The sequence below is a fragment of the Thamnophis elegans genome, chromosome 2 (assembly GCF_009769535.1).
Source record: "Thamnophis elegans isolate rThaEle1 chromosome 2, rThaEle1.pri, whole genome shotgun sequence".
Lineage (NCBI taxonomy): Eukaryota > Metazoa > Chordata > Lepidosauria > Squamata > Colubridae > Thamnophis > Thamnophis elegans.
In genome coordinates, this window is record NC_045542.1 from 1,736,321 (window position 1) to 1,856,105 (window position 119,785).

A 119,785-nucleotide genomic window follows, 5' to 3' on the forward strand; every position below is an offset into this window, starting at 1 on the left:
AATCCGGGTCCTCATTTTACCCACCTCGGAAGGACGGAAGTCTGAGTCACCCTGAGCCGGTGAGATTTGAACAGCTGAACTGCAGAACTGCAGTCAGCTGTAGTCAGCTGAAGTAGCCTGCAGTGCTGCATTTAACCACTGCGCCACCTCGGCTCGACTACAATGCCCAGTTATGACTACAAATGGTGGGATTTCCCAGGACTCAGTGGCTGGATTTCAGGACCTTCGCTAGAAGGACAGCAATACTGTAAAAAGCATCCTTGTTTTACTAAATCAACTGAAACTTGGCATTCCGGTGAAGAACTTGCTTACACAATAGCAGCTAAATTTCTAAAAACCAGAAAACAATAAATTTTAACAAGGCTAGCATCAAGGCACACTTGCCTTTGCTCTGTGGTTCGGATATATCAAAACTAAATTGATATCAGGTGCCTCTAAATGTGCCAGGAATACAACTCTCAAAATCCCCATCCACCATATGGCTATCTTCCACTCTGGTGTCGTTCCTTCTTGTGGTTGCCATTCTTGTATATGACAATCGCATCTTCCCACCAATAGTTTACAGTGGAAGTTTCTTCACTCCCAAGCGTATGCCTCAGTCAATGCATCCCTATGGAAGGGTACAGGTACTACCACACTAGGCTGAACTTGTTGAACGTTTCATTGTTCTCGAGAGTCTAAATAAATAGCTGGTGCAAGATTCCCTTTCCCCCAAAAGCCATTAACAGAAGCTTTTTGCTTTCCCCTCTGTGTTTCTATGCCTTGCTTCTTCTGCTACAATTGTTTTTCATCCTGATATGTGCAAACACAGCCACCATTAAGAGACAGGTTAGCGTGATATTGGTTCTGCATCAGTCGACAAAAGTATAAGGGTAAGATAGGGCAAGTCTTAATAGTAGAATTCATGTAAGAATTTTGAAACCTGCGAATTCCAACAGATGGACAGAGGAATAGTTGAAACTTAGGTAGTATCAACACGAACCTAGAAGAACGATAGCGTTGTAGAAAATTCCACAAACTTACTAATGTCTGATTTGCTAACATGGAATATCACAGCACACTGGTGTACAAGGAATATGCCCATGTGTTGCATGGCTAGTTATTGCTAATTTCAGAGAAAGAGTAAATCTATCTATCCAAAGCAGAGTTTCTCAACCTTGGCGACTTTAAGTCCTGTGGACTTCAAGTCGCCAAGGTTGAGAAACACTGATCTAAAGCCAGCCTTAATAACAATAGCATTTAATGAAAAAGTACATTGGTCCGTTGACTGACGGTGACCAAAGGATTCAATTCGAGCCTTCCTACTACATTTTCCTTTATTTAAATTACAGTAATAAAATAGGAGGTGGCCACCTGTGAAAATCAGCTGTCCTGTGATTGGTGGATAGTTTCTCACCAGCTGTTGTCATTCAGAAAAGGGGTTTAATCTTTGCTTAACATGCTCTGCACCCCTAGAATCAGGACACCATCACAAGGTATCAATGCTCTAGAGCTGTAATGGCAAACCTATGGCATGTGTGCCACAGGTGGTATGCGGAGCCATATCGGTGGGGATGCGAGCTCAGCTCCGGTGCGCATATGCGCACTGGCCAGCTGATTTTTCAGGCCTTCTGGGCCCACCAGAAGTCGGGAAACAGGCTGTTTTTTGGCTTCTGGTGGTCCTCCGAGGGGTGAGGAAGTCCATGTTCACCCTCTCCAGGCTCCTAGAAAGGGTCTGGAGCCTGGGGAGGGTGAAAAACAGGTCCAATGTAGCCATTGAGTGCCAAAAGAGGGGGGAGTGCAGTGGAGTTGTGCGCACATGCGCGGGGGGGGGTGCATAGAATTATGGGTGTGGGCACATGCGCACATGAACACACACACCCTGCGCTCCCCCCCCCCACTTTTGGCACGTGATGGCAAAAAGGATAGCCATCACTGCTGTAGAGGCATCAACAGAAAACTTTGTGCATCATTTTTGCCAGCTCAAACATGAGTGGCTGGTACTTTAACCAAATCATGAGGAAAGGTCCTAGATTCAGACACCATGAGTTGCTTGCTTAAAACAGTGGTTTTAAAGTAGTACTTGAGAGATACTTTGGCTTCATATATAATATGAACGTAGTCAATGTCGACTGGCGACTACACGGAGGAGAGCCTTTTCTGTTGCAGCTCCGACCCTGTGGAACGATCTCCCCGTTGAGATTCGTACCCTCACCACCATCCAGACCTTCCACACAGCCCTCAAGACCTGGCTCTCCCAGCAGGCCTGGGGATAGGTTTCCAATTTACCCGCCCGAGTGTTGACTGTTGAATGCATGTTGTGGTTTACCATTTTATTTTGTTCACTATTGTTTGTCTCTTGGTACTGCACCCCCTCCCCTTGTGATTGTAAGCCACCCTGAGTCCCCTCAGGGAGAAGGGCAGCCTATAAATCTCAACAAAATGATAAAAAATGATAAATGACTTCATACTCAAGCCATTCCAGAGAGAGGCTTGATTAGAGAGCTCTAGAAGTGTTTTAATTCTGATTGCATAACATGCCTAGAACATACTTGGCTTCATTGAATATAGTTTTTCCTCTGATTTTAGATTACTCAGTACTTCATGCTTCTTTAGTACTGTATGTTGATTCTTTGTGATGAAAGCCTTTAACTATTCATTCTTAAAGCTTCCTTATTTAGGTACCAGACCCTTATAACTTCTTAGCCCTTGGGTTAAATCCAAGTATACGGTACCGTGCCTATTCTGCTCTCAGAACTAAAGTCTCCAGGAAACCTGCTTCCACAAGACCCATGGACCTCCTAGGGAGAATTTCACATGGATTGGACTCCACAGTTTTGGAAAACCAAAACTGACTCCAGGTGCTAAAAGCCTTAACTTGTTTTTTTGGGGGGGGAGGGGGAATGCAGCAAGCACCAAGATTGTTTCTTAAATTTATAGTATTTAATAGTATTTGGTGCTAGGGGAATGAGCTGTGATCTTTTAAAAAGAAGCCGAAGAGCTTTGTTCCTAAATATGTGCCTTAAAACAACATTGCCAAACAGTCAGTTATCAACCTCAAATAGGCTGCCTTATTTTGTTGTGTTCCAGTTGTATATAGATGGCAATTCTCAGAGTTCCCAGCAGCCTGACAAACAAGCCCCCTCCCTTCCCCCCCCCACTGCTTGTAATTGTGGAAGCTGTAGTAGTCTCAACATGTTGGGAAAGCTATCAAGTAAGGAAGACCATCCTAAAAACTTGAAAAAAGCTCTTTCCGTTTTTAGATCTCCACAAATGGCAACATGTACGGTTTATTCAGATGGGCTGTGCCTCATTTATAGCAGTGAAAAACGGCTGCCCCCCCCCCCCCCCCGGCCGCAATTTTGAATAATTAAATTCTTGCAATGCAGTGTTTGTAATTTTCTAGCCTCTGTGTGTTAACTGGAATAATGACTGTTAATTTAAATAATAATATAAATAAATAATATTAATTTATTAAACTCCCCACCTCTGTTTTGATCTTCTGTGAGCATCTGTGAATTGTACTTTGTGGATGTTAAATTTCAGCCTGAGCTGCGGGATATATTGATGGAAGTGGGTTTGTACCATATATGGATAAATGAAACTTTAAAGGCCGCATCCCACCGTCCTTTAAATTCCTTCTTAACATATACCTAATGGAGTCTCTGCCAGACATCTGGGTTGTGGAAATGGGAGGAGAGCTCATTCCAGGGCAGAAATGCTGTTGCTGCTTCTACTGTATTTCATTTTATTTTCCTCCTTCCTTTATGCTTACTTTACTGTAGCTCTGGATCGGTGTTCTATTCAGAATTAAGTGTCTGTTCTGTAGTAAGACTACACAAAGAACCCAGCCTGGCCTTCTGCACAATTTGATGCCTACAAGATATTGGGGATGTCTATGAAACAATGAAATAGCTGGTTGGTGTTGTAAAGCAAAAAAAGAACAGGTTTCAACCAGTGGTGGGTTTCAAAAAAAATTTTTGGAACCTCTTCTGTAGGTATGGCCTGCTTTCCGGGTCCACTGGTGGAACCTCTTCTAACCGGTTCGGTAGATTGATGAACCGGTTTCTACCGAATAGGTGCGAACTGGTAGGAACCCACCTCTGGTTTCAACCCAAGCAGACTCCAGACAAGATGTCCTTTGTGGTCAACAAGCAGAGAATAATATTCAAAACTTAGTTTTTCCCCTTTTTATATTGTATAAAATCAGGTGAACTTGGAATATATTTGTAATTATGGGAGGGTTTTGTCTATGTTTCTATTTGTTGTGTCACATTATTCCCCTCCCCTTTTCTTTCCTTTCTGTGTGGTAATTGTTCATTTTTATTTAGCAATAGCAATAGCAGTAGACTTATATACCGCTTCATAGGGCTTTCAGCCCTCTCCAAGCAGTTTACAGAGCCAGCATATTGCCCCCAACAACATCCGGGTCCTCATTTCACCCACCTCGGAAGGATGGAAGGCTGACCTTGAGCCGGTGAGATTTGAACCGGTGAACTGCAGATAGCAGTCAGCTGAAGTGGCTGCAGTACTGCACCCTAACCACTGCGCCACCTCGCTCTATTTTACATAAGTCTGCTTGGAAATGACCCCCTTTTTTTTAAAGTGAGCAAATGATTGCTTTTGGAATCAACTCCTGGCAACTTAAAGACAAAAAAACAACAGCAACAACCTTTGGTTCAATATGTGTCCCATCCATAATCTTGTTGTAAAGTTGTTATGAGACTTAATTTTTACTGCAACACTCTAGCACAGTGTTTCTCAACCTTGGCAACTTAGCAATAGCCATAGCAGTTAGACTTATATACCGCTTCATAGGGCTTTCAGCCCTCTCTAAGTGGTTTACAGAGCCAGCATATTGCCCCAGCAACAATCCGGGTCCTCATTTCACCCACCTCGGAAGGATGGAAGGCTGAGTCAACCTTGAGCCGGTGAGATTAGAACCGCTGAACTGCAGATAACAGTCAGCTGAAGTGGCCTGCAGTACTGCACCCTAACCAATGTGCCACCTCGGCTCTAGATAGATAGATAGATAGATAGATAGATAGATAGATAGATAGATAGATAGATAGATAGATAGATAGATAGATGATAGATAGATAGATAGTAGATTGATAGCAATAGCAGTTAGACTTATATACCGCTTTATAGGGCTTTCAGCCCTCTCTAAGTGGTTTACAGAGTCAGCATATCGCCCCAGCAACATCCGGGTCCTCATTTCACCCACCTCGGAAGGATGGAAGGCTGAGTCAACCTTGAGCCGGTGAGATTAGAACCGCTGAACTGCAGATAACAGTCAGCTGAAGTGGCCTGCAGTACTGCACCCTAACCACTGCGCCACCTCGGCTCTTGCATGCTGGCTGGGGGAATTCTGGGAGTTGAAGTCCGGACATCTTCAAGTTGCCAAGGTTGAGAAACACTGGTCTAGCATGATGACTCCTGCTGTGGAAATCAGGAGTCTCTGAGAAATCACACAGCAGCCATATGGATCATTATAGATAAAAGACTAACCATGCTTTAACTGAGTTTATACATTTTCACGCATCATGTTAATTTAGTGAATAAGCCAGTTAACTAAATTGCATAGAACAGGGGCGTCAAACTCGTGTCATCACAGCGGTGTCACGTGACGTATTGGGACTAATGTCCCCCTTCACTAAACGGGTCTGTAGGCATGGCCAGCGGGTGACACATAGCAATAGCAATAGCAGTTAGACTTATATACCGCTTCACAGGGCTTTCAGCCCTCTCTAAGCGGTTTACAGAGTCAGCATATCACCCCAACAACAATCCGGGTCCTCATTTTACCCACCTCGAAGGATGGGAGGCTGAGTCAACCTTGAGCCGGTGAGATTTGAACAGCCGAACTGCAGAACTAGCAGTCAGCTGAAGTAGCCTGCAGTGCTGCACTCTAACCACTGCGCCACCTCGGCTCATCCATCCTCTCTAACTGCAGCTGTCAAAAATCAGTGTGCTCGGCATTTAGAAGTAGAAAACCGCCCGTCAGGTGTCATGAAAAAAGCCACTATTTCAATCTGTTTTTATTTACATATACCTAAATGTTCCAGGTAGAAAATACAAGGGAACAATGATGCAGATCCTTACCAAAGGTTGATTGTTGTCCTTTTTAAATGGACTTTAACAGGTAAGTTAAGAAAAAATTGTTCAGTCTGCAGAAATTACTTGCGGTTGCTGAATTACAGTAGTATTGTCCTGACCAACCCACCGCTGCTTATTTCTGTATTAAGCCATAAATCATAGTCAAAGCAGACATAATCCTTACATATTCATATAATTAAATGCATTATGTATAAACCTACACTGAAGACTTGATTTTGGACTCTTGCTATTATTTCTCCAGAATTCCAAACTTAGGGAGAGAGAAAAATGCTTCTTGAGATCACCTGAATATCTTTAATTTCAGTCTAAAACTGCATGAGAGAAAGGAAAATACACGCGTATGAAATCAGAATATGATTGCCTCTGGTGGCCACTAGGAAAATAATCCAAATGTATGTGTACATATTTTCTGATTAGAACTTTGGACCAGAAGACAATTCATGAAACCCACTCTCTGTAGAACTGATAGGAGAACAATATTTTGGAGAAACTTCATACTATCTGGGTTCCATAATGGACAATGGTTAAAAGGGAATTTAAAAAAAAAAAAGATTTTGGTTCTGGTTGCAAGCAGTGGCAATTAAAATCACCCTTTACTCAGTTCTTTGTTGAATAATGGATAATTCTGGAAAGTTCTTATAAGCTTTATCGAACTACTTTTGCTTGTATATAGCCTGTTACTCGCTTTGGTAACCATACATTTTCCGGTAAAATTCAAAATACTGATTTTTAACTTAGAAAGTCCAATACGGCAATGCTTTTAGATACTTGCTTTATAGATACTTTAGATACTTCACTTCACACAGAGGTGGCTTCAGGGCACAGATCAACATCGTTTGATTGTCTCCCCTTTAGGTGAAAGGGCAGGGTTAGTTTTTCACTGTGACCCTAGTATAATCTCCCTTTTAATTAGTCTGTTTGGTTTCTGAAGAGCCTGGGGAGAGTAAAGCTGCTGTGCTTCCTTGTATTCTGTCTCTGTATCGGTTATTCTCAGATGTTGGTAATGTTTTGTATTTTTATTATGCGAATTGCCAGGAGTTGCTTTTGAATTTAGCAATAGAAATTTAATAGAATAAACACACACACAATTAAACATATTGTCCACTGGGTGGCACGACAAAACCGCGCTGGTCAAAATCGCGGTGATAAAATCGCGGCGCTAAAGCCGCGACGTCATCACCGCGCGTCATCACCGCCACGACAACAGCGCGGCAACAGAAGGGCGCTTTAAAACGGCGCCGCGGCAGAAAGCCGACTTCAATTAAGGTAAGCGTTAGGATTAGGTTTAGGGGTTTGTTTTAGGGTTAGGTTTAGGGTTAGGTTTAGGGTTAGGGTTAGGGTTAGGTTTCGGGTTAGGTTTAGGGGTTTGTTTTAGGGTTTGTTTTAGGGTTAGGTTAGGGTACTGAGTGCTTGGGAATGCGCGAATTTGCCCTCCGCGATTATGTCATTGCGGTAGGGTCGCATTTTTCCCTTAGCGCTTAGAACGACGCGAATTAGTCTTCGTGCTTATGTCTCCACGCAGAAGGGCTTCGTGGATTTGTGGTGGAACCATCCACTAAATAGCAGGGCAATGGCATTACAACTGATTTATTTTGGCCACATTGACTAGCCCCATTTACCCAATGGCTGATGCATTTGGCATGCTGTCTTATCCAAATGTTCCTTCTTGGAATGGTGCATCACCACATGTGAACTTAGTACATTCATTCAATGTGATGGAACAGAATAGTCATACCGTGGATTCCCTTTCTGCAAGGGAGATCCCCAAAGGCTGAGACCTCAGTCCTCTTCTCCCCTCTCTCCAAGCTGTTATGCTCCAGGCATTAATAGACACTAGATGGGATGCAGCAGCAGTAGTGACCCAGTAGCAATTTGCTTTCTTTCTGGGAAGCGTGCACACACACACACAGTGGCTATGTTTACCAAGTTAATAGGCGGTGACGTCAGCCCATCTACCAAGGTTCTATAAATGGAAATGCTTATTGTTAGAGAGACAGTAGGGGAGAGAGGAAAGTTGTGATTCAGCTTCCATGCATCCCAGCCTCACATCATCAGCAAAATTTAATTCCTAGTAGTTCCCTCAGGAATTGATGAGGCTGTATGTGTGCCAAGTGACACAATAAGCTTTGAAAGCTACTACCATTAATTGCGTGGATGCCATTTCTTTCTAATGTCTCTCTGTCTAACAAAAATCTTCTAGCAGGAGATGAAACATGAGCTCTCCCCAAAGTAAAGTGTGCACCGTATTAGTTATTGAAGAAGAAGAAGAAGGCTTGTTTCCTTTCTGTACCATTTTTCAAGCTGGTATTAAATCAATTGGAGAGCTCAAAGAGGTTGTTATTCTTTCATAATTCAGCCAAAGTTGAAAGGAAGAAAGAAAGTTATGCAAAGCTATTTGGTGTCTAAAAGGATATCTTTTGGTGCAGTTGTTTTTTCTATTTTTCCAACACTTTCCAAGTATGTTGGCATTTAATTGTTTAATTACAGGATATATTTTTTGTTTAATTCCTGATTGTGCTATTTAATTTTCACTTGCACAATTTTATTAATTGTGTCTATACTGTCATTATATTTTGTAGCGTACAGTACTTTGAGACCTTATTAGATGAGCCCTTAAGATTGATGTCAAGAGAATGAGTTGTTGAAAGCACCATTTTACAATTTTCTCGTTCATTTTCTATTTTCCTGTGGCGCCATAGTCTTATGAAAATTTTCCTATGTAGTAAGTTACCACAGCTTCAAAATTATTACCTCAGTGAATTTTATACTTTCAAAATGACTATGTGAGGTGGCATTGTATCTTGGGGGGGTTCTCTTCCTTCCTCCTAAAACTTTTATTAGGATTTATCTCAGAAATGTCCAGTACATAGTACATGGACCTTGTGCATTAATTTCTTCTGCTAAAGAGTTTATTGACTCCAACCTTTTCCCAGCTGTACTCGGCAAGTGGCAACCAAAGAATGTGAATATTTCGGCCCATGCAATGACTGGGAGATTAAATATGGGCAGCCAAGAGGGGCTGTAATTATTAGTATAAATTTACTAGAATAATTCGTTCTCACACTGTACTGGGGACTGATTAAGCTCAGTGTGTAGTATCTGTTTTTGTGCGTTAGTGGATGGAAATACATCTTTGATAAACTGTCACAAATATTAGTTTTTAATTATTTGCTATCTTTGATAAAACGATTTGCTTGTCCCTGAGTTACATGAAACTCTTGCATAAATGTAGTTCAGTAACTATTAACAGTGGAGGAGCCCAATCGTAATCTTTCTAGCTTTGACCCTATTAGTTCAAGTGGGCTTGCTTGTCTTATGTTTTTCATGTCATATGAATGACATTTCAAGAGCCAAAGGTGGCGCAGTGTTTAGGGTGGCAGTACTGCAGCCACTTCAGCTGACTGCTATCTGCAGTTCGGCTGTTCAATCTCACTGGCTCAGGTTGACTCAGCCTTCCATCCTTCCGAGGTGGGTAAAAATGAGGACCCGGAATTGTTGTTGGGGGCAATATGCTGACTCTGTAAACCGCTTAGAGAGGGCTGAAAGCCCTATGAAGCGGTATATAAGTCAAACTGCTATTGCTTGAAGAGCCGAGGTGGCGCCGTGGTTAGGGTTGCAGTACTGCAGGCCACTTCACTGACTGTTATCTGCAGTTCAGAGCGGTTCTAATCTCACCGGCTCAAGGTTGACTCAGCCTTCCATCCTTCCGAGTGGGTGAAATGAGGACCCAGACTGTGGGGGCGATATGCTGACTCTGTAAACCGCTTAGAGAGGGCTGAAAGCCCTATGAAGCGGTATATAAGTCGAACTGCTATTGCTTGAAGAGCCGAGGTGGCGCAGTGGTTAGGGTGCAGTACTGCAGGCCACTTCAGCTGACTGTTATCTGCAGTTCGGCTGTTCAAATCTCACCGGCTCAAGGTTGACTCAGCCTTCCATCCTTCCGAGGTGGGTGAAATGAGGACCCGGATTGTTGTTGGGGGCAATTATGCTGACTCTGTAAACCGCTTAGAGAGGGATGAAAGCCCTATGAAGCGGTATATAAGTCTAACTGCTATTGCTATTGCTATTGAGGTCAGGTGATCAACTTTTGCAACCTTCAGACAAGCAACGTCAATGGGGAAGCCAGATTCACTTAACAAGCATGCAGGTGGGTTTCAACAGGTTTGCGGCGGTCCCCGCGAACTGGTTGGTCGGCGAACCCGGAAGTAAGTAACTTCCGGGAACGGCGAAGGGCCCACCCACCCGCCCATGCTTCTTACCCGGTTTTGACGAGTTCTGCGCTTCCACGCATGCACAGGACGCATACAGCGCCTGCGCGATCCTCCAGGAGCAGCCGGAGCATCGCACAGACGCTAGTACACATGCGTACACTGCGCGCGTGCACGAGGACGCCGCTGGCCCCCGTTCCAGCCGAACTGGTTGGAACTGGGAAACACTGATATAGCAGGTTTGGGTGAACAAACCCACAGGTGTGAAGATTATACTTCATTCTTTTACCCAACCCTCAAAAGCTTGTGCTGCTGCCTTGGATTGACAAGCTGAGAACTCCAACATTTGAAGACAACCAGTTAGACTTTTTCTATCTGGCTCTCACAAAAATGGCCACAAATCAAGGATAGTAAAAAATGGCCACAAATCAAGGATATGTAGAAGACCGTGGGGCGATAAATGGCTGGGAAAGTTAAAGACAGAAATGCTTCTTCTGCTTGTACAAAGCACTAGACCACAACCGAATCTTCCTTGCAAGGGAAGAAGGTGCACAATGTTAGAGCTATAGGACTAGTTTGGAAAATTGGGGAAGTACGGTAAGTTTTGGGACCCAAAGATGATTAGGGCGATGAGACTTCAAAGGAGATATTTCCCTCAGAAGAAAGAAAGCCTGGAGATATTTTCTGAGGTAAAATTAACGACTGTGAGGATATTTATCCTATTTGATTTGGCGGATGGGAAGAGAGGGATGAGCTTCTATGGGATAAAATTGTATTGTTCCATAGTTGAATAAATAGCAATAGCAATAGCAGTTAGACTTATATACAGCTTCATAGGGCTTTCAGCCCTCTCTAAGCAGTTTACAGAGTCAGCATATCGCCCCCCCCCCCCCCCAGTCTGGGTCCTCATTTTACCTACCTCGGAAGGATGGAAGGCTGAGTCAACCTTGAGCCGGGGAGATTAGCAATAGCAATAGCAGTTAACTTATATACCGCTTCATAGGGCTTTCAGCCCTCTCTAAGCGTTTACAGAGTCAGCATATCGCCCCCACAGTCTGGGCCCTCTTTTACCCACCTCGGAAGGATGGAAGGCTGAGTCAACCTTGAGCCGGTGAGATTGAAACAGCCGAACTGCAGAACTGCAGTCAGCTGAAGTAGCCTGCAGCGCTGGCACTCTAACCACTGCGCCACCTCGGCCTATATCATTGTGAATAAAATGCAATCTAGGATTAGATTTAATTAGTTTAAGTTAATTTAGTTTAATTAGTTATCATGTAGCTTTACTTGTTTGAGGTTTGAGGTTAAGGTTTATTGGGATTTATATGCCGCCCTTTTCCCTGAGGGGACTCAGGGCGGCTTACAACCACAATAGTTATTGTTCATAACTTAACTTTAATTTTGCCTTGAATTTATGATAACTGAATTCCATCAGTTGAATATTAACTGACCACTGGAGAGATATTTCTTCCAGACAGCCTTGAGTTTGGAAAGAAGATTATTCCCCTAATTCTTAGAAAATGACTTTGCTTTTTCCCAAGGGCTGGCCAGCACATTTGCTGACTGATCAAAGCTATATCCTCAATTCTTGGTATGGGAATAGAGTAAATTGTTGGTTGAGTTTTATTAGTGGCAACTGGGGAATCCCCTCCATTCCAAAAGGCTAATTTAGGAAACTCACGACGAGCTGTGCCATACATCTAGCGTCAACATTTTGCTGGTAATTCCTATTTTCTGCTTTGCTCCTGTGAAGTCATGGTCCAGATTGGTGATGCTCATTCTCAAAGCAAAAAAAAAAAATTCACCTGTGCCTAAAGCTCATGGCTGATGGAGAGAGAAAGGAAGAGAAAGAGAAAAAGCTGTCGTTCCCATTCAAATTAAATTAAACACTCAGCCTGAACCTGATTAGCAGGAGCTTCAGATGAGATGGGATTGGATCCAGCATTGGATAGTATCAACCTGAGATGCTAAATGATGACTATCTGAAGGGGCCTTTGCCCCACCATGGCATAAGAGCTCCGAGGCTTCTCGGAGGCCCCATTTCTTTGCAGTTTTCCCATATAAAGGCTGAAAATGTGCAGCCCTTGGCTTAAGGCAAACATGTTTATAAAAGTACTGTGGAAACCATCCCGCCTTCCCCCCTCCTTCATTCCAGCCCTCTCACAGCCTCCCTGGCCCACTGCGCTTTGGCTTCTGATGTGTTACAGATTATGGATAGCCAAGGGAAAGAGGGAGGGGGGGAATATAGACTGCAATGCAAGTGAGGAAAGTATGCTGGACTTATAAGGCAAGTATAAAGCAGGACTGGGCTGCTACTGCCAGCCATTTGGCTTCTGAGCTGTAGTGCCGCTAATATAAATTAAAGGCACACTGCCCCCCCGCACCCCCCCACTTCAGCTTCATGCTAGATTTGCAGAAGTTAAAAAAGACAAATCCAGTAGGAGTGGTTTTGGGGGTGGGTGGGTGAATAGCTTGCAGCTAGATCAGAGGGCAGGCAGCCAAGGCAATCTTTTGTTTATCCCTTCTTATCATAAAATTAGGGCAGCAAACTTCACTTTTTTGCGTGATAGAAAAGGGGGAGAGAACTGCAAACGAGATATCTTGAGTTCGTTCCTTTTTTTTTTAAGTTCTGGGTTCAGTAATGGAAAGTCACGGTTATAGCAAAGCACCAGATCTGGACTGCAAAAGTAAGGAGAAATTCCGTTCTGTGCCACTGGTTCAATTAAAAAAAAAAAACATTTCTCCCTCATCAACTAGTTCAGTGTTTCTCAACCTTGCAACTTGAAGATGTCCGTACTTCAACTCCCAGAATTCCCCAGCCAGCATTCGCTGGCTGGGAATTCGGGGGTTGAAGTCCGGACATCTTCAAGTTGCCAAGGTTGAGAAACACTGAACTAGGCATTTACCCTGCTGGGGAGAAATTGATATTGTATATGCTTTTATTTTAATCTGCCCCTTCCTTACACTGGTTCTAAGAACAGGTAGTCCTTGACTTACAACAGTCCATTCAGTGACCAAAGTTACAATGTCACTGGAAAAAGTTACTTATGGCCATTTTTCACACTTAACATCCTTGAAGCGTCCCCATGGTCATGTGATCAGAATTTGGATGCTTGGCAACTGGTTCATATTTATGACAGTTCCAGGGTCCCAGAAGAGCCGAGGTGGCGCAGTGGTTAGGGTGCAGTACTGCAGGCCACTTCAGCTGACTGTTATCTGCAGTTCAGCGGTTCAAATCTCACCGGATCAAGGTTGACTCAGCTTTCTATCCTTCCGAGGTGGGTAAAATGAGAACCCGGATTGTTGTTGGGGGGCGATATGCTGACTCTGTAAACCGCTTAGAGAGGGCTGAAAGCCCTATGAAGTGGTATATAAGTCTAACTGCTATTGCTATCTATCTATCTATCTATCTATCTATCTATCTATCTATCTATCTATCTGTCTGTCTTTCTCTCTCTCTGTCTGTCTGTCTGTCTGTCCGTCCGTCCATCCATCCATCCATCCATCCATCCATCCATCCATCCATTTCTTTGTCTGTGTCTGTGTGTCTCTCTCTCTCTCTCTCTATCTCTCTATCTCTCTATCTCTCTCTCTATCTCTCTATCTCTCTATCTCTCTATATCTCTACCTACCTACCTACCTACCTACCTACCTACCTACCTACCTACCTATCTATCTATCTATCTATCTAGAGCCGAGGTGGCGCAGTGGTTAGGGTGCAGTACTGCAGGCCACTTCAGCTGACTGCTATCTGCAGTTCAGCGGTTCAAATCTCACCGGCTCAAGGTTGACTCAGCCTTCCATCCTTCCAAGGTGGGTGAAAATGAGGACCCGGATTGTTGTTGGGGGAGATATGCTGACTCTGTAAACCGCTTAGAGAGGGCTGAAAGCCCTATGAAGCGGTATATAAGTCTAACTGCTATTGCTATTGCTATCATGTGATCATATTTTGGGACCTTCTGTCAATGGAGAAGTCAGATTCGCGTAACAACCATGTAACTAACAACCACTGCAGTGATTTACTTAACAAATGTGGTGTAGGAAAGGGCCCTCACATGGGGCGGAATTCGCTTAACAACTCTTTCACATAGCAACAGAAATTTGGGGCTCAATTGTGGCTGTACGTTGAGGACTACCTATTCTATTCCTGCTGCCATCTAGTGTTTGCTTGGGATTCTGCAGCCCAGCTTCCTTAAACTTTGAGGTAAGTGGGTTGTTACTACATGAGGCAATTTGCAGACTGTTAAAAGTAGTCAGGGAGCATTTGGGGAAAAACATTTTCCACCCACGAGAAGGCCAATCTTGCAATTTTTGGAATGGCTATTCAGCAGATCTTGGCTCAACTGCAAAACACCCCCAGAATCCAGATGCATTGTGGAGATTTGTTTGGAGGGCAACCCTGATTTGAAACATTGCTGAAGTTCCTGAGCTCAGTATCTTGGTGACGTGGCTTCCGGATGACCTCATCATGCTCTGCAACCTCTTGCATTATTTGAGACAGATGCGGCTTCAAAACTCTGATTGCCAGGAATCCTTTTGATGCCAGCATGTTTTGATTTACTGGGGGCGGGGGGGGGGGGGGCATGTGCGGATCTCTGTCCATAAATCATCTCAGAGCTTTTAGGAGGAAAATGGAGTTTAGAGCCATGTCCCTGTTATTAATTGGTAGGAGATCCAGTTTGGTATGGTAGTTAAAGATCAGGCTAGAAACCGAGAGTTGTAGTCTCACCTTAGGCACAAAGCCATCGAGGTGACCTTGACCCAGCGCCCCCCCCCCACTCCCCAAGCCCTGGGAAGCAAGAAAAGGCAAACAGCTTGTGAGAAACTTTGCCAAGAAATCTGCAGGGACTTGTCCAGGCAGTCGGCAGACATCAAAAACTGAGTCAAAATGTACACAAAAATATTAACTGATAGACAGACAGGCAGGCAGGCAGGCAGGCAGGCAGGCAGTCAGGCATACATCACATAAAGCTTTTTATATCAAGAATGATTGATCCAGCAGCTAATCAGCTTCTCCGGAAATTCTCCTGATACAATTAGAAAACTCGCAGTGTTTCCACCGTCTGTCCAACCACATAATTGGTTGTTTCTTTTTAAATTGACTCCCTGCTATAGTGAGAACAAGAAACGCATCTACGGTAGATGCTTAACCAATTTCTGTTTTGTGACTAATTGCTAATTGGCAGAAACTCCTGTCCACCTCTGTAGGAAGACTAATAGTACAATTGTGGTAAGAAACTCCTGTACTAACCCCGGGTACTAGAAAAACGTTCTGAACTGCTTTGTTAAAATTTATATCCCTTATCTTTCCCTAAATTTAGATATTGCTTGCTTAATACCAGTTATTTTAGACTTTAATTGGTTCACCAGGAAGTCATTATTCAAGTTACTAGTCCCACACCTGTGTATCTAATAGTGGGAAGCGGAGAAGGGGAAGTGACAATGGAAAAAGACAAACTCACCAACTGGCTTGTACCAGGATCTTCAAGGCCGTTGGCACTGAGAATAGAATATTACCAGTTTCACACCTCAGAGTTTCTCAAAACATCATACCGGCATCACATTGTACTGGTCATGGGGGGAAGGATTGGGAGTTGGAAAGAATACCTTTGTATTTTGCATGGGGACACCAGATTTTGAATGACTTTGCTGCAACTAGTTTTTCCCCCCAGTAAAAATCCCCTTTGCTTCAAGCAAAAGGAGTCACAAGTCCTGTTTCCTGAGAGAGCTGAGAGACTGGGGCAGGGCTGACATTAGGGGGAATCATCAATCTTGGTCAACCCAGAGATTTCACCTTACAGTGGGGACCATGCATACAACGTCAACTCAAGGGAGTGACCAAGAAGAAATTGAAACCTAGGGAGAGGCATCTAGGAGACCCCCTCTGGGAGACTGGATCTGTCCAGCGGCTGGCCAAAGATGACCCACCAAAGACCCTGATGGTTCCTAGGGGTTGGGGAAAAAAGGGGAGTGGCAAGAGAAAACCCATGCAGTGATATTCACCTGTGGAAGCTGAGGCAGCCACCAACAGGGAAAGGGAGCAGAGCTGGAAGGACTGGAGGAAGAAAGCAATGAGGAGTGCAAAAAAAAGCAACTGGCAGACTGGATGATGGAACAAGCCACAAGGATCATGTGGGGGCCCTTCAAGAATCTCAAAGGGCTCAAAATCCTGGCTCAGATGGGGCAACCTGACACACATCCACCCCCTACCACATTTGGTGATGGAATATCCATCCTTGTTGCAACCTCCTACACCTCAGCCAGCTCGACAGTGGTGGCTGCCACATCCCTAGCAGTGTCAGGTGTCAGGCCTGGAAGCTATCTTTTGCGTTTTGGATTTCAGGCCTGCTACACTTTCTGCTGTGAGAGAATGGGAGGGGGGGATTATACAGAGTTGGGTGATGTGTAGCCATAATAAATTCTTTCTCAGAAAGTCAAGGTCACTTTTGTTCCTGAACCTGGATGGATGTGGAAGGGAGGAATCTTTCTTCATGGCAATGGACGATTGGACCATGTGATAGTCTTGTGGGTATTGGGGGAAGGGTCTTGAATTTTCAACTGGGTGGGAAAACCTGGAAGCTTTCAGATTCGGGTTTTCCCAGATGTGCCAACATGGCTCTTTTAATAAATTGGATCTTTGAAGAACTTCTAGCCTCGGAGTGTTATTTATTTGAGGATGCTATTTGGACCCCTGACAGATGGACATGCTCCCATCCATGAGCTGACTGTTTCATAGAAATCCTACCGAGGGCCAAATTACCCAAACCCAAGCTATACTCAATGACCCTAAGGGAACTGGGTGAATTACGGACCTTCATTGACAAAAAATCTAGAACGAAGGTACATCCCGACCCCGGGTAGCTGCCATGGTTCTGTTCCAAGAAAGAAAGATGGGTCCCTCATCTGTGTGTGGACTATAGAGGGCTAAATGTCATCTGAATGGAAATGTTTACCTCTCTGCTCCTAATGAAAGATATGCTGGCCCATCTGGCAAAGGGAAAAATCTTCACAAAGTTAGACCTGCAAGAGGATATTATCCAGTTAGGATCAAAGAAAGAGATGAGTGGAAGACAGCATTCAACTGCCCCTGAGGATGTTTCCAGTTTAGAGTCCTCCCATTTGGACTGCAAGGAGCCCCATGCGGTCTTCATGCAACTGATAAATGAGGTGCTGCGCAAACATTTATACAAAAAGGTGCTAGTATATTAGATGACATTTTAATCTATACCGAGACTATGGCGGAGCATGTCAGGCTGGTACGGATGGTACTAAAGAAACTTTGTGCTGCCAAGCTTGAATTCTAAACTTTCTAAATGTGAGTTCCATCAAAGCAAAATGTACTACTTAGGTTAGCGCATATCCCATGAAGGGATAGAAATGGGCCCAGAGAAAGTCTGTGTGGTACCGGACTGAGTTCCACCCTGCACTAGGAAACAACTGCAGAGCTTTTGGGAATTTACAAACGTCTATCAGCAATTCATTTCCTCATTTGCACAAATTGCTCTCCCCCATTATGAACTTGCTAAAAGCAAAAAAAAAAAAAAAAAAAAGCGGGGGGAATGGCCAACCACTCCAATGGACAATGGAATGTCAAGCATCGTTTGAGAAACTTAAATGCCTGCTTGCAGCTGAGCCAGTCCTAAAGCACGCAGGCCCAAACACTCCTTTTGTCATCCAAGCCGATGCCAGTGATATGGCTGTGGGGGCAGTCCTCTTACAAAAAAGCTCGGAAGGGGGCCTACAACCATACACCTACACATCCAAAAAAAACTCACTGACACCAAGCATTGATAGGCCATTTGAGAAAAAGAGGCATATGCAGTACAATGGGCAGAGGTGGGTTCCTACCAGTTCGCACCTATTCGGTAGAACCGGTTCGTCAAATCTACCGAACCGGTTAGAAGAGGTTCCACCAGTGGACCCGGAAAGCAGGCCACACCTACAGAAGAGCTTCCAAAGAACTTTGAAACCCGCCACTGGAAAGGATCTTGTAACTTGACAGCTTTAAGACTTGCATGCTTCAATGCCAGAGTTTCTGAATAGCTACTTGGACCAACCTAAGTACTAATTCATAATTTCATATCTGGTCACATGGGCGGCAAGCCACTCCCATCCGGTTACATGGGTGGCAAGCCACTCCTACAAAGGAGGCCACACCCACAGAGTAGGTTACAACAATTTTTGAAACCCACCACTGACAATGGGCATTACTTATATAGAGACACTTCCTGGAGTGAGCTAAGACTCCTTTCGAGGTTTGGACAGACCACAAAATCTAGAGGGTCATACCCCCCCCTCCAAAAAAAGGTGTTGCTGAAACAAGTCTGATGGACACAATGCTTTAATTGCTCTCGGAGGGGGGGGACGTCCTACTGTAGCTAACACACAATCTAGAATGCCTCAGTATAATAGATCTAAGCCAGAAATAATCATACCAGTTATTCCTTCACACCAACTGGTGGCACCAATAACCACCAGGGCGCAAATGAAAGTGAAAGCCCCCCAAACAGAAGGCACTGAAGCCATCTTAAAAGGGGCCCTGGAGGGAGACGAATGGTTCCAGAAACATGCTAAGTGCACCATGAAAGATTGTTTGGCATGGATGGGAACTAACCGTATGTCCCAAAAAGCCAGAGACCGTTAATTCTAGAGAAAAGCCATGACTATAAAACTGTGGGACGTTTTGAGTTTGTAAAAATAATCCATTTGGTCAAACAACAGTTTTGGTCTGTCACTGAAAAAGGACCCTGAAGGGTATGTGGCAAACTGCCCAGTATGTGCCTCAGACAAAGGACAGCCGAGGTGGCGCAGTGGGTAGAGTGCAGTACTGCAGGCTACTTCAGCTGACTGCTATCTGCAGTTCGGCGGTTCAAATCTCACCGGCTCAAGGTTGACTCAGTCTTCCATCCTTCCGAGGTAGGTAAAATGAGCACCCAGATTGTTGGGGGCGATATGCTGATTCTGTAAACCACTTAGAGAGGGCTGAAAGCTCTATGAAGCGGTATATAAGTCTAACTGCTATTGCTATTGCTAAATACTAAGGCTCCTTCAAACAGTAGCAGAGCCTAGCGCTCCATGGAAAGAGATCTCTATGGAATTTATTGTAGAACGTCCTGAGAGCTCAGGAAATACGGTGATCTGGGTCATAATGGACCTATTCTCCAAACAAGGGCATTTTGTACCCTGCCAAAAGACCCCATTCACTTGTGCCTTGGCTAAACTTTTCGTTCAACATGTCTATAGACTGCATGGCCTACAACAGTGTTTCTCAACTTGGCAGTGTTAAAATGTGTGGACACCAACTCCCATGTTAGCTGGGAAATTCTGGGTGAATATCCACAGTGAATATAATCACTGATCGTGGAGTCAAATTCACCTTGAAATTTTGGCAGGAGTTTCTGGGTCTTTTGGGGACCTCCCAGGGACTAAGCTCCATTCATCACCCTCAAACTAATGGGGTGTGTGAACAAACCAGTGAAGTTCTAGAGCAGTACTTCAGGTGTTATGTAAACTAGCAGCAAGACAACTGGATGGAACTCTTCCCATTTGCCAGAATAGCATACAACAATTCCATCCTTAGCCACACAGGCCTCACACCATTTAAAGTCTGCCTCAATACCAGAATTTGACTTACTTTCTTTGGCATCTATTCTCCAAATCTCTTCCTCATTAAGTTTAAATCAGCAGTTTAAAGGTCTGTAGAAATAGTACATGGAATTTAAATTGAAAAGTTTGAAAACTTTTCTCCATCATCAATGATCCTTAGCAGAGCCCATCTCTTTTTTTTTAGTGACAGGTACAACACAAAATAAAGGCATATTACCTGACTGTGAAAATAGCATAGCAAGAGTGCTAGCATCTTGGCCTACAACAGTTTTCTCAACTCAGCAGTTTTAAAACATGTGGACATCAACTCCCACGCTGGCTGGGAATTCTGGGAATTGAAGCCCACACTTCGTAAAGTTGTCAAGGTTGAGAAGCATTGTCCTAGAGGTACAGTAGATCAGGCTTAAATAAGCATCTCATTAGGTTTAAACACTAGTAAAGAATGTTTTTTTATGATAATTAAAAACTGTCCTCTGATATTAGATGCAACCAATATAAATCCATAATTATGTCAGAAATATAATTGAAAATTCTTAGCCAATTTTTCCAATTTGTAAGAGATCACGTATTATTTGGACTGACTGACAAATTATTCGATTTGTAGTATACCCAAGTTTGAATATTGGAATGTAATTAATGATCTCTCAACAGTAAGGTAGGACACCAAGATCTCTCTCACAGCTACTACTGTTGAGCCAGTTACTGCTTATTCTATATCTGTACTTTTTGTTTTTCCTTCCTAAATATAAGGACCTTACTTTTCTCAACTGCATCTTGTTGGGTATGACCCAATGTTCAAGTCTGTCAAGATCTTCGGAATCTTGAGTCTATCTTCCAAATTGTTGGTGTCTGAAAGTTGGATGAGTTTTCTTCTATCCCCTCATCTAAATCATTTATGAAGATATTGAAAGGCCCCAAGACGGAACCTTGAGGTTTATTTATTCTAACCTTTCTCTTATCTACTGCAGGATGAAGGTCTTTTGATGTTTCCAACCAGTCTTCCAATACAGACTTGAGCGGGGTTTTTTTGCCAGTTGGGTCCACAATACTTGCTGATGTTGTCAATCCGTCTTATTTTAGGTCTCTTTTGTGGATGCTTTTTATCAACTGGGATCCATTCTATGGCTGCCTTGGTCCACCTGCCATCAGTTCTACTTGCTATGTGACCAGCCCATTTCCATTTCAATTCTTTTTCTATCCCATATTATTCCTGCTGAAGCAACAGTTAGTGTTCATTTGTGTTTTTTGGGGGGTGGAAGAGTAAAATAAAGGCACAATACAGAATTCCATCCTTTTTTCCTGAAAGGACTGAGAGAGAGAAAATTGTAGCCATGGAGAAATGTTTTAGGGCTACTATTAGTGAGCTGGAAAAATCTAGACGATTACTAGTTGACAGGAATGCACAATCCTTTTCTGAATCTGTTTGCTGTCGTTGCTTCATTGTCTGGATATTGTGGCCCAGATATGTAGCCCTGAAGCTTTACAGGTAGGAATAGTCCTTGATTGCAACCACAGCTGAGCCCAAAAATTTCATTGCTAAGCAAGACAGTTATTAAGTGAGTTTTGCTCCATTTTATTATCTTTCTTGCCAGAATTATTAAGTGAATAACTTCAGTTATTAAGTTAGTAATATGGTTGTTAAGTGAATCTGGCTTCTCCGTTGACTTTGCTTGGGACACTGCAACCGTCATAAATGCATGCCAGTTGCTAAGCCTCCAAAGTTTAATAATCTTAATCAGAGGTGGGTTCCTACCAGTTCGCACCTATTCGGTAGAACCGGTTCATCAAATCTACCGAACCGGTTAGAAGAGGTTCCACCAGTGGACCCGGAAAGCAGGCCACACCTACAGAAGAGCTTCCAAACTTTTTTGAAACCCACCACTGGTCCTTGGATATGATTATTCTACACTATCATGCTCATATTTATAAAACTCAGTGCCTCTGTGAAAGGTAAGGATGACTACTGCGTTTGTGGTACAATCCGAACATTGCGTGTGTTGAAGTTGTTTTAACGCAAACCAAAGATGCCTTTTAAAAAACAAGTTGACATCCTATTCTTATGCATGCCAGTGCTGTGTGTGAGGTGATTTAAGGTGGTTCTGACAAGTGTCGTCGGCATCTTCATATCCTGTCACATGGGCGGCAAGCCACTCCCACAAAGGAGGCCACACCCACAGAGTCGGTTCGAACATTTTTTGAAACCCACCACTGATCTTAATGGTTTTTTTGTACCATCAATCATGGTATATTCTGGAATGGCCACAGAGGTTGGGAACTGGGACGCCATTTTACAAGATGTGGGGTCCTTAATGCGCTTTGAGTTTCATTGCTTTCTTGCAGGGATTCCATTACCCAAACTAGGTGATATCATCAGTGCGCTGATGTTAAGGTCCTGTCCAAGTGCCTGGAAGCTCTGTGGATCTGGATGAAGAGATACCAATATTGATTTAACCTTACCAAGACTAAGTGGTCCTGAATATTAGCATTCCCCCCCAGCCCAGATTTGGGGATTTTCCATCTTTAATCTTAGATATACGTCCCCATGTCTTTGAACGTATTCTATATCGATCAGGTGGATGTTAACTTGTTTATTTATCTTATGTTGTGGGGTGTGGGTTTTTTTTTTGTTATTTTTTGATAATGTGAGCTACCCAAAGTCATTTTGGAGTTGGGTGATGCCTATATCTAAATAATTAAAAAAATAAAGCTGAATCATAAGCAAATCTGCCTAAACCAATCCCCCTGCCTACTTTGCAGCAACTTTTTTTTTTAAAAAAAGAAAGCTACAATTTCAAATCCACATAAATTGCCATGTTTTGGAGTACATATATGAAGGAAAGAATCCTAGCCAAGTACTTTATCTTTTGTTAGGCTTCAACACCAGTTGTCAATGTCATTCAGCTTTCCAAATTATTTGGATGCTGTTCACTGGGAACCACAGCTGTGCAAGCAACAATGGAGTGAATAAGCCTTCAATTTGGTGATTCCAATGAGAGCAAGAAATATTCCTTGTGAAACCTCACAGTTAATATGTTGGAGTGTCTAAATTGGTGCTAAAAGAAAAAAAATGATGCACTGTGTCCATTTCTTGGTGTCTATTACACTTACATTGCCTTCCTGTTCCAAATGAGAAAGCAGGAGAATATGTAAACACAACAACGGATAGAGTGGATGGAGGGAGGAGTAGAAGGAAAGATAGGAAGGAGAGGAGAAAGGAGAGGAATAGGAGAAGGGAAAGGCAGAGGAAGAATGGGAGGGAATGTAAGAGTAGGAAAGAGGGGAGGAATGGGAAGAAGAGGGGAAGGGTAAAGGGGAGGAAGGGGAAGGAGAGAAGGGAAAGGAGAAGAGGAAGGAAGGAAGGAGAGAAGAAAGAGAAGAAGGGGGGTAGGAAGGAGGGAGGGAAGCAAGGAGGGAAGGAAGGAGGGAAGGAAGGAGAGAAGAAAGGAGGGAAGGAAGGAGGGAATGTAGGAGAGAAGGAAGGGGGGAAGGAAGGAGGAAAGGAAGGGGGAAAGGAAGGAGAGAAGGAGAAAAGAAAGGAGGGAAGGAAGGAAGGAGGGAAGGAAGGAGGGAAGGAGAGAAGGAGGGAAGGGGAAGGAAGGAGGAAAGGAAGGGGGAAAGGAAGGAGAGAAGGAGAAAAGAAAGGAGGGAAGGAAGGAAGGAGGGAAGGAAGGAGGGAAGGAGAGAAGGAGGGAAGGGGAAGGAGGGAGGGAAGGAAGGGGAGTAGGAGAGAAGAAACGAGGGAAGGAAAGAGGGAGGGAGGGAAGAAGAAGTAGGACCGTTGTAAGATAAGATGGATCTATGGGATGTTAAAAAAGCAATCTTCAAGTATATTGTCAACAGTAGGGAAAAATTGTTATAAATACATATTATTAATAACAGTTATGAGATTATATAATTGTGAATGTATATATGAAATTGATAAAATAAAATAATTAAATAAATAATCCTTCCTTCCTTCCTTCCTTCCTTCCTTCCTTCCTTCCTCCCTCCCTCCCTCCCTCCCTCCCTCCCTCCCTCCTCCCTCAGGTGCTTTGGAGAATAGTTTGACCCCTTCCTCTCTGTGGCAGCCCCTCAGATATTGAAACACTACTATTGTGTCTCCTCTGGTCTAGACTAGCCATGTCCAGTTCCTGTAAGTATTCATCGTAGGCACCAGTCCCCTAATAATCTTTATTTTCTTTTTTTTCCATTTTCATAACATACAATCACATGTATACTATTACATAGCCAATATCCTATTGGGTTAAGTAGTAATTACATCAGTTCCTCTTGCCATCAACGCCCAGAAAGATAAAAACCCATTATTAGCTCTTCTGCTCTCCATACACCTCTTTCTTCTACCTCTCTCCTACCTCCTTTCTTCCCTCCATCATCCTTTCCTACTCTACTTCCCCTTCCTTTCTCCTTCTCCTCTCTCTTCATTCCACTCCTCCTTATCCTCCTCATCTTCCCCCCTTACCCTCTCTCCTACCCCTCTCTTCCTATCTTTCTTCTCTCCTCTGTTTCCCACTCTTCCTCTCATTCACTTGGTGTATTTCAGCTTCTGAGCAAACTCCATTCTATGTTGATGGTATTTATGCTTCCATATCAATATACTTAGTTTTAAAGAAGAAATAAGAGAAGACAGTATACATGTGCAATCATATTACTTCAAAATCTAACACCCCTCGTCAAGCCTAATATACATCCCTCCCTCCCACCCTCCCCCCAACCCCCCCACCTTCCCTCCCCCGACTTTCCAGAACCCATATACGGTATAAATCTTTATTTTAGTCCCCTAATAATCTTTGTTGATCTTCTCTGCACTCTTTCCAGAGTCTCAACATCTTTTTTACATTGTGGAGACCAAAACTGGATGCAACATTCCAAGTTTGGCCTTATCAAGGCATTATAAATCCTCTCCCGTATCTGTGTTTTAGTAAATAAATACAGCAAACCTATTACAGTAGTCAAAAAAATCTACCACCGCCACTGATGTGGGTGGCATAAAAAAATACAGTGATAGCGTGTGACTTTAAATAGGCTTTAGTCCATTCTGAAGCAAATAAAGAAAAGAAAATTACATCAATGTCAAGCAATAGAGGATCATGTCAGGCTATGACAATAGGCTGCATGCATTTGTGACTCAAGGTGACATTGTGTGAGGGAAAGCTATGCTGTATCACAAGATTACAAAGCACTGGAAAATATGTAATAAGTAATAAGTGTCTTGTTCCAATCACTGATTTAATGAATCAGAATCAGCTGCTGGAAAGAAAGTTTTCTGAGTCAGGCCAAGTAAGCATATTAAAGTATGCTTAAAAATGTAGAACAAGTTACATTTTTTAAACATAAAAAATTGTAAGATTCTTTAGATTTATTATGTAGTTCATTCCTAATTTTTCCCCATTGTTGTTGTTGGATTGGATTGGATTTATTTCATTTATATGCCGCCCTTTTCCCCAAAGGGGACTCAGGGCGGCTCACAATTCGGTCAGGGAGGGGGGTACAGACAGGGGATAAAAAGAAGAACATAACAATACACAATTTAAAACACACAACAACCATACCATTCGAGGAGGGGGGCAAAAGCTCTTTAGCCCCAGGCCTGTGGGAACAGCCAGGTTTTAAGGGCTATGCGGAAGGCCTGGAGGGTGGTGAGGGTTCGAATCCCCACGGGGAGTTCGTTCCAGAGGGTCGGAGCGGCCACAGAGAATAGCAATAGCAGTAATAGCAGTAGACTTATATACCGCTTCATAGGCCTTTCAGGCCTCTCTAAGCGGTTTACAGAGAGTCAGCATATTGCCCCCAACAATCTGGGTCCTCATTTTACCCACCTCGGAAGGATGGAAGGCTGAGTCAACCCTGAGCCGGTGAGATTTGAACCGCTGACCTGCTGATCTAGCAGTAGCCTGCAGTGCTGCATTTAACCACTGTGCCACCTTGGAGAAGGCTCTCCTCCGGGTAGTCGCCAGTCGGCATTGGCCGGCGGATGGAATTCGGAGGAGGCCTAATCTGTGGGATCTAATCGGTCTAGTGGAGGTGATTGGCAGCAGGCGGTCTCTCAAGTACCCAGGTCCAATACCATGAAGGGCTTTATGTCTTATCCTGCTTTATGAATACCCACTTGAACTTTCCTGTGGCACAAACAATCCTCAACAACCTCTTTTTTTCTCCCACGTCCTCATTATATTGCCTTCATTAATCACCATACTTGAAGCAGCCTTAAGCGATCCTTTATTATACCGGTGGTAGTGTTTTCCCCCATTGCAACCTGAGGATTTTTAGGTATACTATATTCTGTTAACTAGAACGTGGGAGTGTTTGTTTATTTATTCTTTTAAATGATCTATATCTCAAAACAGTGCAGAGTTAAAACAGTTTAAGCAATCCAAGCCATAAAATCTGAGGTGGCAAGCAGCAATTCCGGTTCACTGACAAATGCGTGCACGACAAAACCGCAATGTTGAAATCACACCCACAACAGCGTGCCGACAAAAGCGCACCATCAACAAACAACGCGAAAACAAGGTAATAACCCTAACCCTAACACTAAACCTAACCCTAAACCTAACCCTGAACCTAACCCTGAACCTAACCCTGAACCTAACCCTAACCCTAACCCTAACCCTAACCCTAACCCTAACCCTAACCCTAACCCTTACCTTAACCCTAATCGTGCTTTTGTGGGCATGCTGTTGTGGGCGCGATTTCAACATCGTGGTTTTCTCGCCACAGTTTTGTCGGCGCGCTTTTGTCGGGCGCACATTTGTCGGGTCACGAGCAATTCCAACTGGTCAGAAAACAATATAAACCATTTGAGCTTGCTTAACTTCATAGCCCAAATCCCCGGGGAGGGGGGGGGATAGCCAGTCTTTAATTCATTACAAAAGACTAAGAAATTAGTCTTTAGATTCCATGGGTCTCTTGAGGGGTGTTCTTCCACAAGAATGGATTAACTTGACACCTTATTGATCGGTTTAGGTAGTTCAGGCACAACGTTTCCTCTTGAATCCCTGGGCAGGGCCTACCAGAAGTTTTGGAGAGGAGAAAAAAAATCCAAACTGGACTGAATCTCCATCCATGTCTCTGATCTAGGTGAACTAGATACTCACCCAGGAGATTGGCCTTAATAGCAACAGATCAGCGGAGGGGGATAGGAGTTGCCTCTTTCTGAGCCGCCCAATTCTCCCCCCCCCCATCCACCTGCCAAAGTTGTTCTGCTTTTCAACACAGTTTTAGCATTCATCTGGAATAACATTCTATACATATGCAACTGCTTCTGAACGTGGGTACAGCATGTTCTAAGATAGCACTACACCTGTGTCCAGCCACCTGTTATGCTCACTACCTCCTCTTCCAGCAGCATCTCATGTTAAAGAGAGTGATTGTAGGTATTTTCCACTTACAGATGATTTATTTTATTTTATTTTAATTGGTTTGTATGCCGCCCACTCTCGAGAGACTCAGGGCGGCTTACAGGTAAAAAAAGGGAAAGGGAGACATACAGAAAAAAATAAAAAACAACATTAAAAATTCCACGACATTCATAACTTAAGGTGGGGCTGGAAAAATCAACAGCCCCAGGCCTGCCGGAACAGCCAGGTCTTGGTCGCTTTGCGGAAGGCCAGAAGGGTAGTAAGGGTCCGGATCTCAACGGGGAGATCGTTCCATGACGCATGAGGGGAGAGGAAGGAAATAAATCCAGCAAACAATCCTCAACTGTAGTGAGTAAAGATGATGGTCTTGAAAGGCATTCAAAAGATCTGCCACCATGGCAATGCTCAGATAAATGAGACTCAAGTACAGGACAAATACGCCATTTATGAAAATGCCTCGGGCAGCCCTTCATGGCCCCGATTCTCGTGAAGAGGGAGGAAGGGAAGCACCTATCTATAGAAACTGACAGAGGTTGCTTCGGATTCATACTAGATATTTGACATGGTTCTGCCATGAATCATGGTTCATGTCAACAGAAGTGTGCTCAAGCTACTTTGGAAGGGAACTCACCAAAAACCATTTTTAGTTAAGATCCCCCCTGTCAGTTTCTAATCTGATTATCATCCAAGCCTTGCCTCCACAACTCTTTCCAAGGAAGAGACCTTTTAGAAAATCTGTGGCCAATGCCTATGAACTGATCCTGATGCTTTATCCATCCAGTGTTTCCAAATCTTGGCCATTTGAAGATGGGTGGACCTCAACTCCCCATGGTGAATTCTGGAAGTTAGTCCACACACCTTCAAGGGGCCAAGGTTACGAACCTCTGATCCAATCTCAACTTCACTCCCTTGTCAAGCCTTCTCTGATTTAAAAACCTGATCTTATTATACCACAGGCATCAGCAAGTACTTCCCTAAGTGATCAACTTGAATTCAGGAAATTTTAGCTGCTAGGGGGTTTAGTTATGGGAGAAGAACTGGCTTTCCCATCCATTTTAGGTATCTAGAACCAAAAGCAAAAATGTAGACATTCAATACCTGGTAGCATAAACCAGAGGGAAAATAATAGTATTTATTGACAGGATATTAATGTCAGTGAAGGAATACTAAACTGGTAGAGAATCCTAGAAATATGCGAATAAATTATCTTTCCTGTTCATGCTAATTTCTTTAATCTCTTCACCCTTTAAATTTAGTTCCCACCCTTGTCTCGAGGCTTCATAGCAGCAATTACAGGTTTCACTGAATCATAACAAGGCATTAGCTGAGGGCAAGTTGTCTCTTCCTATTTATTTTCTCTATTCTCATTAGGAGAATTATAGCCTGGTAGTTTTTTCTTTTTCTTTTCTTTTTTTGCAAATTTGTCTTAAGGACTACAAATGGATCAGAAGCTGTTTGTTGCTGCTGGAGAAGAATGAAGAGTTAAACTTTTGAGGTCCACATGATAGTTTGCAAAAGTATTTTGCTAAAAACAAACAAACGCCAACTGTCAGTGCCAAAATAACCCAAGAGACACGAAACTCAGAGAAGACAAAACCAGTGTAAAGTCAAGGAGGCTTGTCCAGACAGTGTGTGATTTGATTTTGAGTGACTGGATTTTGTGTTTCTAGCTCATTCTTCTGAGGCTTGGATGTACGAGAAGGAAAGCTACGAAGGAGAGTGGAGAGAGAATTGCAAAAGGCAGGAAGGCTACATGGGAACATGAAATAGAAATGGAGTAATACAGAAGTTAGCAGAGCAGGCAAGTTGGGAGGGAGAAAGAACGGTGGGCAGGGGATGCTCTGCCAATCATATCCATCAGCATTTCCCCATTTCACACATGCTTGGGCTTCTGTAAATATTTAGAATCTCCATCCATCAGGAAATCGAGTCAGAAACAAAACTGGATGCCCCCCAAGCCCCTCAAGGTGGAAAAAATGACACCATGGCTTCTTAATACCATCAGGCTGACATCAGCATCCTTGGCAGGTGGCGATTGGCCACGCAGCCCAGCCAATGGAAGGACTCCTCGGACCGGAGGAGGGGGAGAGTGCCAGAGCAAAGAGTTTTTAAACTCTTGCAGGGAAAGCTTTGGAGAGTCAGACCTGAGCGTGCAAGCAGGGAAGCAGAGAACCGCACTGAGCAACAACACCACACGCCCCCCTCCCCGTCATGTCTGCAACACATTTCAACAGGGGCCCAGCCTACGGCATGTCAGCTGAAGTCAAGAGTAAGGTAAGGCATGGCCAAGATGCCATGTGTTTGCATGTGTGTGTGAGAGAGGGGTTTTGAGTCCCACGTGGAATGGTACTTTTTCCAAGTCGGGGATGGGATTGAATCAACCATAGGACGGGAGAAGTGCAAAGGGCTGTTTGCCTCTATGAAAAATCCAGGCACGAAGGGGGAGAAATGCACTTCTTTGGTGCAGCTCCTCTCAAGCATTCCAAGCATTTTACAGACACCCCCCCCTCACCTCCTTTCAATCTCCACGTTTCAAACTAATGTTCTCCTGCGTGCTGATATTACAGGCAGGAGGTGAACTGAGGCTGGGAAAAGACTGTAAACTTTGGAGAAGGCATAGAGAATATGGAATAGTGAAAGAAAACGTTAAATACCCAGGAGCAGCTTTTTTACTAATTCTATTCCATGTCTGATTATGCCCATTTTACAGATACAGAACAATAGATATGATGCAACATTTTTTTCCCCCTTAACAGTATAGAAAGAGCATTTTACACATGAGGGTTCTGGTTCTCTCTTTCATGATATTTATAAGGTCTGTCTGTTGAACTCTCAGAGGATAGCTTTTGGTCACGTGAATAAACATTCTGGCCTTTGGAGGTTTATACCTGTGCTTTAAATATTAAGTAATGGCCATTGAATTCAACAAATCTCACTTCCAGACAAATCCCAGGACTTTGCGTCAACGCACATTTCCAATCCCTGGCCCAGCATCATCCCAGCCCACGAGAGTTGTTCACTAACATGAACAATATATTTGGACAGCAACAGGTTTCGGGATGCACCTGTCACATTTACAGAAACAATTTGCTGCTCCAGAACCTTGTGGACAACCGTGATTCCACCCCCCTAAAATTAGTTCTTATAGTGAGTTCTGATGCACACAGTACTTAATTCAAAATAAGTCGACTTTAGACTACGGCTCGGATTTCTTTGCTATTGATCTTTCTATTGTTTCCCAAAATCGATTTCAGTATACCCAAGCTGGTATATATGGAATTGATTTGATTTGATTTCATTTCATTTATATGCCGCCCTTTTCCCCAAAGGGGACTCAGGGCGGCTCACAATTCAAATCAGGGAAGGGGGGTACAGACAGGAAATAAAGACGAAACATAACAATACATAATTTAAAAACACACAACAGTCATACCATTCGAGACGGGGGCAACAGCTCTTTAGCCCCAAGCCTGTCGGAACAGCCAGGTTTTAAGGGCTTTGCGGAAGGCCTGGAGGGTGGTGAGGGTCCGAATCTCCACAGGGAGTTCGTTCCAGAGGGTCGGAGCAGCCACAGAGAAGGCTCTGCTCCGGGTAGTTGCCAGTCGGCATTGGCCGGCGGAATCCCAAGCGGTCTTGCAACAAAGCGATAACCAGACTAAACTTTGGAGGTTCAGAGGTGACTCGTGATGAGTTTTTGCTATTACAATATCTTGCTTCCCATCTTAATGTACACAGATTGCATACAGAGATGTTTTGTGGCTCTGTCTGCATAAAATCTCTTTCTACCGGCCTGCATCACACCAGCTAATTTGGAGGTGAGATTTGAAAGAAGCGAATCAACAGGTTGCAGAGTTGAAGGTTCATCTATTGGGGATGCTGCAGTAATAAATTCCTGCTATAATCAAGGGTTTGGACTAGATCTTTTGGTACTCTTTTATTGTATGCTTTTATGAACATGCTATTCCATAGGTCACGTGTTCCACCCCGTAGAGGCTGGATAATTATGACTTAGCCTGCTCAGGGAGTCCTGTTCCTATGTGCATTAGGCTTTTCTTGCCTCAGAGAGTTGGGAAGATGGAGACAGAATGATGGGCTTTCAATGGGTCAGCTACTGCACATAGAGTGCTTAAGATGGATTAGCAAAATAGCAGGAAGCCCAGGAAGCTATGATGTGATGGAACTCTTATTGGCTATCAATGACTCTTCACTAAAGACATAGTGAGGGCAGCCACTTCAGATGATCTGAGGCGCCATTTGGAAGGTAGAATGGAAAACAGCACTCAAAGAGCTATTATTTGAATCATGGAGTGGGGGGAGGCAAACCCCTAATTTTGGAGGGACCCTCAGCTGCTACTTTAGATGGTTTCCAGAAGGGAAAATATAATTAAAACAAAAGGAACTGAGGGAATGGCCATGGCTGATTTGTTTATGCCTTCCCAATTCCCTTTCCTCCTACCAGTATAAGTAGAACAGATTCCCTGCAGAAGATCAACCCTAGACTTGTGTTTCGTTCCTTTCGTTTTATCATTTGTGAGGGAAAACTTCATCAGGGGCTATGTGGATTGTGCTGAGGTTGTTAGGCAGGAAAGTGTCCTGCACATCTGTCCTTAGCAGAAACAGCTGTTGGAAGCTCTGGCAGACCTTCAAGTGAGGACTCTGTTATCTTTTGCTTCCTCCTTTTCTACATCAGGACCTTTTATTCTAAATCACATTGGAAGCAAGAGCTGATTTTATTTTATTTTTCTTGTAACTTAGCCTGACTGTTTGAATCTGCATGGGGAGCACTCAGCTATGGGCTTTCCTTGAATGTAAGAGCATCTGTCCAGCCCTGATCCCCAGTCACTGAGCTAGATAAACCATGGCTTAGCTGAGGCTAAGACAGCTTCCCTAGCAGTTCCTCATCGATTACAGAGAACAGAGCGCCTGTGGATTAGCCAGGAGGCCCTGATTTTTCTCCTGGTGCCCTGCCTTTCCCATGAGGGCTGGTTCTAGCCAAAGACCAGTCTCTTCCCTCCCCCTCCACAGCTCCTCTCTGGCCTGTCTTACTGGAGTCTCAGCAGCAACAGACTCACCATATATGGTCAGTTTTGGGGTTTCTTTGAAGGCTAGTTCTAAATAAGGGCATGGCTGGGCAGGGTGTACGTTTTAACAGATAGCAGAGGGTTTGCATTGAGATACCAGGTAAGAGAAACCACCAGCATAGCCTTCACACTCATGTGTTTATGTATGTATGTGTGCACGCACACCCTTACATACACACAGATATAGAGACGAAGATCCATCCTCCCCTTCAGGTTATAAACACCATCTGTAGCCATCAAAATAAAATATTTTTTTTGTGAATTCTGGAATAAAAGAATTAGACTTCCTGAAGGACAAGTGGTACCTTTCTCCCTTTCATCAGGTGCAAGTTGGTTACTCTGAAACACTGCTATCTTTACTTGCGATAATCAGTATCCTTTCAGAACAATTATGAATCCTAAGATCCAGAATGAATTTTTTTTTAAAAAAGCCATTCAGTTTTTGAAAATACCAAACTTTCTTCCAATTACACTGGCGCCCTCTGCACATATTTTGTATATGTAGTATTTTGTTTCGATCTTCATCTCAAAGACCTACAAGCAAAGAAGCAGACCATAGCACTTTCAATTGATGTAAGACTTTGAAATAACTGAATTCTATAATCGTATAGAACTTTCAGGGAAAAAATAAAAAGAAATCCACTAAGAAGCCACAGAAAAAGCGAACAATTACAATTCAAATATCCCCAGTTCTTTCAAACATCCCCATAATAAGAAAAAAAAGAACCATGGAAACGTGCATGTTTTTCTATCATTAGATTGTGATTAAATATAGAGAAGGGTAATTATGCCAGTGTTTCTCAACCTTGTCAACTTGAAGATGTCCGGACTTCAACTCCCAGAATTCCCCAGCCAGCGAATGCATCCGGACATCTTCAAGTTGACAAGGTTGAGAAACACTGCATTATGCATCTGAACATGAAATTCATTAGCTATATGAAATACATTAGAACATCCATTTTCAGTAGGTTTGGAATACTACCACGCTATATCTTTGAGCAAATATTAGACGAAAATATTCCCAGCTCCTACAGGGAATTACTACAGTATATTCCCAGAGATTGTTTTCAGTTGTTTTCTGTCTCCGGAATCTGGAAAAAGGCCGCCAAAATGGGAGTTATCTTAAATAACCTTTGAGGAACTGTTGAATCGAAATGGCAGCAAACAGTGACTTTAATTCCTCATGAAAATCAGATTTGTATATGCTTCACAGGTACTGCTAACTGCCTCTATATAATAAATGGAGGACAGAACTTATAGAATCATAAGGCTTGAAGATCTTCTAGTCCAACCATTTGCCCAAGGCAGGAGTCCTTATTTCATCCCAGACAAATGGCTGTCCAATCTTTTCTTGAAAATGTCCAGTGATGGGGCACCCACAATTCTTGGAGGCAAGCTATTCCAATTATTAATTGTTCCGTCAGGAAATTTCTTCTTATTTCCAGGTTGGGCGTCTCTTTAACAAGCTTCTACCCATTGCTCCTTGTCCTGCCCTCAGGTGCTTTGGAGAATAAATAAACACACTCTTCCCTGTGGCAGCCCTTCAAGTATTGGAAGACAGCTATCATGTCACCCCCTAAGCCTTCTCTTCATTAAGTTAAACATACCTAATTCCTTTAGCCATTCATTGTATGAATTAGTCTCCAGCCGCCTTTGTATGGCCTCTTTGTTGCTCTTCTCTGCGGTCTTTCTAGGGCCTCAGCATCTTTTCTGGTATCTTGGTGATCAGTACTGGATGCAATGTTCCAACTGTGGCCTCACCACTGCAGTATAAAGCAGTACTATCCCTTCTCATAATCCTGAGGCTATTCTTCTATTGATAGAGCCGAGGTGGCGCAGTGGTTAGGGTGCAGTATTACATGCCACTTCAGCTGACTGTTATCTGCAGTTCGGCGGTTCTAATCTCACCGGCTCAAGGTTGACTCGGCCTTCCATCCTTCCGAGGTGGGTGAAATGAGGACCCAGACTGTGGGGGCGATATGCTGACTCTGTAAACCGCTTAGAGAGGGCTGAAAGCCCTATGAAGCAGTATATAAGTCTAACTGCTATTGCTATTGCTAATCTCACCGGCTCAAGGTTGACTCAGCCTTCCATCCTTCCAAGGTGGGTGAAATGAGGACCCAGACTGTGGGGGCGATATGCTGACTCTGTAAACCGCTTAGAGAGGGCCGGAAGCCCTATGAAGCGGTATATAAGTCTAACTGCTATTGCTATTGCTAATCTCACCGGCTCAAGGTTGACTCAGCCTTCCATCCTTCCAAGGTGGGTGAAATGAGGACCCAGACTGTGGGGGCGATATGCTGACTCTGTAAACCGCTTAGAGAGGGCTGAAAGCCCTATGAAGCGGTATATAAGTCTAACTGCTATTGCTATTGCTAATCTCACCGGCTCAAGGTTGACTCAGCCTTCCATCCTTCCAAGGTGGGTGAAATGAGGACCCAGACTGTGGGGGCGATATGCTGACTCTGTAAACCGCTTAGAGAGGGCTGAAAGCCCTATGAAGCGGTATATAAGTCTAACTGCTATTGCTATTGCTAATCTCACCGGCTCAAGGTTGACTCAGCCTTCCATCCTTCCAAGGTGGGTGAAATGAGGACCCAGACTGTGGGGGCGATATGCTGACTCTGTAAACCGCTTAGAGAGGGCTGAAAGCCCTATGAAGCGGTATATAAGTCTAACTGCTATTGCTATTGCTAATCTCACCGGCTCAAGGTTGACTCAGCCTTCCATCCTTCCAAGGTGGGTGAAATGAGGACCCAGACTGTGGGGGCGATATGCTGACTCTGTAAACCGCTTAGAGAGGGCTGAAAGCCCTATGAAGCGGTATATAAGTCTAACTGCTATTGCTATTGCTAATCTCACCGGCTCAAGGTTGACTCAGCCTTCCATCCTTCCAAGGTGGGTGAAATGAGGACCCAGACTGTGGGGGCGATATGCTGACTCTGTAAACCGCTTAGAGAGGGCTGAAAGCCCTATGAAGCGGTATATAAGTCTAACTGCTATTGCTATTGCTAATCTCACCGGCTCAAGGTTGACTCAGCCTTCCATCCTTCCAAGGTGGGTGAAATGAGGACCCAGACTGTGGGGGCGATATGCTGACTCTGTAAACCGCTTAGAGAGGGCTGAAAGCCCTATGAAGCGGTATATAAGTCTAACTGCTATTGCTATTGCTAATCTCACCGGCTCAAGGTTGACTCAGCCTTCCATCCTTCCAAGGTGGGTGAAATGAGGACCCAGACTGTGGGGGCGATATGCTGACTCTGTAAACCGCTTAGAGAGGGCTGGAAGCCCTATGAAGCGGTATATAAGTCTAACTGCTATTGCTATGTGGCCCAGGGCTGCATCGGCCTTTTTGGGCAGCTGTAGCACACTGCTGGATCATACTTAAGTGTTGGACCATCAAGACACCTACCGTAGATCCCTTTCATAAGAACTAATGTTGAGTCACACATACTGCCTATTCTGTACCTGTACATTTGGTTTTTCCTGCCTATGTGTAGGATCTTATTTTTCTCACGAGTGAATTGTAATTTGTTGGATTCCCAATGCTCAGGTCTGTCAAGATCCTTCTGAATCTTGAGTGTATCTTCCAAAGCGTTAACAATTCCTCACAGCTTGGTATCATCTGCAAATTTGATGAGTTCCCTTTCTATCCGCTCATCTAGGTTAATTATGTTGAAGAGTACTGAGCCCAAGGCAGAACCCTGAATTACCCCACTACATGCTTCCCTCCATGTAGATGTAGTCCCATTGAAGACCACATGGGTGTACAGTTGATCAGCCAACTGCAAATCCATCTGGTGGTAGTACTGTCTATCCCACATTGTTCTAAGAAGTAGGCTGTGGCTTACTTTATCAAATGCCTTATTGAAATCCAAGTATATTATATCCACAGTGTTTCCTTGATCGACTAATTTAATCACTTTATCAAAGTGTAAGAGCCGAGGTGGCGCAGTGGTTAAATGCAGCACTGCAGGCTACTTCAGCTGACTGCAGTTCTGCAGTTCGGCGGTTCTAATCTCACCGGCTCAGGGTTGACTCAGCCTTCCATCCTTCCGAGGTGGGTAAAATGAGGACCCGGATTGTTGTTGGGGGCAATATGCTGACTCTGTAAACCGCTTAGAGAGGACTGAAAGCCCTATGAAGCGGTATATAAGTCTAACTGCTATTGCTATTGCTATTGCTAAAGAAAACAATAGTGTTTGTCTTGTATGATCTTCCTTGATTGACTAATTTAATCACTTTATCAAAGAAAGCAATAATGTTTGTCTGGCATGATCTCCTGTTTTTTTAACAAAGGCATGCTGGCTTCTATTACCCTGTTCATTTCTAAGTGCTCAGAAATCTGCTGTTTCTTTCCCAGGATTTTCCCAGGAATTCATATCAAGCAGATTGGTCTGCAGTTTCCTGGTTCCACTTTCCCCCCCCTTTTTTTGCAAATTTAAACCACATCAATTTGTTTCTAATCCTCTAGCACTTCCCCCCATGCTCCAGGAGTTCTGAAAGATTTTATTCAGTGGATCAGAGGTCATAGCTGCCAGCTCCTTCAGAACCCTGGGATGTAAACTATTTGACCCATGTGATTTGAACATCTAAAGTGGATAGGTGTTCTCTTAGCAATTTTTTTTGTCTATTTTCACCTGTATTCCTGTTCCGTCCCCCAGGGTGCTGCTTTTGATAGGCTGGTTTATTTTTTCATTATGTGTAAAGACAGATGCAAAGAAGGAATTAAGCAGTTCTGCTTTCTACCTGCCACCACCTTCTTGTCATTTTCTCCCATTAATGGACGGATCATTTCCTTGACGTTCTTCTTATTTCCTACACATTGAAAGAAACTTTTTTTTGGTTATTTTTGGCATTTGTTGCAAGTTTTAGTTTATTCAAAGCCTTAACTTCCCTGACTTTATCCTTGCAGATTGGGGCTATTTGGGGCTATTAGTTATATGTCCCTCTGTCTATTTTTAAATACTTGTCCTTTTTTTATTTTCAGTTTGTCAAAGTGCAGTCTTTATGCAACTGGGCTGATTTCATCTGGGTCTCGTTCTTCTTTCTCTGTGGTGTTGTGTCAGATTGGGCTTTTATAATCTCATTTTTCAGAGTTTCTCAAGCATCTTGAGTTACTTTCCCCTTTAGGATTTCCATCCATGGAATTCTTTCTAATCCCTCTCTTAGTTTGTTGAAGTCAGTTCTCTTAAAATCTACAACATCAGTCTGACTTGATTCAATTTTCCTGTGCTTGCATTATGACGGGTTCTAGAATGACATGGTCACTATCCCCCAAAGTTCCCTCAACCAACTTATCCCTTTAGTAAAAATTAAGTCTAGTATAACTGACCCTCTAGTTCCCTTCTCTATCTTTCCATGACAAAGTTGTCAGCCAGGCACATCTGGATCTTGTTTGATTTCCCACTTGCTGCAGAATTTGTCTCCCAGATGATAGCTGGTAGTTAAGTCTGCCATTATTACATGGTTCCTGTACACCTCAATTTAGTTAAAAATCTATTTCCTCTACTTGGCTAGGTGGCCTATAATACAAAACCTATAACAATATTTCTTTTTCCTCTAATATTCACCCAAATACTTTCAAGAAGGCTTTGGTATTGTGAATATTTCTGTGGAGGTGTGGAAATTCTTTATGTACAATGCAACTCCTCCTCCTCTTTTGTTGAGTCTGCTGCTTTTGAACAATTTATATCCTTCTAACAGTATGTTTCAATCATGAGTTTCATCCCACTAAGTTTCAGTAAAAGCAACAATATAGTATTTGCTCTCACGTACCAGGAGTTCTCACAAGTTCTCTGTGTTTGTCCCCCATACTTTTAGCATTAGCGTACAGGCATCTCAGCCCTTTATGTTGACCCTATATTTGCTTCATGCATCTTCTGTTAATGTCCCTGAGTGCCCCTTCCTTCTCACCCCCGCTCTTCCTCATCGTCTGCAGCTGGCAATGGAGTCCTAGGCTGCATTAACAGTTATAGAATCAAGACCACGCACAGTCTTAATACCACTTTATAGTGCCTTGGTAAGACCCCCACTTGAAATGTTGCTTCCGGTTTTGATTACCTCGGTATAAAAACTCTAGAAAAATGCAGAGAAGAGCAACAAAGACGATTAGGGGACTGGAGGTATAATAGTATAGGGTTGCCTGCTTGAGCAGAGGGTTGGACTAGAAGACCTACAAGGTCCTTTCCAACTCTGTTACTATTTTATGTTATTCTGACGTGTTTTTATTAGACTTTACGCTTTGGTTTTGGTCCTAAAAATTGGTGTCCTTCTCCCTCCAGTTTTACTTTAAAGCCCTTCAGATGAGTTGAGCCTGTTGTTTTCCAAACACATTCTTCTTGGTCCTTATGAGGTACATCTCATCTCTTGCATTGCATTGCACCTTGTAGTACCAATGATTAGTCATTTAAACTGCTCCTTCTGCTATGTCCAATAAGGCTGCTACTTTTTCAACGATAGCCATGGCTCGCAGAAATAATCTGGCTCCTCTCTTACATTGTTGCTTCAGTTTTTTCTCTAGAAGTGTTATTTATTTTACACCATGGTTGTATATTTTGTTGTGTTATAATAGTGTCTTCTTTTAAAAATTGGCCCAGGAAAATAAATAAATATTTTCTGTTAGGAAGGTAAAAAACGGACTTGATTTGCTGTTTATAAAGGGACCAGGAAGAACTGCTACATATCAAACTGCAATAAGAAATCTGTTCTGCAGAAAAAAATGGGCAGGAGGATTTTTTTTAAATTAAATGTTATTAGAAAAATGGGGGGGGGGGAAATCTACATAATCAGAATGGGCAAGTATGAAGGGACAGGAATCAACCTCACCAAACCAAGCACACAAACTGAAATCCTTTTAATATATGGGAAAGTCTCAGATATAATCTGGAGCTGATCAGGACAAAGTAATAAGCACGCACGGAATGGCTTATCTGGAAAATGTCCCTGGACCCAAATCTCCTTCAATGGTGTCTGATTCAGAGGGATCCTCCTTTTCCTTTATTAACATTACAGACTCTAGTTTTCTTATGAGATTTGAAAGTACTGTTGCCTTCATTTTACCAATCGTGACCCTTGCTGTGGAGCAGAAGAAATGAACGTATTAGAGACGATTTTAAGAACGCAGGAGAAGTTTCTAGCACAATGTTTTACAGTGCTTGGCATGAGGCACTGCTACAGCTATTGGCAACGTTTGCATCTGTGAAGCTGCTGTCAGAGATTGTTTGGAATACATCCCGATCCAAACCTGCTTCCCCTTCTTAGGTCAAAAGCAAAGTTTAAAACACAGAACAGTCTGTGACAGGCATTCCTGTGAGCACAATGTCCCATTAGCACCATGTGATAAATTCAGATAATCCGTCACAAAAGCCAAGGCTTCCAACAATCTTGCCTGCATTTTTTTGTAGGCTCCACAACCTGGAACCCATAAATTAGTATTTATTGCCTCTCTAAAACTACACCCAATCCTAGTTTGTACAAGGGTGTATCGCCACACTAGTTGACTTCTCAAGCAATTCCTTCAAAGGGCCCTTTGTAGATTTTGGAGTAGAATCCAAAAGAAAGTTTTCGCAATGTTCCTTCTGCATTGCACAAACATTAGTACTAATCAGCAATATATTAGTGAGGGACTATCCAAAGCAGGAGTTGATGATAATTGATAAAGGAAGAAGGTATTTGGCTTGATAGTCAGTTTCTGCTTGGTATCACTAAGTTGCTTGATGTGCTGGTATTCCCTAATGCAGTGTTTCTCAACCTTGGCTACTTGAAGATGTCTGGGCTTCAACTCCCAGAATTCCCCAGCCAGCGAATGCTGGCTGGGGAATTCTGGGAGTTGAAGTCCAAACATCTTCAAGTGGCCAAGGTTGAGAAACACTGGCCTAATGCTACCCTATCTGGAGTGCAGAAATCTGGAAAATGCCTAGATAGCTGGAAATAATTAGATGTTTCTGTAGCTTTTTACAAGAAACTAGCACTTGTAACGACATCTTGATTTCTGAATTCAACTATGGTAGCTCTAATATTTTCTCTTTTAAAATGTTGTGAATATGAGAGCGGAAGAATTATATTCTAGTCATACAATTTAAGTTTCATTTTAGAACTGATTCATTTGTTTGATACTTGTGAGCTTGGATATTTACCCAATTAATTATTTAAGAATAATAAAAAAATTACAATTACAACTAATTTCTGTAGCATTCAGATTGCATGAATTGCGCCTATTTGCATAGGGTCAGATGATTATTATTATTTAAGACTGTTATTTAAGACAGGCATATCAGACACTTTCTGCCCATGGTTTTCCTATAGAATTATTTCAGGCACCAGACAATTTGTATGAGAAGTTCATGATATTACCCAGGAGATTTCACTTCTCTTGGTTCTTAACAATGAGCCTGACTAATTATGTCCCATACTTCTAACTAGCCCCTGGCTCCCAAGGTACAACTGAAAACACTCCAGGCATTTTAAGGAAATTACAGCTTGCATAAAGTTTGGAAAGTTCCATGATTCCGGGTTTGAAAATGCTAAGAATTTAGTGATAAATAAATCCATATCCAAAATATTTGAAGCATTTAACTTTCATCACTCGAAATCAAAACAGTGGAATGAATACTGGCTTAACATGCATTTGATTATTTTTTAACACTTCGGTTTTTGTAAATGTTCCATATATGCACCAAAAGCTACAGTGCACGATACAAAATGAAAAAGGGAGAGAGAAGGGAGGAAGGAAGCAAGCATTTAATTGAGAAGCTGATATTTTAGTCATAGTAAAATTTCATGTAGAAATTACAAAATGTAAACATATAAATAGCCATGAATCTGATCTCAATGATATATTTAACTTTTGTTAAGAGAGCAGTGAGATACTTCCACTGAAATATAGCGCTATTTTGATTCTGTCAGATATATACGTGAAGGCTAACTGCATTACAGTATTTTTCCCCACGTTTTTTTTAGATTAGTTTATTTATTTGATTTGTATAGATCCCCCATCCCAACAAAAGGACTCTGGGCAGCTCACAACAGTTACAAATAACCCAATAAAAAGTTGCTGATACAGATTTCCCTTTTGATTTTCCATGCTTCCGAACTGCTAGGTTGGCAAAAGCTGCTGATAAATCCAAATCTAGCTATACGATAAATCCCTACAATTAACAAGAGAAAATAAGTTTAGCTGAACAAAACAAGACAGACATCAAAATAGAATTCTTAACATTGCTTTTTCCAGTCTAATCGCTATGACATGTATAGATAAAGAAGGAAAGTGTCATCTTGGGCACAGCAGTGGAAGCTGTTCTAATAATGTAACAGATAAAAGTGCCAACACTATTGCTACTTTCCTTTTTCCTTTTTCCTTTCTTTCTGTAACATCTAGTTCATTATCTGAGGGAGATGAAAAGGGAATGAATAAGTGAGTCCAGACAGCAGGATAAACACGCAGTCCTCCATTTGCTAAACTTCCACCTAAGTCATGTCTCCATTTAGCCAGACCTGATCTTTGAAACATCGCAACCAAGAGATAAATCTTTGTGGCTCTGCAACAAGTATGCCCTCCATTTTTCTCCCAAGTTTGGTGAATTCCTTGTAGAGGGGACACAGCGTGTTTGGATTGGCAGAACTCCCTGGCACAGCGGACGGTATGAAACTGTCTCATATCCAGAGAGAGGAAAGGCCCCAGGAATGCATGTGAGTTCTTGTTCTCAGCTAAGACATTTATGCCAAGCACCAAGAATGGAGAAGAAGAAGAGTGCCGGGGAGGGATGCAATCAGGGCATCAATGAGATCAAACACAGTCTTCCCTTTTACATAAGATGAAATAGAACAGCTTGCCTTTTCCTAAATACTTAGTCTCCTAATGGTGGCAGTCTTGCTTGGGGGAAAATTATAGTTTTGCTAGGAGACAGCCAGGTCTCTGATATATACGTTCCTTTCTAGTTTTATATTGATCTTTCAAACCAGATCTCTCCCCTCTAGTTCTTCCTGATTTCAAGCAACTTTCCCTGTGCTTTTTCTTGAGAATGTTCATACTTGCTTTTTAACTCTTCACTTGGATTGAAGAACTAAAGAAGCTACTCTTCTGTCTGTGCCCTATAAATCACTTTGTATTATGTCTATATCACATGCAGATGTTTGCTCCAAACCATATTCCAGAATGTTCACTCACAAATCACACTCCAGAATGTAGATTTGCCCGTTACTTTAATGCTTTAACACTCTTCTTTTTTCAAAAGGGAGGAAAATATACTAATGTTCCAGCTCTACAGACTGACTGAGTGATTGTGTGCCATTGAATCATTTTATACGCAGATCAACCAGATAAATAGTTTTTCTTCAGTTCTCCCAATGGTGCCCTCACTGTTATTGTAACTGTGTCCATCCACTGCCGTTGGGTATTTCATTCTTCTCTCTATCATCCCATCTTTGTCAGCATTAGAGCCTTCTTCAGAGAGTTAGGTGTTTGTATATAAGTCTGAAGCAGGATAATTTGAGTATTGTCACTTGTACTTCTCACGAGAACTCTGGGTTGATTTGTTCAATGATCTGTTGGTTTGTTTTCTTATCCGTGGTATTCTCCGGAGTCTTCTCCAACACTAAACTTCAAAGGTGTCAATACTCTTCTCGTCCTGCTTATTTAAAATCTAACTTTCACTTCTATTAAACATCACAGGGAATACCATTGTTTGCCTGATTCTGATTTTGTAGGTACACACACCATGGCCGAGGTGGCGCAGTGGTTAGGGTGCAGTATTGCAGGCCACTTCAGCTGACTGTTATCTGCAGTTCGGCTGTTCAAATCTCACCGGCTCAAGGTTGACTCAGCCTTCCATCCTTCCGAGGTGGGTAAAATGAGGACCCGGATTGTTGTTGGGGACAATATGCTGACTCTGTAAACCGCTTAGAGAGGGCTGAAAGCCCTATGAAGCGGTATATAAGTCTAACTGCTATTGCTATTGCTATGGCATTTGAACACCTTTTCCAAGCCTTTTGTGGTACTCTGCAGCACATTTCTTGACTTTTGGCAGAAGCCATCCGCCATTTTTTTAATCTTTCCCACAGAGAGGTCACTATGGGCCATGCCTATATTGTAAGAAATCCTCCAGGCCCGCTGGGCATCTTGGATGGCCACATCTTACTTTACAGGGGACAACCCTCGGTTTGAAAAGATGCAAATCCAGTTTAAAAATCTTGAATCATAAGACTGAAGACCAAGAATCTGGAAGCCCCTGGATATAAACTGAGCAGGCAGACAGATTACACAACGGCTATAGTCATCACACTGTGTAGATGAGATTTTATGGCATTTTTATTTCAGTTGTAATATATATATATATTAAATTTAAACATATAGAATATATAATGGTGCAGCCACCATTATATTCTATAATGAACATTCAAGGAATATGATCCACGGGAGATATAGTTCAGAATGTCAGTAATGATTAGCGGTCTAACTTGAGAGTATGTCATTCACCATTATTAATATTCTGAAGCCTGGACCGCTGCTCAAAAACGCAGAGCTCTAAAGAACAAACCAAGAGTTGTACAACATCACATAGGATCCAGCAGGGCACCTCTGCAGTCTCATGTTGCTCTATTGCTGCTTCTAGAGCCTGGCCCTTCTAATCAGGAGTTTGGAGAACTTGTGTAGTCAGGATGGGAGGAGAGGAAAATGGCCAAGGGGGAGCAGTCACGTTTTTGTTGGAGACAGACTTCCAAGTTATTTCTTAGGCATGAAAGTAGTTGGCTGGGTGGGCAGCCTTGGATGAGTCCCCAGATCTGCAAATCTGAATTATTGAATGATTTACATACATCTTTCAGCAGAGGTTATCCTGGACTGAATCTGATGTCACGCTAACCTCTCCATTTGCTTCCAAGCTGTGTTCAGCTTTCAACTTCACCTTGTAAAAATAGTTTTTCTTTCACTGGAGGCCATGTATGAATAAACATATGTATATCCTTCCTCACAGGCAAGGCCATGCTATTTTCTGCCTACTTTATCTAGTGTATCAAATAAAGCTTTTTCCTACCGAGTTTCAGAGTAGGACCAGTCATTTGTCCTAAATTAATTTTTTTCTGCTTTAGCTGCATGCAAAAGGAAGATACTGAAGGAGCTTTCCTTTCTCTCTCTGTAATACAAGAGAAAACCAATGTGGATTTTAGGCATTGCTGTGTGAAGGTTGATCAAATCCTTGCCCTTTTACTAGTACAGTTTCTCTTCCAAAAACCAAAATACCCAGGGTTTTTTTGTATATACTTTTTTATTTTCCATTTTCATGACATACAATCACATGTATACTATTACATAGCCAATATCCTATTGTATTAAGTAGTAATTACATCAGTTCCTCTTGTCATCAACGCCCAGAAAGATAAAAACCCATTATTAGCTCTTCTGCTCTCCATACATCTCTTTCTTCTACCTCTCTCCTACCTCCTTCCTTCCCTCCATCATCCTTTTCTACTCTGCTTCCCCTTCCTTTCTCCTTCTCCTCTCTCTTCGTTCCACTCCTCCTTATCCTCCTCATCTTCCCCCCTTACCCTCTCTCCTATCCCTCTCTTCCCATCTTTCTTCTCTTCTCTGTTTCCCACTCTTCCTCTCATTGGTGTAACGCCCCAAAAGATAAAAACCCATTATTAGCTCTTCTGCTCTCCATACACCTCTTTCTTCTGCCTCCCTCCTACCTCCTTTCTTCCCTCCATCATCCTTTTCTACTCTACTTCCCCTTCCTTTCTCCTTCTCCTCTCTCTTCATTCCACTCCTCCTTATCCTCCTCATCTTCCCCCCTTACCCTCTCTCCTATCCCTCTCTTCCTATCTTTCTTCTCTCCTCTATTTCCCACTCTTCCTCTCATTGGTGTATTTCAGCTTCTGAGCAAACTCCATTCTATGTTGATGGTATTTATGCTTCCATATCAATATACTTAACATATCTTAGTTTTTAAAAAAAGAATAAGAGAAGACAGTATACATGTGCAATCATATTACTTTAAAACCTAACACCCCTCCTCAAGTCTAATATACTTCCCTCCCTCCCACCCTCCCCCCAACCCCCCCCAGCCTTCCCTCCCCCGACTTCCCAGAACCCATACACAGTATAAATCTTAAAACAAAAACAGTCTAAAATATATTGGGGAAAAAATAGAAAATTGATAACATCTTTACACTGAACTTAGCTCCTCCTTGATAGGCTAACTTTAAACAATTTATATCATTCCTGATCTTAATCATAAGCTATCTGGAATTTCTTAGTCCCATATTTATTTTGTATATAATCAATACCCAGTTTTGATGGGAATATTTCAATACTAATTTAACCTAGGTCAAAGAACACCAGCCACAGCTGTGCATATCACCAATAAATATATAAGTGGAAGCAAATAAATAATAATAATAATAATTATAATAATAAGCATTTCAGCAATATGTGATCTGTTTTGGATTTTCCACCAATCAAAGGAGGCAGCAATGCATGTGATTATGACAGAAGCACTGTGACACTTGCTAGCATATTTACTGTGAAACCAGTGACTATCGATGAGTATATAGATTTTTTTTCTTCTTTAACTTTGTTTTTAGAGGTTTATATTTGCCTCTTTTCCAATTTTTTTTAAAGTATTTTTAAAAATTTGTTAATTGTGTGTGCATAACGAAGAAAAAAAAGCATGCACTCTAAAAGATAAGTTCATTTCCACCCCCACCCACATTTATAATTAATGCAATGAACTGTAAGAGAATATGTAGTGTGTTACCCAAACAAGTTTTTAAAGTATTTACAAAATACAGACTAACAGAGTTGGAAGGGACCTTGGTGGTCCGACCTCCTGCTCAAGCAGGAGACCCTAGACCATTTTGGACAAATAGCTGTCCATTCTCTTCTTAAAAAGCACTCATGATGGAACAATTTCTGAAGGCAAGCTGTTCCTCTGAATAATTGCTCCCACTGTCAGAAAATTTCTCCTTAGTTCTAGGCAGTATCTCTCCTTGATTAGTTTCCATCTATTACTTCTTGTCCTGTCCTTAGGTTTTTGGGGTAATAGGTTGACCTCCCTCTTCTTCATGACAGCCCCTTACATATTGGAAGACTTCTATCATGTCACCCCTAGTCCTTCTCTTTGTTAGACATACCCAGCTCCTGCAGCTGTTCAGCGTATTTTTTAGACTCCAGACTCCTAATTATCTTTCTTGCTCTTCTCTGCCCTTTCTAGAATTTCAACATCTTTTTTGTATTGTGTTGACCAAAATGTATGCAGTATTCCAAGTGCAATCTCACCAGTGCAGTGTAATTTGGTACTAACACTTCATATGTTCTTGATACCATTTCTCTGTTGGTGCAACCTAGGACCACATCGACTTCTTTGGTGGCTGCAGCACACTGCTGGCTCATACTTCAGTGACTCCTATATCCCTCTCATAGTTGGTGCTGTTGAGCAAGGTATCACCTATTCCAGTGGTTCCCAAACTTGGCAACTTTAAGACTTGTGGACTTCAACTCCCAGAATTCTCCAGCCAGCAGAGCTGGCTGGAGAATTCTGAGAGTTGAAGTCCACAAGTCTTAAAGTTGCCAAGTTTGGGAACCAATGACCTATTCTATACCTATGCGTTTGATTTCAGTCCTCCCCCCCCTTTTAAAAGAATCAGTCATGTATAGTCTTCATTTAAACAAAAGCACCTACTGTCGTGAGAAGATTAAGAAACATGATATTGGAGGACTGCAGTCACTTCTGCCAACACAGCACAGGTGGCATAGTGTGAAGGTAATTTAGCATTAGAGAGTTGTGTGCATTCTGCACAGTCTTTGTATTGCTTAGTGCAAAATACTGCTTGCTACTGTAATGCCAAATTCATTTGCCAGTATGTGAGGAAATCTGGTTGGCTTTATTGCATCTAAAGAACAAGTAAAGGTCTAGAAGAGCCCATTTAACCAGAGGAAAAAGCCTGCAGGCGATCTTTCCCCCTATGCAATTCAAAGCAAAGCTCTCTAGGCCTTTGCAACAATTTGCCAGGAACCCTGGATGAGAGCTTTCTTAAAAAAATGTCAGAGGTTCAAGCAGAGGTCCACTTACCTCCCCAATGACAAATGCTGTTTCCATTAAACCAAAGTTTTACCAGCGAATAAACCATCAAATGTTGGTCTATTGGCCAAGTTCAGACTGTACAGTCCGAACCCTGAATCAGATTACACCTGACAGGAACACTTCCCTGAGTTTACTGATGCACATATGCTGGTTTTGGCTTTTTAAACCCCAGCAGCTGCAGGAATTCACAATCTGAACCAAACTTGACATGTAGAAGCACTCAAATCAAGGAGCTCTCCCAGCCGAATGAGAAATTGCACTAATGAATATTTGCATGAAAAATAAACAAGAGCCAAGGAAATAGAGATCCCTCTTTTTTAGGGGTTAAATTCTGATGGGGTTTAACTTCCAGCAGATACTTAAAAGCTCCTTTTAAGTGTGGGGAAAAACTACATTGCTTGTAGTTCGGTGTTTACAGGCTTGCTATATTCTTTCCAAGACACGGTGATGAGGCAGAAACAAAAACAAAAAAATAGTGTTGGCTCCACTCTTATCTAGGACTGGCTTTAGCCAAGCCTCAAAAGGAACTGGCCTAAGGCACCAAAGCTTAGGGGGCACCAATGCTGCCTCTCCTTCCAAGTCATTCAAAAAATGCCCTTTGGCGAGACGCGGCACCATTGGTGTAGCCTGGGGATATCATCCACCCTTGAATCAACGCTTCACGCTACTTCAACTTGAGGATAGGAGATGTCACATTCAAATGCTCCTTTTTTTATCTGTCTTCAAATTCTTCAGGTTTTTTTTTTTTTAAAAAAGACTTTGTTTGGGTTGGGAGAGAGCAATCTTAATATGTTCCCTGCTAGAGAGATAAGAAGCCTTGTTTATTTGTTCTATCATAACAGAATGTTCAGAAGCATAAAATGGCAGAGTTCATTCTGTCACCTCGGTTCAAGGGATATGTAAATCAGGCTCCATCCTAATGTTATCCACCTCTTTGAACAAATGAAAGATTGCAATTTTTTCTTATTATGACAGACGTGTACTAGCATGCGGTTAAATTTGAAAACGTTCTGTTTCTGAAGTGTATGTACATGGTGGAAGGACAGAGGGCCCAAGGAGTTTGAACTAAATAAAAAAAATCAAAGGAAATGCATTGACGGATGACAACCAGGAATGGATTTGTAAAACATCATGCAATTATGTCAGTGAAATATACCATTTTATGAATCTTCTTTGGAGTAGATTTGGGGGATTGCATTCCCATCAAGCCTGTAGGAGATTAATACTTGCAGGAAAAAGGAAAAAGATCTCTTTAGTGTGTCTCTTTAGCTGGCACTCAATCCAGACAAGACCGAGTGGCTATTGATGTTGCCCCCCAAGAACGGACCAGATATTCCATCTCTCAGCCTGGGGGGCCAAACTCTTCACCCCTCAGAGAGGGTCCGCAACTTGGGTGTCCTCCTGGATTCTCAGCTGACATTAGAATACCACCTGTCGGCTGTGACCAGGGGGGCTTTTGCCCAGGTTCGCCTGGTGCACCAGTTGCGGCCCTACCTGGACCGGGAGGCACTTCAAATGGTCACTCATGCTCTCGTCACCTCTAGGCTTGATTACTGTAATGCGCTTTACTTGGGGCTGCTCCTGAAGAGTGTTCGGAGACTACAGTTGGTCCAGAATGAGGCCGTGCGAGTGATAGCAATAGCAGTTAGACTTCTATACCGCTTCATAGGGCTTTCAGCCTTCTCTAAGCGGTTTACAGAGTCAGCATATTGCCCCCAACAACAATCCGGGTTCTCATTTTACCCACCTCGGAAGGATGGAAGGCTGAGTCAACCCTGAGCCGGTGAGATTTGAACAGCCGAACTGCAGAACTGCAGTCAGCTGAAGTAGCCTGCAGTGCTGCATTTAACCACTGCGCCACCTCGGCTCTATCGGGTGTACCTAGGTACACCCATGTTACACCTATCCTCCGCGAGCTGCACTGGCTTCCCATTGGTCTCCGAACACGCTTCAAGGTGCTGGTTGTTACCTTTAAAGCCCTACATGGCTTAGGACCTGGATATCTGTGGAACCACCTCCTGCCACATACCTCCCAACGACCCATAAGATCTCACAGGCTGGGCCTTCTCCGGGTACCGTCGACCGGGCAATGCCGGTTGGCGACTACTCGTGGGAGATCTTTCTCTGTAGCTGCTCCGACCCTGTGGAATGATCTACCCGCAGAGATCCGGACCCTTCCCACTCTCTCGGCCTTCCAGAAAGCCATTAAAACCTGGCTGTTCCGGCAGGCCTGGGGCTGTTGACCCCAAAATACGGTCCAGCCCCACTTGGAATGGAGTGCATGGTGTGTTTGTTAAATCTATCTTTTCTTTCCTTCTATTTTATTTTTTTTCTTGATTTATTCTGTACCGTAAGCCGCCCGGAGTCCTACAGGATTGGGCGGCATATAAACGTTATTAAACTTAAACTTAAACTTCACCCAAAATAATCTTGTTCACTTTTGTAAATGCACACGGTAACAGAGCTCTTGGCACTTCCTTCCTTTTTATTATGGGAAGAATAGCCAATGTCCTCAGAAGTATGATTTTTAAATGGGGTGTGTTCAGATGGTTGAAGTGTGACAGAAGAGAAGCCGCCTCTTCAGAGGACTCCACGGGGCTGCAAGTGTGGAAGGTGTTCTTTGTGAAAATGGTTGACTTAAATGTAAGTGAGTAATCCCATTTCCCCACATGCCAAAGTAAGCTAGTTACTTTTTATCCAGCTTTTAAAAATGAAAAATGTGGACAAGAAAGTCTAGCAGGAAATCAGCCCATCAAAGAGGCAGTAAGCTGGATCTGATTTACTTGAAACCCTGTGTCACTTATTTAAAAAAAAAAAAAGGTGAAATTATGTGTAAGTTGCTGTCCTTGCCAGGAAAAAATGAAAGAATCATAGCTAACAACAAGATTTAGGATATGTAGTGCAGGAAAAACAGTTATTCTCCTATAGGGGATATTACAATCCCTTCCGGATTGTAGGGTAGCTGATGTACTGTGAAAACTGTGGATCAAGTCAAGCTATGAAGGTACCAAGGTGGCCTCATGAAAACAGGGGCTCTCTCTAGAACAGTGGTCTCCAACCTTAGCAACTTTAAGACCTGTGGACTTCAACTCCCAGAGTTCCTCAGTGGTCTCCAACCTTGGCAACTTTAAGACCTGTGGACTTCAACTCCCAGAGTTCCTCAGTGGTCTCCAACCTTGGCAACTTTAAGACCTGTGGACTTCAACTCCCAGAGTTCCTCAGTGGTCTCCAACCTTGGCAACTTTAAGACCTGTGGACTTCAACTCCCAGAGTTCCTCAGTGGTCTCCAACCTTGGCAACTTTAAGACCTGTGGACTTCAACTCCCAGAGTTCCTCAGTGGTCTCCAACCTTGGCAACTTTAAGACCTGTGGACTTCAACTCCCAGAGTTCCTCAGTGGTCTCCAACCTTGGCAACTTTAAGACCTGTGGACTTCAACTCCCAGAGTTCCTCAGTGGTCTCCAACCTTGGCAACTTTAAGACCTGTGGACTTCAACTCCCAGAGTTCCTCAGTGGTCTCCAACCTTGGCAACTTTAAGACCTGTGGACTTCAACTCCCAGAGTTCCTCAGTGGTCTCCAACCTTGGCAACTTTAAGACCTGTGGAAGTCATTTGGCTGAGGTGAAGGGAGATGGTGGTGCTAGATCTAAATTTGACAAAACCAATAGGGGGACAAATGGCATCGTCCAATATTGACAAAGGCGAAGAGAGGGGACTTTGAAATAATATGGAACCTATGGAAAAAGATGATGAGGGTGCCAGGTTAGGAACTCAGAAGGCTCTTGCCACTGATTTTAACAGGTGGAGTCCTAACAAACTAAAAAAAAGGAGATAACAAATCAAGTTTTCAAGTTTTCTCACTGGCTTTGTTCCTGTGGAGATTCTCATTCATTCAGTTCATGGCTTTGTGGTTTTGCTTTTTAGCCACAATTCCTACCTAACTTTGGCTGATATTACAAAGCTGGTTCTAATTAGTATTTGGATGTGAGATAAACTGGGAATACCCAGGCAGTTTCCTAAATTGAGGGGGGGGGGAAACATCTGGGAAGGAAACAGTAGCAAGCAAACCACTTCCATGAAACTGCCATGAAAACTGCAGTGTTGCAATCAGCAGGATTCAAAGTTGATTCAAGTGAACCTTTGACTTTTTAAGCAGCGAGGAGGAGAAGCACAGTCTATGAAGACGCCTAATCTTAATTATTCCGTCCCCTGACATTTTCGACTGGCAGAATGCTTTCTACAAGACTGAAATGCTGTTTTGGATTTATTTTTATTGTTTTGACAAGATCACAAATTCTTCGGAGCTGTTTCCTATCACTCGAGCAGCCTGTCCCCAGAACCCCCATCAAACTACTGCTTCGGCTGCTTGGAGGGGCTGAAAAAGCTTTATTTATTATTTATTTATTTTATTTATTTGTCTTGTATGCCGCCCACTCCCGGAGGACTCCGGGCGGCTCACAAAAGACAAGGGAAAGGGGGAAGGCCAGGACTTGGCTTCGAAGTCTATTTCCAAATAGCAATAGCAATAGCAGTTAGGCTTATATACCGCTTCATAGGGTTTTCAGCCCTCTCTAAGCGGTTTACAGAGTCAGCATATCGCCCCCACAGTCTGGGTCCTCATTTCACCCACCTCGGAAGGATGGAAGGCTGAGTCAACCCTGAGCCAGTGAGATTTGAACCGCCGAACTGCAGAACTGCAGTCAGCTGAAGTAGCCTGCAGTGCTGCATTTCACCACTGCGCCACCTCGGCCCTAAATAAAGTGGCAGACTAGCACCAATATTGCTTTTCCCAGTGGCATAATAAAAAAAAAATCCCTGGGGATATTAGTCCCATATCTGATTAAACTTTTAAGACGTTTGACTGATGAAACTGGATTCTCAAGGATCACCACGTAAGCTATATAAAACTCTATACGGAATTTAACTACTATCAGAGTTTCAGTTTGGCAGCAAAAATGGTTATTTTTGACAGCATAATTCTCTACCTGCACCCCCTCCCATAATAGCAGCACAATGGATGCGCTAAACCCCTTTACAATGATAAATGGGGCCATCTTGCTTTTCAAACACCACTCATTGAAAAAATCAGCAAAAAGAACATCACTGCAGTCTATGATGGGGAAAAAAAATCTTAAATGTACTGCAGCAATCTGTATTTTTAAATAAGGAAAATTATCCAAATCGTGAATAATTACACGGTGATCTTGCAGGCAGAGCATATGATTTTTTAAGACCAATTTAGACAACGTAAGCCGAATGATGGAATAAAATAAACCAGTGCTGCTTGCCATTTTAGTCAGAAAGGATATAAAAATTTCAGCCTTCAGAGTCTATTTCCTGCTTCTCTTTGAAACAGCAACTATCTGCAGCAATAAAGAGAAATGTTTATGGAAAACCTATCTCCCACATCATTTATATTACAGGGCCTTCTGTCCTGGAACACATCTTTGCTGACATCCAGAGTAGGATATGAAACAAGAATCTTAGCTAAGATAGCAATAATGAACTATTGGTACAATAGCTAGCAAACTAGGAAAACTAGCAATACATACATGTATACTGTCTATAAACCAACCGACATTGGAAACTTTTTCCTAGTCCCATATAGATTGCTGTACTAAACTATTAAAATCAGGTAATACAGGAATATTCTTAAGATAATTGTATGGGATAAGTGTATATTTAGAAACACAATGTTGGAAGACTGACTACCGAGTGTAGAGTGATCTAGATCAGTGTTTCTCAACCTTGGCAACTTGAAGATGTCCAGACTTCAACTCCCAGCGAATGCTGGCTGGGGAATTCTGGGAGTTGAAGTCCGGACATCTTCAAGTTGCCAAGGTTGAGAAACACTGTTCTAGAACTATCACACATGCTATTTCCTATGATTAAAATATAAGGTTTCCTTTGCCACGGGGATTTGCCAACGTATCTTCCACGGGCATTTATGTTGATTAGGAATCCACTCAGTGCTGAAATATGTTTTTTTAGTGACATGAGAAAGAGGGAGGCAGGGAAGGAGGGGGGGAGAGATTGAGCCAGAGAGAGAAGGTAAGGTATTATAAAGGTAACATGTTGTAAAATGAGACAAGATCTTATTCTGTGTCCGTTTTGCCCTTCCTTTTTTCAAATCAGTAAAAGAATTTTTGCTCCCCAATGTACAAACTTCAAAGCCAATGCAAAATGGAGTGTTTTTTTTAAAGCCAAGATGAGATATCTCTGATTTATTAAATCTCCGTCCTTCACAAAGCATTGTTTCCAATGTAAAGTTCAACACATACACTTTTAGCAACAAAACTGAACTTTACTTTGATAAAGAGTGGTTTTAAAATTAGATGTTTTATTTAGTCTTCCTTCAATGCTTTTAACCCATTGTAATCATTACTACTAGATTTTAATTTTTAGAATGCATAAATAACTGTAGTTAACATATGGTGGAAGTGAGATTTGAGAGAGAAAAATAACTTTGGACCTTGTCAGCAGTAATTTTGAAACTTTGGATTGGATCCAAGACTTCATTTCACTTAAGAATGAAAGAACTGAAATCCTCAGAGCTGCAAATCATAACTAAATCAATACTCTGATCAACTCTATTCATATAATACAAGTCTGGTGAGTGTGTGCATCACTTAACTGATGCCTAGAGGGGGGAAAAACATTTTGAATTCTGGCAGACTCTTGTCTGGGAATCGGGGAAGATTCCATGTTGTTGCATGTTGAATGCTTTGAAAGCTATTGAGGCACAGCTGGCTTCCATAGCAAGGACAACCTTTTTCCAGCTCTTATCACTCATGGATGCGGCTGATCCTAGACAAGACAGTAGCATAATGCAGTGCACTCTTCATTAAAGCTTGGAATAAGTGTTCTGGGCTCCACAAAGGTGCAGCTATTCCTTAAAACAGCCCATCTTTTGCCAGTCCCTGAAAAAAAAATCGCTAATCCCACTAAAAACCCATGTAATTCTTAAAGCAATTGCTACTTTGATTTCAGGCTCATGCAGATGCCTGGAAAAAAAGGATGGACTGCTCTGATGAATGAATGAGAGGTGACATGCTTGTATAAGGCCTGAAAAAATCCATTCAAATTATTTCTGCCGAGCGCAGAGCCTTAAGTGACCGCACTGAAGATACATTTCTTTCCATGTGCACACATGGCCTTCTTCTGAGATTGGTCTGGAAACTCATTTATGAATATGAACAGTTCTGGACTGTAATTATTATAGTATTAATTACATTCTTTTAAATTATTGTATGTTAATTCTCAGGCGTAATAAACTCCATCAAAGAGGAGGCAATTGCATCATGCTTGTGAATGAATCTTTGTTTATTCGTTGGTTAAATATTCCAAAATACATCATTTCTTTCTGCAGCTAGCACAGAAATATGATCCCCAGCGGGAACTTGAATTGCGACAATGGATTGAGGAAGCAACAGGGAAGCGCATTGGAGACAACTTCATGGAAAGTCTGAAAGATGGAGTCATCCTGTGCGAGTAAGATTACACAGAACGAAGGGGAAGCTTCTTCTCCAAAGACTGAGGATGGACAAAGGAGGTTTAGTGCTAGTTTAGACTAGCATTAATTAGCTGACAAAGGACTTGGAATAGTACGCTTAACTGATTAAGAAAAGGAAATGTTTGAATACTTTCCTCTGGCTTCACAGCATTAGCTGTTTTCATTCGAATTAAAATTTTAATGACTATCTTTTTCTAGATGGGCATTTTCAGATATAATGTATTGGGGGGGGGGGAAGAAATATTATCTTCTTTTTAAAGAAAACCCCATACATGATTGTTGAGGGACATTTTTATTTAGATTTACAGTTCATTCTATGCCAAGGACAGTGAATGATTTATTATAATTTGAAAAGAAGCCTGGATTAAAAAACAACAACATTTAATAGCCGAAACACCTACTAAAATTACTTTAAAAGGAAATAAAGAAATCTGATGTAACCCCCATATTCAAAGGTTTGGCCCTAAATATGTTCCCCTAATCCCAAGTAATGGAATAACTCAAGAATGCTTTAAATTTAATTGAACTTAAAAGGCGATTAAAAAACATTTCTTTGGTGACTTAAGACATAATGAAATGCATCAAAGATGGATTTTTTTCCTGGTTATCTGGCAACTTTACTTACCATCTCAGCCAACTGGCAGAAAAGCAGATGTACCACTTTTTCCATTATACTGCATTTGTTTTTATTACTATGAATATTAAACAATTTAAACATAGCCGATATTTGTACACACAGGTGTAAGAGTGCAATGCCAGCTCTATGTGGTCAAAGCAATCTCAAAATATTTGCCGTGTCACTGAACCACATACCTTAATTTAATTTTAATTTTTAATTCTACTCAATCTCTACACCGAGAATCATGTCCGAAAACACCACCTAAACTGCCTAATAAAGACACTTTTTGGACAACAAATAATTAGGACCTTGGAAAATCTGCACCCTTAATATATTTAATTTATAGTCGATGTGTGGAATTTTAAAACTAAGATTCCTGAGCTGCACTGGGTCTGTTTTGAAGACAGAAAAACAATACAGCAATTTTCTTCTGACTGACTACTTCTTGAGTACATTCTATGGGTAAGAACACATAAGTATTTCGTGACCCGTCAAAACCGCGGTCCACAAAAGCGCGCTCGACGAAAGCGCGCATTTGACGTCATCACAGCGCGACGAAAAAAATTAAAAATTGAAATAAAAATAAAATTAAAGCAAGCCGATTCACATAAAGGTAAGGGTTAGGTTTAGGGTTAGGGTTAGGTTAAGGGTTAGGGTTAGGTTTAGAGCGTTAGGGTTACGTTTAGCATTAGGTTAAGGGTTAGCGTTAGGTTTAGCGTTAAGGATTAGGTTTAGGGTTAGATTTAGGGTTAGGTTAAGGGTTAGGTTTAGGGTTAGGTTTGGGGGGGTTAGGGTAAGGTTTTAGCTTTATTTTTACATTTATCAATCACAGCGCGATGTTTTCGTCGCGCTGTGATGACGTCACGTACGCGCTTTCGTCGAGCGCAATTTTGTCGTCCGCGGTTTTGTAGTGGAGCCTAAGTATTTTGTTTAGAGAGAACTTTTCCGAAGGAAAAAGCATACAGGTTGTCCCTTCTGAATTACATGGTATTCTTGCATCAAAGTAAACACAGGGAAGTCCTATATTGATGCTGAAGAAATTAACAACCTTGAAATTAAACTTTCCTCCCCCGTCTCCCCCCTCCCCTTTCAGACTTATCAACAAACTCCAACCTGGATCTGTAAGGAAAGTGAATGAGTCCACCCAGAATTGGCATCAGGTACTATTCTCTCTTACTATGTCCAGATCAGTGCTACTTTTACATTATTAAGGAACTAAGGTACATGAGAGATTAGCATTATGGCAGCAGAAAATAGCTGAGCTTTACTAATAGCAATAGCAATAGCAGTTAGACTTATATACCGCTTCATAGGGCTTTCAGCCCTCTCTAAGCGGTTTACAGAGTCAGCATATCGCCCCCAACAACAATCCGGGTCCTCATTTCACCCACCTCGGAAGGATGGAAGGCTGAGTCAACCCTGAGCCGGTGAGATTTGAACAGCCGAACTGCAGAACTGCAGTCAGCTGAAGTAGCCTGCAGTGCTGCACTCTAACCACTGCGCCACCTCGGCTCAAAGTGTAGTAAAGCTCCGCTTTACTATACGCTTTACTACACAGTAAGTAACTTTCCAATATTTGAGGGGTTCCCACAGTGAGGAAGGGGTCAAGCTATTTTCCAAGGCACCTGAAGGCCAGACAAGGAAAAATGAATGGAAACCTATCAAGGAGAGATTCAACTTAGAAATAAGGAGACATTTTCTGATAAGGAGAGCAATCAACCCATGGAACGGAAGTTTCCTGCAGAAGTGGTGGGAGCTTCATCACTGGAGGCTTTCAAAGGGAGACTGGACTGCCATTTGTCAGAAATGGTGTAGGGTCTGCTGCTTGGTGGGGGTGGGGGGTTGGACTAGATGACCTACAAGGTCCCTTCCAACTCTGTTAATCTAATCTAATGTCTCAGTTGTTTGGTGTAAACGATAACGTATTGGCAACACAAACGAAGAAGTGTTTCAACTAAAATAAAAAGTTTAAATAAGTGAATTTTTAATAAATATAAACACATTGGACAGAAATAAATAGTGAAATTTAATTTCAAAGCCTAATGAGGAAAAACAGGCAGCCAAATATTGTTAAGAGAAAGACTGGCTGATGTATTTGGGGGTAGGATTGGGCAATGAGGAAAGGAATTCCCTTCCCTAATTCTTTGATCCAAACGCTCCCTCTCAAAAGTAGCTTTTATGCCAGAGGTCTGTTATTATACAACACATCAGTGGCCCACAACCTTTTGGGCACCAGGGACCGGCTCCGTGGAAAGAGCTTTTGCCATGGACCAGAGGGGGGGGGAGTGTTTTCGCATATTTAGAGGCACAGAGCAATTACCAAACATGGCAGAATAATATCCATCTTTCTGCTTTCCTATCTTTTTACTAACTGCTGAGAGCCGAGGTGGCGCAGTGGTTAGGGTGCAGCACTGCAGGCCACTTCAGCTGACTGTTATCAGCATGTCAGCGGTTCAAATCTCACCGGCTCAAGGTTGACTCAGCCTTCCATCCTTCCGAGGTGGGTGAAATGAGGACCCGGATTGTTGTTGGGGGCGATATGCTGACTCTGTAAACCGCTTAGAGAGGGCTGAAAGCCCTATGAAGCGGTATATAAGTCTAACTGCTATTGCTATTGCTACATCTTTGCTGACTATACAAAGCGAAGGAAGCACTTCTGGCTCATGAATCCACTCATTATTGGAAGAGTCATTATGTAGTCCTTATGCTTTCACCATTGCACTTGTGATGCATTATGTATATGGCTCTGAGTTTTCCCCTTGAGCTTTGAGACAGTACTAAATCAGTCTTCCCCACCATAATGCTTTTCAGACATGCTGGAATTACAGTTAGCAATAGCAGTTAGACTTCTATACCGCTTCATAGGGCTTTCAGCCCTCTCTAAGCGGTTTACAGAGTCAGCATATCGCCCCCACAATCTGGGTCCTCATTTCACCCACCTCGGAAGGATGGAAGGCTGAGTCAACCTTGAACCGGTGAGATTTGAACAGCCGAACTGCAGTCAGCTGAAGTAGCCTGCAGTGCTGCATTTAACCACTGCGCCACCTCGGCTCTTAGACGCCATACTGGAGAAGATTCCACCATCCACATTTAGGGGAAGCATTGTAAAGGAAACCATTCCTGGGAAATGCTCAGGGACTGTAAATGATTATTTGACTCTCCTGTTTTGCAGCTGGAAAACATTGGCAACTTTATTAAGGCTATCACAAGATACGGAGTGAAACCCCATGACATTTTCGAAGCAAATGATCTCTTTGAAAATACAAACTACACCCAGGTCCAATCAACCCTGATCGCTTTAGCTAGCATGGTAAGTTGTTTTTGGTCATTTTTTCTTCAGTGAACCCTACATGATAGCATGAAAGTATTTCATAGTTATCACCCCAATAATCTATAGCAATAGCAGTTAGCAATAGCAGTTAAGACTTATATACCGCTCCATAGGGCTTTCAGCCCTCTAAGCGGTTTACAGAATCAGCATATCGCCCCCAACAACAATCTGGGTCCTCATTTTACCCACCTCAGAAGGATGGAAGGCTGAGTCAACCCTGAGCCAGTGAGATTTGAACAGCCGAACTGCAGAACTGCAGTCAGCTGAAGTAGCCTGCAGTGCTGCATTTAAACACTGCGCCACCTTGGCTCCTAACATTGGATAACATAATCACCATATTGAAATGTGAGTGGAGGCCAAGATCAGTGTGACCTCAGATTACATTTAAAATGACAATCTCATAGCTTCAGAAACACTGTCCTAGACACTGAATTGTTTATACGCGAATGCTGGCTGGGGAATTCTGGGAGTTGAAGTCCGGACATCTTCAAGTTGACAAGGTTGAGAAACACTGTCCTAGACACTGAATTGTTTATACGCGAATGCTGGCTGGGGAATTCTGGGAGTTGAAGTCCGGACATCTTCAAGTTGACAAGGTTGAGAAACACTGTCCTAGACACTGAATTGTTTATACGCGAATGCTGGCTGGGGAATTCTGGGAGTTGAAGTCCGGACATCTTCAAGTTGACAAGGTTGAGAAACACTGTCCTAGACACTGGCTGGGGAATTCTGGGAGTTGAAGTCCGGACATCTTCAAGTAGCCAAGGTTGAGAAACACTGAACTAGGAGGTCCGGGGCAGGGGGAAACTTCCTGTTGCTCTCAACTCCGCTGCAAAACGGACCTGCTTCATTCTGGCAAAATACCTGAGAGAAAACATCTGAAAGGGATTTCTGATTGTCACAATGCAGGCAAAGACAAAAGGCAACAGGGTGAATTTTGGAGTTAAATATGCCGAAAAACAACAGCGGAGATTCCTGCCTGAAAAACTGAAAGAAGGAAGGAACATCATTGGATTGCAGGTACGTGGCTTCTGTTTCCCTAAGATGCAGACAATTTTGCATCATTGTCTGTAGCAAACAGTTTAGGATACCTTGCTCTACCTTCAAAATTAGTTCCTTTGTGCAAATGTTTATTGTGGCCAAATACATAATTACGGTGGCACTTCCACATCAGTGCTTTCGTCCTTCTGCCCAAACGCCCTGAAACAATTTGAGATTGATTTGCAACGTTTCTCGCCACAGTCAGCCTCGAAGTACCAAGACGTAGACAACACTTCCTCCAGTCATTTCATTGCAGAGAAGACAAAACGGTGTCTCTGCTATTCTTAGCTCATTACATGCCTTAACTAATACAGCAAGATGCACCCATATGGATCAGCCAGGTGTGCATCAGGCAGAAAGAAAAAATGCTGATGAGAACCATGAACAATTGCAGGGGGGAGAGAGGCAATAGAATATTCCCTTTCTCCCATCTTACGTTGCAGAAAATATGCTGTTAGAAGACCAATTTCTCCTCCAAAATAGACACATCTAGGAGAGGGGGAGACAGGGTCCGGGGGAGAGGAGGAGGAGGGGGCAAAAGAAAACAACCACAAGCAGCAGGAAGCATGCTTTGAGCCCACTGCTTAGGGAAGGAAACATAGTCAGATTCACATGAGCTCTTTTCATCTGAGTTATTGTGTGCAGGGAATTAAAACAATTTACTGCGGAGTAAAGTGGGATCAGTAGATTTTTTTTGTTGTGATGTGCACCAAAAATATAGGAGCAGTTGCTGTAAAGATATGCCTGTAAAGCTCTCCAAGCACTTCTGTTTAAGGGCCAAGTGAACACCAGAGGAATCTGCAGAATTGAAAGTGATTTTGTTGTGTAGGCTTTGAAATATGTTAACATTATAATGCATGCACAAAGGGCTTGCAATGTGATTCTATTTTCATCATTCTGACTCTACCTGGGCCCCAGACTAGATGTCACTGATGCTATGCCAGCTCTGAAGCCTGGAGCTGGCAAGAAGTTTCTGCCAACAGATTCAAAACAGACCACTGACAAAACTCTTGCAAGCTTCATCACTGGAAACCTATCAGTATTTTACACTCCAGCCAAACTACAAATTAACAGGCTCAACTGGTGGATAAGGATAGCAGCATAGGATATTCAATTCTGGAAAAAATTCAGAAATGGTGCAAAGACTGTGGGTGAAGTTCCCGCAGTTCCATTTTATACCTGACTCATTAAAACTGGCACCTTGTTGTCTAAGTATTATATTTGCCAATGTGATTTTTGCCCGTTTGTTCCAAAAAAAAATTATCTCTAGGAATCTCAGTGCTTTGAACTGAGTTTCCCTGCATTAAAATCACTGCCGAGTAGGTAAGGGAAACAGAAGACATGAAAAGGACCAGTTTTTCACTTGTGATTTACAGAGACACCATAAAGCTGCCTTCACACGGAATGTTTTGTTACCAGCCATGGCTAAGTGATGTTGCATGATATATAAATCGCTGGGAAAAATGGGAGAAAAGGTCTAAGTGACAGAATGAAGAGGGAGCTTTTAACCCATGCAGCATGTGAACTAGAAACTTGGCAAAGAGAGAATGATGAGTCTAATTGTCAATACTGCATTCTTCTTAGATGGGCACCAACAAGTTTGCCAGCCAGCAAGGTATGACAGCATATGGCACACGTCGACACCTCTATGATCCAAAGTTGGGTACAGACCAACCTCTAGATCAGGCCACTATCAGTCTACAGATGGGAACCAACAAGGGGGCGAGCCAGGTAAGAAATCTGAATGGAAAAAAAAATGGGTTACTGAGATGATTTTGATACTCTTACTTGTTCCACCCCCCCACCCCCCACTCCCATTATTTAATTTCATTTATCGAATTTAGAGGCCGCCCAATCCCGAAGGACTCTGGGCGGCTTACAGAAATGAAAAATATTAAAAAAGAGTTAAAACAATAAGACACAACAAAATTAAGAAGAAGCACAACATGCACCCAATCAAAGGGGGGCTGGACCTCAATCCAGAGGTCAACAGCCCCAGGCTTGCCGGAAAAGCCAGGTTTTAATAGCTTTGCGGAAGGCCATGAGAGTGGGGATGGCCCGGATCTCTGGGGGCAGCTCATTCCATAGGGCCGGAGTGGCAACAGAGGCCCTATTCCTAGGCGCCGCCAGCCGGCATTGTCCCGCTGAAGGCACCCGGAGAAGGCCCATCCTGTGCGATCTTATTGGTCTTAGGGAGGTATACGGCAGAAGACGGTCTTGCAGGTATCCGGGTCCTAGGCCATGTAGGGCTTTAAAGGTGATAACCAGCACCTTGAATCGTGCTCGGAGACCAATGGGAAGCCAGTGCAGCTCGCGGAGGATAGTTGTAGTATGGGTGTACCTTGGTACACCCAATATCGCTCGCGCGGCTGCATTCTGGACTAAATGTAGTCTCCAAACACTTTTCAGGGGCAGCCCCAAGTAGAGCGCATTACAGTAATCCAGTCTTGAGATGACGAGGGCGCGAGTGACTGTTTGAAGTGCCTCCCGGTCCAATTATTCCACTGGGACATCAACAATTTATTGACTAGTAGGATTACCACAACTGCTTGTACAATAGCAGATACACTGGTTCTGTCATAATGTAATCTCCATGTAGAAACAAAGGATACGCTCCTGTTTTGCAATTTCTGTGTGCGTCTGCATGCTTACTCAGATAATACTAGGCTCTTCGGATCGAAGACAAATAGGCACGTCAGGACACGTGAATCCTATTTACAACTCTTCAAGTTGTATGCAGCAACCACACAGCCACTTCAGTTGCTTTAAGAAGTCAGACAGTTGCTATGCTGAAGCCCCTGCATGCTCCAAAACCCATTTGCCTTTGACTCTGAAGTACGTCACAGGTAGCCATATGTCTACGTGGCTGGGATGTTCCTAAAGGTTTCAGACATACACTCTCACTGTGTGAAACTAGGTAACTATATCTAGAACACTTATGTAGCTTGTGTTTAGGTCTCACAAAAAAACCCTCTAAAATTCTTCCAAACACAAAGTTCCTGTTCTTGTTTGTACATCCGACATTTAATTTGGGAGCACACGATTCTTCGGATTTTGGTCTCTGAAAACGTGTGAGTTGAGACTGGAGCAAGTTCAAGAGGCAACCACCATTATCTCACGATACTGTATATTTGGTGCAAACAGGTCATAGTTTGTTCTTTCCTCTAAGTGTAGAAATTAGGCACCTCAAATCTCAAGAGATTTTTATCTCTTATAAATCAAGATTAAAGAAATTGTTGAGGTATGATAGAAAGCCAATTGCTTCATTCTGAGATATATCAATTAGGAAATGAATATCTTACAAGGGAAAGAGTCAAATTATTTTTTTCTGGGGTGGCATATATTCTTCAACACAAAGGTTTAGTAATCATGCTAAATACTAACTGGCAGGTATATGTGTGTGGTCAGTTATTCCAATATTTTCACACTTTTCTAAGTAACTGCTTTTTACTTTTCTATTCTTCCCCCTTTTTTCCCCTCTACTGCGCCCACCTCAGGCGGGCATGACAGCTCCTGGAACCAAGAGACAAATCTTCGAGCCCACCCTTGGCATGGAGCACTGCGACACCCAGAACATCTCCCTGCAAATGGGCAGCAACAAGGGAGCCTCACAGCAAGGCATGACTGTCTATGGGCTGCCGCGGCAAGTCTACGACTCCAAGTATTGTCTCACGCCCACCTATGCTGCAATTGGAGATGATGAAGACCAATATAACCACAGCCATCATAACTTCTACAACTCTGAATAGCCAGGAGGAGCTGTGGGACAGATAATAAGAGACACCAGCACTGCAAGGAACTTCCTAAAAGATCCATCGTCATGTGATTATTTTATCCCGGGAATTTAAGAAGATTCAGACAGTTCCCTAAATTGCTAACCAGCTCACTAAAGACTCCTTAATACATGCCAGAGCCAGGCGTCCCCCTCACTGAGTGTTAAAGCTTCACCCTGATCTCTTTCACGCTTTGACTTAGCAACTCCTGTCACTGCTTTTGAGCATGCACTAATATGGCTCAAAACTCTCAGGATGAAAGAACAAGTAATAAAACCAGTCGGTTGAGAGAAGTAGAAACGAAAGAATGAGTCCTCTTAACTTGGCTTCTCAACTGACAAAAAGCCCTGGCAGCTGTCAATCATTTCTCTCAGTGCCAGCTGCTGCTAACGTTTTGCAACAATGCAGAGGCAGGCAATGAAGATACCTGTAAAATTGTTAGGTGCTGCAACAATTTTGTATTCATTAATTACACAAATCGCTTCAGGGCAAGCTGTATTTTCTGATCGGCTTAGATATAAAATATCAAGTTCTCCATATGCTAACTTCCCATTGCTTCTGTTTCCTGAAACGCACAAAATTTGTGCAAGGGCAGTGGCAACCTGAGCCAGCCACTAACTTCTTGGAAAGCAAAAGCTTGTGGTGGAAAATGTGTATGGGTGGAGAGTGATTTGCAGGAGCTGGTCACACCAGCCAAGCAACATCACTAGACTGGTGACACATATAAATATGTCTTTAAGATCAGTAGGTGGCCAATGTCAAAGTCATTTGGAAAGGATGGTGCGAAAAGGGAGGTGCGAAGTTAAACCAAGCACCTCTGCAATTTCAGGGAGAAACTCTCTGGAAACTGAACAGCCAGTTGCCCCAAGAATACAAAACTTTCCTGCAAAACAACCCAACGCTTTTTAATTCTTTGTTTGGTCATATAACAAGCAGGTTCCTGCATAAACCTGATTGTGTATTACATGGATAGGAATGTCTTGGCAATTTACAACTGTTTCTTTGCATTTGCCTTACTTATTTTTCATTATTCAGCATGCCAGTACAGTATCTCTGATCTTATTTGTTCCATTCATTCCGATGTACGTATTTAATTTGCAGTAAATAACAGACGTTTGTGTATTTGCATGCAATCTAAAAATGTAAAGGCATGGGAAATTAGGTAGGTTATACAGCAGTGTTTCTCAACCTTGGCCCACCTGAAGATGCGTAGACTTCAACTCCCAGAATCCCCCAGCCAGCAGAGCTGGCTGGGGGATTCTGGGAGTTGAAGTCCACGCATCTTCAGGTGGGCCAAGGTTGAGAAACACTGTTATACAGGAACCAAGATTACTTTTTAAAGCATTCTTCTCCGTTATTTATGGAGATTTATGTAAACAATCATGTGCCTTGTACAAAGACAAAAATCATCTACCACAAAGACAATACTGTGCAATTCAAGTTATAAGCCCAACAAGTATACATTTCACCCAGAAGTAGGATCGATTGGTAGTTGACTGTGCATCTAGCTGTGTCCTGCCTTTCTTTCAGGAACTCAAGGAAAGCATCCTTTCCTCCAATTTCTCCCAAGATAAAGTAGATTGTGAGATAGCCTGGACTAAGAAAGAGAAATTGGCTCAAAGTCGCCCAGGATGAGCTTTTCGGGGTGTCTCTACTCCAATATTTAGAACATAACATCACACTGGCTCTCACTTTTTGCTGCCCGTGAATCTTTAATTGTGCATATTAAAACACTTTTCTATTAAAAGATAAATTTTATTCAATTATCATCTAATCCATGCACTTGTAGTTCAGGATTGGTGTGCCTGTCATCTATATGTATATTTAGTTGAGGAATGGCTGGCTTCACTATTTTTTTTCTATTGCCATGTCTGGTAATTATGTAGAACTAGAGGAATATTTGCTTATTTTCCAAAATGGCATAAATATATACTACTGAAAAGCTAATAGTCAATGGAAGCACATTCCCTTTATCTTCCTAAAAATTCACATCTTCTTTGCAAGTGTTCTGCATGCTGAACAGCTAAAGGCATACTTCTCTTAAAACAAAAACATATAAAAAGGTATGTTTCATTGCAATGTTCTACTAAAATTTACTTCATGTCACTGTAGCACAAATAAAAAGAGAAAAGGGGGCTTTTAAAATATGATTTTAAATGCAATTTAACACTTCTGGCGTGTCTATTTAAAAACAAAATGAAGATGTCACCATAACCCTTCCTATTACAACATGTCAGATCATTTACCAGTATCCACGTTCTCTAAACAGAAGTCTTTTGTAAACCTTAGATCTAAGATATTTCAAGAGAAGACAACCACACAGAATTTAATTGTTCCATGAAACCTCTATCAGCTAAGCCATTTGTTTGAATTTTTATATAAGCACTTCTTGTCAGCACTGCAAAATGTGCCAAAAGCAAACGCCATTTCATTCATTTCTCTTAGCATGAGATGTGAAGCTACATGATCATGAATGCATTCTTTAAATTGCAATATAATCCACAGTATGAAAAGGACTTTCAGCAAATGAGTCGTCATTAAAAGTTTTCGGTGACACTAAAGATAAAATCTCAATATAGAGGACAGTCTCTGCTCGCTTGAATATTTCTGCAGGAAGGAACTATCAAGATACAGCAGGTCTGTAGGCAAGATTGGGAAATGTAATGTTTTGTATCTGTGACTCTCTCTTTATCTGGAAAATAGCAATTAGCAGCCATCACTGTATTGTTGCCAAAATCATTACTGATGTATACATATAGCTACCAAGAGTCAATTTTGCATATTTGGAATTGGTTATATTCTAATGAAACACAGGCTCAAAAGTGAAACATTTCAGTTTTTAACACTTTGTTGTAGCAAGTCTGCTCAGTGAATTTTCAAATAAATTATCCCCAAATCAATTGATTTTCACATAACCTCATGGACAGAATTGCAGATAAGAGCCTATTTAGTGTGCCCCCTCATTGCTGATATTCAATTCAAAGCTATGCTGGCTGGGGGATTCTGGGAGCTGAAGTCCACAGGACTTCAAGTCGCCAAGGTTGAGAAACACTGTCCTAGAAGTAGAAAAGAGATTTTAGGCTTACCCATTTTTTTTATTTGGAAAAGCAAATTAACAAGGATGTCAGCCGCATATATCGTCTATCTGTTCCAGATCTGCTTCTGTGCTATTTACGGGATTAGGTGTCAAACTTGCAGCCTGAGGGCCAGATGGGTCACAGGCTGGCTCCGCCCTCACCCAGTTTAGCGAAGGGGGGGGAAGTCCCAATACATCATGTGACGCTGCCGTGACTCCGCAAGTTTGATCCCTTGGGCTATAGTAATGGAAAGATACACTTTGTTCAAAAGAAACTCAGCAAGATTAATGATCACATTAAACATAAAGAATGACTACACCAATATGGACGTTTGTGACACTCTGGTTGAAAACCCTGCTGAAAGAATTTAGATGAATATGAAGGGGAAAAGAATCAAAGAATTATTTTGCTTGATTAGGCACCCTGCAAAACTGACAAGTGTTCAAAAGCCCTAGGATATTTGGTCTAAAGAGAAGAAAGCTAGTGGGAGACATAAAAGTCTTCCAAGACTTGGAAATGGGCTGTCACAGGAAAGAAAGTATAGAGGTATTCTCTGTATTGCCTGAGAATATGACCAGAGTCAATGGGTGAAGGTTTTATAGAGAAAGCACCAAATTTGAAATAAGGAGCAATTTCCTGACAATAAAAGCTGTGAATGGAAATCCTCCTTTCTGAAGGGTCTTCCATTTCTGCAGATTTTCAACAACCATTTATCTAGGATTATCTGGTGATTCCTGCTCTAGGAAGGGGGCTGAATAGAAGACCTTTAAGTTCCTTCCAACCTATCCGTTTATAATACAATAAAAAATAGGAAAAGCTGTATCCAAAAAACAACAAAAAAAGCATCTTACAAGTTATAGCACCATAACAACACACCGAGCCTCTTCTTTTACTACATGAACTTTTTAAAAAGAAAAATATTCAAGATCCCTTGCAGATTATTTTTTTTTAATAAAGGAATGGGCTTTTGCTTCTTTAAACATTATTATGTATAAAGAGCTTGGGAGTTGTTGTCTGCAGAGCATAGAATTAGTTCAGTTTTAGAAGATACAAAACTTGATGCCATAGTGCAGTGTTTTTCAACCTTGGCCACTTGAAGATGTCCGGACTTCAACTTCCAGAATTCCCCAGCCAGCGAATGCGAATGCTGGCTGGGGAATTCTGGGAGTTGAAGTCCGGACATCTTCAAGTGGCCAAGGTTGAAAAACACTGCCATAGTGGTTTTAACTTGAAAAAAATAACCGCAGTCTCTGAATTCCAATGCTGAAGAAGATAAACTGGAGTAGGTCAAAATAGCTTCTCTTCCTTGTACAGTGCATTCAGAAAGCATTCAGACCTCCTCCACTCTTGTCATTTTTGTTGGGCTGCAGCCCAACAGAGGTTGAAATTAACATAACAGGAAAAACAGAACTTTAGAAATGTCTGTAAAATTATTAAAAAGAAAACTGAAATATTACATTGGCATAAGTATTCAAACCCTTTCAACGCGACTTGAAATTTAGCTCAGGTGCCTCCCATTTCTCTTGATTATTGCTGACGTGTTTCTACACCTGTGGTAGATTCAACTGATTGGCCGTTATTTGGAAAGATAACACACCTCTCCCTAGAAGACCTCACAGCTGGCAAAGCACTGTAGCAGAGCAAAAGCCAGGAGATCAAAGGAACTGCCTTTAGAGCTCAGAGGCAGGATTATTGCAAGGCACAGATCTGGGGAAGGCTTCAACAAAGTTTCTGCTGCACTGAAGGTTCCTAAGCACGGTGGCCTCCATAATTCTCAAATGGAAGAGGTTTGGCATAACCAGGACTGTCCCAAGACTGAGCAATTGGGGGAGAAGGGGCTTAGTAAGTAAGAACCCAATTGTCACTCTATGCTCCAAAGATCCTGTGTGGAGATGGGACAGAGTTCCGGAAGGGCAACCATCACTACAGCCCTCCACCAATCTGAGGGGCTAGACAGAAGCTTCTCCTTGGTGCAAAACTGCATAAAAGCCTGCTTGGAGTTTGCAAAAAAGCATCCGAAGGACTCTCAGATTGAAACAAGATTCTCTGATGTGATGAAACCAAGATTGAATTATTTGGCCTCAATTCTAAACATTATGTCTGGAGGAAACCAGGCATTGCTCATCCACCTGCCCAATATCATCCCAATAGTGAAGCGTGGTAGTGTCGGCATCATGCTGTGGGAGTGCTTTTCAGCAGCATGGACTGGGAGACTGGTCAGGGTTGAGGGAAAGCTGAATGCAGCAAAGCATAGGGATATCAATAAAAACCTGTTCCATAGCGCTCAGGATCTGACTTTCCAACATGACACAATCCTAAGCACACACTACACAGGAGTGGCTTAGAGACAACTCTGTGAATGTCCTAGAGTGGCCCAGCCAGAGACCTGACTGGAACCCTATTGAGCATCTCTGGAGGGACCTGAAAATAGCTGTTCACCAATGGCCACCATCCAACCTAAGCTTGAGGGGATTTGCAAGGTAGAATGTAGAAAATCCCCCAATCCAGGTGTGCAAAGCTTGTCGTGTCATACCCAAAGGCTCGAGGCTGTAATTGCTGCCAAAGTACTGAGTGATGGGTCTGAATACTTATGCCAACGTGATATTTAAATTTACAGACATTTCTAAAATTGTTTTCATTTTGTTGTTATGGGGTACCGAGTGTAGATTAACGAGGAAAAATGAATTTCAACAACTGCAGAATCAGGGTGCAGCATAACAAAATTGAAAAAGTGAAGGGAGTCTGAACACTTTCTGAATGCACTGTATGCAAGATTCAGACTCAAGCCACAGTCTATCCTCCCATATGCATGGACACATTCATTCTAAAGTCATAAAAATGTTTACTAGGATTCATGTATTGGGGGGGGGGGGGGAGAAGCAATTGAGTGAAATGTTCTGAGCAGAATGCATATTCGTTCCATACATAGCATTATGGTAAAAGTAAAATGGTCAAATAAATATCTCTACCAAAGGAATTAAAAATTGCCCTACGTATATTGCACCAAAATGTTTTTAAGGCGACGGCATCATTTCTCAGTGAGTCACGCAGTTTTACTTCTCTGAATTATACTTTATTACATAACACAGTTCTCAAAATCCCATGCCCAATGCCACACAAGAGCCCTGCAAACAGCTTTTTCTGAAACACAGGCAAATCACCGTCATTCTAAATGGAGACATGTTATTGAGAAAAAGGTTGACCTCATGATCATTGTTCCAAGAGATAAATATAAAGCTTGTATCATGGGACCAAGATGGGGCTATTTTTTCTTACATTCCATATATTCTTGCTGACTATACTTCGCTATTTAACAGGGAATACAATCCCAAGAACCATCACAGTATGGAAGAGAGGCTTGTGTGGAGGCCCTTCTCTATAAGACCGAAATAAATTAACAAAAATGGAACAGCAGCATCTGATGCACTGAACCTCGTATTTCAATCTTGAGAGAAAAAATTCCCAGCATCAACCTGAATAAGAGTTGATCTTTCCCACACTTGCAAGTCTTTTTCTGGCAGTCTTTAGTCTTTATCCTCCACAATATTCATATAAAAAGATAGGTTACTGAATAGAAGAAAAGAGCACAAACCACCATTTCATAGTCACTCCAGCTGTATCTCCATTGCATTGTGAAACAAATACCCCCACCCTTGAATAAAGAAACATTAACTTCCAACAAGTTCCTTTTACGTTGTTATTGATTGGCTGCCTCACAAGCATCTATCCAATCACTGTAAACATCCACTGGTTCCGAAAGATCTTTAAGGTCAAAAGTCAAGGATAATAATAATATACTGTCTTCTAACTAGAAAAAACATCTAAATTCAGAATGAATATGCAAAGCCAATATTTCTACTAGGATTGTACAGATACCATGGAGCAAAGTATCCAATTTTGCTTAATAGGATCTTGATCAGGGTTAATTTACAGTAAACTCTCAGTTTAATGTGCCTCAATGTATTTAGATATCCCAGAGAACTTTTTTGTTCACCCATTCCACCATCACTTAATGAATTAATATCCATTAATTTGAGGCTGTAATGGCTCAAACAAGAGTTTATTGTAAATGTTACCATTTATGCCAATTACATATCTTGATGCAAGTGGATTTAATTTGTATTTAATACACAATCCTCATCTTGAATGCTTTTATTAAATTGACGCTTTATTATAGGTAAAATCCAAGCATATTTTCCTTAACTGTAAAAAGCAGCTAGGACAGAATAGGACAATTATTTGATACTTGAAACAAAGGATACAAGTGATAGGGGTCTGAAATTCTTCCAGACATACAGTACAGGATATCACTCCAGTATTCCGAGGTCTTTCCCTGGAACACAGAATCGTAACTGCAATTAAATATTACATCAGTATAAATCAGTCCACTAGAATTCTGATTGCAGAATACAGTGCAAATAGGTCTTAAGTGTTAGATATAAAAGCATAACAAATAAAAATGCTATATATTAATGCTAACTGGATTACTATTAGCAGTCCAAACTTTCTCGATTTCGCAACTGCCCTACTTAGAAAAATAAATCTTTCTATGTTTTCCTTTCCAAAATCTTTCCTTCTGGATATCTATAGCCCCAACAGCTGCATCATATCCAATTCTGTTTGTCATCAAACAGGGAAGCTGTGTTCCCCCGTCACCTATATAAACAGCTTACATTTTAACATCACAGGATTTCTCATGGTTACAAAAAGGACATGTGAATTGGGTCTCAAGTGTTCCTGTCATCTTCTTCTTGGGTGGAGGCTTCCGCTTTGACTTCCTACGACCCATTTTTGCCTGCAGCAAAGAGAAACAAAAGATTAAGGAGGATTTTTTTTGTGGGGGGGAGAAGTGGGGGGAAATTCATTAAAAAATTATTATCTAATCCCAATATTTGTAAAGATTAAAGATGCAAATCTTAGTAAAAAAAAGTTCCCTACAGTTTGTTACTGGATAATTGTTAAGATTCATCATTTGCAACAGGTGGAACTTAGAGAGAAGAAAAGATACATCACCAAAGATGGGCCCTAGTAGAATTCCCTGTGACCATTATAACCTGAAGGCAATTTCCTGCTACTCTGAAGCAGGTGGTGACTCTCTATTGTCTGATCTAAAATAGGCCTAAAATTTAGGTTATATGTGGTTGCTATTAACAATGTTGTAACGACTGTGGTATTATAGTGATGCTGCATATGAGCAATGAGATATGCTAGATTTATTGTAAATGTTACCATTTATGCCAATTACATATCTTGGTCTTTTTTAAATTTTTATTTTATTTTTATACACATAAGCACATCAACAGAGCACATAAACACATTAACAAAAATAACCACATAACTTAAAAACAACACAGGAACAATAAGTTCCATCGTATATCATACAGCAGTTCCGAATCGGTTTCTTTGCAGTTAGTGTTTTCCCTACTATACATTTCTATCTTTCATAATCTCCTTATTCGTTATCCATTTTTATGTACATTTCTTTATTTATTTATACTTAGCTACTTATGATCAAGTATTATTTACCTATATTGTGCTTTATATTTTTACTGTCATCTACTCTCTTACATGCAGTTATAGGTATACATTCACATAGTTATTCTTTTTCTTTGCCATTCTTATATTATTATTATTCCATTTAAAAGGTTATAAGGTATAATTTGGAATGTATTATTTACCATCCTTCGCACCTGCTATGACACCACCTTATTTTCTCTTTCTTTTCTTTTCTCCCTCCTTTCCTTCTCTACTTCCTTCCTTCCTCCTCTCCGTCCCCTTCTTCCTTCCCTTACTTCTCCCCTACTTCTGCACTCTTTCTTCTCCTTCCTACCCTCTCTCCTTCTCTTTTTCTCTCTTCCTCCCTCCTCTCCTTCTCTTTCTCTCCCTTCCACCCATCTCTCCTTACCTCTTTCTTCTTCCCCTACCTCTCCTCCATATCTCACCTTATTTTCTCTTTCTTTTCTTTTCTCCCTCCCTTCATTCTCTACTTCCTTCCTCCTCTCCTTCCTGTTCTTCCTTCCCTTACTTCTCCCCTACTCCTACCCTCTTTCTTCTCCTTCCTACCCTTTTTCCTTCTTTTTCTCTCTTCCTCCCTCCTCTCCTTCTCTCCCTCCCACCCATCTCTCCTTACCTCTTTCTTCTTCCCCGACCTCTCCTCCACATCTCACCTTATTTTCTCTTTCTTTTCTTCCTTCCTTCTCCCCTTCCTTCCTTCCTCCTCTCCTTCCCCTTCTTCCTTCCCTTATTCTCCCCTACTTCTACCCTCTTTCTTCTCCTTCCTACCCTTTTTCCTTCTTTTTCTCTCTTCCTCCCTCCTCTCCTTCTCTTTCTTCTTCCTCTACCTCTCCTCCACACCTCACCTTATTTTCTCTTTCTTTTCTTTTCTCCCTCCCTCCCTTTCTCCTCTCCTTCCTTCCTTCCTCTCCTTCCCCTTCTTCCCTTACTTCTCCCCTACTCCTACCCTCTTTCTTCTCCTTCCTACCCTTTCTCCTTCTCTTTCTCTCCCTCCTACCCATCTCTCCTTCCCTCTTTCTTCTTCCCCTACCTCTCCCTCCACATCTCACCTTATTTTCTCTTTCTTTCCTTTTCTTCCTCCCTTCCTTCTCATATCTTGATGCAAGTGGATTTAATTTGTATTTAATACACAATCCTCATCTTGAATGTTTTTTTTTATTAAACTGAAGCCTTATTATAGGTAAAATCCAAGCATACTTTCCTTAACTTACTGCTTTGGTAAGCTGCCTTAGACTATTTTAAAAACTTCAGTGACATATAAAAGCAAACGGAAGGCTCCAACCAGCGAATAGTCCCAAACAATACAAAATATAAAACTGACTCTTTAGGTACCAATCCCTGCGATTTTTTGGAGAACTATTTTCAGGTTATTTCGTTGGTCTTAAAAAATAACCCATTCCTCCGTGTGTAAGGCTTGTGTTTAAAAGGCTTCTTCTTCCAAACCAAACAATCTGAAAACAGCCTGGGCCTCCTCCGTAATCGAGAGGCCCGCCTGAATACGGAGCATCGGATACGGAGATGTACGGCGGTTCTCGCAGCATCCCTGCCGCCATACATGCCCGGCACATGGTGAGGCGATATCCTAAAGCGGAGCAAAGCCCAGAGGACGGAAGGCCACACGAAGCTCTTCGAAATACTTTTGCCTCATAAAAAGCGTTTAGGTAGCTGGGAAGCCCAGGATTTTTTTTGGGGGGGGGGGCGAGGGGGGGAGGGTCAGCAGCAAGAGGCCTAGTGAACCGGCGCCGAAGTTTAGCCACGCCGCCGCCGCGGCCCCCGCGTCCTTTAGCAACGGACGGACGGAGAAGGGCTACCTTTCTTTCCCCGCTCGCGACCCTTTCCTTCTTCCAAGAACGAGGCCAAATCCCGGCTGTCACCTCCGACCTGGTCGGAGAGCTCCCTCAAGGCCGCGTTTCCAACGGAGACCAGCACTTCCGGCGTTGAAGGCCGGAAGCGGATTTATTCGTCGGCCGTTCTTGCCACAGTAGAGAAAGAGAGAGAGAGAGAGGGAACAGAAAAAAAATCTAGAAGCATGATAGCATACGCACTTCCGGGTCCCGAAAAAAAGGGTTTGGCGTTGCTCCGCCGCGCTTGCAAAAACGGTGGTGATAATAAGCGTGTTTTTTGCTAATGCGGACTTGGCGTTGCAGTGCAATCAATGCAGCGTGCAAAGCAGGTGCACGCCAAGGCATGTCCATTACCATACTGTGGACCAATTGAAGCTTCTGTATGGTCTTTTAAGAGAAGTCCCATGTAAAGCACATTGCAGTCAATGCAATTATTGACTGCAATGTGCTTTCCATGGGACTGCTCTTAAAGACCGTGCACGTTGCAGTCAAAGCTGTAAGGTGACTAGGGATCCTATGAAGGGCCCTCCAATCTAGGAAAAGGGCGCACTTGGAGTTGTGCAAAGGCTTTCCCGACCACAGCTATTACTTCATATGGCATAACAGAATATTTATTTTTATTTATTCATTTATTAGACTTATATACCGCTTCATGGGGCTTTCAGCCCTCTCTAAGCGGTTTACAGAGTCAGCATATCACCCCCACAGTCTGGGTCCTCATTTTACCCACCTCGGAAGGATGGAAGGCTGAGTCAACCTTGAGCCGGTGAGATTAGCAATAGCAATAGCAGTTAGACTTATATACCGCTTCATAGGGTTTTCAGCCCTCTCTAAGCGGTTTACAGAGTCAGCATATCGCCCCCACAGTCTGGGTCCTCATTTCACCCACCTCGGAAGGATGGAAGGCTGAGTCAACCCTGAGCCGGTGAGATTTGAACCGCTGAACTGCAGATAACAGTCAGCTGAAGTGGCCTGCAGTACTACGAATGCTGGCTGGGGAATTCTGGGAGTTGAAGTCCGGACATCTTCAAGTTGCCAAGGTTGAGAAACACTGTGCTAGTCGTTCCCGACTCTAGGGGGAGAAGGACAATTAACCAGTGGAACAGCTTGTCTTCAGAAGTTGTGGGTGCTTCATCCCTGGAGGCTTTTCAGAAGAGACAGTCACCTATCTGAAATGGTATAGGTTCTCCTGCTTGAACAGGGGGCTGGACTAGAAGACCTCCAAGGTCCCTTCCAGCTCTATTCTATTCTATCCAGATTTCTAAAATGAATACATATTATATAGCCACATTTAAAAGGATATCATAACATTAAAAACGAGGCACCAATAGAGGAAAACAAGGGAAGGAAAAGTTACTCTTTTTTTCAGCTGATTCCTATTTTGAAGAACTACCGTCTGTAATCACGGAGAAGCAAGTTATGAAGGTCCCATGACATTTTGTTCATCTGTTCTTTCTTTGCATAGGACACTCGTTCTTGTCAATATGTGCTGATGTCAGGAGGTGTTGTTCAGAGAGGCTGAGAGGTTAATCCGCCACTTGTTTGCCATTGTGAATCACATGAATTCAGGACTGCTGACCAAAGAGCTCTTCCAGATGTTGGATTGTAAATCAGCTGAAACATCACAACTGATGTTGGACAATGTTTTTATGTGATTCATTTCTGCTCTATAAATAATTCTAAATTGTATATTAAAGGAGATGGAGAGAGGGGGCCGTGGGGGAGAGAGAAAGTGACACCCTATAGTTCCCTTTGCAAGATTTTGGAAGTGAACTATAGGTGGATGCAAATATAAAATAACAGGAAGAAGCTGAGTTCAATGCAGAGATGTTATTAACTTCTTTTTTTTAATTTCCTTTGTCTCAATATATTTTAGGCTGTGTTTGTTAAAAATCTATACCGTTTACGGGCTCTGGGAAGTGGGGGGGGGGGGAAGGGAGGTGGGGTGTTAGGGGGGAGGGGGGATATATAGTATGTGCTAGATTTTAAAGTAACGCGACTGCACTTGTATACTGTTGCTCTTTAATTCCAGTGTAAAAATAGGACAAGCTGAATATATTAATAGATAGTAGAAATACACCGAAGGGAGGAGTAGAGGGTTAGAAGAAAGAGGGGTAGAGAGGGTGGGAGAGAGGATTGGAGGGAGGGTGAGAAGGGAGGGAGGGAGTGGACTGGGAGAGAGGAGTGGTAGAGGGGGAGGGGAAGTAGGGTAGAGGGGAATGATGGAGGGAAGAAGGAAAGTTGGAGGGGGGCGAAAGAAAGGGTGTATGGAGGGTCGAAGAGGTATATTGGGTTTCTATTTTGGGGGGTATTGTTGACAAGAGGAATGGCTGTGTTTATTGTTTAATGTTATATGGCCCCGGTTATGCACAGTATATATGTGACTGTACGAAAATGAAATGGAAAATAAAAACACATTTACAACGACAAATATAAAATAACCTTGAACACATATTGCCAGTGATTACTAGTGGCATATACTATCTACATTTCTAGAAGTCTATTTTTTAAAAAAAAGGATAAACAGTAGTGCGATAGCAGCCGAGTTGATCCTTGTAATAAAAATATTGTTCCATGCTTTTATGCCAAGTCATGTTTGCAAACAGATGCAGGAGATCATTTTCTTAGGCAAGGAGAGTCAGTAGAAAAATGATGAAGTTAGCACTTAAAGTTAGCATTGTGTCACAGGCACGAATTAGTTTTCTCAGCAAGATACTTAACGTGCACTTTGTTTTTAGCTTGTGGGGGAAAAAAACATTTCTGTCGTATCCAGTGTTATTTCAAATTAACACATCAAGCATGTGAGTTATGGGAGATAAAATAAGCCGGTACATATTTTGATAATTGAAAATCCTTTTCTGTGGCAGCAAATGATGGAATGTAAGATCTCCAGAACCAATATAGTTGCTAAGGAAAAGAATTTGCTGGATCCTGATCATCCCTGAAATGAGATTCTAGACTGCCTGAGTCCATCAGAAATTGTTCCAGTCCCAACAGCTCCAGAAGAAATATTCCCAAGCCCATCAGAAAGAGTGGAGTGACAACAGTAGTATGACTGGAGGAGGCAAGCAAGCTATCTATGGTAGCTACTGCCACCAGGGCCATAAATTGATATAATATATAAATTGGTTAAATAAATAAGGTACAGAGGCCCTATGGGAGCCATAGTGGAAATAGCCAAAGAAGCATAGAGCCATGTGGCTGAATGTGGGGGCATGGGGGGGTGTTGTGGTCCTGCAGTGAGCCAAGAGGCCACCTGCAAGTTGCTCAGCAGCAGGTTGGCCCCAGCATAGAGTTGAAAAGGGTATGTCCTCCACAAACACGTAGCAACCCAATAGCAATAGCAATAGCAGTTAGACTTATATACCGCTTCATAGGGCTCTCAGCCCTCTCTAAGCGGTTTACAGAGTCAGCATATTGCCCCCAACAACAATCTGGGTCCTCATTTTACCCACCTCGGAAGGATGGAAGGCTGAGTCAACCTTGAGCCGGTGAGATTTGAACAGCCAAACTGCAGAACTGCAGTCAGCTGAAGTAGCCTGCAATGCTGCATTTAACCACTGCGCCACCTCAGCTCCTAAGCCAACTCAGAACTGGAATGTGAACAGATAATGGATGAGTCCAAATAGAGGAATATTGATTTTTTTTTTTAGGACAGCAGTGGTATATTTTGACATTTAAACTGCACTGAGAATTGTATGCAGCAAAACAAAGTTAACAATTCAACTAGGAGGCAGCTACGGGATTGGTTTTGTCCTGCTGAGCAGTTGTTTAAATTTGGTGGCTTCTTAGGGAGACGTGCGTGCTTACATTCTATAACCACTTTGGAAAGCACCTCCTTGTACCATCTGGGTTTTCAGAAGGAAAGTTTCTCAGACGATTTGCAAGCTTCCAGGTGGATTAAGCTCCCATCTGCAGTATTTTGCTGGAAATATTAAGTAAAGCATCCTCTTGGCACCAAATATCTGCGTACGTAAAGTAACTGAAATGGGGTTTTATATTCTCGCCCTTCACCTTCGCTGGATTTGCTTCTTCCGTGTTCCTTTTTATTTCTCAAAGGCAAAGCCCCGTGCTTTTTACCAGTTAGAAAAATGGTCTGCCATCTTCCCAAATGTGAAATTTGCCATTTTTATTTCCTTTACAATTGTCTGCCATTACTTCCAATTAGTCTCTGGGAAGAATTCAGAAGTGCTGTTTTTGAACTTTAAAGCCGGGCATCCTGGGGAGGTTCCTGTGGAGGTTCCTTTGGTGTTCCCCAGTCTCACTGCATCGCCTGACATCTGCCCTCCCCATCTGCACTGGTTTTTTTTTTTTTTTAAAGGCCTCTTCTAATTAGATGAAAAATGACAGGCTGCAAACAGTCGTCCAGTATTATTTTTATCTCCCAGTAGGCCTCTGGGCACCCATAAACATTTTCAGAAAAAGATGGGTAGTTGCAATCCAATTCTTTATTATTATTTTTTTGTACCCAGAAAAGGAGTAGAACAATTATATCCCAGCAGTTTTGCCTTCTGATAAAGGTCTGGTTTTTGACTGGCAGTGCCTACCCTGGCAGCCACTTTGTGAGTGTTTGCAATACAGTATTCTGCATGTTTGGATGACTTTGAGTCGGGGAAACTAGTAGCTTAGAACAATACGGTTGTTACAAGATTAAATGAAGAAAGAGCAGGGAAAATGCCATTCGTTTTAAGTTGCACCAGTTGCGGCCCTATCTGGACCGGGAAGCCCTTCGGATGGTCACTCATGCCCTCGTCACCTCAAGACTGGATTACTGTAATGCACTCTACATGGGGCTGCCCCTGAAGAGTGTTCGAAGACTGCAATTGGTCCAGAATGCAGCCGCGCGAGCGATATTGGGTGTACCTAGATACACCCATGTTACACCTATCCTCCGCGAGCTTCCCATTGGTCTCCGGTCGCGCTTCAAGGTGCTAGTCGTTATTTATAAAGCCCTACATGGTTTAGGACCTGGCTACCTGAGAGACTGCCTCCTGCCACTTACCTCCCAACGACCTACAAGTTCGCACAGGTTGGGCTCCTCCGGGTGCCGTCAACCGGACAATGTCAGTTGGCGGCCTCCCCGGGGGAGGGCCTTCTCTGTAGCTGCTCCGGCCCTATGGAATGATCTACCCGTAGAGATCCGGACCCTCACCACTCTTCCGGCCTTCCGTAAAGCCACCAAGACCTGGCTGTTCTGGCAGGCCTGGGGCTGTTGATTAGTATCCAGCCCCACTCTAACTGTATGCATGGTGTGAATTTTAATATTGTATCCTCATTTAAAATTTTTTATATATGTTTCTTTTGTCTGATCTGTAAGCCGCCCAGAGTCCCAAGGGAGTGGGTGGCATACAAATGTTAATAAGTTCAAACTCAAACCTGAATTTCTTAATGGGAAATAACAGAATAACAGAATTGGAAGGGATCTTGGAGGTCTTCCAGTCCAATCCTCTGCTCAAGCAGGAGTCCCTTCTATTCCAGACAAAAGGCTATCCAACATCTTCTTAAAAACTTCCAGTGTTGGGGCATTCATAACTTCTGAAGGCAAGTTGTTCAACTGATTAATTGTTCTCACTGTCAGGAAATCTCTCCTTAGTTCTTGGTTAGATCTCTCCTTGATTAGTTTCCACCTGTTACTTCTTGTCCTGCCTTCAGGTGCTATGGAGAAGAGGTTGACACTCACCTCCCTCTTCTTTGTAACAGCTCTTAGAGATCAGAAGACTGCTATCGTGTCAACCCAGTTCTTCTGTTTGTTAGATTAGACATACCCAGTTCCTGGGACTGTTCATTGTATGTTTTAGCCTCCAGCCTCCTATTCATCTCTGTTGTTCTTCTTTCTATGTGCTCTTTCTAGAGTTTCAACGTCTTTTTTTTTGTATCATGGTGACCAAAATTGGATGCAGTGTTTCAATGTACTAGGTATCTTCATTTTATACTTGTGCATTTGGTTTTTCTTGCCCAAGTGTAAAAACTTAACTTTTCTCACAATTGAATTGCATTTTGTTGGATAGGGCCCAGTGTCGTGATCCTTCTGGATTTTGAACCTATCTTCTAAAGTGTTGACTATTCCCCCCCAGTTTGATGTCATCTGCCAAATTGATGAGTTCCCCTTCTATCCCCTAATCTTAATCATTTATGAAGATGTTGAAGAGTACTGGGCCTAAGACATGACGTCACCCGTCAAAACCGCGCTCGACTAAGCCGCGCCCGATTAAACCGCGTCGCTGACGTCATCAACAGGGCGACAACAGCGAGTGCGGAGAAAGAAGGGCGCTTTAAATAGCGCTCTGAAAGCAAGCCGATTCAACTTAAGGTAAGGGTTAGGTTTAGGGTTAGATTAAGGGTTAGGTTTAGGGTTAGGTTTAGGGTTAGGTTAAGGGTTAGCTTTAGGGTTAGGTTAAAGGTTAGGGTTAGGTTTAGGGTTAGGTTAAGGGTTAGGATTAGGTTTAGGGTTAGGGTTAGGTTTAGGATTAGGTTTAGGGGGTTAGGTTTAGGTTTAGGGGTTAATTTTAGGTTTAGGGTTTACAGGTGCTTCTGTCTCCGCGCTGTTGTCACCCTGTTGATGACGTCAGCAACGCAGTTTAGTCGAGCGCGGTTTTGTGGTGGAACCAAGACATGATTGCCTTTCAGGGAACAATTGCTCTTTACCAGACTAGCAATTGCTTGTAAAATATTGGTGTGAATAGGAAGCTTCTGCAGCAAAGATACACTATGTGTGGATATTCTGTTTTATGATATGATTTTAAATTTTTATTGTAACTGTTTTGTGGAATTCCTTGCAAATTCCAAAAGAGCCAATTTTAGCTGGAGTCACAAACTCTCAGTTTAAATACTATTTTCCTAAGATGTAGAAATCCATCTATACATTCTCACATCCTTTTACACATGTTATTAAAAGTTTTGAAAATAAAATAAAAATGAACACAAATGAATATAAACTAAAGAAAGAAAAGTAAGGGGGAAAAAAAGCAGGGAAAAGACAAAAGGACAAAAAGAAAAGATAAAAAAATATAGAAGGAAAAAACTTCTAATATCCTTTGCAGCAAATACAAGAATGACTACAAATTTATATCTTACTCCAGTGTTTCTCAACCTTGGCAACTTGAAGATGTCTGGACCTCAACTTCCAGAATTCCCCAGCCAGCGTTCGCTGGCTTCGGAATTCTGGGAGTTGAAGTCCAGACATCTTCAAGTTGCCAAGGTTGAAAAACATGTCTTACTCTATGATTAAGGCACTCATGCTGTTCTCATAGTTTATTAGCCTCAGTTTCCACAGTCTTGCAATATCCCATTTCCTTGTGCCAGTAAATGTGTCTTTGTGATGCATAGGTCACGGTTTCTTAGTTGTACGTAATGATTGCAATTTGGTTGAGATTTCTTTATTTTTGTACATTGGTGTTGACAGATGCTCAGAGTTGTATTATATAAAATAGGCGGTCATATATGCATTTTAAAGAAATAAATGCACAAGTACGTTTTTTTGGAAAAAAAAGTTGAACAATAATCTGCCTTTCAAATGGGTGCCTACGAACACCTGGCAAAGCTACCCAATGAACAAGGCTGCAGGGTTTTAAGGAAACCACAAGTTTCCTTGTGGCTTCAAATACGCTGCAGCCTTGCCAGAAATATATCAGTTTGGCTCTTACACACTGCTGAAATCATGGCAGGTGGTCCAGAGCTGGTTTCAAACTGATGCACTCTTTTTGGGTAAACACTTAAGGATTATTCTTTCACTAAAGCAACTCACATGGGTCCTACTGTGTTGGAATTATTATATATTTTAATTTGTTAACAAAATCACGTTCCTAAGGCAACTAATTTTAATTGTGAAAGACATTAAAAAGTAAAGCTAAGTTGATAAGGTACAATAGCTTTTGTTCGTAGTTTTATGGAAAAAGTAAAAATTAAGACCCTATCCTGCTACGTAATGGAAAACCACTCTTCTTTTTGAAATTTCACCTTTTTCAGTGGTGAGAAGAGTAAGATCCTGCTCTTAGGCATAAAAAGCCAAATGCACGTGTATAGAATAGCAATAGCAATTAGACTTATATACCTCTTCATAGGGCTTTCAGCCCTCTCTAAGTGGTTTACAGAGTCAGCATATCGCCCCCACAGTCTGGGTCCTCATTTTACCCACCTCGGAAGGATGGAAGGCTGAGTCAACCCTGAGCCGGTGAGATTTGAACCACTGAACTGCAGATAGCAGTCAGCTGAAGTGGCCTGCAGTACTGCACCCTAACCACTGCGCCACCTTGGCTCTAGATAGATAGATAGATAGATAGATAGATAGATAGATAGATAGATAGATAGATAGATAGATAGATAGATAGATGATAGATAGATAAGAGATATGGATGGATGGATGGATGGACAGACAGACAGAGATATAGAGATAGATAGATAGATAGATAGATAGATAGCAATAGCAGTTAGACTTATATACCGCTTCATAGGGCTTTCAGCCCTCTCTAAGCGGTTTACAGAGTCAGCATATCGCCCCCACAGTCTGGGTCCTCATTTCACCCACCTCGGAAGGATGGAAGGCTGAGTCAACCTTGAGCCGGTGAGATTAGAACCGCTGAACTGCAGATGACAGTCAGCTGAAGTGGCCTGCAGTACTGCACCCTAACCACTGCGCCACCACCAGGCTGAATAGTAGTGCCTGTGAGTGGGATCTAGGTGTCCTTGTGGACCACCACTTAACTATAATTCAGCAGTTGTGCTGCAGCTGCCAAAAAAGTCAGTGCAGTATTCTGCTGCATCAAGAAAGGGATAGCATCAAGTTCACAAGAAATGATAATACCAGTCATCAGGGGTGAAATGCTACTGGTTCAGGCCAGTTCGCCCAAACTGGTAATAAAAGATGCTAAAAAAAAACTTTTTAAAGCATTTTTTTTTACTACCAGTTCGGGTAAATAGATAGTAAAAAATGCTAAAGAAAATTTTAAAAAAGTTCTGATGATCGCACGGCACAGCTGATTGTTGAAAAGATATTCTAAAAAACAGAATTTCTGCAAGATAACAGAATTTCGATGAATGAAAGAAGCAGACATTATTCATAAGACATTTATTGAACAATCACTTGCAAGGAAAAAAAAATGAGAAGATTGCGTTCTCTTATAAAGCAAATTAAGAATACTACATAGAGAATAAAATTGAATTCTTGTGGTAAACAATCATAATCATAGGAAACTGAATTTTCCCAATTTAGGGCAAATATATGGCTTGAAATACATAACTGCAGCTAACCTTCCAAGCAAAATCAATTAAAAAAAACATGAGATACAAGAAAGGAAATGATGCATTATGGTGTTCATTCACTCACTGTATTTGCAATGCAAAATCATCAATAGTCAGATAATCCATGTAGAATACAGAAAAATCTCCTAACCCTTTGGCAGGCATTTCATTACATTCTTTAAGTCTGAAGAATTGGGGCATCGACTCTTTGGATAAGTAAACGAACCACTAAATCCAATGAACTGATGTGGCTAAATCAGTGTTTCTCAACCTTGGCTACTTGAAGATGTCTGGACTTCAACTCCCAAATGCAAATGCTGGCTGGGGAATTCTGGGAGTTGAAGTCCAGACATCTTCAAGTGGCCAAGGTTGAGAAACATTGGGCTAAATAGTAGTAAATAGTACAGTGCTGAATTGTGAACCCAAAATGGACTGGCAGAAAAAAATGGATGTACAATCCTAAAGTGGCATTGCAGAAGAATGACAATAAAGTCTTTGTTATTCTTGAACCTAACATAATCCCTTCTCCAGCACTTCAAACTGCAAATGTTAAACTTAATTTCGGCCCCACTCTTCAGCTTGTTGAATCCCACTATCATCACCTGAAACTGGCAGCATATTAATTTATTTGGAGTCAGTGGCATCACTACTAGGCCCAGTTATTGCTTCTACAGTATGCTCATGGCAAGGCCAGGCTTTTACCATGCTACTGGGACAAAAACTACATAATCAAATCACAGAACTGTCCTCACTTTTTCTTTTACAGTGTTGAGGAAATCTTGGAGGAATTATTATTGTGTTATCCATGCCTCAATAATTGGCACCTTCATTTAGGTATGCATGACAAGTAGATGCTAAAAGCACTGCCATCAGAAACTGCCCTCCATGTGTTATCTAGCAATCGAATGTGCATACGGCAGAGCTGTGACACTATCCAGGAATAGGAATGGGGTTAAGCTAGATAGGAGTTGTATACCTGAGGAGCTGGCTGATATTGCTAAATTTTTAGCTCCTATTATTAGCCTATTCTAAAACCCTGAAAACTACACTGTACTACTGTTCGAGAAATGAATCGGAATCACCCTCCATACGGCGATTGAGCTGAATCATTGACAATTCTTGATCTGCAGTTGTCCAGGAATGGCAGGACCCCCAAGCCTACCCATGGAACTTCAGAGGTTACATTCACTGGGAATGTTTGTTATGTTGAATAGAGCAGTGTTTTTCAACCACTGTGCCGCGGCACACTAGTGTGCCGTGACATAGTGTAAGGTGTGCCGTGGGAAAATTACTTTATATATAGTCAATATAGGCACAGAGTTAATTTTTTTTAACATTTTCTAATGGTGGTGTGCCTCGTGATTTTTTTCATGAAAAAAGTGTGCCTTTGCACAAAAAAGGTTGAAAAACACTGGAATAGAGAAAGGTTACCGGGTGTGACTCTCAAAATATGAGAAAAAGTAACACAAACTCTCATTAATTCCCCTTCTTATGCTTGCCAGCTCTCAACTTAATGCAGTGGTTCCCAAACTTGGCAACTTTAAGACTTGTGGACTTCAACTCCCAGAATTCTCCAGCCAGCTCTGCTGGCTGGAGAATTCTGGGAGTTGAAGTCCACAAGTCTTAAAGTTGCCAAGTTTGGGAACCACTGACTTAATGGAAAGCAAGGGTGTGTGTGAGCCAGAGATACCACCAGGGCTTTTCTCTCTCTCTTGAGTCACAGCATCTAATGCAGAAGTTAGCAAAACCGCCGTCTGAATTTTAGTTTAGCCTCCGCCTGGGCAGTGAAGTCTTGTAAAGAGATTTGCCCCTGGCCTCAATATAGAAGATCCGCATTTCTTTGCCATCGATCTCAAAGTAGGCAAAGCCTCCTTGGGAAGAGGGCTGCCCGTAGAAGAAGCGTAGGTAGCCATTCGGGACTTTGTGAAGGTGTTGCTTGGAATCGTCCATGAAGTTTCCTGCCCCACTTAGCACATGGCCTATGCCACCTTTGTCCTGTAGATACTATTCAATGGAGAAAGAAGAAGAAGAAACAACAGATTTAGATCAGGACCGCATCACACCATCTGGGGGCATCTTTGCCCATTAACATTCCTTTGGAGAAACATGAATTAGCTTTCTATTCAGAATACAGAATAACAGAGTTAGAAGAGACTTTGGAAATCTCCTAGTGCAATTACCTGTCCAGCACCTATACTGAACAAATAACTGTCCAATCTCTTCTTTAAAACCTCTAGTCATGGAAAACCCACAACTTTTGGAGGCAAGCTGGTCCACCGGTTAATTGCTTGATGTGTAGTGGGACTTGCAGAACAATTATGGCAAGCTCATTGTGATAATCACAGTAATGGGGGGGGGGGGGAATATTAGATGCTCCAGCCAAACTAAGCCTGGAGAACAATTGCTGCATTTAATGCTCAGAATGTACTGGATGGTTCCACCACAAAACCGCGGTAGACTAAAGCGCGCTCGACGAAAGCGCGTACGTGACGTCATCACAGCGTGACGAAAACAGCACGCTGTGAGCGGTAAACTTAAAATTAACGCGTAAATCTAAACCTAACCCCCCCAAACCTAACCCTAAACCTAACCCTAAGCCTAACCCTTAACCTAACCCTAAACCTAACCCTATACCTAACCCTTAATCTAACACTAAACTTAACGCTAACCCTTAACCTAACCCTAACCCTAACCCTAACGCTTAACGTAACCCTAAACCTAACCCTAACCCTTAACCTAACCCTAACCCTAACCCTAACTCTTACCTTTATGTGAATTGGCTTGCTTTAAAAGCGCTTTTTAAAGCGCCCTTTTTTCTCCACGGTCGTATTTGTCGCGCTGCTGATGATGTCAGGTACGCGCTTTAATCGGGCGCGCTTTAGTGGACCGCGGTTTTGACGGGTCACGGTACTGGATGACACAGGCAATGAAATGCATGGCTGTGCTAAAAGGGCTTTCAGTGTGTGTGAAGCTAATAGAACAGAGTGGATTTGGGGACAGAGCATTCAATCTTAGGAAACACACGCAGGGAAGCTAAGCTCATTCAAGAAAAGCTTTCATGAACGTTCAAGAAACCCCAAGAGCTGGTTAGGGAGAAGGCAAGAATAGGCACAACACAAGTACACGCACAACAGCGACAAAGGTAAGTCAAGGCAAAAGACTTACCTTTGCCTAGGTTTCTCTCACTCAAGCCACAACGAAAGCCGAAAAGTTATGCTTGAGATTGTTATAAGAAAGAAACTATTTTTAAAAAAGCAATAAATTCCACTGCAGCCTGGAAAGCAGATCAAAGAAAATGCAAACATGCAAAATCTTATTTGACATTTATTGCCATAAAGCATTTCCACTCTTGGTCATCTCCAGCAATTATAAGGGAGCCTATTGTCCTTCCCATTTTACAAGTTAAAAATAAAGACTGACAGGCAGGTTTCCTGGGAGAGCTGGAGCTTGGTCTCAAACCTTCTCTCTTTCATCAGTTGGATTCCCATTCCGGTAGCCTTCCAAATGTTCTGTGCTACAGCCCACAACTGCCTCAGCAAGATGGTCAGTGGGGCAGTGGAAGTTGTAGATCAGAAACATCTAGATCAGTGTTTCTCAACCTTGGCAACTTGAAGATGTCCGGACTTCAACTCCCAGAATTCCCCAGCCAGCGAGTTGAAGTCCGGACATCTTCAAGTTGCCAAGGTTGAGAAACACTGGTCTAGAGAGTTGCAGGTTCCCTCCCTACAGAGGACAGCAGGACTCAATGATGAGGTTTCTTCGCTCACCTGCAGGTTGTGATCGTGGCCACACAGGTAGGCAGTGGCCTTGTACTTCAATAGCATTGGCTGGAGCTGCTTGACCAAGCATTCAGTGGGGCCGTGCTTCCCCACAGACCACACTGGGTAGTGCCCCGCAACCAGCAAGTAGTCATCCTGGCAATTGGCCATCTGTTTGCGGAGCCAAGACAATTGGCTACGGGCCATGCCTGCATTCTGAGCACGTAAGGGCTGCTCGCTTTGGAAGTCATCTGAATTACCGCAGATGGTCACCGTGTCGATCATGAGGATTGCAACGGTAGTATTGCTGCCAGGAACCTTGAACCTCAGCTTGTAGTAATATTTAGGGAAATGCCTGTGTAAAAAAGATTGGAGGAAGAGGTTTTAGAGGAAAGCAAGGGAACCTTCACAAAAGCATTTCCAAGTTACTTCAAACTCTACAAAAGACAAACCTCCTGGATTACTTCGAAAAAAAAATCTCCATCCCAACTGATTTGATTGATTTTATTTTATTTGTCTTGTATGCCGCCCACTCCCGAAGGACTCCGGGCGGCTCACAATAGACAAGGGAAAGGGGGAAAACTAGACAAAGACAACACTTTAAAAACAAAACCGCAACATTCACAATTTCCGTGGGGCTGGATATTTCACAGCCCCCCCGGCCAGCTGGAGCAGCCAGGACTTGGTGGCTTTGCGGAAGGCCGGGAGGGTAGTAAGGGTCCGGATCTCTAGCCTATTCTTTATTCTCTTTTGAAAACAAGTGTTTTATTTCCATTTCATTCCATACAATCACATGTATACTGTGCATAACTGGGGCATATAACATTGAGTAATAAACACAGCCCTCGCTTTTATAGACAATACCCCCCACAATACAAACCCAATATACCACCTTGACCCACCATACACCCTCTTTCACCCCCCTCCAACTTTCATTCTTCCTTCCTACATACCCCTCTACTTCCTACTTCCCCTTCCCCTCTATCACTCCTCTCTCTTACATTCCCTCCCTTCCTTCTCCTCCTGCCTCCGATCCTCTCTCCCACCCTCTCCACCCCTCCTTCTTCTTTCACTCTACTCCTCCCTTTGGTGTACCTCTATTGTCTGCCACTATATTCAGCTTGTCCTATTTTTACACTAACATTGAAAAGCCACAGAATACAAGGGTCCGGATCTCGACAGGGAGATCATTCCAGAGGGCTGGAGCTGCAACAGAGAAGGCTCTCCCCCCCCGGGGGGGGGGGGTTCGCCAGCCGACATTGGCTGGCAGATGGAATCCGGAGGAGACCTAACCTGTGAGATCTGGAATATTATAGCAAATAACTAATCAAACTGGCAGCTTTGGATCCTTGAATCAAAACTTTATTTACAAATGTAGTTTGAGGAAGCAAGGAGAATGTACTAGCAGTACAGATGTTGTCCAGACACTACTCTAAATTCATTCAAAAGCCAGAAAGGATTTATGACTAATAATCTCTGCAGGAGCCATTTTTTTTAAAAAAAATCTAAGCATGTACATATAAAGACAGGATATAAAATCATAGGAAGAATAAAATAAATGATGTTTATGCCCAGAATGTCCCTTGGCAAAGAGGAACACTTTCACAGCCAGAGCATTGGAAGCCAGTTAAAAATTGTGTGCTGGGTGTATGATACAAAAATGATGATTGATTTATATCAAATGCATGAACCTAAGAATAGCATTTGAATGATTACATTAATCTGTGGGCTGCAACCTTGGTGTGCTGCAAAGAATTAGAAGTGTTATGACTGTTGTGGGTAGGGCAGGACACAAACTGTTCAATTTGCATAGTTGTGTGTACGTGTTTCTGTTTAAGAAGAAGGAAATATGAAGGAGGCAAAGAAAAGTGTTACTGGCTGAATATGTTTGTGGGTAGGACAGGACACAAGTGTTGAATTAGCATAGTTGTGTGTGGGGAAGGAGGGTGTTTCTGTTTAAGAAGGAAAGACGAGCTCAAAGAAAGCATGCAAGTCTCTGCGTAACATCTGTTCTTATACCACAAGGATAATAAAGGATTTTATGCTATGTTATTGTAAAAGATAATTTAAAAGAATTATTCATTCTCTTTTTGAGAGACAGCACAATCTGGTGGCCATTGATACTTATTGTTTGTGGGGAAATCCCTTTTTTTTCTAATAGAAAGTGCAGTTCAACATGCGAACCAATGGCCAAGAGAAGTGGTCACCCGCCAACAGTGATTGTGCCCAAGTGGAGGTTAGACAACCGTCTGCCCGAGATGCTGTAAGAGGCTGCCCGCAATGACCAGGATTAGCCCCAGAGGCCTCTTCCAATTCTAAGAGCCGAGGTGGCGCAGTGGTTAAATGCAGCACTGCAGGCTACGTCAGCTGACTGCAGTTCAGCAGTTCGGCTGTTCAAATCCCACCGGCTCAGGGTTGACTCAGCCTTCCATCCTTCCGAGGTGGATGAAAAGAGGACCCAGATTGTGGGGGCGATATGCTGACTCTGTAAACCACTTAGAGAGGGCTGAAAGCCCCATGAAGCGGTATATAAGTCTAACTGCTATTGCTATCTATTTATCTATCTATCTATCTATCTATCTATCTATCTATCTATCTATCTATCTATCTATCTATCTATCTATCTCTATATCTCTATATCTCTGTCTGTCTGTCCATCCACTCATCCCTATCTCCTATCTATCTATCTATCTATCTATCTATCTATCTATCTATCTATCTATCTATCTATCATCTATCTATCTATCTATCTATCATCTAGAGCTGAGGTGGTACAGTGGTTAGGGTGCAGTACTGCAGGCCACTTCAGCTGACTGCTATCTGCAGTTCGGCTGTTCAAATCTCACCGGCTCAGGGTTGACTCAGCCTTCCATCCTTCCGAGGTGGGTAAAATGAGGACCCGGATTGTTGTTGGGGGCAATATGCTGACTCTGTAAACCACTTAGAGAGGGCTGAAAGCCCCATGAAGCGGTATATAAGTCTAACTGCTATTGCTATCTATTTATCTATCTATCTATCTATCTATCTATCTATCTATCTATCTATCTATCTATCTATCTATCTATCTATCTATCTATCTCTATATCTCTATATCTCTGTCTGTCTGTCCATCCACTCATCCCTATCTCCTATCTATCTATCTATCTATCTATCTATCTATCTATCTATCTATCTATCTATCATCTATCTATCTATCTATCTATCATCTAGAGCTGAGGTGGTACAGTGGTTAGGGTGCAGTACTGCAGGCCACTTCAGCTGACTGCTATCTGCAGTTCGGCTGTTCAAATCTCACCGGCTCAGGGTTGACTCAGCCTTCCATCCTTCCGAGGTGGGTAAAATGAGGACCCGGATTGTTGTTGGGGGCAATATGCTGACTCTGTAAACCACTTAGAGAGGGCTGAAAGCCCCATGAAGCGGTATATAAGTCTAACTGCTATTGCTATCTATTTATCTATCTATCTATCTATCTATCTATCTATCTATCTATCTATCTATCTATCTATCTATCTCTATATCTCTATATCTCTGTCTGTCTGTCCATCCACTCATCCCTATCTCCTATCTATCTATCTATCTATCTATCTATCTATCTATCTATCTATCTATCTATCTATCATCTATCTATCTATCTATCTATCATCTAGAGCTGAGGTGGTACAGTGGTTAGGGTGCAGTACTGCAGGCCACTTCAGCTGACTGCTAGATCAGCAGGTCAGCGGTTCAAATCTCACCGGCTCAGGGTTGACTCAGCCTTCCATCCTTCCGAGGTGGGTGAAATGAGGACCCGGATTGTTGTTGGGGGCAATATGCTGACTCTGTAAACCACTTAGAGAGGGCTGAAAGCCCCATGAAGCGGTATATAAGTCTAACTGCTATTGCTATCTATTTATCTATCTATCTATCTATCTATCTATCTATCTATCTATCTATCTATCTATCTATCTATCTATCTATCTATCTCTATATCTCTATATCTCTGTCTGTCTGTCCATCCACTCATCCCTATCTCCTATCTATCTATCTATCTATCTATCTATCTATCTATCTATCTATCTATCTATCATCTATCTATCTATCTATCTATCATCTAGAGCTGAGGTGGTACAGTGGTTAGGGTGCAGTACTGCAGGCCACTTCAGCTGACTGCTATCTGCAGTTCGGCTGTTCAAATCTCACCGGCTCAGGGTTGACTCAGCCTTCCATCCTTCCGAGGTGGGTAAAATGAGGACCCGGATTGTTGTTGGGGGCAATATGCTGACTCTGTAAACCGCTTAGAGAGGGCTGAAAGCCCTATGAAGCGGTATATAAGTCTAACTGCTATTGCTAGGATTCCATGCTCCTAGTGTGAATATTCTAGCAGAGGATATTCACTACAAGGCAACAGCACTTCTTGCACATTGCTTCTCTTCCCCACCAACACCTGCACATCCAGCAACTGCATTTCCTTCTATCCTTTGTCAGACCACAGACTCACCAGCGCTTGGAGATTTTGCTGTAGGCAATCTGGGCGGAGACATTCCCAGAGTGATCATGGTTTCCAGCCACAACATACCAGGGCAATTTGCGCAGTGAAGGTGCTTGGAAAACAGATTCAAAGGTTTCCTACAAAGGAACAAGAAACATTTATCTGCGGGGAGGAAGAAGAAATGTTTCCTACACAGTATCAACTGCTGGTAAAAATGTCAAGATTTTTCCAGGTTCAGTAGAACTTAGAAGAGCCGAGGTGGCGCAGTGGTTAGAGTTCAGTACTGCAGGCCACTTCAGCTGACTGCTATCTGCAGTTCAGCGGTTCTAATCTCACCGGCTCAAGGTTGACTCAGCCTTCCATCCTTCCGAGGTGGGTGAAATGAGGACCCGGATTGTTGTTGGGGGCAATATGCTGACTCTGTAAACTGCTTAGAGAGGGCTGGAAGCCCTATCAAGCGGTATATAAGTCTAACTGCTATTGCTATTATCCCTTCCCGGACTTGGTCTTGATGGAAGCAAGACTGAACTGCGCATGTGCGCAGACAAAAAAAGAGACATGGAAGGGAAAATTGCTCGGCTCTGACTGATTGCCACCTGAGGATGTGTTTGTGAACAGAGTGAAACATTTTTTGGTTGGTCGTGGTTATGGCGTTCGTGACCCGAGGTTCCACACTACAAAATTAACAGTTGTTTCTTTTACAATAATTGGCTTCTGACAAGGAAAGTCAACAGGGGAAAACCAGTTTCACGTAACAACTGCACCAATGCATTTAACAACTGTGGCAAAAAGATCATAAAATGGGACACAGCTCACTTAACAACTGTATTGCTCAGCAATGAAAATTTTAGGCTTCATTGTGATTTTAAGTAGAGGATTACCTGTAGCAGGTTGGGGGGTCATTGACTTAAGAAAATGTTCCTTGATCTGGGTACTTATTATCTTTGTAACTTTACAGACTGACAGCTTCACTCCATCACAACCCTAGGAAAAAGTAGGGAGCCTCTGCATTCGAACCTAAGTGGATTCTTCAGGGATTAAACTTTTTCCTGTGAGATTTAGTGAAGGGGAAGCACGTTGCCTTTTTAAGAAGGGCATCATTGCCTAAAAATCCTTGCAAGGGGTCTTCCCAGTTCTGATGGAAGAAAGGAATAGTCAGAGGCCCAAAATGGGATTCTTCCCGAACAGGAATCTGCTTCAGTTATTGATTGCCTCCCGCCCTCTTTGGGATGTTCAGTTGCAACCTGATGCTGTATCAGAGATATTTCTACCCTTCCACTTGAAAGGGAGTCCTGTCCAACCAAGCGATTAGAAGCTGCCTAATCCCTGGAGAAGTTTCTCTTGGAGGCTAGAAGGCGAACTCTCCCTCCCTCCCAAACAGCCAGGCTGTTCCTATATAAGGGGCCGTGTTTCCTAAAACAAACTTATTCCCAAATAAGGTTTTGTCCTCTGAGAGTAGAAGCTGCACATTTGTAAATAGTTTAAAAAAAAAAATCCCAGGAAGGTTTCCTGGTCACCCTTCTTCCTATAGGTGGGGGGTATGTTTACCCAATGTGCATACATTTTTAGCAGTGCAGGCACTTCACTTTGTTGTGCTATGCGAATAATGTGGGTTTTTTTACAAGACCTTCCACAAGCAAAAAGATTATGACTTGCTGAAAGTGCAGGTGATGATTAGCATTTTAGCAATAAAGTATTTTTTTTTTTAAAAAAAAGGTATGTACATTGGGTTTCTTTAGACATAACGCTATTGCACACTTAATAGATTACAGTATAGCATAAACGTAACTTTTATATGCACTGGGAAACTGAAAATGTGTGTGACTCGCTGTATTGTGATATTTACTTTATTGTGAACCAAAATTGCAATATCTCTGAAGTATTCCTGTACAGTTTCTTTCTACTGTTATCATTCCTCATTGTTCAAGCCCATCACTTGTTCTTTTGATTCTACTCTTCTCACATTCGTTTCTGTTCTCTGAATACAGGAAACAAACACATAACCCCAAGGTGTTCTGAAATCTTTCATTTTTTTTTTATCATTTTCATTTCTTCACCTCCTCTGTCATTTCTACACAAATGGTTTGCTTTTTCTATTGACGTGGCAAGATGTTATCTATTCAAATGCACATCTCCCAAATTTTAGGATTTCAAGTCTGTAGGTTCCTTCAATCGAATAAGTAAATATCTGTTTCTTCCCCTTCTTGCTAATCCTCCCCTGCAATCTTTTGTAACACCTTGCTTGGTGAAGACATCTGGAGGTGTTGAATACTTGCTTCCTCTTTTGGAGCAGGACAATCCACTGACTGATATCATTTAAATTGATTTGGGATGAGACTGCTTCCTTGTCATTCACATGCTTCAGTGGATTAACCTTTAGCCAAACTTTACGCAACAGAAATATCTGTAAGAGTTCGGTAGTATGTATAATTTTGATCTTCAAGGTGAACCTAGGAGCAGGACCTCCCATGTCATTCTGCTTCCCAATTCCCTGTCTCTGCTGAAGGGAAGACTTCATGATGCCTCACTAACATTTCAATCATCTTTTTGAAGATGGATTACTGTAACACGCTCTACATTCTGGCATATGGGTGTGAGCGATAAATCTTTCTGAGCTACAACTTAACTTATGGTCGTGATCCGTTGGAACCTGACATATACTCCACTTACTAGTGAAGAAATATCTCCACAGGGCTAGGCAAATGCTTGATATTAGCTCAAAAGAGGTGGGCCTTGCAGAATGCTAACTAGATACATATCAGGATTGCACATGAACATCATTCAGAGAACCCTGATGGTGTCTTCATGCTCCTCACCTGAAAACGTTTGTCGTACACATCCGTCACCCCGTTGTAATAAAAGTTGTCTCCGAGAGATAAGATGAAATCAGCTCCCAGTGAAGCAACAGTTCGCCCCATCTCTTTGGCCACGGCTACTTCACGAGCAGTGTAGAAAGGGGCATTGGGGAGCCCACCCCAATCTCCAACTGCAAGGAAGCGCAGGGAGGAACCAGCTTGAAGGCTTGGAAGGACCGCCAGGAAAACCCCCAGGAGGTACAAGAAGCTCATCCTCTGAAAATGAGAGAAAAGATGAAATCGTATTATGTATTTTTACGCTCACAGACACACTGTCAGCCTCTGTTTTGCTGCTTGCTATTCAGCTGCCATTTAAACGGGGAGGGTGGGCATGGTATTTGGGTGAGGGAAATAATCTGTACAGGAGGACTGTTAATTGGGAGTTGTTCTCACCATCCGTTTGCGCAGGTGGAAGGAGGGGAGTTTCCCGCCAAGGCCAACTGTCCAGCATACCAACCTGATGATGCTTTTTGAAGACGTCTCCCACCTGACAGCTGTGGAGATATACGATTGGACTATGGACTGGGGTACCAAGGGGAGGGGAATGAATCATGTATTGATATCTATTTGCTTTCGCGCTCTTTTGCTCAGATCCAGCTTCACTTAGCTTCTCATCACTTGTAATCAGTAAAAGTACATTTAATTCTGCAAAATGGAGTTGAGTGGTTTCTTTTTTGGTTATTAAGTGAAGGAGCCGTGACATTAAGCTGAATCTCAACCTCGCACCCATCCCGGAGCTAACACCTTCCGAGGGGGGTGCACCCAACACTGAAGAATGTCCCACCAGGGCAGTGATCAAGAGGAAGATATGGGAGCAGCCGCAGGCTCTTCGGTGACGGAGCTGTTGGCTTCTGCATACAACAGGCAGAAGAAAGAATCCCAGAACTTATCTTAACTTACCTTATCCCAGAACTTATCCAGCCAACTTCTGGTTCCTACCTCTAGCTTTATTATTTGTTAAGAGTTATGTCTTGCCTTTCTTCTAGTTAGCGGCTCAAGAGAGGAAATCTGAAGCTAATCCTGCCCTCTCTACAGGGCACTTGAATGGGCCAGGTGGCATCATTTATACTAGAACAGTGTTTCTCAACCTTGGCTACTTGAAGATGTCCGGACTTCAACTCCCAGAATTCCCCAGCCAGCAAATGATGTGAATAGGAAGCTTCTGCAGCAAAGATACACTATGCGTGGATGTCTGATGCACACTTGAGATATTCCGTTTTATGATATGATTTTAAATTTTTATTGTAACTGTTTTGTGGAATTCCTTGCAAATTCCAAAAGAGCCAATTTTAGCTGGAGTCACAAACTCTCACTTTAAATACTATTTTCCTAAGATATAGAAATCCATCTATACATTCTCACATCCTTTTATAAATGTTATTAAAAGTTTTGAAAATAAAATAAAAATGAACAAAAATGAATATAAACTAAAGAAAGAAAAGTAAGGGGGAAAAAAGAAAGCAGGGAAAAGACAAAAGCATAAAAAGAAAAGATAAAAAATATAGAAGGAAAAAACTTCTAATATCCTTTGCAGCAAATACAAGAATGACTACAAAATTATATCTTACTCCAGTGTTTCTCAACCTTGGCCACTTGAAGATGTCTGGACCTCAACTCCCAGAATTCCCCAGCCAGCGAATGCTGGCTGGGGAATTCTGGGAGTTGAAGTCCAGACATCTTCAAGTGGCCAAGGTTGAGAAACACTGTACTAGAAGATTCAAACATCCAAACAGCACTGCAGCTTTTCAGACGTTATGAGATAAAAAGCACAGCAGTATAATTCTGCTCTTTTTAATCCAGATTCACATAGAAGCCAAGCGTGGTTGATCCCCTCCCTTCCCCCCCCCCCAATAATCCTGGGAGGAAAGCATTCTCCATCTTTATGTTCCAAAACTGTGCTATTCACTCCTCATCGCCTTCTACATTGTGGTCATTTCTTTATGTGTATCCTTTAGAATAGTAATGATGCTGGGAATGCTTTATGCATCTATCCACTCACTGTTTTTTTTTATTCCCTACCAGTCATGATAAGCTTTCATATGGCAATCACAATGGGGATTAGTCTCACTTAAGTAGCGGCTTTACTACCTAAAGACTAATTCTCACAGAAGAGATGGAGAATACTACAAGATCAATGGATCTGTCAGACAAGCAAGCTGATTTAGATAAATCAAATACATTAACTCTGTGCAGAGTTGGCGCAGTGGTTAGGGTCCAGTACTGCAGACCACTTCAGCTGACTGTTATCTGCAGTTCAGCGGTTCTAATCTCATCGGCTCAAGGTTGACTCAGCCTTCCATCCTTCCGAGGTGGGTGAAATGAGGACCTAGACTGTGGGGGCGAAATGCTGACTCTGTAAACCGCTTAGAGAGGGCTGAAAGCCCTATGAAGCGGTATATAAGTCTAACTGCTATTGCTATCAATCTATCTATCTATCTATCTATCTATCTATCTATCTATCTATCATCTATCTATCTATCTATCTATCTATCTATCTATCTATCTATCTATCTAGAGCCGAGGTGGCGCAGTGGTTAGGGTGCAGTACTGCAGGCCACTTCAGCTGACTGTTAGCTGCAGTTCAGCGGTTCAAATCTCATCGGCTCAAGGTTGACTCAGCCTCCCATCCTTCCGAGGTGGGTGAAATGAGGACCCAGACTGTGGGGGCGATATGCTGACTCTGTAATCCGCTTAGACAAGGCTGAAAGCCCTAGGAAGCAGTATATAAGTCTAACTGCTATCTTGCTCATTTTGTATTGTAGGAAGTTAGCATCCACCCCGCTCCTAGAAAATGAAATATTTTAGGAAATATTAAAAGGGGAGAATATTCCCTCCTAAAGGTAGGCAGAAACTCATTCCCCCCCCCACCTTTGTCAATGAGGAACCAGATAAACATTTTTAGCCAGGAAACTCAATCTTAATAGCTCCCCTCACCTCAATGGGCCATTAAAAGGCCCGAGCCTTTACATAACAAAGATATGCCTCCTTCAGGCAGACCCATCTGCAATAGAAACTCACCACATGGCAACTGGGAACTCAACCAAGCTCCGGACTCAAAAGACACACAACCTACAAAGATAGCTAAGACCACCACCACCACCCGCCCCTGGGAGCTTGACAACCAATCAGAATACATTTCTTACACAGGAACAGGAGACAGAGAGGTGGGGCCGAGCGGAGAGTATAAAAAGTTCAGGAACTCTCAGGAAGCACCTTCCCTTCTTTTTCTTCACTCAACACCTTCAAATCATGTGATCCCCTTTTTGCCTAGGAGACCTCAAGCCACGTGGTCCTGTCCACCATTAAAACCATCTTTCCAAACAGCCTCCATGTTTCCAGTGTCTTTTCCCCCACTTGGCACTGAACTCAGAAGGACATTTCTATGGTTTATGCAGTGGTTCCCAAACTTGGCAACTTTAAGACTTGTGGACTTCAACTCCCAGCTCTGCTGGCTGGAGAATTCTGGGAGTTGAAGTCCACAAGTCTTAAAGTTGCCAAGTTTGGGAACCACTGGCTTATGCAAAAGTATTAGCTTGATTGACCAAAGTTATCAGTTGTGACTGAGGTCAATACTTTTTGATCTACCTGGTGATGATCATCTTTCAGTTCAATTTGAATGTCGGGTAAAAATGGTAAAATCACAAATCAAATAGAAAAAGGTATAGGGAATTGTGGTATAAATTACATTAAATTCCATTTCCCTGCCATGAGACAGGTAGACATTCAAAACTCCCCCAAAGTTTTGGAAAGGTATCTTGCTCAGGCAATCTTAGGGATTAAACTCAAAATAAAATTTCCAAAACGCAATATATTTTACTAGATATAATTCCAGAACATATAAATGTCATATTTTATTAAGATTATTTTATTAAGATTATTGCTGTGAGGACAAACTTCACCTACTAAAAATGCTAACCTTTTTTTCTCTTTTAATACTTATAGTAATATAGAGGAGATGCTAGCATTAATTCCAAAAAATGCTTATTTTTTTCTTTTATATCTTCTATAGCTTATATTTTCTATATCATATTTTCTATATCTTACAGGAAATCTCATATTGCATTTTGCTTGGCGTGCTTCAGCATTTACTAATTGAGCATTAATTGTACAACTTTCCTGTTTTGTATTTATTGTCGACATTGTTTTGAAAATATACTTTGTTTTAAGTAAAAATAAATTAATTAAAAAGTGCCTAAAACACTGTTAGTACAACTGTCAGTCTTTGCTTTCTTGCTTTAAAACTTTTAAGAAATCAGGTGTATCCAGAATGTTTCATTAATGTGTTTTTAAACACAGCTCTCAATGTGCATGTTCAAAAAGTCTAATCCCAAGATTGCTAGTAGTTTATGTTGGAAAAGATTTCCCCCTGTGAGAGAGAAGAGGAGGAACTGACTGGGGAGGGAAACTCCACAGGTGGCCTTTTTTCAGCAACTCATTTGCATTTCAATGGGAAATTGAATGAGAAACTGCAAGACAAGATCATTCTAAATGTCCTATCTTCCTAGTTATCAGCCTATTCTCTTCCAAATTCTCCTGTGGCTTTCTTTCTTTCTTTCTTTCTTTCTTTCTTTCTTTCTTTCTTTCTTTCTTTCTTTCTTTCTTTCTTTCTTTCTTTCTTTCTACCTTTAAGATACCGCTGTAATCACCTATCCAAATATATAACATTAAAAAAAGACTTAACATAAGATTATTTTCCCACTTGGAAAAAGCCGAATTATCATCTTCCAGATTGTTTTGCATGCAGTATTTCTCATTGTTAATAATTGTAAATCTGCCTGTGGCTGATCACTTTAAATATGCCATAGCACAATCCTAATGAATAAAACGGAACGTCAGTGATATTATGTTGTTGCAATAACAAATCAGCCAAATAATAAAACCAAATAAAATAAGCACCAAAACTTTTCAGAGCAGGACCTGACCTTCCTCTCATCGCTCACAGTAGCCAAGAGTTAAAGAATAGGTGCTGCGATCAAACTATTTTCTCTTCTAGCAAATCCACACGATACGTTTTTATTGCTACTGTTTGTCAAGATCATCTTGAATAAGTAAGATCGACGCTGATCGTTTGTAAGTCCTCGAATGAGAGGGTAGATGGACAGACAGACCCAGCAAAGAAATTGCACCTTTGGTTGGTTGGACAGGTAGCCTGTTGCAGAAGTTATTTTTTTCAGAAGTCATTTCGGGGTAAAGTTCAATTTGTTTTGCGCTTCCTCCGCGTGGCCTGATGCCTCCCTGCCTCTGTTATTTAGCCACGTTGGCATCCCATTATCTATGGGTCTTTTCCAGCTAGGGGCCACCCGGCGGATCCTGGCAAGAGAGGTAAGAAAGCCAGCAAAAGTAAGTGTGTGTGTGAGAGAGAGAGAGAGGGAGAGAGAGAGAGAAAGAGGTCGCTGCCCGCAAAGCTGCCTTCTTACGTCTGCAAAGCTGCCTTTTTACGTCTGTCCCTTTGTACGACCGACGCGCCCGTCCAGGGCTTCTCTCAGCGCCGCTCGCTCCGGGATCTCTCGCCCACGCCAGAAGAACTGGAGCGACTCACCGGTCGCTGCGGGGGATTTTTATCAGGGGCTGAAAAGGGGAAGCGGGGACGGGGTGGGCAGTCCCTTCGGGCGCCCCCCTTCTCCCCCCCCCAGGGGAGCAGCGGCCAGGCAGAAAAGCTGAGTGTAGCGGAGGAAGAAGCCGCACGTGACGCTCATCCTCCTCCTCCGCCCCGGCTGAGCCTCAAGTCATTTGTTAACCTGAGCGGGGCTGATAGGAGCCGCGGCCGCCCGGAGGCATTGAACCCTTCTCCAGGTGCCCGGACGTTGGATCCGAGGATGGCACGGTCTGCAGCTGAAGAGGCCTCGGGGGACACCGTGGAATGAGAAGGGGTGGCCGGCCGTTCTGCAGGAATGATCCCCTCTGAGTCAAGCTGAAGCAATAGCAATAGCAGTTAGACTTATATACCGCTTCATAGGGCTTTCAGCCTTCTCTAAGCGGTTTACAGAGTCAGCATATTGCCCTAACAATCCAGGTCCTCATTTCACCCACCTCGAAATGAGCCGGTGAGATTTGAACAGCCGAACTACAGATAACAGTCAGCTGAAGTGGCCTGCAGTGCTGCACCCTAACCACTCCGCCACCTTGGCTCTAGATAGATAGATAGATAGATAGATAGATAGATAGATAGATAGATAGATAGATAGATAGATAGATAGATAGATAGATAGATAGATAGATAGATAGATAGCAATAGCAGTTAGACTTATATACCGCTTCAAAGGGCTTTCAGCCCTCTCTAAGCGGTTTACAGAGTCAGCATATCGCCCCCAACAACAATCCGGGTTCTCCTTTCACCCACCTCGGAAGGATGGAAGGTTGAGTTAACCCTGAGCCGGTGAGATTTGAACAGCCGAATAGCAGCAGATAGCAGTCAGCTGAAATGGCCTGCAGTGCTGCATTTAACCACTGCACCACCTTGGCTAAAAAGGGGGAGTCTTCCGGCTCGAGCCTGGAGACTGACTCCCCCCCTCCCAGCCTGAAATCTTGGTGAGACCCTGTGCAGATAGAGGCGATCTTTGGATGCTAAAACATAAACTGGAAAGGATTTTGTGTCACTTAGGCAGATAAAAGGTCAAAGCTGCTGACACTCCGGGCAGAGATAACAAGGAAGATGGCTGGGGGGGGGGAGGGGAGCTGACCTTGAATGCTACCCTTCAATTCTACTTGATCCTCCTGAATCAGACAAGCACAACGAAGCTGACTTTTAATATCTAAATAAAATGTGATGGGTAGCCATTAATTATGACTGCAATGGGAGAAAACTTCAGGATCACGTTGGGAATGAACACCAGGACACTGACATCTCTTTCAAGCCCTGAGAGTCAACTACTGCAGGCCACTTCAGCTGACTGTTATCTGCAGTTCAGCGGTTCTAATCTCACCGGCTCAAGGTTGACTCGGCCTTCCATCCTTCCGAGGTGGGTGAAATGAGGACCCAGACTGTGGGGGCGATATGCTGACTCTGTAAACCACTTAGAGAGGGCTGAAAGCCCTATAAAGCGGTATATAAGTCTAACTGCTATTGCTATTGCTAAGTTATCACAACATACCCAGAATAAAAAAAGGAAAACATAAAATGGTGCTCTTTTGGAGTGCGTTGAAGATAGGTTTCCCATCAAAACACAGTTGTAAAATAAAAAAAGATAGAAATGCAGCGCATTTCACAGAAGAGTTGTCCTTGCATGGTATGTTCAGTCGCCTTCCTGGCTAGCAAGATCAAAAAAATCAAGACTGGATAGCAAAATGCCAGGGCAGGGAGGGAGTTGGGGACCTCTGGACTTGGGTACTGCAAACCCTTCCCATAAAAGACAACTATGGGATCTTGCCTGTCCATGGGTTAATACATCAGTTTCAACAGGGAGAGGGAGGCCTAGGATATTAAAAGGGCCCCACGGGTGAAAAACATATAACAGTCTCCAGCAAGTGCCAAGAGGGCCACGGGAAAGCAGAGTATAACAGCAAAAGCAGCGTGCTGTTTTGTTGAAGGCAGAGAAAGTTCCAGTTACTGTCCCATGCCTGGATCTGGACACCATGCCCTGCTCTTGAACATCTTTGGAGAAAAAGAAGGCCAGGCCACTGGGCTAATAGATAAGAGAGCCTGGAAGTGGGGACCTTGATTTGGATTTCATGCTGTTGCAAACCCTTTTGGCAATTAGTGAAACACAGTAGGGTTAATTTCTGAATCAGGAGTTGGGGGCTGGGGAATTGCACTGATGGGTTCTCACTTTCTTACACTTCTCTTGAAATGAAAAGAATGCCTCGGGCAAAAATTCACTAAATTTTCATGGGATTTGTTAGTTTAGGTAAATGAAATGCACCGAAAAGTGATATGCAGGAAGTGGCCTGTTCATCTTCCACTATTTGGCAATAGGTGCAAAATTCTTTCGTTTTCTTTTTAAGCTGCTTTATTCTAGCTGAGTATTCTCCTGCTGAACAGATATGGAAAGTCCCGATCAGAGTAAAAGCATGTCTTAGTTGAGATGCCACATTTAGAAAGAATCTGAGATAAAGCAGGATTCAGCGGCCCTTGGAGAAAAAACTATTTTAAGATTATCCTTTTGTATAGACTTTAGTCTACAGAGAACCATAATCTTAATTTTCAGAGGCAGTTTGATGCAGTGGTTAAAGCATCGGGCTAGAAATTGGGAAATTATGAGCTCCAGTCCCACCTTAGACATGAATCCAGCTGGATGATTCTGGGCTAGTCCCTCTATTGCAATCCTAGGAAAGAGGCAGAGGCAACCACTTCCAGAAAAACCTTGATAATCACACACACACACACACACACACACACACACACACACACACACGCACAAACGCACACACAAACGCACACACACACACACACACTCTTTTGTTAATCAGATTGCACTATTTTGAATAGTCCAGGATTAGTTTCATCAATAGAATGAAAAAAAAATGTCAAATAGGCGAAGACAGCTGATGAACAATTATAGAACGATCAAAAATTTGACGTCGAGTGGTGTGATGGAAAATTGTGAAGCTCAGTGTATATATGGCACATAACAATGTTAAATTGATTATTATGATTGATTAGAGAGCCGAGGTGGCGCAGTGGTTAAATGCAGCACTGCAGGCCACTTCAGCTGACTGCAGTTCTGCAGTTCGGCTGTTCAAATCTCACCGGTTCAGGGTTGACTCAGCCTTCCATCCTTCCCAGGTGGGTAAAATGAGGACCCGGATTGTTGTTGGCGGCGATATGCTGACTCTGTAAACCGCTTAGAGAGGGCTGAAAGCCCTATGAAGCGGTATATAAGTCTAACTGCTATTGCTATTATCTGCACAACAGTAGTCTTATGCATCGTCACCTTAGAACAAGCTCATTTGGCCTAGAGCAATTTTACTTCTGAAACAAAACAAAAAAAGATGAATACATTTAGCCCTTATTTGATTGCTTTCCTCCCTCTCTCTGTAATAGTGAAGTGAAGAAGCTTGGTGGTTATCATATCACTGATGGGGTACCTCAAGGAATGTGTGTGACAGTTATCATGATACCACAGATGTCCCTGCACTCCCCACCCCCCGCCCCACAAATCTTGGGACTTTGCTGTCCTCCCATCAGTACTTCCTTATTCCTCTCTGTACATGTAGATATACGATCATCAGGAGATAGATAAGGGACACCAGCAAGGTCCTGGTTCCCCCTTTCCCAGCTTTCTTCTTGCTTCAGTTCTAGGCTTCCACAGAACTATTCCCTGACCTATCCAGACTCTTAGTCAACAAGCATAGCAATAGCAATAGCAGTTAGACTTATATACCGCTTCATAGGGCTTTCAGCCCTCTCTAAGCGGTTTACAGAGTCAGCATATCGCCCCCAACAATCCAGGTCCTCATTTCACCCACCTCGGAAGGATGGGAGGCTGAGTCAACCCTGAGATTGGAACCGCTGAGCTGCAGATAACAGTCAGCTGAAGTGGCCTGCACTCTAACCACTGCGCCACCTCGGCTCTTTGCTGCCGCCCTTTCTCCTCTCCAACATAAATATATGTTTCTTGTGCTCTGTGCACAGTTTTATTGTTACTTTTTATTGCTTTCTCTCTTCCAGTGTGTATATCTGAAGGCTGCCCAGACCTACCGTACATCCAGCCACATACCCTGGATCTCTTGGCCTTCCAAGATCATTGCCCTTATCCATGCCTCTCCTTCTTCCCTGATGAAAAGTTCTAGAAACTCTGATACTTACAAGATTTTTGTTTAAAATAATGTGTTGGTTGATTTGGCCTAATAACAAGGCGTTGCTTCTATTGATGGGTTCGAGGTCTTTTTAGCAGTGGCTGTGTCTTTAGGGCATAATATCCCTCACAAAGATTTGATTTGATTTGATTATATTTATATGCTGCCCTTTTCCCCCGAAGGGGACTCAACACTATACCTCAACACTATTTTATTTAGATCTTCAAAATAATATTTCCCTAATCTAATTGGAATTGTCTGGAACAAATATAAAATCCTAGGTAATATATTCATCTTAATTGTTGATATTCTCCCTATTAGTGATAGTTGTACATTTTCCCATTTTGCCAGGTCTGTCACTATCTGTTGCTTGAATTTATGATAATTATTCTTTTTAAGTGAACTGCATCTTGCTGTCAAATATATCCCCAAATACTTAACCTTATTCGTGACCTGGATCTTCAAAGTTTCCGCCAATTCTTCCTTTTGTCTTACTAACATATTCTTTGCCAAAATCTTCGTTTTATCTTTATTTATTTTCAGGCCGGCTACTATTCCACATTCCTCTATCTTTTCTATCAATTTAGGTGCTGTTTCTAATGGGTCCTCTATGATGAAAACCAGATCGTCTGCGAATGCTTGTAGCTTGTATTCTTCCTTTTTAATTTTCATTCCTTTTATATCATTTTCTTCTCTAATATTTCTGTTTAAGACTTCTAATGTTAATACAAACAACAGAGGTGACAGTGGACAACTTTGTCTTGTCCCTTTCCTTATATCAGTGGTTCCCAAACCTGGCAACTTTAAGACTTGTGGACTTCAACTCCCAGAATTCTCCAGCCAGGTCTGCTGGCTGGAGAATTCTGGGAGTTAAAGTCCACAAGTCTTAAAGTTGCCAAGTTTGGGAACCACTGCCTTTTATCAATAGAATCTCTCAATTCCCCATTTATCATTATCTTTGCTGTTTGTTTATAATATATACCTTCAATGGCTTGGATGAATTTCTTACCGAAGCCCATCTGCTCCAACTATAATAATATAAATAACCAATTCACGTTGTCAAGGGCTTTCTGTGCATCCAAAAATATCAAGGCCATTTGTTTTTCCGGGTATGCCTCATAATATTCCAAAGTGTCCCGAATTATTCTCATGTTATTTTTGATTCATTGGTGGGTTTCAAAATTGTTAGAAGCTCTTCTGTAGGTGTGGCCTGCTTTGTGGGAGTGGCTTGCCAGCCATCTGATCGGGTGGGAGTGGCTTGCCAGCCATGTAACCGAGTGGGAGTGGCTTGGCAGTCATGTGACTGTCTGGACGTGGCCAACTTGTAAAATGTAGTGAAACTCACTTACAAAACGCTCTTGCTTAGCAACCAAAATGTTGGCTCAGAAACTCTGGCATTTGATGCACGCAAATCTTAAAGCTGTCAAGTTACAAGACCCTTGCACCCCTAAGCCTTTAGAAAAAAAAACCCAGGTGTGTTCAAACTTGATAGCTTTAAGACTTGTGGACTTCAACTCCCAGAATTCCTCCTCCAGTCATGTTGGCTCAGGAACTCTGGCACTGAAGTGTGCAAGTCTTAAAGCTGTCAAGTCACAAGACCCTTGCACCCCTAACCCTTTAGGAAAAAAAACCCCAGGGGTGTTCAAAGTTGACAGCTTTAAGACTTTTAGATAGGACTCTTAGAGGCGGGTGCGGCGATTGGTGAGCCAGCCAATCAGTGAGCGGTGGGCTGGACAAGCATGGTGCGGGCGGGTGGGGGGGAGGGATCTGGAACCGGTTCTAAATGGCACGGTAGATTTGTGGAACCGTTTCTATAGGAGAGGTTAGAACTGGCAGGAACCCAGCCCTGTTTTGATTTGTCTCTTTGGCAGAAACCCATTTTGGTCAGGGTGGATGAAATTATTTAAATATCTTTTAAGTCTTTCTGCCAATATTGAAGCGAAGATTTTATAGTCTGAGTTTTTAGCAGGGAGAGTATCCTCTGCTACATTATATTTAAATATATTTACTGTAGTTTACCAACGTTGTTATATTTCACCTCTTTCCTGGAATTGAATTGCACACATCTTAACGTTGCCAAATTTGAAAAAAAACACTGCTATAATCAATAGTACTGAATGCTGCTAAAGGTCTAAGACCACCAGGCAAAGATCATCCACCATCAGAGCAACTAATGGCGCCCACCCTCAATCTAAATCAAGACTGTAAGGTCTAAATAATCTAGTTTCCTTAGAGCAGTGGTCTTCAACCTTGGCAACTTTAAGACTTGTGGACTTCAACTCCCAGCAAAGCTGGCTGAGGAACTCTGGTAGTTGAAGTCCACAGGTCTTAAAGTTGCCAAGGTTGGAGACCACTGCCTTAGAGTAGACATTTTAGTATCCACTAAAAGGTTGGAGACAGGTATCTATCTTAATTAATTCTTAAGAAAACACAGATTCTCCATTTGTAAGTGGCTTCTACACTGGTGAACAAAGATAAAAGATCTGATTCTTCAGGAGAAAGAAAGAAAAAATAGTTATAAGTGTGTTTCAGATCTTTCTTCAGCCAATGCCCATCGGAGGCCCTGAAAATGAATATGCAACTAGGAAGAAGCTACTTTTCATCATTTAAAATTAGTGGGCCAGTACAATAATTGTGGAGTGAGATAATCCGACACTCTCTTTTAAAACTATTATTAGTACTGTAATGAAGACCTGAAAAAGTTGAGTTTCTTACGAAACCTAGAAAGAGGTTAACTGGATTTTAAATTATTAAAACAGAATAAAAAGTTAAAACATGACATGAATCATAGACGTGTAATTCTTTTTTAAAAAAATATTTGTAGTCATAAAGGCAATTTCATAAGTGTGTGTTAGTACTTGCTTGTTCGATGGAATATATCAGTATAATTTATATATCAAACAAATATGGGAAGGTAAGCAAAGTGACAATAAATGTATAGGTAAAATAAAAAATGTATTGCTTACAATCTTTGGGAGTTGTAATGCAACATCTGGTTTGGAAGAGGCATAAAGATATATTTAACAATAGATTCTGTTTGCTGCTTTAATTTTGTTATGATGATTATGCTAAATAAAATCTCATCAGCTGCTAGGTCTTATTGTATTTATCCGAAGAAACATTCAGGCTACCTAAATAAAGTCTAAGCTATATTTGGAAATGAAAAATTCCATGAACTGGCCTATCGGATAAAAATAAAATGAAAAAAGTAGGGTGAGAATAGAGGAAGCAACAAATTCTCACAGAAGACAAGTCATCTTGTCCTGACAGTGTTATTATACATAGTTTTAATGTAAGAGGGGAGGAAGGCGGTGAACCAGTTCTTCTTATTATTAGGAATTCTATCAGGCTCATAAATATTAATGGCTAAATATAACTATTCGTTGGTGAATACTGTATAACACTAATCCAGCCATATCTAAGGGTCTGGCCCAGTGGTGGGTTTCAAAAATTGTTCGAACCTACTCTGTGGGTGTGGCCTCCTTTGTGGGAGTGGCTTGCCGCCCCATGTGACCGGATGGGAGTGGCTTGCCACCTGTGTGACCGGATATGAAGATGCCGACGACGCTTGTCAGAACCACCTTAAATTACGTCACACACAGCACTGGCCTGCATGAGAATGTGATGTAAACTTGTTTTTTAAAAGGCATCTTTGGTTTGCGTTGAAACAACTTCAACACACGCAATGTTCTGATTGCACCACAAACGCAGTCGTCATCCTTACCTTTCACAGAGGCACTGGGTTTTATAAATATGAGCATGATAGTGTAGAATAATCATATCCAAGGACCAGTGGTGGGTTTCAAAAAGTTTTGGAGCCTCTTCTGTAGGTGTGGCCTGCTTTCTGGGTCCACTGGTGGAACCTCTTCTAACCAGTTCGGTAGATTTGACGAACCGGTTCTACCGAATAGGTGCGAACTGGTAGGAACCCACCTCTGGTCTGGCCTTAAAGCCTCGGATTGTAACTGGATCCAATTCTTGGTTTTTTTTTTTTTTTTAAAAACTCCAACCTCATGGAGAATTAGCACTGATGGGGATTATGGATTGTCATCCAGGCAACACAGCTTTCTAACTATAACAGAGATAACAATTATTTATTTATCGCTATATTTGGTTGGATATTTTAGTGCAATCCAATTGTTTTCAAGTATTCCATATTTATGGAATATTGCATTCCAAGGCTCATTCATAGGTTTTGGTTGCCTATATAGAAATATACCCAGTATGCACTATGATCATATATTACAAGGAAATTTAATGGTAGTGGGCCAAGCATCTTTCAACAAAGCTTGCGTGCCTTTATTTATCTTCTCCCTCAGAATCTCTTATTAAGCCCCTCAAACTTCAACATTTCTGATTAATCAGTTTGCAAGTAATTAACTAAAGACCTTTTTCCTGCTATTGAACTAACATGCTAACCACTCATTCTTGAGTTGTCGCAAACTCAAGAATGAGTTTGCGAATGAGAGCCGAGGTGGCGCAGGGGTTAAATGCAGCACTGCAGGCTACTTCAGCTGACTGCAGTTCTGCAGTTCGACTGTTCAAATCTCACCGGCTCAGGGTGGACTCAGCCTTCCATCCTTCCGAGGTGGGTAAAATGAGGACGCGGATTGTTGTTGGGGGCAATATGCTGACTCTGTAAACCGCTGAGAGAGGGCTGAAAGCCCTATGAAGCGGTATATAAGTCTAAAAAAAAAATAGGCCATTTCCACAGCTAGTAGCTCTATTGCCTCTGTTTCGAGTAATTGCTGAATGGTGTTCTTTGAATAGGTGAGTGGGCCATAATAGGTGAGTGTATTTGTCTAGCTTTGCAGCCAAAGTATCCAAGGCCATCTGTAGGGGAGGTTTTAAAAAAGTCAAGATAATAGGCACATGAGTGATCTGCCTTCAACCTTTTTTGCAAATAGAAGCCTCCAGGGTCCCATTAGGCACATCATGTCTATGGAGATCCTCAGTCATCCAGGTCATAGCTAAGGTGCTTTTTCAAGAGACAACTGGACTTTCTGGGAGGGGGGGGGGTTGAAGGTGTTTCACTTCTCATCCAAGAAGCTTCTTCATCTCTGACTGGATGGTGGGGAATGGAAGGATTTATATTCCTTGCAGATAGCTGGTCGTTTGCATCCTTTTAGAAAGTCCTTGAGGCCACCTGGAGGTCTATTTGTGTCCTTGGGGTCACCTGAGTGGTGCAAATGGATGTTGAGCCTTCTTGGAACAGTTGAAACAACTGTGTTGTACACTAGAGATAGATGTCATATCCCTCCCCCTCGGTTGAGAGAGGGCTGTTCAATTTTGACATAGATGGGCTCTTTGACCCCCTCTTTCAAACCAGAGTCCTCTCTGTCCAAAATGTGGACTTTGAAAGTGTGGCCTTTGTTTTTAAAATACAGATGGACTGCTGAATCTTGCCCTGATGAGTTTGTTCTCCTATGTTTGGCTCCTCCTTGCCCTCGCCCCTCCTAATGATCCCTCTTAAGAGAGGAAGAGGAAGAGAGACAATAGCCCTCCTGTGGCTGCTGATGAGGAAACAGCTGATACAGGAACAGTGGCTTCCCCCATGACTTCTCTTTTGTGGGCAAAGAGGAGCCTGTGTTTATGGGCCAAGACAGCCATCTTTCTGTCTTCACTGTTCCTGGATTTTTCTACATTGCTATTTCTGCCCTCTTCCCATATGCAATTTGGGCAGATCCCCAGTTCCAATCACAGGAAACCAATGGGAAAACACCAAGGGAGGCCCAGAGCCAAATGCTTCCAAGATGTTCAGTTAGCTGGTTCCTGTAGAGAACTGGAAGCCATTGGCTGCTGGGAATGGTGGCACAATGGTTAAATGCAGTACTGCAGGCTACTTCAGCTGACTGGAGTTCTGCAGTTCGGCGGTTCTAATCTCACCGGCTCAGGGTTGACTCAGCTTTCCATCCTTCCGAGGTGGGTGAAATGAGGACCCGGATTGTTGTTGGGGGCGATATGCTGACTCTGTAAACCGCTTAGAGAGGGCTGAAAGCCCTATGAAGTGGTATATAAGTCTAATAAGTCTAACTGCTATTGCTATTGCTATTCTTTTGTCCACTGTAAATTTCTTGAATTGTTGGGTATTGCAAAGAGGAAAAGTGGCCTGTTGCAATTTAGTGGAAACTTATTCGGAATACTATTAAAGCTGGCTTGGGTAGAGCAGTATTGAAGGTGTTGGAAGCTTCTGACTAAAAGGTGGGATGTCCCTCTTATAAATAACTTTGGAGCGCTGCTGTCTTCTGCCTGGATGGAAAGATGATATCAAAACTACAGAGGGCACAGAAGGAAATTAGAAAATATATTGCTAGAAGACAGGGCAAACTCTGAGAGAAACGGTGGCAGCGGATGTTGGCTGCCTAACCAGAGGGGTGTTTATGCTTATATGACTCTCCCATGAGAAGACAACTAACTATCCTTTTAATATACAGGATGATAAAGTATTATCAGTATTTATACAACTTAAACCTGAGCTGAAATAGCTCTCAGGGTTCCAAATAAGATCCAAAATTAAATCAGAGTCCAAGGCAAAGTATTGCTCTAAGTTCCAATTTATTAAGAGAGACATGTTGGCACATCTGGGGGAAACCCAAATCTGAGCTTCCTGGGGTTTCCCCACCCAGTTGAGAGTTCACGATCTTGTCCCCACACCCACAAGTCCATCACCTGGTCCAATCTTCCACTGCCACGCTGGCAGTTCCACCCACCCAGTTCCGGTTCAGGCTCAGCGGTGTAGAAACAAAAGGTGACCTTGGCTTCTAGAACGGAATTTTATTTTGGCATCAACACATTCTACTCCTTACTATTCCCCCTCCCAATTCCCCACTAATGACACAGCATAGTAGAATAGGATATTAGCGTGGCAGGCCAAAGATCCCAAAAAGGAATTGGCTGCAGCCCTGACAATATTATTAGCTGAAAGAGGCGTGTACTACAGTGATGCAAAATGATTTGGAATGCAAATACTCAGCATCTTCCAGCCATTCAAGTGAGTGTCTCCTTTAAGAGTTGCGTGAACTTTAGTAAGTGCACAAAATAAGCGGGTAGGAGAGCTGGGAGAAAGCTCTCCCACTGCTCAGTGTAGTAGTCTTGGGCTTGAAAGTAGTATTGCTTTTGTTAAAATGGAAATATAGATTCCACCCCCCCTCCAGTCACAATGCTGTGCATACAATTTATAAATTTATATCCAAAAGGCTGCAAAGCCTACTGACTTTAATCAAAGATGCAAGTTCAGCATTGCAAAACCCAGCTCGCTTTTTAGAGTACCAGGAGAAATAGTTACTACCAGTGTCCAGAAGGCTAAGCCTTTCCACATTGCCATTTCCATGCCACTAAAAGCCCCGTTTGCTCACTAGGTTAAATATGAAAGGCAAACAGGAGGAGGAGGAGGAGGAGGAGGAGGAGGAGGAGGAGGAGGAGGAGGAGGAGATGAATTAGATAAGGCCTCAGCTCTGTACCTTGTCTTTGGCTTCGACTTTTCTCTATTTTCCCCTTGGGCACAATATTTTTTCCTTTCAAAAGGAGATGTGCTAAATTCTCCCTGTGACATGCTCTTTCCATACCTAACGATCTTATGGCTTTACTCTATGACTTGTTGGCAGCAGTGAATCATTGGAATAAGATTTTGTTGTTGTTGTTGTTCAGGCTGCATCTGCTACATTGGTAGAAGTTCACTTCCTGATTAATCCTGAAAAGTCACGATTTCCTATTCCTCAATATTGGGATAGTTCCCACCTTCTGGAGGGCTACCCATTTCTCAATCCCAGCTTAAATTACCAGAATATTGCACTTTTTAATATCTTCATCCCTTTATCAGATGGATCTGTAGATGGCACCACTCGAAGCTCATTCCTTATTAGAGCCGAGGTGGCGCAGTGGTTAGAGTGCAGTACTACAGGCTACTTCAGCTGACTGCTAGTTCGGCAGTTCGGCTGTTCAAATCTCACCGGCTGAAGGTTGACTCAGCCTTCCATCCTTCCGAGGTGGGTGAAATGAGGACCCGGATTGTTGTTGGGGGCAATATTCTGACTCTGTAAACCGCTTAAAAAGAGCCGAGATGGCGCAGTGGTTAGAGTGCAGTACTGCAGGCTACTTTAGCTGACTGCTAGTTCTGCAGTTCGGCTGTTCAAATCTCACCGGCTCACGGTTGACTCAGCCTTCCATCCTTCCGAGGTGGGTAAAATGAGGACCCGGATTGTTGTTGGGGGCGATATGCTGACTCTGTAAACCGCTTAGAGAGGGCTGAAAGCCCTATGAAGCGGTATATAAGTCTAACTGCTATTGCTATTGCTAAATCAAGTAAGTAATTCCAAGTATAGTGATATTAAAGTTATAATGCTGTATAGCAGTGGTTCCCAAACTTGGCAACTTTAAGACTTGTGGACTTCAACTCCCAGCTCTGCTGGCTGGAGAATTCTGGGAGTTGAAGTCCACAAGTCTTAAAGTTGCCAAGTTTGGGAACCACTGCTGTATAGTAATGGAATTATAAATAGTTATAAAACAATTTCAACTTGGCCACCATCATAGTAACAATTAGTGATGGTAATGTGAAGCCTGCAAGATGACTGAATGGCAGCATACAGTTACAAGTTCCACTCCCTTCTTCTTGATGAAGCATCTCATTGAATTTTATTGAATCCTTTTTTTGACCATATGTTTGAACTTACACACACTTTTCGAAACGCTCAATGTTCTTATTTCTTTATACTCCAAGCTTAATCTGCCTGTTCTTCTGGAGAGCACATTGAATCTTCCAGCACCTCCTCAAATCCCTCTATAAATCCACTCTTATATTATAATCTTCAGGGGTCTTTTCAGAAATATTTTCTTTCATATTCCTGAAGTTCAGGGTCAGGTCACATTTAAATCTCTAGTATAGAAATGAAATTTTGGGAATGTGTTGTTCTTCCTTCCATCAACAAGTGGCACTCTTTAATTAAATTTCAACATTAAGCCCTTTCCCCCCCAATTTTCCATGATGTAAAGATAATGTTAATTTTTGAACAAATAATTCCAGCGTTTCAAAATGCCTTTCCAATAAAACTCCTGTCCAGTTTAAAAGTCCAATTTTCTGTATTTTTAGCCATTAGGAAAGCAAATGATACAGTAAAATGAAGAAAAACTTGTCTAAATCTATATTGATGAATGTAAGCTATAGGGCTGTGCAGCATTACAAAAATAGTCCAGAAAAAAAAAAAAACCAACATTCACAATTTCCGTGGAGGTAGATGCTTCTCAGCTCCCCCCAGCCTGCTGGAACAGCCAGGACTTGGTGGCTTTACGGAAGGCCGGGAGGGTCGTAAGGCACAAATGACATCTACATCTGACTCTTTAAAGAACAGTCTCTTTGGCAGGATTGTCCCCTGCTCATTAAAAGTGGCAGACAGGTGCTAGATTCATCTCATGGTAGATCCCAAACTATATTTTCAAAATTGAATCTGAAGTGTCCAGTGTTTCTCAACCTTGGCAACTTTAAGTCCTGTGGATTTCAACTCCCAGAATTCCCCAGCCAGCAAGAGCTCTCGCTGGCTGGGGGATTCTGGGAGTTGAAGTCCACAGGACTTAAAGTCGCCAAGGTTGAGAAACACTGATCTATGATGAAGGGATGGCAGGGTTTATTTGTGTGCAGGAAAAGCGCCATCTGGTGGTTTCAACAGATTCAAGCACCATGTTGAGATGATGTCTTTTCCTGGTACGTTGAAGTCACCGCAGAGATGAAGTCCTTGGGGCTTCTTGGGGGGGGGGGGGGTCAACAGCTAAGTGATTCAATGTCCAGATGCAAGTGAATCAGACAGAACTTTATATACTTCAACCTGGTGAAGGAAAGTTGCTCTCTTCCCTTTTGCCTGGGACTGCTTGTTCCCAAATTCCGGAATGCATTGAGAATTGCTGTCAGCCTTCAGTCTTTCCACTTTTGGGGAAGAGAGTCAAGGAATTAACAGCCACAGATAAGAGTTCAGCAACCGAGAACCTTACGTTTAAGTTTTATAGTATAAATCTTACAAGATTATATTCTGTTCAACGTGACGTAATCATGAAAAAACACTCTAGAACTTATAAGAACAGTTAAAGTCTGTAGCGTAGGAAGTGCATTTTTAAAATAACTGGGATCCTCAGGTTTTTTTTTATTAATGGGCCATTAATAAATGTCTGTCTGTCTGTCTGTCTGTCTGTCTGTCTGTCTGTCTGTCTGTCTGTCTATCTATCTATCTATCTATCTATCTATCTATCTATCTATCTATCTATCTATCTATCTATCTATTTGTCTTGTATGCCGCCCACTCCCGGAGGACTCCAGGCGGCTCACAAAAGACAAGGGAAAGGGGGAAAACGAGACAAAGACAACATATTAAAAACAAAACCAACATTCACAATTTCCGTGGAGGTAAATGCTTCTCAGCCCCCACCCCAGCCTGCTGGAGCAACCAGGACTTGGTGGCTTTGCAGAAGGCCGGGAGGGTAGTAAGGGTCCGGATCTCCACGGGGAGCTCGTTCCAGAGGGCCGGAGCTGCAACAGAGAAGGCTCTCCCCCGGGGAGTCGCCAGCCGACATTGGCTGGCAGATGGAATCCAGAGGAGACCTAACCTGGGCGATCTAATTGGTCTGAGAGAGGTACAGAGTTGTAGAAAATATGAGTAGCTAAAAGGTGACTATGGGATTGTAGGAATTTTCTGATCTTGGTTTTCCATTTGCCGGGTTTCATTAAGTGAGGTTTGTTGGTTCATTATGGGATGGAGTGTAGCTTCTCCAAAAGTGCTGAAGGCAGGTAATAAAACCTCTGCAGATTAGTATTTAATAAATTAGTATTTAATAAATTTATAGGCCGCCCAATCCCGAAGGACTCCGGGTGGCTTACAGAAAATATATTTTTTTAAAAAAATAAAGAATTAAAAAATAGAGAAAGAAACAGATTAAAAAGAACCACGTCATCCACCCAGTCTAATCAGGGCTGGAACTCAATCACTCCCGAAGGACTCTGGGCGGCTTACATAAAAACAGTTTAAAAGTATTAAAAAAAAAATTAAAATACAAGGCAGAAACGAGTTAAAAGAAGGACACAACATGCACTCGATCTTAATGGGGCTGAAGGTCAATCTAGATCAGCAGCCCCAGGCCTGCCGGAACAGCCAGGTCTTAACAGACTTACAGAAGGCCATGAGAGTGGGGAGGGTCCGGATCTCAGGGGGTAGCTCGTTCCATAGGGTTGGAGCGGCTACAGAGAAGGCCCTCCCCCGGGGAGCCGCCAGCCGACATTGTCTGGTTGACGGCACCGGGAGAAGGCCCACCCTGTGCGATCTTATCGGCCGTTGGGAGGTATGTGGCAGAAGACGTTCTCGCAGTTGAAAAACCAAGCGCAGAGAATCCAAATATGTGTAAATAAAACCAGCAAGAGTATTCAGAGGCACATGCTTAAGGTCCAAACAGATAAATAAAATCTATTCAGGGAACTAAAAACAGGAAGTTCTCCACTGAGAAGCATTTATTTAGTAACCGTTTGAAGTCACAGTGAAAAAGCTTACTTCAATTGGTCCTCACACTTAGGACGGTTGCAGCATCCCCAAGGTGCCACGTTCCAAATTCAGGTGGCTTGAAAAATGGCAAGTATTTGCAATGAGTCCTGAGGTCACGTGACCACTATTTGCAACCTTCCCAGATGACTTTTAACAAGGCAAGTCAACGGGGGATGCTGGTGTTGCTTGATGAACACATTATTCACTTAACTCAGTGTTTCTTAACGTTAGCAGCTTTAAGATGGGTGGACTTCAACTCCCAGAATTCCACAGCCAGCAAAGCTAGCTGTGGAATTCTGGGAGTTGCAGTCCACCCATCTTATAGCTGCTAACGTTAAGAAACATGGACTTAACTACTGTGAATCACTTAAGCATGGCAAAAAAAACATTGTAAAATCATGCATGACTCACTTAACCGGCTTGCTTAGCAACAAAAATTCTGGACCCAGTTGTGGCCATTAGTTGTAGCTGTATTTATAGCTGAGAGAATGCCTAAAAATCTAGGCATTTGGTCCTCATGTTGTGGGGGGAAATAGAAAAAAGATATATGTAGGAAACAGGCTGAAAAAACAGATCAGAAGCAGAGGTAACCCTGGCTTGCTAGCTCTGCTCCCTCTAGTGGTCAATAAGTTTTTTTATTTTTTTTATAACAATATACGTTTATTTCCATTTCATTCCATACAGTCACATGTATACTGTGCATAACTGGGGCATATAACATTGAATAATAAACACAGCCCTCGCTTTTATAGACAATACCCCCCCCCCAAATACAAACCCAATATACCACCTTGACCCACCATACACCCTCTTTCACCCCCCTCCTTTCATTCTTCCTTCCAACTTTCCCCTCTACTTCCTACTTCCCCTCCCCCTCTATCGCTCCTCTCTCCCAATACATTCCCTCTGTTCCTTCTCCTCCTACCTCCAATCCTCCCTCCCACCCTCTCTACCCCTCTTTCTTCTTTCACTCTACTCCTCCCTTCGGTGTATTTCTATTGTCTATCAATATGTTCAGCTTGTCCTATTTTTACACTAACGTTAAAAAGTCACAGTATACAAGTGCAATCATGTGCTTTAAGAACTTACACATATTATATTTCCCCCCTCCCCCTAAAACCCCACCTCCCTTCCCTCCGCCCGACTTCCCAGAGCCCGTACACGGTATAACTTTTTAACAAACACAGTCTAAATTATCTTAAAACAAAGCAGAAAAAAAAAGAGAAGGTCAATAGGATCTCTACGTTGAACTCAGCTTCTTACTGTTACCCAAACTTTAAACAGTTTAAGTTATTGCTAATCTTAAGCATAGACTATCTGGAGTTTCTTAGTCCCATATTTGCTTTGTGTATAATCAATAATCAATGTGGTCAATAAGTTAAGAGGCACAATGTACACATTGCTTCTGCAGATGGATTTGAACAGATAAATACAGGGGTGTCAAACTCAATTTCACTGAGGGCTGCATCAGGATTGTGTTTGACCTTCGGGGGGCCTGGATGGGCATGGTCAGCTCGATTGTCACGGGATACATTCAGCCCTCCTGAGCTCCATTCTCGGGTGTGATGGTCCTTCTCTTCACTTCTTCTTGCTTGGATCTTGACTGAATCGCCAGCAAAATCACAATTACACCAAACGAAAAACTCTTCGACTCCCTTCCCAAAAGTGAAAAGATTGAAGGCTGACTGCAATGCTCAAAGGGCTGCATTCCGGAATTTGGGAACAAAAACAGAGGATCTTATCTGCTAAGCTGGATGTCCAGTCCCCTTCAAACATGACAGGTGAAGCCAATCAGGCCTTTATATATTAAAATCTTAAATTATACCCAGAAATAGCAATCTGTATAGGTCTTTTAATACAGTCAAAATGAGCTCCTGGTTGCATGCTTTGGTGTTATATAGCAATAGCAGTTAGACTTATATACCGCTTCATAGGACTTTCAACCCTCTCTAAGCGGTTTACAGAGTCGGCATATCGCCTCCACAGTCTGGGTCCTCATTTCACCCACCTCGGAAGGATGGAAGGCTGAGTCAACCCTGAGCTGGTGAGATTAGAACCGCTGAACTGCAGATAACAGTCAGCTGAAGTGGCCTGCAGTACTGCACCCTAACCACTGCGCCACTTCGGCTCTGTACATATACCCCTCGGTACATATATTTTGTACCTACTGAGCAGTGGTGGGATTCAAATAATTTAACAACCGGTTCTCTGCCCTAATGACCATCTGGGTAGATGGGGCTTGGTGGTCATGTGACTGGGTGGGCGTGGCCAACTCAAGGCCACTCAGATCGATGGGCGCTTCGCCTTATCTGTGACAATGTAATAAGGGTTAACCAGAGAGGCAGTTTCTGTAAGCAGGTCAATAAAGATGAGGCTAGAAACAACACCAGAATGTTTCCTTCCTGCCTTCCTTACAGGATTAGCCCTGTAAAGTGGGAAAAAACAAAATAAGATTTCTTCCAACAATCGGTTCTCTGAACTGCTTAGAAAGTTATCAACCGGTTCTGCCGGATAGGTGCGAACCGGCTGAATCCCACCACTGCTACTGAGACTACAAAGCAAGTTCCACCTCTAGGTGTCAAGTCAAGATGTGTCCAATGCCTGTGACAGTCGGAGCTAGAAGTAGCTACAGTTGCTGTTTTAAAACTTATTTCAGAATTTGCTTACCAAGTTTTAGTGCCTATTATTCCAAAGCTATTTCTCTACCACCGCTAACCATTCCATCTACAAGAAAAGATTTCAGACACCTGGAAAGATGTAATATGTGCAAGTCAAATGCTAAAACGTTGCCTCCTTACAAAAAGATTGAAAATCAGAAGTTTGCTGGCAATAAATTGAAGGCTTGTCATTAAAATTTGAACGCAAACTTGCCAATATCCGGAGTACACCAGATGCTTGATTTGAAGGATGCCAGGACTACACTTACAGCTGGAAACACAAGTCGTTGATGGCACAGGGCTGGGCTGTGGACAGTCGTTGGAGCACCAGCCAATCCACAGCAGGCACCCCATTTTACAGAGCTGACCCCTAGCTCCCCATCCTAAGAAACAGAGGAAAGTTATGCTACCCACTGAGAGGTGGTTGGGCTATCCAATTCCATAGCCCTGAATATCATGTGTTATTAACTGGCTTTATGATTTAATTGGCTGGATTTGTGTATCACATTAAGCCATTACATAGTTTGTTTAATTTTTTATTATTATTAAAAAAATTTATTTTGTTACATAAACAACACATGCCCACACCAGTGGGGGAAAAAAATCAAAACACAAAAAAGACAAAAAACAGAAAACAAGGCAGGGGAAAAGAAAAAAAAAAAAGAACACAGGTATATATTATAAAAAAGTATATCAGCTGGTTACAACATGTTTTTGTGCATCTCTTCCATCAATTCATATTAATTCAAATATCTTAACTCAAATGTTTACCATATTGACATCATCATACCTCCATTTTTAGTTGACTACAGTTGTTTAAACATCCTTCATCCTTAACTATGCCAAAAATTTAATCCATAACCACATGCTGGCAATTTCATTTACTTGTTTATAAAATCCTCCATTAACATCAAATCCTCATATCCTGTTTTAGCTAAACATCCATAATATTTAATACCAAAAATTCCATCCTCCATGTATATAGTTCATTATCATTCTCCTTTCTTTATGTAATTATATCGTATATCATAACATTTTCCCCATATTAGTTAACATTTAACTGTATATAGTTTTATTTTATTTTCTAATAGTGATAATTATTGTGATTAATAACCTTTGTATATGGTCCAAAGTTTGTTTGTTTAATTTTTGACTTGGCATATTGTATGAATTATGGCTCTGCAAAGCATGGTTTGTAATATTTGAACCTAGACAATTGTGGTTTATTCTACACCCACAGTTAAGCAGAACAAGCTTTATTGTATTGTGTGAATCTTGGCCAGATGCGATCTTAAGTAAGCATTTTTTTCCAACTCTATCAGGACTGAACAGGCAGGGCAGGACTAACCACTGAGCTACGCTCCTTTTAATGGATTGGTTTCAGGTTTTATCATAATGATCCAGACTGACAAATTATCTCCC

The 119,785-nt window shown here is 42.3% G+C and overlaps 3 protein-coding genes across 6 annotated transcripts; 1 reads left to right on the forward strand and 2 right to left on the reverse strand.

The window, feature by feature from the left end:
• The first annotated feature begins 29,400 nt into the window (after positions 1 to 29,400).
• CNN1 (calponin 1) lies at positions 29,401 to 64,928 on the forward strand. Its single transcript, XM_032210988.1, has 7 exons — positions 29,401 to 29,542; positions 54,798 to 54,919; positions 56,654 to 56,720; positions 58,733 to 58,870; positions 59,801 to 59,911; positions 61,517 to 61,663; positions 63,430 to 64,928. Exons 1-7 carry the CDS (start codon positions 29,480 to 29,482, stop codon positions 63,679 to 63,681), a joined length of 900 nt encoding a protein of 299 aa, XP_032066879.1. The 5' UTR covers positions 29,401 to 29,479; the 3' UTR covers positions 63,682 to 64,928.
• Positions 64,929 to 69,833: 4,905 nt separating this feature from the next.
• On the reverse strand, positions 69,834 to 75,580 carry ELOF1 (elongation factor 1 homolog). The gene is made up of 5 exons (XM_032212184.1): positions 75,498 to 75,580; positions 74,108 to 74,268; positions 71,456 to 71,577; positions 71,045 to 71,115; positions 69,834 to 70,544 (listed from the first exon to the last, which is right to left on the reverse strand). Exons 3-5 carry the CDS (start codon positions 71,569 to 71,571, stop codon positions 70,480 to 70,482), a joined length of 252 nt encoding a protein of 83 aa, XP_032068075.1. The 5' UTR covers positions 71,572 to 71,577; positions 74,108 to 74,268; positions 75,498 to 75,580; the 3' UTR covers positions 69,834 to 70,479.
• A 9,377-nt stretch (positions 75,581 to 84,957) lies between these two features.
• ACP5 (acid phosphatase 5, tartrate resistant) lies at positions 84,958 to 100,196 on the reverse strand. Of its 4 annotated transcripts, none has more exons than XM_032210064.1 (5): positions 99,898 to 100,196; positions 94,420 to 94,674; positions 91,613 to 91,740; positions 87,145 to 87,490; positions 84,958 to 85,381 (listed from the first exon to the last, which is right to left on the reverse strand). In XM_032210064.1, the coding sequence occupies exons 2-5, from the start codon at positions 94,669 to 94,671 to the stop codon at positions 85,139 to 85,141; spliced, it is 969 nt and encodes a 322-aa protein (XP_032065955.1). In that variant the 5' UTR covers positions 94,672 to 94,674; positions 99,898 to 100,196; the 3' UTR covers positions 84,958 to 85,138. The 4 variants fall into 4 exon arrangements, with proteins under 4 accessions (XP_032065955.1, XP_032065954.1, XP_032065957.1 ...); XM_032210063.1 differs by having other exon boundaries at positions 99,876 to 100,194; XM_032210066.1 differs by lacking the exon at positions 99,898 to 100,196 and adding an exon at positions 99,585 to 99,669.
• Positions 100,197 to 119,785: the final 19,589 nt, after the last annotated feature.

What these genes read in the sequence shown, in the direction of transcription:
- CNN1 (XM_032210988.1), top strand. Translation starts at nt 29,480, where the DNA reads ATGTCTGCAACACATTTCAACAGGGGCCCAGCCTACGGCATGTCAGCT. An exon ending in GATGGAGTCATCCTGTGCGA is followed by an intron (nt 54,920 to 56,653) that starts GTAAGATTACAC and finishes CTCCCCTTTCAG; the next exon opens with ACTTATCAACAAACTCCAAC. An exon ending in TGATCGCTTTAGCTAGCATG is followed by an intron (nt 58,871 to 59,800) that starts GTAAGTTGTTTT and finishes GTCACAATGCAG; the next exon opens with GCAAAGACAAAAGGCAACAG.
- ELOF1 (XM_032212184.1), bottom strand. Translation starts at nt 71,571, where the DNA reads ATGGGTCGTAGGAAGTCAAAGCGGAAGCCTCCACCCAAGAAGAAGATG. An exon ending in AAATCCTGTGATGTTAAAAT is followed by an intron (nt 71,116 to 71,455) that starts GTAAGCTGTTTA and finishes TCTGTGTTCCAG; the next exon opens with GGAAAGACCTCGGAATACTG. An exon ending in ATTTCAGACCCCTATCACTT is followed by an intron (nt 70,545 to 71,044) that starts GTATCCTTTGTT and finishes TTGACCTTAAAG; the next exon opens with ATCTTTCGGAACCAGTGGAT.
- ACP5 (XM_032210064.1), bottom strand. Translation starts at nt 94,671, where the DNA reads ATGAGCTTCTTGTACCTCCTGGGGGTTTTCCTGGCGGTCCTTCCAAGC. An exon ending in AGCAAAATCTCCAAGCGCTG is followed by an intron (nt 87,491 to 91,612) that starts GTGAGTCTGTGG and finishes TTTTTTACACAG; the next exon opens with GCATTTCCCTAAATATTACT. An exon ending in GCCACGATCACAACCTGCAG is followed by an intron (nt 85,382 to 87,144) that starts GTGAGCGAAGAA and finishes TCCATTGAATAG; the next exon opens with TATCTACAGGACAAAGGTGG.